This window comes from Dermacentor albipictus, chromosome 2 (genome assembly GCF_038994185.2).
Source record: "Dermacentor albipictus isolate Rhodes 1998 colony chromosome 2, USDA_Dalb.pri_finalv2, whole genome shotgun sequence".
In the NCBI taxonomy this organism is placed as follows: domain Eukaryota; kingdom Metazoa; phylum Arthropoda; class Arachnida; order Ixodida; family Ixodidae; genus Dermacentor; species Dermacentor albipictus.
The window spans coordinates 126,760,663-126,904,038 of record NC_091822.1 but is presented as its reverse complement, the minus strand read 5'-3'; the positions used below and the strand labels follow the sequence as shown (position 1 = coordinate 126,904,038).

At 44.7% G+C, this 143,376-nt stretch overlaps 6 protein-coding genes, 1 long non-coding RNA gene and 3 other non-coding genes across 14 annotated transcripts in view; 8 read left to right on the top strand and 2 right to left on the bottom strand.

The window, feature by feature from the left end:
- LOC135895928 (uncharacterized) overlaps window positions 1-961 on the top strand; it is a 74,184-nt gene extending 73,223 nt beyond the window's left edge. Inside the window, exon 6 of the mRNA XM_065424195.2 lies at window positions 1-961. This exon is cut by the window's left edge and continues 833 nt beyond it. The gene's annotated coding sequence lies outside the window, so the exon portion shown is untranslated.
- A 237-nt stretch (window positions 962-1,198) lies between these two features.
- On the top strand, window positions 1,199-34,800 carry LOC135895927 (cation-dependent mannose-6-phosphate receptor-like). 2 transcript variants are annotated; one of them, XM_065424192.2, is made up of 6 exons: window positions 1,199-1,437; window positions 5,018-5,202; window positions 10,932-11,116; window positions 19,464-19,549; window positions 27,159-27,282; window positions 33,973-34,800. In XM_065424192.2, exons 1-6 carry the CDS (start codon window positions 1,316-1,318, stop codon window positions 34,072-34,074), a joined length of 804 nt encoding a protein of 267 aa, XP_065280264.1. In that variant the 5' UTR covers window positions 1,199-1,315; the 3' UTR covers window positions 34,075-34,800. The 2 variants fall into 2 exon arrangements, with proteins under 2 accessions (XP_065280264.1, XP_065280265.1); XM_065424193.2 differs by lacking the exon at window positions 5,018-5,202 and having other exon boundaries at window positions 1,229-1,437.
- A 10,979-nt stretch (window positions 34,801-45,779) lies between these two features.
- LOC135895906 (sodium-dependent dicarboxylate transporter SdcS-like) lies at window positions 45,780-75,960 on the top strand. Its single transcript, XM_065424145.2, has 12 exons — window positions 45,780-45,942; window positions 49,492-49,798; window positions 52,328-52,697; window positions 57,161-57,194; window positions 59,216-59,332; window positions 60,428-60,541; window positions 61,356-61,433; window positions 62,816-62,920; window positions 71,830-72,010; window positions 73,256-73,414; window positions 73,551-73,688; window positions 75,742-75,960. Exons 2-12 carry the CDS (start codon window positions 49,517-49,519, stop codon window positions 75,934-75,936), a joined length of 1,773 nt encoding a protein of 590 aa, XP_065280217.1. The 5' UTR covers window positions 45,780-45,942; window positions 49,492-49,516; the 3' UTR covers window positions 75,937-75,960.
- LOC135895907 (uncharacterized) lies at window positions 65,343-68,242 on the bottom strand. The gene is made up of 3 exons (XR_010562519.2): window positions 67,848-68,242; window positions 67,074-67,170; window positions 65,343-66,492 (listed from the first exon to the last, which is right to left on the bottom strand). It is a non-coding gene; the product is annotated as an uncharacterized lncRNA (long non-coding RNA).
- TRNAH-GUG (transfer RNA histidin (anticodon GUG)) lies at window positions 69,507-69,578 on the top strand. The gene has a single exon. It is a non-coding gene; the product is annotated as a tRNA-His (tRNA).
- Window positions 69,656-69,727, top strand: TRNAH-GUG (transfer RNA histidin (anticodon GUG)). Its single transcript has one exon. It is a non-coding gene; the product is annotated as a tRNA-His (tRNA).
- Window positions 75,961-79,118: 3,158 nt separating the features above from the next.
- Window positions 79,119-96,506, bottom strand: LOC135895920 (2-oxoglutarate and iron-dependent oxygenase domain-containing protein 2-like). The gene is made up of 8 exons (XM_065424177.2): window positions 96,309-96,506; window positions 95,155-95,211; window positions 90,767-90,883; window positions 86,063-86,150; window positions 82,929-83,053; window positions 82,007-82,195; window positions 79,933-80,237; window positions 79,119-79,265 (listed from the first exon to the last, which is right to left on the bottom strand). Exons 1-8 carry the CDS (start codon window positions 96,426-96,428, stop codon window positions 79,160-79,162), a joined length of 1,107 nt encoding a protein of 368 aa, XP_065280249.1. The 5' UTR covers window positions 96,429-96,506; the 3' UTR covers window positions 79,119-79,159.
- TRNAA-CGC (transfer RNA alanine (anticodon CGC)) lies at window positions 93,099-93,170 on the top strand. Its single transcript has one exon. It is a non-coding gene; the product is annotated as a tRNA-Ala (tRNA).
- A 440-nt stretch (window positions 96,507-96,946) lies between the features above and the next one.
- LOC135895941 (uncharacterized) lies at window positions 96,947-119,733 on the top strand. 2 transcript variants are annotated; one of them, XM_065424224.1, is made up of 7 exons: window positions 96,947-97,913; window positions 98,455-98,618; window positions 99,349-99,478; window positions 101,155-101,298; window positions 102,727-103,034; window positions 109,410-109,847; window positions 114,766-115,152. In XM_065424224.1, the coding sequence occupies exons 1-6, from the start codon at window positions 97,758-97,760 to the stop codon at window positions 109,843-109,845; spliced, it is 1,338 nt and encodes a 445-aa protein (XP_065280296.1). In that variant the 5' UTR covers window positions 96,947-97,757; the 3' UTR covers window positions 109,846-109,847; window positions 114,766-115,152. The 2 variants fall into 2 exon arrangements, with proteins under 2 accessions (XP_065280296.1, XP_065280297.1); XM_065424225.2 differs by lacking the exons at window positions 102,727-103,034; window positions 109,410-109,847; window positions 114,766-115,152 and adding exons at window positions 118,763-118,808; window positions 118,896-119,014; window positions 119,451-119,733 and having other exon boundaries at window positions 96,956-97,913.
- Window positions 119,734-119,820: 87 nt separating this feature from the next.
- On the top strand, window positions 119,821-138,227 carry LOC135895940 (uncharacterized). 3 transcript variants are annotated; one of them, XM_065424222.1, is made up of 6 exons: window positions 119,821-120,668; window positions 124,471-124,627; window positions 127,096-127,195; window positions 131,812-131,920; window positions 134,359-134,415; window positions 137,975-138,227. In XM_065424222.1, exons 1-6 carry the CDS (start codon window positions 119,821-119,823, stop codon window positions 137,988-137,990), a joined length of 1,287 nt encoding a protein of 428 aa, XP_065280294.1. In that variant the 3' UTR covers window positions 137,991-138,227. The 3 variants fall into 3 exon arrangements, with proteins under 3 accessions (XP_065280294.1, XP_065280293.1, XP_065280295.1); XM_065424221.1 differs by having other exon boundaries at window positions 137,937-138,227; XM_065424223.1 differs by having other exon boundaries at window positions 137,941-138,075.
- The last annotated feature ends 5,149 nt before the right edge of the window (window positions 138,228-143,376 follow it).

The window sequence follows — 143,376 nt, the reverse complement described above, 5'->3', positions numbered from 1 at the left end:
ATGTGCGTGTGCGGGATCTCTATTAGGGATATTTTTTTTACGTACATTTCGTGCAAGCTCGTGTAGACGAGTATAGTGCCAGGCAAAGGCTATGACGTCGTGTACTGCACTTGGCTCGCTGGGCTGTAGCCAATAAGAGCAGACACCGCGCTGTCTTGTGAATCAGCAGACGAAAAGCGCCTGACTCCACACTTCACGTGACTTCGCACTTACTGGTTGCGTATATGCCCTTGCCGAAAGCTAAACGCCATGCAATGTAAGTACAAGTTTCTTTTCATCAACAAATCTAGACAAACTCCAGCGAAATGCATTGCGAACGCGCAGTGCACGAAGACAACTTCCCGGTGCGTATAATACAGCGCGCGCGGAGTCTGAAACCAGCCTGCACCATTCTTGCGTAAGACAATTTCATCTTCTTGGAAAATTGGCTCACCTCCCTCGGTGACACATGGTCATGCCAGCTAGCACTTCGCTACCGTCCTTGCAGCGAATATTTACTGTCGTCGCGATATCAGCGCCGACAGTATCAGTTTGCAACGTCAGCCTGCTTGTTTGTCGTCTGCTCCTTAGACTCGTCGAAACTGCAGTGTAGAAAGTGTAGTTTTCATGCTACGCTAAAGCTGTACGTGTAGGTGGGCGTAGCTACAGTTTTCTACACCAAGTAAAAAAAAAGAAAAATGGCGACTTCCTACACTAGCTACACTCGTGCAGCCTGTGCAGGTGAAAAAAAAGAAAAGAAAATAGCCCAATTGTTTTTTGTTTGTGACGCAAAGCATGAATCTCCTACATGTTTGAGAGGTGAAACCTGTGATAGGATGTCGAACAATAAAGAAACATGTGCTGTAGGAGATGACCATCTTGTAGTGTTGGTTTTGTTATCATTACGAGCACATTGTGCCAAAAAAAAATATGTATGCAGCCTGCCGGCTGAGCAAAAATAAATGAATATGTTGTTCGGTCACTTCTGCGTTTTGTCTGAAATGCTTCACGGGAGTAACAAAATATGTTCACAAGGTTACAAGCGTACACCAAACATATGCTCACTCGCAAGCACACACTCACACTCACAAATAATCCATCAGTACAGACACTATACACGCATTTTGTTAAATTTCGCATGACTCTTCATTTCGGCATATAGCATTCCACTTTGCATAACAGCCAAGGAAGCCATCTGGCCACCCATAGCAACGACTCACGTTAAAGCCGATCTGCATCCAAGCCTGGCCAATCCGTCTTGATGTGGCTGTTGCATTTTCGGTTCGAAACGACCACATACAAGTTAACAAAATTATTCGGCTTGTAGCTTCTAAACATGTTGACGCTTACGCCGCTATTGAGCAGCGTTACACTCGCCTTCACTTTGGGCTTTGCATTTAGTGCCGCTGATGAAAGTTGCTCGATTGACGGTGGCTACAACTACGAAAGTTTGTTCAAGTAAGTGATACTTCTGATCGAGTCATGTGGTTTGTTTCGTCTTGTGGTACAGCTGGACGCACGCTTATTTGTTCTCTTAGATAATGCGACGCCTACCTGAGGCGTCCGTGTCTTTTATTACATTTTTTTTCATTTGTTTGGCAGAAACCGCACCTGTGCAGATAAAAATGTGGCCTGCCGGTCGTTTTAGTCGTGGTGGGCGGGTTTGTTGAACGTGTGCCGGGCTTGCGTCCGTTTTGAGCTTACTAGCAGGCCTTCCTGAAATCTGACGCTAATGTAGCACCATATAGCTCCGTTTTTTCTTCTTGTACCATTGGGCAGCGGCGCGTTCTCTTGAAATTTTCGCAATATTTGTTTGCACACGCAAGGTAGCCTGCCAACATTGCGCGGTAGCCGTGATGCGACGAGATGTTTACGTCGCACATATGGGATCTCAGGTGAAACAGATGATAGTCTGTGCCGAGATAATGACAAGTAGCACAGTATACCCGAGTCAATCACTTCGTTGCGAGCTATGTCGCCCGTAGAGCCTCGAAATGGCGCTTTTCTGTAAAAAGTGCGTGTCTTATCTGGCGTCTCTTATCTTCGTGTCGACGGTCTGCTTCCGCCAGAGGCGGTGAAGGTCCGTTGGTCTATCAGGCGGGTGTGTTTTATTTTGACGAAAGATAAAACTTACTACCCTAGAAAGTGTAATGTGGGCAGCTGGAATGACAAATGATCAGTTGTGCGGAAAGTTTGGCAGTTTGGAGAGATGGAGAAATGATCACTCACCTGACTGTAAAATAAAGCTTAAAAAGAGAACCCTGTACGAGTGTCTCAAGGCAAACTTTGCTGTCAAAAAAAAAAAAAACAGGGATTGAACCGAGGACTGACGCCCTTCCGGGGCAGTCGCTCTACCGTCCAAGCCAGGAGTCTAGCAGATCGCGGAGCGAGGCCAGCTCAATCGACAACTCGAAGTGCACTGACATTGCATACGGCAAATTAGTTCTGCCTGACGTCTGCTAGGTGTTGGAAGTCTCATGACTTCTCTCGGAAGCATGGAAATGTTTTCCTTTAAAAGTGGGTAGTGCATTCATCTAATGTATCTGTCGGTTGTTACGAGTAGAGGCTGCTATATGCAGGGTGTTTCAGCCAACTTTAGCCAGAGTTTAAAAATATGCAAATGCCACCTTGCTGGACAGAACAAAGGTAATGTTGTTTGCCGTCGCTTGGAGATACTCAAACTACGTTTTTCATTCTGCCTAATTAGATGGTTAGTCTTAATTAATTAAACAACTCTAATATTAAAATTAGATTAGAAGTGTCAATAAAAAATTATGACATGAAAACTCCCGATACAGCTTTGTTCCTCAATACGTGCTACATAAGTGTTTTTCCGAGCTTGAAAGAATCCTGCAAATACACGCAAACTGCCTCGAGCGGCCAGTCGCACAGCAATTTTGCATGCATTTGCAGGCTTCGTTATACTTGCACCTTATACTTTGTAGCTCAATAATTTTACATGAACAGAGCATACAATATAGTTCCTACAGCTGTGAAAATGAATGTCAGTGCTTGTTTAATTCTTAAAAGGGACATTAAAGGAAAATATTAAGGGAAGGTAATTGACAGATTTGTCATCCAGAAGCCTATTGTCATTTTTTGTGTGCCGATATGCGACTGTTGCGTAGAAAATCGCCACTCACTAAAGGCCCCACTGTTAGACTCGATTGGAATCGCTTACGCCAACACAGATGAGTTGAGGTAATCCTCGCATAACCTCTCTCACTGCTGCTCTCTGTGAAGCATCTAGGGCTGATGTCACATAAGAGGTACCATAGTCCAAAATTGGTGATGCCATTCTGATTTTTTATCTTCATCGTTTTCTCGCTTACAGAAGCTCTGTGCCCACTGTGAATTATGAATTTATCATAACAGTAGCTTGATCTTTCAATCTGGCTCTACTTAATGTTCTTCTTTAGTGTCCCTTTAAGTGCCATGGCCAGGTCTACCGGGCTGTGAGCATGTGCAAACCCCTCGCCAGGCCTGAGTAAAGTTCAATCACAATTTCCACTCACTTTCTACTTTCTCCTGGACAATATGCAAATGTCCCACATGCATTTACTGGTTGTGTTATCCACAGAGAAGATGGTGGAACTGAAAGTATATGAAACTATTCTTTTTTACATGACAGGAGGTGCGACGAAACTTATCTGTCCATCTGTTGTCTGTTTGGCTCGCGTCCATCTCCTAGCTTGCACATTTTGTTTTCCAGCATGACAAACTTGTGCAAGCTTACCCAGTTTTTGAATGATGCAGAAATTTCCAGAGATATTTATTAGCCGTGATTTGAACTACTCTGATATTGGTTACAATATGTGGTTGAGGGACAGTTAATTGTAACAAAGAAATGGAATTTTTAGCTAGCATAATTATTTTTTTAACATTTAGATGAACAAACATTGTAAAATGTTCGAGAGCATATTGCCAATAAAGACCATTTAGACCTAAAGCCTGCTAATGTGCTACATAGGCAGGCTGAATTTCATGCACTTTGGAAAAAACCCTGGCACACAGAAGATGGAAATGCCTGAAATGCTGGGCACTCAAAGGGGTGAACATTGAATGTACGAGGGTTCTAAACACAAACTGATGCCTTGAAATCTTTATTTCTGAAAATTGTGCATTACTTTTATTCCTTTTCTATATGCTCTCCAGTACGTGAAATGCACATGTCCTGCTGTTTCTACCGAGCCTAGATAACATGAGCGAAACAATGTTTTGACAATGTCTGAAATATGCCATGTCTCATGTCAAACCAATGTCTCTTTTTACTGTGAGTTACATAAGGAAGTCAGAGAGTGCTTCATCTAGGCAGTAAAGTAGGTAAGGAGATTGTTGCAATGTTTTGAGAAATGGTAAAGAAAGGGACATTGCTTTGCCATGGAATAAGACTCAGAGCCAGGCTTAGTTGGCACACCGAAAGCGATTTTTAAGCAGATGTCAAAAGGTGGCTTGACGCATGTCATCGAGGTTTGGTAGAAATGGTGGCATGCTCTTTCTTTACTGAACAACCCATATATGTTGCATGTTAGTGTGCCTTTCTGGTTCACAATTACGTAGTTTCATTGCCTACAGCATGTATGATTATTTTTATCTGTTTCGACTTCATTACCTCAATGTTGATTATCGGTGCCCTCTTGGGATCTCTTGCGCTATACTACTGCGTACAATATCAAACACAGAACGTGGCTTGCTTTGAGAGTAGTATTAGGCCTAAAATAGGTAAGCTTGCAGAATAATTTTGTACTACTGTTAGCGATTTATGAATGTTACGAGTGATTCAAAAAGATTCGGGCAACCAGCTATGGACGATATGTAATGCAACTTGTTTTGCTGCATGGTCAATCGAAGGTGTTTCTACAGATGCATAGAGAGCTGGAATAATCCATCCTGCTTATAGTCGTGCAATTTTTATGATAGTTACAGATGATTTGGATGGTATTTCGAGTTCTTTTTTTTCAGGTACTGCCCTTTACATTCATGTGAATCTTTTCCTTTTTTTCTTTTTTCCACTACATACTTTCACTGGAAAACATAGTTCTGTCTGGAGGGCAGAAATAAAGGGGCATTGCTTAAGATCGACAAACACCGATTGTTCCTGGTACCTTCAGTTCTGCAATAAGGTGCCTATCAACCCCTGTGGTGTCGGGCATGCATGTGAGGTCAATACCAGTGGTCTGGACCCACTCTCCATAGGAACGTTCCAGAAACTACTTCCACAGGGTAAGAGTTTATATGTGTAGGAGGTGTGGCTGCTAAGGGTAGTGCTGCTGTATTGTATAAAGGCAAACATTGAATAAACCTTGACTGTAAGGTTATCTTTCCAGAACATTTCTTTCAGAAGAGATGCTAAAACACCTTTTTTTTAAACTGAGCAACACACTAGAATGAGTGTTATGTCTCTCAAGGAATATATTCAGTAGAAGGTTTTTCAAAAGGACCTAATATTGTTGTGGTGTCAGAAACTCGAGGAACAAATGCATTAGTCAGCAGGAACGGTAACAAGAATGGACTGTTTAATACTGCGCACTGGTCACTCCTTGTTCTCTATGTGCATTTAAATTTTGATAAATCTTATTGTCATCATGCTTGCTGCACTACAGACACGACAATATGAATGGAGATATGAGTGCAGTATTTACTCTCCCTCTGGCTCTTCAAATCATCACTTTTTCTCAGCTGGTTAACACCAATGGCAATGCCCTGCCAATTTTTCGTTTATATTTTCTTCCTTCTGTGGTATGCTTATGGTAATTCTTTGAGGCTGGTGACTGTCAAAGGTGCCCAAAGGCAACAAAGGAGCGGTGACAATATTGATGGGATGCGCTAACAACTGCCACTTCCCTATTTCCTATATCTGGAAGGTTATGTGTGTGTCTGCCCAATGGAGCTGAGAAAATAGCAGGCACAAATGGTTGCTATGTTGCTCAGAAGGCATGCTAGCCATGAGGAGGTTGTCGAAGTATGCAAAGGCAAGGGGGAGTCCCCGAGTGACCTCATTGATAAACCTCTGGAATGTCTGAGCAGTGTTTCTCAGTCCGAACGGCATGCAGACGTACTCGAAAAGTTCGAATGGTGTTTCAGTTGCAGTCTTTAGTATGTCCAGTGGCTCGACAGGGATTTGGTGGTAGGCCTTCACTGAATCTATCTTGCTGAATATTACTGTTGCAACTAGATAGACTGCGAAGTCATGAATGTGAGGGCGTGGATAGCAATCGGGAATGGTGCGTGTGTTGAGTGCATGGTAGTCGCCGCACAGGCACCAATCCCCCACGTCACACATTGGTACCATGTGGAGAGCTGAAGACCAAGTGCTCGACGAAGGATGAATGATGCGCAGTTAGTTGTAGCATGTGGTCAAATTCTCTCCATGCGACCGCAAGGTAGTCACCAGCAAAGCGTCTGGGTCAGCAGAACACTGGGGGACGTGTGTTATCATGATGCGTGATGTTGTGACATACTTGCAGCTCAAGATTGGAAGGTTTCGTGATGGCTGGGAAGTCTGACAGAATTGAGGCAAATGCAGATGATGGTATCTGGGGTACTGTTCCAGTCGTTGATGTCATAGGCACGAGGATGCCTTTATGTATAGACACCGTAGTTGTGTGCATGAGGCGACGAGCACGGTGCTGAACACTAAGGGCAAAGTAGGTCAGAAAATCCATGCCCAATATGGCCATACATACATCTGTAACAATGAGCGCCCATCGGAATTGTGCATCGAAGACCCAAGTCGATGGTAAGATAGCGCTGGCCATATGCATTGATAGAAGAGCTATTGGCTGCTTGAAGGGGGGCTTTTTCTTTTTTTTGGCACGCTGCCAGTCTAGTCACGCGGCAAGAACGACGCTGACCTCTGCACTTATGTCCATGAGAAATTGTCCGGCAATCCTGTCAGTAATGTAGAACAGGCGGATTCGTTGATACCGGCAATGTGTGCAGCAAAGAGAACCAGAACAGGAGCTGGGCCGAGAAGGGAATCTGGAACAGCAATCATGATCGCACTGCGACAATGGGGCGATGATTGTAGTGCAGTATTGGTCTCGGCAAGTTCATCAATTATTTGCTCAAGGCGAGACAGCCAATCTTCGAGGTGTGACAGCGAAACAGTCGTTGCCACAGCACCGCTTGCTAAATAGTCAGTGGTTCGGTCGGCCAGCTCTGCAAGATTGCCGAGGAACATGTCTTCGGGTGGGGTAGCCAAGGCCACCATGAAATTCTGCAGCAAGTGTAAAAGGAACAGTTCATGCAGCAGCCGGCTGTTTGCATCCAGTATACAGTCACTGAGAAGCCACCGCATACAATGTAGAAGTTCCAACAGTCAACGGTCACCGAGCTCCTCTTCATTGAGAAGCTGCTGGAGGCACTTGCGCACAGACATGGACTTGTATTGTAGCGCCATCATTTTGAAGTGGTCATAGGGGGTGGTGTCATGGGGTGCTTCCAGAACATCTTAGAACTCCTCAACCACCTCTGTAGATAGTGCCGAGACAGTGTTAAGGAACTTCCACTTGAGTAAGCCAGGCTTCAGAATTTTGTGGCCAAGAGAACTGCTAGTGAATCTGCACCATGGCAAAGCCCTCTGCAGTAGTCGTTGGTCTCTCATTTGTGGCCTTGTCCGTGATGTCGTGCTCACCTACAGTCACGTCCAGGTCACCATGTTATACGGACTGAAGTTAGGTGCACTACAGCTGGCATCAATGGGCCACTGTGCCTTGTGTACCTTTATCGCTGACATTGCTTAAGTGGGGGCAGAAGCTGGACTTTTGGAAGTTACAGTAGCGAGAGAGGGATCTGTTCTGCGAGATTGTAGGTTCCCTGTTGCATGCAGTAGAATAATATTTAGCTAGCATATTTACGGCAGGACAGTGTACAGATGGGAACCTTTTTTTCTACCTTGTTTAGAAAGTGTTTCAGCACCCTTTATTTTAAGTGATGAGTAGCAGAGAAACTTGAGTGCATGGATTGCACATTGCAATTTAATTACCTCCAAAGAGTGTCATCGCATATGTGGGATGAATCATATGCAAGGCAGCCTATGGCTTTGCATGCGTGCTCCCACTCTTTGCAGCCAAACTGTACATCACCACTCTACGTTGTCTACCGCATGGCACTGCAGGATAAGATTTGACCAATGTGCCCAGCAAGCAACAAAAGTGATCGCTCTATTATGGCACTCAGAAGTGACTATGAAGAATGACCCATTAATGCAATGGTGTTAGCTATCCAGGAGATGGAGCTTATGGCGTGCCGGGGTCCTTTGTGATCTACATCTCAGCTGTCCCACTTTGGGCATACACCTAGACTATTCTGCCAAAAGTAAGTCATTGAGGCTTCAAGTTCTAGGGTGGCTTCTTCCCAAAAGTGGCCCAACCCTGCAATTTGAACAAGATCAGTGAAATCAACTTAGCATGGCTTATGACTAGTGTGTGGAGCTCCAGTTCTCACATGGTGAGGTGCTTGTATGTATACTGGATAATAATCAACATAGTTTTGAGCTCCAAGCTGCAGACCTTAGGTATGAGGGATATCGTAGCGGTGAGCTCCAGGTCTTGACAACCTAAGGTACAGCTCTGAGGTATGGGGGCCAAATTCAGGTTATCTAGTGTGCAAGAGCGAGGCATGTGTCAAAGTATAGGTACACAACAAAGTGCAAGCTGTTGAACGCTCTTTTGATCCCTCTATTGCAATGTCTCTCAAAGCCAAGATGCAGCTTTGTGGCCTTTACTGTTCAGCTATTTCGAATGCACTTTCTTGCGAGAACTGTTCTATAAGGAATTTGGGGTTCAGTCTCAGTTTGGTCCTAAATGTTTTTTTCATGTGTTCATGAACCACTTGATGAAGTCATTGTAAAGCTTTCTTGTTCTCCCACTTGTTTGCATGCATCACAGTTCAAGCCTGGTGAGTACTTAGAGATCCTTCTTATGCTGTTTTGTGTGCGTGTGTTGTGGGATTTTTCTTGTTTGTTTAGAGCAAATTTTGTTTCATTTTATTTCTTCCAATATTTTTCTTGTCTGTTGCCTCAATGCCTTACTTCGTGTTTTACCTCTACATGTGCTGCAATATGCATAGCACTTAGAGAAGTTATGTGAGAGCATAAACAACATGGCACATGTGCGAGCCCAACCACATTTGTTTATTAGCGCTGCAGTTGACATGTACAGTGGAGCCAACTGTTAAAGAGAACCCACCAATGTGCAGCTCTCACTTTGCTGGCAATTGAGCTGCATGTGTTGGCATAAGCGATGTCAGTACATTGCACAGGTTTGCAGAAAGGTGCCCACGCCACCAACCACGGGTTGTGTGCTGCAAATCCTGGCTCATCTGCAGTGGCCACAAAAAAAAAAAATGCATGTGCTCTACATTCACTTGTCCCTGTTAACATTGGACCACACTGTCGAAGCGTATGGGCATATGTGGTGGCTTGTGTATTGGCAGCAGCTGGTAGAACAAGTAGAGAACATTAGGGTGAGGTTCTCAGGGTGAAAGCTAAATCATACCAGGCTGACTGGTTTCATAAGGTTTTCTTTGAACGTTTTGGACATATAAATTGCTCGAAAAGTTCTAAGCAGTGCCTGATGGAGACACACAGTTTGTTTCCTGTGCAAAACGTCATCACTTTTGTGGATAAAAGGTTGTACAATCACAGTATTTCGAGTAGTGGGGCAGGTTTGTTTGTTAAATGCGTACTGAAAGGAAAAAATGTTTCATTCCCCCTGGAACGGAATGATGCAGCTAAAGGTGCACTGACCTTGCGCAGATTTTTCATTGAACCATCCATAGCCAGCCTTCCTAAATCTTATGCTATTTTAGTGAAACTTAGTTATACCATTCTTGACATTTAAGTGCAAGGATTTTTTCAGGTGAAGCCATATTGCAACACGAGAAAATTGACCTAAATTTCATGCATGTATGTTCAGACAACACATATTTTGTGGTTTTGGCGTTTCTTTTCTTCTACCTGTGTTGCATGGTGGCCCTTGCTTGCAAGTCAAATGCGAAGCGCTCGCATAAATTTTTTTATCAGAACGCCTCTAATGCAGCAGGTGATTTTAATAAGTCCCAGTTAAAATCTTCATTCTACCTTTTTACACACTGATGTACAGCATAGCTCAAGCACATGTTTTGCAGCAGAAAGCTAGTAATGGCATTCTTTGAGAGCGCAGCTCTGATGCGCCCGTTACTGCAACGAGTATTACTGCAACGAGTATTACTGCCGTTACTGCAACGAGTATCGTTCCTCGGTGTAACCGAATGAACGAGCACAACGAAAGATGAAAGTGAATGCGGAGCGCACTGTGAGAAGAAAAGCGCAGTGCCGCTCAACACTTGTGACGACAGCTACGAGATGGTGCCAGAGGAGCACGCCATCGTCTGTTCACCAATGGCATGTGACGAGCGCATCCACCGATAGCATATGTGGAAACCATGCTGCGTGAGCAGAGATCTGTCTGCGACGGCTGCTGTGAATCGTGCCCATGTGTTACCCACCGCCTGTGGTGATCTCCCAGTCACGTCACACTTCACTCCGTTTGCAACATGCTGCATGAGACAGATTGTCTGCACCAGCCAGTATATTGCGAAATTAAAGCATTTATAGAGCTGCGCTCAGATTTAACTTTAGGGAGTATCGTAATCATCGGTAAACGTTTTATAAAGATGCAGTATTTTGTTGACCAGCATTTCACATTTAGCTTTACTATTTTCCTTGGTCTCTGCAAATTAAAGTAGTGTAGTTCTTTCTTTCGTGTGTTGCGATGAAAGCCCATCTCGTGTAATTTGTACGCTGGCCCTCAATAGTCAGTTCATAGCCTATAACCTGGAAAATTAGTTCTGTAGAATCCCGCAATGCGAAGAAATGTTTGTGAAAGGGAAAATTCACTTTAAGCCCGTACACTTTTGAGCATCGAACCTTGGCAACTCACTCTTGTCCTTGTCCGCCAATGTTGCAGACCATTCGAGCTTCATTGTCAGGTTTGAAGAGTCCAAGGGGAGCAACGAAACCAAGTGCATGGATAAGAAAATTGTGCTCAATCTGATCTTCAGTTGTGATGAAAAGAAAAACATTGTCATCGGGCCAGGAGCAGAGCTAACAAAGCTTGATTACACTCCGCTCATCGTTTCTACCGATTGCGAGGTGAGTCCCCTCTTTTTACTTTGCTGACCATATTGGTAGTCATTAATGTTCAGGAACTCCGTAATTATCTTCACTTGGTTAAAACATTTAAACCTGTGCTTGCTCAAGGTATCAAACCTATCTGCATTGATGTTCCACTCATTTATCAGACTAAGAAAGCATAATGGTAACAATAATAATTGTGTGTGATCGTCTGGTGACATTTGCAAGGGGGAACGGTAATTTTTATTTGCAGTTCAGATGCATTAATTCATATGAAAAACAGAGTATGTTGCTTGCACATGTGCAAAAGTGCACAGTACTGGCATAAACTGCAAAAGCATTGTAGTTTGTAGAGGAAACTTGTAAGTACAGGCGTGTGGCAGCCAGAGACGTTCTTAATGGAGCTGGCATCTGTCATTTGTACAACGCTTGAGGATAAAAATGTCATGAGGTTTGGGATTGTGCTTATACAGCATTTTAAATTGTATCAGCAGGAACTTGCAAGCAGGTTATGGTTTAGGCAGCCTCGTTGCCTCTTTTCATATCCTTTATTCAATAGGTGTTTAAAAACATTTAAATTTTAAACGAGTGTTAAAAACCAGCCCTGCATTCACATACCATCAGGCATATAGTTCCAGCAGTGTTGAACTGCCATTCAAATCGAATTGTGGGGTTTAACACGCTCAAAACATGAAGGCCATGGTAGACGCCATAGTGGGAAGCTGTACAATTACTTAAACTCCCTGGGGTTCTTTAATGGGGACCTAAATTTAATTACACGAGCATTCTTGCATCCCATGTGCATTGGAATATGGCTGCAACTGCTGGGAATCAAAGATATTACCTTTTGATTAGCAGCAAAACAGATAAGCCAAGCAGACCTTAGGGTCATGACATTCCTTGAGCGCCATGGGTTATTTTCAAACCCTTCATTGATTTTGCTTGCAGCTACTCATCTCCTTAACTGTAGTCCCATTTTTGTAATTTCTTGCTCTTACTAAGCTGTTATTTGCAACACTTTTCTTGAGTCTTTCGGATGCACTTATGAAGACTTCTCTAATTCCTGAGTTATGAAGACGCTTCTAGGGAACAAATAAGCCTTCCTGATGCCCTATTAAGCTTTCTTCACCTATTTGATGGACAGTGATTCCAACCTCTGAAGCCAGTTCTCCCCTTACTCAGATTTACTAAATCCCTAGAGTTCCCTTGATTTTTGCAATGTACGATTATTCATGATCAGTTTTTAAATGTTTTCTGTGAAGATGATTTTGTTTTTTGTAGTATGCAAACAGACAGCAAATTTTATAACCTAAGTTTTTTTCTAAGCTCATTTTAAGATATCTAAATGATGAAGTCACTGTAATCAAGCTGAATTTATGCTGCAGTGCAGATTGTTATATGATAACTGGACCTCCTGCTTTTAAAGGGACACTAAAAGCAAACATTAAAGGGGCCTTGAGCCACCCCTCGGGTTTGGTCAAATAACATAGTCCGCGGGTAGCATACACTGCTGTGTGGAGTGTGTGGAGCTTGCAAGCAGATCATGAAGTCGCCTCTCTCTAAAACGCTCTTTTCAACAGAAGGCCCTGTCCTCACTCTCCTCTAGACACACTATTTCGTAATCAGACACACTATTTCATGATTCCCTTAGACGGCTGCTATTGGCCGATTGCTGACATAAAACTGTGGTCGGCTACATGGCATATATACAGCGGCCGGTGCGGGGTTCTGCCACGAGTCCACTGGCAAAGCTCACTGCGACTCGCTGAGGACAAATGCATTCGGCTTATGTTTGGCGCATCGTAGGCACCAGAAGCGGAAGTTGTGGCATCTATGTTAACATCCAAAATGAAATTTTAACTGCTCACCAAGGTGACATTTCGAAGGCTGAACGTTGTAGTCATGCCCCACTGCGCCATAGCCTTCGCAGTGCAAGGCATTGAAGAAGGAATGGGAGCACAGTGGAGGCCGTGTTTGATTGCCAATAGCTCCGCTTCTGCTGAACGCATTGAAGTACTTTTTGCAGCAAAGTATTTCTAAAATAGCCTATTTTCACTTAAAATGCCTTTCCCCACTTCGATAAAGAGTGGTTCAGGGCACCTCTAAGTCAAGCTAAAGTAATAGATTAATGCTCAAGAATGCCTAACGCTTCAATATTATTGTGCATGGAGCTTTTGTAATCTAGAAATTGAAGTAAATGTAGAAAACTATTTGAGATTTCTTGGAGACATTCAGTTATGTACTAGAGTGATAACTGTAGGCATTCCTCTCTCTAATTCTGGGACTAGTACGCAAGCACTCGTAATAAAAAGGATCATTGCATTGCAATATAATAAAAAAGAAAATGCTTCTTGTCCCATTATATTCGATTTTCCCAAAAAAGAACTTAATGTTACGCTTGACAACGTGGGCGGTCAAAAGGATTTATTTTCAATTTACGCTCCACCTTCTGTGCTTTCGCATTTCAGTAGCTTCGTTATCGCATAGTTCTGTGCTGGTTTTTCTGGCTTGAGAAACTTTCACAAACTGCAAATAGCAGAGAATGCGACGACCATGTGATGTTGCAGGATGCCCAAACATTCCACGCCATTTGACCAAGAGCAGCTGCAGCGGCGAATACAATGCTGTTTGGGGTCAGTTTCACCATGATCATGCTTTTGCATTTTGCACAGGAACCTGTAGCGTCGTCGGTAAAGCACTATTTTACTCGCTGACAGCAGTAAAGGGTGGTGATGGCATATGTAAAATCATCACTCCCTCCGTGGAGGCGGACAATTTGGATTGCGCTAACAGTTGTGGGGATTTGGGGAATTTGATGCGCCATTGCGCAGGTGCACTCACCTGTGCTACCGTCCTTACGCCTGACCCCCTTTTCACTCTGTACCGGTTGTCAGTGGTGGCGCTCCACTTGCGATAGTTTGCAGTGAGGGCAGGGCTAAGATGTCATGAGGCGGCCCCTGGCAGCTACTCTTGTGGCAGTAGCACGTCTCTTCTCCCTTGGGGCTGCGCCAGGTACGAATGTGCTTCCTCTCGTCCACCAACACCTTTATGGCTAGGACTTGGGTTCATGCACGATGACTTTGCCCATGCGGGGAGCGCATACCTTATGCTTATCCAGTCCAGACGCTAATCCGAAGAACGAGTGCCTAGTGCTCACACGACATCGTACCACACTGAGCCACACTAATTGGAGGCCCAAGCCGAAGGAGATTGCCCGAGCTCTTGCAAGTTGGCCCATTGGTTATCGCGAGAGCAAGTAGCATAGCCTCCAGGACTTTTCTTGGTGGCGTGTCCCAGCTTGAGCCTGTGCTTTCACAGCGATGTGCTATAAGCACCCCTGACTGTATTTCTCACCCTTAGTGGGAGACCCCTTTGGTTTCCCGGCGCACCAAGATCAGGCATTTGTGCAGTGTCAAGTGCCACCGGATACAATAAACAGCTTCCGTTAACTCAGGGCGAGACTGTGCTTTTGCGTGCATTGCTCGGTTGCTCCTTGTGGCCTGAGCTCGCGCGCCGCGGCACCAGAGGCTGGCAGCTGACGTGGCCCTGTGGCTCGCTAAGCTTGAACCCATGGTGGTCGGTACTCCTGCGAGACCCGGAGATTCCACAAGGCATAAGGACTCTTAAACGTGATGTTCTCTTAAACTAAGTCTTTCCTTGGCAGATTTCTTGTGAGATTTCTGAAATAGTATTTTAGCAGTACCTGTTCACCTAATATTTTCCGTTAGTATCCCTTTAAGCAGTGCTTAAAGTCTCCCGTCAGTGGAGGGTGGGGGGGAGGGGCTGATAGTGCAGCAACCAGTATAGCACACGCACACTCACACACACTTGTATATACATATATATAGTGCCAGGATTTTTTAATTGGCCAAGCATATTTATAAAAATGAGAAGCTCAACTTTGCGGTTATCTTTGATTTATTTGCCCAACAATTCCAGTCCGTAGACTAACCTTTTTGAAGGGCAACAGCCCTTGAAAACAGGGCGATCCACCAACAGAAACTGTTGGGCAAGTAAACCAAGAATGACTGCGAATTTGGGCTGCTCACACACACACACGCACACGCACACACCAGTGAGGTGCTATCACAGGATCTGGCAGTGAAGCAGGTCAAAGAATAGAAGCGTGTAAAAAAAAATGCTCAGATTTTACTAATGTTTTGGCTGGGGACTAGCCTTTGCTTCGATGGAGGCCCGTCCTCGCCCGAAATTGCAGTAACGTCCCGGTGTTTTTCCTACGTGCTTCTATTCTTGGACCTATATATACATATATCTATATAAGTGCATACTACTATAGTATGTAAAAGTATAATAAGAAGGAAATGCATACATGCTGTGAAGACTGGAATGGCACTCTTTGTGATATTGCGTTTGATGTGTGCCATACGAGGGCCTTCCTACATGACTAAATGTTATTCTACCTGATAATTGGTTTTTTCATAGCTATCACAGGCCACAGAAGTTGGGTTCGGGGTGTTCACATTTTGTTTACTTTATTAGCTCTGAAAAAGCAAACTTTCTCTAGAATTAGACAAATTTTTATGGGTGTTCAGCAAACAAATATATTATTCTGAATGTATTATTCGCATTTACTTAATGTGCCGATTCAATCAAGAAATTGAAAAATCTTGGCCTTTTGTAAATGTTTTTTCTAAGGTAACTAGCGAAGTAAAGGGTTAAAGATATGTGAGCTCAATGCAACTAGATCTAGCTGCAATACAGAACATGAGTTGCCTTGCTGCATTGACTACTCGAGGCACTTCAACAGTATATTTTACGGTTTTGCGCCTATTTGCCTACAAAAGTGTACAAAATTCATGCGTCTTTGGTACAGCATACCACTCATAACGCACAACTAAATGAATGAAAATTTACTGGTAACATAAAGAAACCAAGGTGAACCTTCACTGATTCACGGGCTGGTAGCTTTATATTCAGGTGGCTCATGAAACAGTACACTGGGCGAAGAATTTTAGTCCACCCAGGGTGGTGATGGTCATTTGTAGTGCCTCGGGGAAATATGTGCAGTGGTATGACAATACCTGCTTTCCTGTTTTTACTCATGTCACATCAACGGATTATCACGATTAAATCATAAATAGAAAAATTGAAGCGTTAAATTGCCTCACACAAGGCACTACTGGTAATAAAATCGCCTCCAGTTTTTGTCGAATGGGTGCTGCAATGCTAGGCCCACCTCTGCAGTTGAACTGCAGAGGTGGGCCTAGCCCCACCTTAATTAAGAAATGCAGGAGGGCTTGTGCCCCCCGGGCCCTCCCTGACTTCAAACACTGCCTTTAAGCAATATTCACTGAAGACATTAGCATGTTTGTACTTCGCTCTACATGCAAAACAACTTTGGACAATAACAAAGTGCCAAGATCGATTGACACAGAACCTTATATGGACAGACCCATTTCACTATATTCAGAGGGCATACGTAGTAACTTTGTTGGCGCCATGAAGAAAGTAGTCCTCCCCGCTTTCCCTCTCCAAAACTCAAACAGGTGACCACTGGGGCTCTGTCCGAGGTTGCTCTGCTTATGGGCAGTTTCCGGTAAATTTTAGTACACATGTGCATAGTCTGCTGCTCAGAGCCACAACCACCCTGTCCTGCTTAGTGCTAGGTATGGTCTCGCTTGCGCTAAAATTTGCCTGTGCTACTTTGTTGGGTATTGCAGTGCAGCATGCGTTTGTCCCGAATATTTCGTGAAAAGTGCACAGAAATCGACAGAGCAGGTTGGGGTACGAACGGCTACAGCATAGTAGCAGTGCTTCATTTACGAGCCTAGGGCATTGACACACTGTCGTTTACTTAGCAACATTCATTCACTGGGCCGCAGTGCTATCATAAGTCATACTTCTCATGCTAATGCAAAGGAAATTTGCAGGGGCTGTAATCAAACATGCAGTCATAGCATTTTGTTACGTCTCGGAGTTCTTTTATCCATGTTGCGCAAATTTCCTTAGACCTGGACATACGCCCCTTTTTTCCTAATAAAGGTGCAAAATCCCTATATCTAGGGAAATTTCTCTAGGATGGCAGCACTGTTGGTGAAGCAGGGTACTGGATACGCGTGGTATGCGATGCCATTGTTGGAAGAATGCCTGTACCATGCAGACGTCATGTTGTATTTGTGGGTCTAGAGGGCTTAAAGCTTCTGAAGGCTAATTAAAAACTTACTTAGAAGCTTTTGTAAATATATTTACAAGCAACAAAACAATTTATTGTTACAACTGCTTTCCCACAAAACTGGGTTTCATTCACTCCTTCACCATACAGTTTTATGATGCAGAAAACAATGCAAAAGTGTCTGTGGGTTTGACTTAGACATGCTTTGAATGATTGCAGGTGCCCAAAGCTAATCCATAGCCCATCTCTCATAGTCCAGCACTTTTTTGCTGTAGTATGTTAAACCCCATGAATCAAGATTCAGCCATTCTCCTGCCTTTCTCACACTGGCAAATGAACTCCAAATGTTTCTGCAGAATAGTACATGTCATGCACATGCCATGGCATGTCGTAAAACTACAAGAGATAGCTGCACATTTTTTGTTTGTTTTTCGTAAGGAAATTTAATGCATATGCACCTTGAATGCAAAAGCAGAAAGAAAAGGTGTTTGGTAATGGCTTTGTCACTGAACTGCAGTGTGAAAAGTAATCTTCTGGTGCTGCAGAAACATTAACACTGTCACTGCTTACAATACAATTTTGATGCCATCACCAGAAAATTTTATAGTAATGTTTAATGGCCTTCTAAAAGGGTGTACCTCAGAGTGCCATTGAACATAGAGCAAACTGATCCAATGAAGATGTAGACAATGTCAGCAAGGGTGGCTGTGTCCATGAAATTATGCCGTTTCTTCATTACTTTAGTGTGTGTGTGTGTGTGTGTGTGTGTGTGTGTGTGTGTGTGTGTGTGTGTGTGTGTGTGTGTGTGTGTGTGTGTGCGCGTGCGTGCGTGTGTGTGTGTGCGTGCGTGTGCGTGGGTGGGTGGGTGTGTGTGTGTGTGTGTGTGTTTGATAACTGCCACAACAAAATGACAATTCTTTTTGCTATACCACATGGATGGGCATATTGAGAGCCAGAAGATCCTGTAGTAGTGACCACCGTATTTGATAGGTTGAAAACAACCCTGCATTGCACTGCCTTTTTTTTTAAGTCCACTTTAGTTCTTTCGTAGTGATGTGCAACTTCATCAATGAGCAATATGACTGCTTTTACTGTTTCCCTCTGCAGCAACGACTTGTAGTTTTTGCATGCATAATGAGCAGCATTATTTTGCAGGCACAATTTTAGGTGTGGACATTGGTTGCTCAGAGTGGTTTTAGTAAGCTGTCAGGACCACCACAATGACCGAGTCACTGCTCTTTCCTTGCCACATTTTCTCAGACTTATTATTAAGCATCAAACGCTTTTAGCTCCCGTTGTCGGCGACCTTCAAGTGACCTTGAGCCAAAAGCTAGAGCCAGTATCTGAGCACTCCGAGATCATCCATGCAACCAGTCAAAACATAAAATAATGCGGTCTCTGGCCCCGAACCCTTTGTACAGGACTTCATTAGATAGGCTAGGTTCTGCCCAAACAAGTTACAAAAAATGTTTCTTCCGAGTTCTTCATAATGGTTGTTCACAATATCACTCAAGCTGTAACTTCTAGTGCGCTGAAGTTGTATTTGTCGTTGTAGTTGTATTTGTGTAGTTGACATCTTTTGGCACTGAGCGCTAAATGCCAGCAGCCCGCGAGTTCCATGCTGCGGGTTGTGCATCATCTCGAGAGATGGCACCACGCTGTGTGGTGCCTCCTTCAGGCGTTTCTAACCGTAGCGGTGGCTTAGTGCTTATGGTGTTGCGCTGCTAACCACAAGGTCGCAGAATCAAATCTCAGCCGCACCGGCTGCATTTCGATGGAGGCAAAATGCAAAAATGCTCATGTCCCGTGCACTGGGGGGACGTTAAAGGTCCCTGATAGTCAAAATTAATCTGGAGCCCCCACTACGGAGTGCTTCGTGGTTTTGGCACATAAAACCACAGAATTCATTCTTCTTCTAGCTAGGCAGTGCACTCTGTTTCCCTGGCGTCTTTTGCTACCTGTCATGCGGCCTTCAGCCAGTTTTATTCTTGTAGCTGGGCAGCATCCATATGGATCATTGCACAGTATGGCGTGGTGCAGTGTGGTGTGGTGCGGTGGGCCGTTGCGAACATGCACTACACTCATTTTAAGATTGTGGCTAGTGTCATCTCCAACCGATCTCCTTAGCTGGTTGCCATTTCATGCTTATATCTGCTCTCGATTACGCGAGAGCCAGCAATTTTTATTATTTATTTATAATTTTTGACATTTCTTTTGCTTGAATCATTACAGCGCAACATCACAATCCCGTTTTCTGGTGCCTGCACCCCGGAGGCGCCCACTGGTGGTTTGAGTGCTGGATCTGTTCTACTAATCTTGTAAGTGGTTCCAGTCAATTTGCATGTTGGCCGGAGAGAGTTGTTTGATAATACCAGTTCCAAAAATACACTTCAGGACCTTGGTGTGCTTCAGATTTTAACCTTTTGTGGCCATGAGCATTTACGCATTTAAAGGCAAAGCATGGCAAATAAGCAAACTAATGATGCTATGTGCACACATGAGCATGCATGTTGTGGAGGTCGCATGTGCCTTCTCACGCTTATCGCACTTCATCAGCAGTCAGACTGATGCTCTGCCCACATTATTAATGAGATCGCAGCCAGCCGTGAATAGTGGATGATAGGAGTGGCATAGAATCAAGCGGAATTCATTAGAAACTTGTGGTCTTGTCACCTTTTGGTGATATTGCAGGTGCACAGAAGATATGGAAACCTTTGGGTAGTGTGATCTTTCCCTACATTTTCGCAGCTGAGATTTAGCTACTTGGAGTACGGCACACAAACATTTCAACATAAGTGAAAAATACATGAAGATGACACCGAGCCAGGAAAAAGTTTCAACTTGATCGATATTGGGAGATACCAGAGTTCAAGCTGACGAGGGTTTATTGTACTTGTGTTGGTGTTGTCATTGTTGGGGCAGTGGTACTGCTCGAGGAAGTGTCATTTTTTTGTCCACGAATGATGTGGCTATATGAACAGACACCTCACACTTTTCACCAATCACTTCCTTGTCTGGATGCTGAACTACGGTGCCTGTGGGGAAATTCAAAACTGATAAAGAGCTCTGACAGAGAAGTGGTGTTGCTCTATGATAGTTAACAGACCTAATTTCGTTGTACCTACAGAACCGACGTGCAATTGCTTTTTTGCCGCCACCAGGATTCTTCTCACTACCTTGTCACTATGCTTAGTTACAGGGTCATTCATTGTTAAGGGGAACATTTCATTAGTGTTCAAACACTTCCAGCCGCTTGAATTTTTCGCGAGAGTGCGCAGATTAATTTCGCCTTTATAGGTACCTGCGTCATGTGTCATATTGGTAGCATACTACTTTTCTCTCAATGCAGAGTAAATTTTAGCTATACTGCTCTGAATATTGATAAAGTTGTTACTGATAGCACATGCTCCTCCAAATGCCAACTTTGAGCCGCACGCTGAGTCTGGCTGTGATGCTATTTTCACCATTGACTCTTGCTGGCTTTTCCTGCATGTGCACTGTGAGCATATGTTGTCATGTAGCTGTGGAGATTTGCAGATAAACAAAATATTAAGAACTTAAAAGCGGAAAACAATTTATTGAGGTAATCAATTACCCGCAATGCAGAAAACTGAGTGCAAAATAGATGCACACAGTCGGCAATAATAAAAAAAAAAGAAAGTCATGGCTTGTACATATTGTTTTACTATAATCATTACTTGGAAATGCGTTGTATCTTCACTGTGATGCTTATACTATTATGCACTGTGCTGCCAGTATGTATTGACCGCGGGCCTCCGCTAGCTTTGCCTATTGGCTTTATTATGCACATTACTGAGGAGCAAAGTGCACAAAGACCAAACACGAAGAAGTAGAAGGCAATGACACAGTGCTGCATTCACAACTAATATTTATTTTGAAAAACAGGCTGTAATAGATAGACCAGTACACAATCATGTGACGAAAAAGCAGTTCATATTACTGAGAAAGAAAAACACTAACAGACAAAAAAGAAAACGCTAAAAACTTGCACTTCTATTTCAGCTCAAATTGCGCATGATCGTTTAGACAGGCCTTCCAAAAAAAATAACGCTTTGTCATGCAGCATGACTGAAAGCTGGCTGATACAGGTGTCATTACATTTGGCGATGGGAAAGGCTTCAATATTCTCCCTAGTTTGCGGATCCCTGTGCCATAAAAGTATTGCAGTATCATGTAAAAAGGGCATGCAACCACACTCCTAGCAATGGCCTCTCAAGTGTGAGTGCATGGTACTTCGAAATAACCATTTGCATTCCAACAAACAGGTATTCACTGTAGGGGTTGGAGGACGGGACTTCGGGATGAAAACCCAAAACTTGGGAGGGATTTATTCTACATTATGTACAAGGAGGTGAGCGACAAGTAACATTCGTACAGACATTACGGGCCGGCAGCAACTCGGACGCTGCGGCCCGCGGCAAGAAGTTCGAGAGAGGTGAATCAGGGAATCAGGGTATGTCCCAGAATTCTCAGGTCTCTCTGGAAGGCTTCTTATAAACCCTTCGAGCACTGTAAGTCACGTCATGTTTCACCAATGGAAGAGTCCGCTCCGATGACGCCACTTTCAGCCAATGGTAGGCGCCCGTGTCGCGGTGTCGCACCTGGCGGCTCTCTGCGGTCTTGCCTCGCAGACTGGCAATCCACTTCTTCTAGGCTGGAGAAGGAGGGGGGGGAGGGGCGCTCATGCTTCATTGCACAAGGGCCCACCTGCACCCGGTGGCTCGGCTCCGCAGCGGTAGCAGATGCCTTCTTCAAAGCCGAAGGGGGACGATTGAGCTCCATTGTACGAGGCCCCCTTCTAATCCCGGCGACGCACGAACTTGTTGGCACGTGAACTTGTTGCCTTAAACTTGTTTGCTCGGCCGCTTCTCTGGAATGCACTTTCCTGCTTCTGCATTCCTCAATTAGCTGTGCTGCCATCCGATGTGGTCTGGGGAACTCGAAGTAATCGCAGGAAACAGCTCCATATCTAACAGCTCGTCCTCGCCCCGGTTGTTCTGAATGGCCGGTGAACTCAATTCGCTGGCCATGAGGAACGCTGAAAGAAGCTGCAGGGTACTGGGGTCGAGCCTCGTTTGACAACCCTCGGGATCCTGGGCCCTGGAGAACATACGTCAAACAAACCAAACAACACAGCGCTGCACCACGCGTAAGCGCAGGCTCTTCACCCCTGACTCGCCAGGCTATTACTGAGTCAAAATGAACCCTGATCTTTTCTTTCCCCAATTTTGACTAAACAGTTCCAACCACCCTTCCAAACAGCTATCCATTTCTCCTCGATTGCCGACAAGACCAGAGTACTATTGTTGTTGCAAAACAAAAGGGTCGTTGACGATGCAAACAACAAATGAAAACAGCCGAACATAACTTAAGTGGCCTAACTACACGAACAGCATGTTTTCAATCTATCGCAGTGGCGTACTTATCGCACGTATTGGTGCCACTGAACAATCTGGTCAACCTCACAAGTACGTAATCACAAGTGCACCAGCCTTGTGGTCACTAAACAGAACGCGTACTTGCATTGTAGGCAAACTTTGCATTCACGCCTACTCACGTTTCTTCCCTGAAAGTCCTACAGGACACGTGACATAAACGAACAATTAAACTTGCGGGACTTACACACTCCGCAGAACTCTTAAAATAATGCGTCTTTTTAATAACTCGTTCCACGCATACTTATCAGAGAAGTCAGAATACGGCTGCCCTATACACACACGAGCAACCCACTCATAAATCTGCTTCCTTCCGTCCACACAGGACATGCGCTAATGGAACTAAGAACGCTTCTCAGTGCAAATCATGCACTCACTCAAATCTACGCGCTTAACCTTACAAAATTCAAAAACGCTTAAAAAGAAAGAAGGTTAAATAACACACACGCGCGTTACGATAGGCCTCTCAACAATAACCTTGACCCTCAGGTTACTCACACACACACAAAAAAAAAACCTATCTACTTATTAATGAGCATCTCGCGAGACTACATGTTTACATAAAACGCATCTTTCAAATCTCGAGCTTCTCAAACGAAAACACAAACAAAGCTCATACCTTTACACATTGAAAGAAACTCTAGTCTCAAATCGCGAAATTTTCCGATGCTCAAAAATAAAAAACAAATAACACGTTTTGCTTCTACGGAAGCTCTCTTGGCTTCCCGTTCCCGATTGCTTACGACTGACTCATACTTTCAGCCTGACCCGAGGTGGGCGAAGTTTCAAAGCTACTCTGGCTGTCGAGAGACAACAAAAGGGCTGATTCACTATCAGCTCCCCCAAGACGTTACGGTCTCCTGCCAATTTGCGTCCCGGCGCCCCGCTTTCAACACGAACTCGACTGACCGCGTCGCCACTCCCCACCTGGCCTCGTCCTGCCACCTTGCGTTTCTTCGAACTGCACGCTGAGCTATGAAAAGAACTACGGAACGACGAGGAGTTTAACAGCCTCGTGCCCTTTGTCCGCGTCCGCGCAGAACATTCTTCGCGGTCCCCCTTTGACCGGTGGCTCGACCATTTTGGATGCGTCAACATCGTCCTAGACGACCGCACCTTCTTCCTCGCGCCCTGCCCTTTTGGGTTTCTCGACATCTTTGGCGGCGCTACATTAATTACCGACTTTCGGTTTTTACCGCGCTTCTTTTTAAGGCGCTTTGTCTTTGCACTCGCTTTCATGTAGCCTTCTCGTGCCTCGTGCTGGCCGGTACACATTTCGTCGGCCCGGATCGGCCTCTTACCCGCGCAGTCTGAGTGATTTACATTTAAATCTACTCTCACTTTGCCTCGACTGGCGAACAGCCCAACCGACTCTGGAACAATGGGAACAATGCAGCAGGCTTTACTCGAGTAAGACAACTCGCACTCTTGCGAACTGCCCTCTGCTACATTGCCCAGCTCACGCTGTGCATCGGCACACAGCCCGTCGGTATCGATCGCTGTCTCACGCGCACAGTCCGAATGATTAATAAGTGAACCATCCCTATCTAGGCTATCTAGACTGGCGGAGAGCCGCACCGATCCCTGAACAATGCAGTTGTTCTCACGTGAGCTACGGAGCTCGCCACCCCGAGAGCTATTCTCAACTGCATCGTCCAGCTCGCACTTCACTTCTGCACGCACATCTGGCTCTACATGGGTGCTCGCTTCTGTCTGGTCAGAAGTACCCTTTTCTTCGCTAGCAACTTCGCTAACATCACCAGCGACGCACACACGCGGTAACTGTGCCAATTTGTTCGCAGCTGGCCTAGCTGTCTCTACAGTCATCTGTTGGCACAGCACCTCGTCGTTCTCACTGCGGCCTTTAACGGCCTCTGTTGCCACTAAGGCATCGTTAGCAGCTAGCCTTTTCCCTTCACTTATGAATCTGCAGCCAATCTCACAGGCACTACTCTTTTCGTCGGCTTCTGGCGAAAATCTGCTAGATGCTTCCTCATTCTTTCGCTCTGTACTACCTACAGAATTCTCAGACAGCCGTTGTCTCTGTGCCAATAACTGATCACAATACTGTATCTCTTTGATCAGTGCTGCCTTCTCTCTCTCATACTTTTCCTCTCGCTCACGTTCGCGTTCATTCTCACGTCCGTGACGCTCACACCTAAGAGTAAGTTCTTGAAGCTCCTGCTTCCGTTCATTCTCGCGTTCTTCACGCTGACGCTCACTCCTAAGCTCACGACGCTCTCGCAAACGTACACGACGCACACGCTCCCGTGGCTCCTGTATCACCTCCCAAGCAAGCGCAATGCTTTTGTCATCATTGCCACTATCATTAATCGCCTTTATGATAGCTGGCGTTTCCATCCGTTCGTCCGCCTCAACTCCCAAATCGTCGCACACCAACAACAAGCCTAACCTCGTCAACCTTCTAAGATCCATGGCAGCTGCCCCGACAGGTGGTTAAAACTGTTTTCCTTAATTAATTTGTGCAAACACACAATGCAACAAACTCCCGATTCCCAGAACTATCAAAATTGAACACACAACCTTTGAGTCTGGCGAATCATAAGGAAAAAAACCACGCGCTCACTTACGGTTGCAGCACCCTGCCATCCGGTTCATTCGTCCGCTGTTTCCGGTTCCTCCAGACTCCCTGGGTCGAAGGCTCGCTCCTTCTTCGCTACTCCCAGTTTCTTCGGACCTCTTTCGACGAAGGCTCTCTCTTCTTCGCTCTTCCCGGTTCCTTAGGATCTCTCTTGACGAAGGTTTATCCGTAGCGCTGCCACCAGCTGATGCATTCGGAGGCGATCCTACCGCTGCCAACCAGATGTAGGGGTTGGAGGACGGGACTTCGGGATGAAAACCCAAAACTTGGGAGGGATTTATTCTACATTATGTACAAGGAGGTGAGCGACAAGTAACATTCGTACAGACATTACGGGCCGGCAGCAACTCGGACGCTGCGGCCCGCGGCAAGAAGTTCGAGAGAGGTGAATCAGGGAATCAGGGTATGTCCCAGAATTCTCAGGTCTCTCTGGAAGGCTTCTTATAAACCCTTCGAGCACTGTAAGTCACGTCATGTTTCACCAATGGAAGAGTCCGCTCCGATGACGCCACTTTCAGCCAATGGTAGGCGCCCGTGTCGCGGTGTCGCACCTGGCGGCTCTCTGCGGTCTTGCCTCGCAGACTGGCAATCCACTTCTTCTAGGCTGGAGAAGGAGGGGGGGGAGGGGCGCTCATGCTTCATTGCACAAGGGCCCACCTGCACCCGGTGGCTCGGCTCCGCAGCGGTAGCAGATGCCTTCTTCAAAGCCGAAGGGGGACGATTGAGCTCCATTGTACGAGGCCCCCTTCTAATCCCGGCGACGCACGAACTTGTTGGCACGTGAACTTGTTGCCTTAAACTTGTTTGCTCAGCCGCTTCTCTGGAATGCACTTTCCTGCTTCTGCATTCCTCAATTAGCTGTGCTGCCATCCGATGTGGTCTGGGGAACTCGAAGTAATCGCAGGAAACAGCTCCATATCTAACATCACGCATTGACAAGTCCGGCCTATGTACATGCTACCACACGTTAGAAGCAAGCTATAAACCACAGGAACACTACATTATGATGTAATGTCAGTATGATCATTATGACGTAATGTCAGCATGATCTAATAGAATTATATGAAAAAGAGTAATATGCATTCCCCACAGTCTGTTCTAGTTCCAGGCTGTGAGTGCTGGCCTCCCTGATTGCAGTGCTGTCAGACGTCTTTAAATGAAATGTTTAGAACCTCGTAAGTCCTTGGTTATACAGGTCACTTCAGCGTAAAGGTCGCACACAAAGCAACTGCTCACAATGTAGCTGGCTAAGCACGTTCACCAATGGAAAACCTTTACTTAATGCTGATTCAAGAGAGACTCAGTGAAATAAATCGCACATTTTTTTCACTCACACTTTGACAGATGTGCGGCTGCTGCCAACCTTATTTGCACCAAGCTTCGCAACACACCCTGCAGCAAAACGCAGGAGCTATGCAAAGTAAAGAGGCAGGTCGTGGAAGAACGCTATTGCCTCCCTTAATTTCCATCAAAATTCCTATCACTGTTGCCTTCGTTGACATTCACATCCCTGACTGGGGTGACATGGATTCTACAGCTGATGTGAATCTAATTTAATTGACCATTCGTCGATCGGAAAAACTGCTTGCTGTAACTTGGAATTTCAGCCTGGGCTTTATGGGAGTTCATTTTTTTTTTTTAGAGAAATCCGATGTCTTGTGAATTTCTATAGTCAACTTTACCTGGTCGTTGTGTTGAGTCTGGCCATTGATGCATGCTTAGTGTAGTGCTGCAATTCTGGTGGCAGAGTCTCGATTTCATTTCATGGAACTGCTATTGAGAATTACATAAAATACAGAACATTTGAGCACTTGTAGCCTTAAACACTGCTGCTACATCCTGACATTTATGTTGGCATGCGCATCACAGGTTCTTCATTGCACTGCTGGTGTACCTGATTGGTGGTATCCTGATCAACCACAACAATGGGGCACGTGGCTGGGAGATGGTGCCCCACCACCAGTTTTGGAGCGAGCTGCCCGGACTCTGCGTGGTCTGTTTCTCGCTTGTTGAGGATTCCATCTGCATCGCGTGTCTGCCCCAGTCTGTCAGGGACTCGGCCGTCATCTAAGGCTGTAACACTTTTGGACCAAAACATATTTTGGGGCCCTGATATCTTGAGGGCGAAGCCATCTTTGGTCAAACTTTCTGGGGCTGAGTATTATTTAGCACGAAGCATCCACAACCAAAAATTTACACGTGCTCTCTCTAGTCTCCTACACGTTTAAACGTCTGCCATGTATGCAACTTCGACGATCATAGAGTGCAATGTCTATCAAACAAGGCTTGACAGGTATCACCCACAGCCCCTTCCTTCCAGCAATGTATCTATGTGGGCCCTGTAACTATTACTCATGCCAACAACAGAGATAGTTACTGGGGGCAGAGAAAACATCTGTAAATTTGCTAACACTGCAATGTGGGCTTGTTCAAATCTATCTTGGAATACTTGTGTAGCATAAACAAGACAAGATGTAAGCAGAGCCTATGAATGCTGAGACATGGGCTTTTCCGGCATCCTTGTCTTGTTTATGCTATGCTAGAGTTCTTTGGCAGGTTCAGCAGTAGTTGCACTTATCCACCACATAAAGCATAAGTGTAACATAGGCAATAGTTTCGTAAACAGGACGGATCTCAAGGTAATGCATTTTTATGGCCTGAATATTTACTCTTACTTCAAGGAATGCCCCTTGTAGTGATACACATTATTTTATGCCCTGTGGACCTACCTCTAGATTATTTGTGATATTTGCTGTGCCAAAGCTCTCTACCTGAACACCATTTGCCACTGGATGTTTCGACATTCTAATTAAGCAGCTTTGCTTGTATACTGCCATGTGTTTCAGCAGAGGCTGATATTTTTGAGTATCAAAAAAAATTATTTTCAAGATGTTTCACTTTTGTTTAGTGACTTTCATAATTTTATATACTTACCTCATGGTTTATGGCTATACTAATCTCACCATCATTCCTTTAGATATCTTTTCAGCTCTTGTTTTGATGTTTACTGCCACAGATGGTTTGTAAGGCATTCTTTGAAAGTTTTTAGACTGTCTTCGGTAGCCTTTTGGATAGATAGCCTGTTTTGTTTTAGTGTGCAGTTTATGTCCCTTTGTTTTATGCATGTCTTATACGAGTTTATCTTTATGTGCTGCACTATACGTGGTCCTTCATTCCACTACGTTGGTAGGCATTGCTTATTTACTTAACCTTGTTTAGTTCTTCTTCTATGTGTATGTTTTTATGGCCTGTCCCAGAAGCCACTTAACTAAATTTTTTTCTATGAGCTTCCGATCAAAATGCCTCGTTGCCTAAACGCTGACTCTCATTACTAACTTGCATGGACGTAAGTCATTTGCAACTTCCTCCACATCACGGTGACTGTATTTGGGTTTTCTTTACTTTAGGAACAATAATGCAGCAAGTTTTTTGTCCCTCGTTGACACTGTTTCTGGCTTCAAGTGAAATTTCTGGAGCAGCATATTTCTTTTCTGAAACCTTTGAGTCTTCAGCTGCGATGCAGTCTTACCAGGGGTAGTACATGCAAATTTCTCAAGTGTGTGAAGGAAATTTAAGTATCTCCAGGCTTACATTGAGATTAATGAAGTGGGAGCCACATGGAACATCTTTCCAATGTATTTGTGTCATTGTGTTGCCCAGAGTTGGAGTTTAACTTCTCTTGTGGCAACCACGCTCTAGCTTTGCCTGTAACATGTCGCTGTGGTTACCACCAAGTAATGCAGGCAGCTTTTAAACTTCAGATACGTCAGCATTATTGCCCTGTGTCGCAGTATAAGTTCACTGCAGCTTGGTGATGTTTAACGCCAAAAACACACCCTAAATGCGTTTCTGAGCATTGCTCTTTTTAATAACTCTGCTAGCTTGCGTTTGTACGTTCAGACATGTATGCTATTGGGCAAAATGCTGGAATTAGAATAATAATAAGTAAAACTATAATATAAAACTGCAAATCTGGCTACACTGAATCGGATAACTACTCTTGGCGGCATTTTTCTGAAAGCCTGTTCGTGTGCAAGTTTTGTAGAGTCCGAAGTTTGAGCTTACATAGACAGTGTCCAGTATGGCTGCACCCCTTGAATTCTCTAAGTGTGCAACCACACTCTCTGCTCTGTTGGGTGGTGAATACACCTTCAATTGTGTGCTTCATCTCTCATAGTGCTTGTTGTGCCATAAGTTTTGCATGTGTCAAAGCACGCCTTAACGCTGTCACTGGGTGTTCTCTCCAGCGGGGCATTTCTCAGTGTGATTATGGTAGGGCCAAATGGTGGGAGATTCCAATCTGTCTTTTCAGTACGTGACAAGAATTTTTTTCTTGTTTTTAAAACAGCTGTGACGGTTAGCAGCTGTGGCTTGTTATTATTCATGCTGGTCACACGTGAAGGCTGGATTTTTTTTTTAAATCATTCGTACAGGTAATGAAGCTCTGCTTGTGCTGTCAGATACCTACATGTCTTCCCAGTCAGTTGCAAGCTTTTTTTTTTACCTATGACTATTATTTTCAGAGTAGCTATGAGGTTTTGCAGCTAGAGCCTATTATTGACCACCTTAATCACAGATAAGGTGAAATTAGTAGCCCTTCTTCGTGCACATACATAGCTAGATAATTGAACATGACAGGCATATTTCAGTAAGGCACATCTTTATGGTGCACTATAACTCGGTCACTGAGCGTTTTCAGTTTTACTTGATTAGAGCAGCACGCACTCTCTCGCACAAGCTGGTATTAGTCTCTGTTATTACCATTATTGTGCCATCCTTATTGAACTTGTTCATGGGCTCCATGGCAGATGTAGCTGCATAAAACAAAACCATAACATATGAGCCTAGTGCCTTGCACTACATTTTCGTAGTCATAGTCCACTCAAATAAATCCTGTTGGGTACAATGAGGTCTCATGCAGCACAAGAATACCTTCCTGATGTTTTATATTTGTGATAAGTATGGATTTGTTGCACACTGATGTCAGTGAGAAACATTTCAGATTTTTTTTTTTTTTTTTTTTTACATCTGGTTATAAATTGTATCCTTGCTGGTTATATTGAGGTTCAACTTGTAGGGTGCTGCCTCTTCCTACAAACTGTATTAACAGTGTTCATTTTGTCTATTTGCATAGGAGGTGTGGACTGTTTTTTGAGTCTTACATTACGTGCTCAGCATAGTCTAATGTCCAGAGCGTGCTCAATTTTTTTTACAGCAAATAGCCACATTTATAACTTGTAAACATATGTTATATTGGTTTTAAATAAAATGTCGGAAAGGAAGCTAGCATCACGGTGTCATTCTTATTGTGGGAAGCTGCAGTGAAGAATAAGGTACACTTTGTGCTGAGCCATTCGTAGCAAAAAATTCTGCTCGACCATTTGAGCTGTAACATGACGCACCTTCTAGAAAGCTCAAGTTGACTATAATATGCAAATCAGTGCTTTTGTTATATTCTTGGTGAACGTTCACTGTAGGTAACTAAAGCAGACTCTAAAATGCATGGCACAGAACTTTATTTAGGATATGTTCTAGACAAGTGTTCACCTAAGGCTGTGCTGACTTTGAAGTATATAGCTTTGACTTGAGAAAACATTCTTTCAAGCTCGCACTACCCGTCATGGTATCCCAGTGGCTACGGTGTTGCGCTGCTGAAGTTGAGGTCACGGGTTCATCCCCGCCACGGTGGCCGCATTTCGACAGGTGGAAAATGCAAAACCGCATGTGTACTTAGCTTTTGGTGCAAACTAAAGAAGCCGAAGTGGTCGAAATTATTCTGGAATCCTCCAATACTGCATGCCTCGTAATCGTGTTGTAGTTTTGGCACAGGAAACCCCGGATTGAATTTTTTTTTTTACCTGACGCCGTACTTCTGAAATGTGGGCTTGCTGCATTAGTGGCTATGTCCAGTTACAACGCTTAAAACTGGTGTAGAATTCAAACATTATTTGTACAACAATAATAGGTGGTGCCCAAGTCACATCCTCCACCAATGATTTCCTCAGAGTAACAAAAAAGAATATCAAAAAGCCATGCATTTGTGTATACTGCAAGCTTCTGTTGCGATCAGAGGGTCCAGAAAAAAGTAATTTCCACCGTATTTTGGGCATGGCTCCCCTTATTAATACTCGCACAACCTAAGCCAGTATAGGGAACTGACATGAGCCTGCTAGCAATGCTATTTTGCAAAGCAAAATCTTTACTCACTGATACAGCATCTAAATAATGTAGAATTACACGTGGAATCCATTCTCTACAGATGCCTAAGCCTGGGCAGTAAGACCTATTTGTTAGCTATTCTGATAGGTCGCTGAAAGGCTGCATTTGAAAACATTCACAGATGTGCTAGTTCTCACTTCAAATTCCTAGACACACGCTGAAGTAGTATAAACTGGGCAAGCACAAAAGTGCTTATACTCTTGCCACCTTGGCCTGTACTCTTGCATGCTGTGAGCTTTTTCATGTACCGGCATAGCTTCTAAATTTCTCAGCAAGAGCTATTAGAGTTGTTGAACAATGGGAACTATATTTTAGTGAAAATTCATCATAGCAGAATAGGCTGACATGATGTTACTGTAAACAAAGAAACTATGATGCCGCAATGTCTCTCCTTGTCTGCATTCCAAAAGCTACTCTAAAAAAACATGTTAGGTTATACCATCTTTTTGTTCTCTTCATTGAAGTCAGAATTATTTCACTGTAATTGTATTCTAGGTCAATGTAACTTACTTTATTGTTTGTAATAACAAGCCTTTGTACGTTCTGAAGTGACATGCCTTTCAGGCATTGTTATTTCCTGTTTTTGTTAAGGAAGTACACATTACTGCAAAGGTTGTTTAAATCAGGGTGGAAAGCCATCGTGGCTTTTCATCTATCCCTATAACTATTTATACTTCGTATTGCAGAATTTTGCAATGAAACTGGTTGAAAGTATGCTCACCAACAAGTTTGTTCTGCCACGTCTGATAAGGGCATCACACAGTGCTGATTTCAGACTATTCCCTATCTCACCCCTCTTCCACAGTCCTAGGCATCTTTGCAGGCTTGTGTAAGCTCCATGCTACAGCTAGTTGCAAAGTTGCCAGGCATCTACCGTATTTACTCTAAACTAGGTTTAACACGAATATGACTCAACTCTTATACATCGAAGTCGCAAAGATGTGAAAAATGATAATTCAAATTAGGTCAGCCCATATCTCTTTAGAATAATGAAAGCCTTTGAATATGAAACACCTTTATTTACCCCAAGCTCTGCTACTAAGCTGTGTTAGTCGATGCGGAAAGCTACGTCCTCGTCGGTACTGCTAGAGAAGTTGGTTGTGTCGCACGTGTCCCCAGCACCTCCAATGACATCTCCCATAGTGCCGTCAAGTGTGTTGGATTGCAGCATTACTTAAAGCCAGCCTGTGATAATCTCCACACTGGATTCGACAGAGGGAATCTATTAGCTCGGTACTTTTGCTAGCTTTGTTCAAGAATATAGGTCGTTTCTTTTTTTCGTCATAATTATAGGTCGATAGCTTACTTTGGGTAACATTTTCGGGAAAAAGAAAGGTAGACCGATATTCAAACGAATACAGCACAGAGCATAATACTTTCAATAGAGCAATATTTTCATATAGCATAATAGCATAATATATAGCATAATATTTTCATATAGAGCAATCCAAAAAAACACTCAAATGCCATGTCCACCGCAAGCAAAGGAATGCTTGGTGGGAAAAATTACCACAGATGCCATTGCCCACGTTCTGGTGTAATCACTTTCCAGTCTTTTCTGCCATTTCCTGCCTAGTCATTGTGTTGTCACTCCTGCTGCTACTCCAGTTTTTGTCACCATCCAATAGCAGATTGTCCTTCTATTGCATTCAGCCTGTTTTTGATGCCTCACTTTGCATTTTAAGTTTTCATCATGCGATGGGGACGAAATGCAAGAACTCCCATGTACCGTGCATGGGGTGCACGGTAAAAAACCCTAGGTAGTCAAAATTTAACTAATTCAAATAAATTTAGTTCTCATCATGGCATCAGGTCGTATGATCACAGCATACAGTTGAGGGCAAGGGAAGTGAAGTGTGCTTAGAGTTCTCAAAACAAGGTGATAAGTACATGCACCTCCTGCTGCAGCAGCTTTACCGATGTCTTTCTTTATGCCTGTGGTTCTGGTAATCGATAATTATTCCATTATCAGCACCATCATTAATAACTATCACTGTGGCACATGTAACCACTTTCAGATACTGCCAAGTCATGGTTTTCTTGACAACTATGGTATTTCTGTTAAGAAGAGGGCTGGCTATCTCAGATATATTGCAGCATTAATAAACTGCTCATTTATACCTTTCATCTTTCCTACCTGGGTCAAGAGTCATTCACTTTTTTTGTTGTATTTCTTTGGTTTATACACAAGTACAGTTGAGAAAGAAAAGCAGTGGCAAAAGTTTTACAATATCTAATTTTTTAATGAAATTTCACCAAATTTTCTTGACAGTGTCTCATCTGCTAATGTATTGGCTAACGATAAAGAACTGCAGATGGCATAAAAAATTATACCAGAGCTCTCCTATACTGCACCCAGAAATTTCCGGCTGTCGCTTTTCCGTTAAAGTCAGTCAGTGTTTTTCGATGCAGACAAAAAAGCTGAGCTCATGGCTTTTATGCGTCTGTTTTGTCTTGTGTCCAGGATGGCTGTGTGTTCTTCGTCAAGTACATTACCTGCCAGGGCGGCCCAGTGAGCTACGGAATGCCGGGAGGTGGGGGAAACAGGAGCTATGACAACATCTGAAGATCTGCTAAATTAAGAAACTTTCAAATGAAATGTTCGTTCACAGGTTGAGGGGATGTTTGGCAGAACCAAGTTTTGTGAGCAGTGGAATGATTGCCTAGCTTGCAAGGCTTTCAGCCCGTGTATCTCTCCAAGTTCGCCATGGAAATTTTTTGTGCTCTTTTTTTTTTTTTTCATGCACGATGCACCCATCCCACAGAATCCACACATATTCACGTGCAAGTTTGACATGTGTGCTGATAAACTCTGTTTGCAGACTGGAACTACACCGTGTTTGAGTTAGTTCTGCATTGACTGGAGCACTGGAGAGTATGTTAGTATATTTAATCTCTAAATATAGCGAATTTCATGTATGTGGCCCTTTGAGATTAGGTGCCTTGCCACATATTTTTTAGCACAAATATTCGCGGTAGTACGTACCGTTCTGTTTAAAATAGTGTTTTTTGCATAAACTCATTTTTGTTCGGCGTCTTTCAGGTGTGCAATATTGTTATGTTGTTGTCATGTTTGTATGCGCGTGTGCTGTTTTTACACAACTCGTGTGGTGTACGGCAAGTGTAACACTTGGCTGCACATAATTCATGGGAGATGACTTCTCGTCCATCAAGTGCCTCTGATGCTGCCCAGCTGGTTCCTAGATCTTGTCAAGCTGTACACCATCTTCAGCAGTGTTTTTGATAGTGATGTTGCTGAAATTAAATAAATATTGCGTTACTTAAACCAGGATAGTATGTACACGTTCCGAGTCCTTGGTGCTTTATTGTAGTAGTCCAAGCATCATGTCTAGCTGTCATCAGCTGGTAATGATTTCGTTCTATGTCATTGTCACGAATACTCGTTGAAATATAGGTGCAATTCTGACTGCAGTGGCAGATATTGAGGAGACCGTGCAATGCAGCTTGTAAGGCCTCGAGGGACTTCACACTTAAGTGCAGCCTGCGTTAATGTGAGAGCCATAAGTGAGTGGAAGCAAAAGAAAAATGGGCTAGTATATTTTTGTACAAGATATTTAAGGATGAAAGTTAAATTTGTGACTGTATTAGTATTGAAAACATATATGAAAAGGAATAAAGGTGCCAAATCCACAACAATCTTGGCATGATGCATATAGGGCTCTAGCAATTGAGCTTACAGTGACAGCTGTGGCTCCGTTGACTGTTTCCTTCTGTTGTACACAGGTGGCCAGAAAAGCTTATTGGACGTGTGTTGCACAACACATGTGAATGTCTGCTCTGTTTGGGCATGCCGTATTTGTCCTAATATGCAACTGTGTAGATCATAAAAACTACTATAGTTTGAAACTTTGAATTTGAAGGTATCCCATACCTGCAACCTTTTGTGCCCGACTGTATATATGTAACTTGGTCGCTTGTCTCTGTAGAAAAACATCCGCCTCCACCAGTGGCATAGCCAGAAATTTCATTGTGGGGGGTCACGACAGCTCAGCCTCCTACTTGTAGAATTTGTCGAGCGATCAAATACATGAATAACTGCACTGCCATTGCCAAAGCTGCTGCAAATGAATTCTTGAACGCTCCGCATTGTCAAGATAAGTAAAATCTATATTTTCTCATAAAGGAATATACTTGTATGTCTCAAAAATTGTGCCCGAAATAACTGATATCAATGGTTCCATGCCTTTTGTCTATTAATATGTAAAGAAAATGTCACGCGAACTTTACAACCGTATAAGTTCGAAACCAGCAAAGCAGTGCATGCCGCTGAAATGATATGAAAAATGTACGCACCGTGGTTGCTTAGTGGTTATGGTGTAGCGCTGTGAAGCACGAGGTGACGTGATCGAAGCGCGGCTACGGCGGCTGCATTTTGATGGGGGTGAAATGCGAACACACCCGTGTACTTAGATTTAGGTGCACGTTAAAGAACCAAAATTTCCAGAGACTCCTACTGTGGCATGCCTCATAATCAGAAAGTGGCTTTGGCAAGTTAAAGAAAAAAATGAAAAATGTAAAGGCCATGAAATGAACAAGTTGAGGATGCATATTTTAATGAAACGCTGTCATTCAAGAATCTTGTTTATATTTTTATACATATACAACGGCCAGGAAAAAATCTCAATGACGCTGTCCTTCGTTCCAATGTGTTGCGCAGAAGCAGCTGTCACCAATCATGTATTGCAAGTAATCGCACTAAAATTATAGTCGCAACAGAGAGGCCATATAGAAAGCAGTCCTGCAAAATATGTGAGCGCGAGTCAAATGAATTTGAGCCAGTGCAAATATACGACAGATGTCGTTCATTATTTAAAAGCAGTCTCCATGAGCATTTAGACATTTGTCCCACTGACTGAGTCGCGCAATTCCCATCTCGTAAAGCTTCTTGAGTTGCTGCTTCAAAGAGTCGGTAACTGGCTCTTTCACGTCGTCGTCTGACACGAACCTGGTTCTCTTGAGCCGGTCATTTAATTGCCCCAAAATGTGGAAGTCGCCAGGCGACAAGTCTTGGCTGTATGATAGATGTTGCAGCATTTCCCACTTGAAGTTTGCCAGTTTAGTTTTAACCACATCAGCGACGTGGGGACGGGCATTGTCGTAGAGCAAGATGACCCCATTCGTGTATTTTCCACATGGTTTGTTCTTGATTGCAACACGCAACAGATCTGGCATTTCACAATATCAAAACGATTAATCTCTCCAGGTTTGCCAAGTTCGATCAGTAATGGCCCTAACACCTTTCCCATATAAATGACTGCCTTTGCTCTCTTTGGGGGCGGTGCATTCGAGTGTTTCCACTGTAAGCATTGCCGTCGTATTTCAGACTCATAATAGTGGCACCATGATTCGTCGCCGGTGACAACTGCAGACAAGAAGTCGTCACCCTCATTGTGATACTGGATCAGATGAGTCAAGGCAGCGCCGAACCTCTCCGTCTTCTGGCAGTGATTTCTATAATCTTGGCATCCATTGCGCACGCAAGAGCCAATAACCAAGATGTTCCTGAATTATGGTGTGAACCGAACTTCACACGCTCTGCCATTTCATCTATGCTTATCCTCCGTTCTTGTCTAATCAGTTCGTCAAACTTTGCAGTTGTGTTGGGCGTGATTGCACAGTGACTTTGGCCCGGTCTTGGATCGTCTTTGCAACTTTCACGTCCTTCTTTGAACCGTTTGCTCCAACGCTTCACAGTGGCCAATGAAATGCTCAACGTACACGACAGCGATACGGTGAATAATTTCTTTTTGGGAAACACCTTCAGCTGTCAAGAACCTCGCGACACCATGCTGTTCAACTTTTGGCATGTCCATTATGTTATGCAACCATATACAACCCAGTGTAGGAGAGCATTAAAGAAACTCTATCCTCACACCTGCATGTCACTTTTGTAAATGAAAGATGCCTGTGTGCTATGCGCATGCCTCGCACATAATGCATAATGCACATATTTTGCGAAGTGGGTCGGCTCACTTTCATTTGACTTGCCCTCATACATTAGAAATGTGAAGATACAATGGAATATACAAATACCAAGGTAAAGCTTGATAAAGGGCAAAAAGTCACTGGAAACGAAGTTCACAGTACGTATACACAAAACCTCGCAACAAGATATCTAAATGTACGTGTAAATCTCCAATAAATCTATGTATCTGAGAAACAGGAACTGTATATAATACATCTAACAAGGCAAATAGACATGCTGCTCAATCAAGGATTCACAGATCGCAGAATCCTAAGCCCCCCCCCCCCCTTTCCAAATACTCCACCAAATGTATTGCGCGCGACAAGGCGCGCGCTTCCTCCTCGCTTTTCTCCCTTGCGCACACAAGACTGAGCCACCATCTTCGGCTCACTATGCCATCTCCTGACGGTTCCACTCGCACATACAGCATGGAGTGGGCATGGAGTGGGCATATAGTTGCTACCGCAATAATATAAGAGCATCGGATAACAATTAAGCGTCCCGTGGCCCATTACTTTCCCCAAAGAAGCAACAAAATCGAACTACCCCCATGCGACGATTCGCTGTGACACAGCAATGTCTTCTTTTGGGGGAGGGGGGGGGGGCACCGAAATGAAAAAAAATTCAAAGGAAAGCATGTTGGCCATAATCGAATGCCTACTTTGGGCATTTAATGTGGCTGCCAAAAGAATATCGAAGAAAACGTGAGGCGTTTGGTCCACAGATTAACATACACATACTGCTCGGTATCCTACACCGGCGAGATAAGACTTTCCGGAGAGGTTGCACTCAAGCGAACACGCTGCAATCCGTCAAGGCCTCGCAGTGATGGCAGCAAGCAAGCATTGTTTCTTTTTCTCGTCTGCAAGCCAGCAAAGGTCCAAAACTCTGCCAGGCGAAAATCCTCTCGACCAGAGAAAAATGCGCACCCACGTGCGCTGCGCGGTGGTTGGGGCAACATGAGAAAAACGCATGCAAGAAAAAGGCAAGCTGGCTCTGGCAGCCCCAATTGAAGAGGCTCAATGTGTCCTCGCGAATAAAAGTCAAAAGTGGAAAAATAGAAAAACAGCCTTTGCTGACTTTAGTGTTGTGACATAGATGCATTGGCCTAGGTGAAAAAAATGTTGATTTTCTTTTCTGTGACATGATGGCACAAACGAACCACTACGATGCTTTGCCTCATCAAACCTCGCCATAGAATAAAGAGACCTCGCTGCGTGCTTCAACTTGTCTGATGTAGAGATGGGTAGCTCAGGAAGGAGCTGGATCTTTTGAGCCGCTCTTATAAAAGAGCGAGTGAGCCGTGGCTCAGTAAAAGTCAGCGGCGGTTCTTTTGGAGAGCCGGTTCAGTGAGAGAGTTTATTAGAGAGCCGTGCCGTACCGTTCCGTCAGAGCCGGGTGTTCTGCCGGGCTAAATCCCCTAGATAATTTGAAAGTAGCGACACTCTCCTCCTCACGGCGTTTTCCTCCTCGATTCTCCTCGCCCGCCGGCTGCGCACGGCGCGCTATTCCTCCTGGGCTCCCGCGGACGGGCCGCTAGGATTCTATGGAGGTGTGTTATTTTGGGCCAGTTGCGCGCCCCAGTGGGGTTTAAAAATTTTTAGAAATGCTAATAACAGCATCGATAATGCTGGAGGCAACGTTTATGAGGAGGTTGGTTTTTTTCTTAAAGCCGTATGAACGGGGTATACTGATTTAAAGGGAGCTTTGAGGCGAGTTCTATACTCCAGACAATTTTTCTGCCACATGATCAGATGCTTAAGTCTGGTCTAGTATTGCTTGTGACACATCCCTTTGTGTGTGGCTTATTAAGCGAAAGCCTTGATTCATGTTGAGGAGCTCTGGCGCGCCTTCCACCATTCCAAAAAACGCGCGCCACCGGGAGACCAGAATGCGGAAAGCATTTTCAATGCACCGGCGTGCCCTCGACAAGCGGTAATTGAAGACCGTTTTTTCTATCATCCAGCTTCCTCCCAGGGTAGGGCCGCATCAGATAAGTCCACAAGGGGAAGGCTTCATCGCCATCCAAACAAGGTGTCCACTTCGAAATATTTGAAGGCACCCTCAGAGCACCCTCTTCAAGTATTGCCTGGAGGGGACTCCTCTTAAATAAAGAGGCGTCTGAATATCGGCCTTGGGCTCCGATGTCTACCATTAGAAATGTATAGTTGGCGTGTGCTAGAGCCAGCATAATTGGTGAATAGAAACATTTGTAATTGTAGAAGTCTGAGCCGTTCTTGTTAGGACATTTGATCGCAAAATGCTTGCCATCAATGCTCCCTACTGTGTTTGGAAAATCCCATTTGTCATGGTATTCCTCTGCTATGTCGCGCCACCTCTGTGTGCTTGGGCGTGCAAGTACCAGGGGCCTCAAGCAGTCCCAGATCGCTGGTAATGTCTCCTTCAGTGTGCTAGCTACAGTGTATGCATGAATTCGGTAGCTCAATGCAATCTCCTCCATGGACCCTCCTGTGGCCAAAAATCTGCAAAGATGTTAAAAGAGCAGTCCGTAAAATTATGGTTCCAATATTTTGACATCTATGTTTGCACTGAACCAAATTGTTGTCAGCATAATTCTAATCTTTAATGCCTGCGTCGCGTTTCACAGACACCACAGCGCCATGGATAGTAGCAAGAATGGTTCGTCCATGACTCAATATATATATATATATATATATATATATATATATATATATATATATATATATATATATATATATATATATAGAGAGAGAGAGAGAGAGAGAGAGAGAGAGAGAGAGAGAGCAAAGAGAGGAAAGGCAGGGAGGTCAACCAGACGAGCGTCCGGTTTGCTACCCTACACTGGGGGAAGGGAAAGGGGGAACAGAAAGAAAGAAAGCGGGATAGAGGGAACACTGTCTGTGCACGCAGCAAAGGGCTTGGAAATCAGTCAAGTCAAAGCAAGTGCTCCGTCGATACGTTAGGCTGCCGTAAATCTTGGTGGTTCATAGCTGGTGATGCACGTTGAAGTTACCACTGAAGACCAAGGATCCGGTGGGCGTTAGTAGTACGTTGCAGTACGTGGCAGTATGTTTTTAAGCTAAACCCCGGCCGTTCTGACTTCAGTGCCTAGCAAGCACTATCATTATAGGCGTCTTTGGGAAATATAAGCAGCCACTTAAAAAAAAACGCGAACCAGTATTTACTTTAATCTCATGCATGGGGAAGTTCAGGGAGGTGAATACGTGGGTTCCGTACTTCTGAAATTACGATAAGTTGGGAACACAAACACAAGCAAAGCATATTTTCGGGAAGGAATTGTTGCGACATGTTACCAAAAAAGTAATTTTCTAAAGCTACAGTACACGTGGATGCACGTCGGCTCGTGGCTGCATTGGCTAAATTCAAGGAAATGTGATCAGACCTCAGAGCTATTAGATCAAACTTCTGTGTTCTCGAACAGCGCAATTAAAAAATTGCCTGAGTAGGCGTGGGCACGCACCATCGGACATCTGTGAGTCGTGTGGGGATGTAGAATCACTGGACCATTCACAGCGATTCTGACAATTTCTCCGATGCTTGGCGGAATCGAGCCCACAACACAAAGGTTCCACAAGAACATTTCGCCTGTATTGAAATGTGAATGAATGAATGAAACCAGTGGCGTAGCTAGGTCGTCTGGCACCCGGGGCCCATAGGTCTTCTGTCACCCCCCCCCCCCCCATCCGGGTGTAGCCTGCGGAAAGAGGGGTGTCTCCATACGCATATGACACCCCCCCCCCCCCCTCCCTCTGGCCCCTTGCACCCGGGGCCCACGGCCCCCCGGCCCCCCTCGTTGCTACGCCACTGAATGAAACCACGTTTATTCCACACGAAATGCGTCGAAGACGCTGCGGTGGAAAGAGGAGGGTTGTTGTTGGAAAAGGGGAAGGGTAAGGCTGCCTCCGTTTTATTAATGAACGTCCTGGAGGCAGCTAAGTGGGGGCGGCATGACGCTTGTGGCTGTCGCGCAGCCGATCGCCGACGGGTGGTGCTGCAGGGTCCTGGAGGAACAGCAGCAGTGCTCGCCAGAGCTCGATGGCATGGTCCGGAGACGTGGTATCCGGGCAAGCCCAAGTCCGGAGTGAAGAAGGCCAGGGTCCTCGCTGTATGGTGGCCAGGGCACGAAGCCTTGGTGGGATGTAGAGGGGGCACTCCCAACAAAGGTGGTTGAGATCAGCACGACATGTGCACATGGAACAGAACCCACTTACGGGTGGTGGTGTGCCACCCTTGTGGAAACGGTTCAACAAGTGAGGAGTAAGGAGGGTGCTTGTCTGGATTCTCCGAAGCAAGACTGACTCTCGCCGTGTGAATACCTTCGGTGGAAGCGACGGTATAGAGAGTGGATTGCCCACTGCTGCGAGGTAGGCGGCACGTCGTTGTTTGGTCGCATGCTTGTCTGCCATTGGGTCTGCTACCTCAGGTGTGGTAGCTAGGAGAGGATAAGGATTATCGGAGGCTCTGGCTAGCGCGGTAGAGAGATGAGCGCGCGCCAGTCTATGAGCCTTCTCGTTTCCGGGGATACCGCAGTGCGCAGGGACCCAGTGAATGGTAACATCGTGACCGCATGCGCGGAGCAGGCGTGCCTGCATGGTGCCGGATATTGTGCAGTACGGGATCTGTGTAAATAATATTAGCACATGCCCGATGGGCAGCCTGCTCCGCGCATGCGGAGCAGGCTGCCCATGGCAAGCACATTGAAATGTGCTTGCCACGGCTGGGAATCATAGCGGCGACCTCTGCTTACATAGCAGCCAGGCGCAGTAGCCGCTAACGCACCACGGCGAGTATTAAAGGTGTGTTTCGCAGGACGGAACCGGCAGGCAAACCAAAACTTCATCGTCTATATATGGAGATATATATATGCGTCGTAGCCCTACCAAATACCAGAAGAATGGCGAGGGGGCATGAAATATTCTCCTTCGTCAAAGATGGGAGGTAGCTGCGGGTCGTTCAATTGAAACCGCGTGTATACTGCCGATGGCACTGTGGCCCAGGTGGGCATGAGAAGCAGTCCGGGATCTAGTGGCTCCACGTGGGCAACAATCGTCGCGTCTTTCTCAGCCTGTAAAAAGGGACCGAGGAAATAAGAGGCGCGGCGTTGGAAGGTGGTGCGAAAGCGTGCGTAATGAAGTAACGAAAGCGTCGTTATGCTTGATGCGTACGACGGGCGCATAGACGCGTCCTCGTTCCCAAAGAGCGCCACCTCAGGTCCCGTGTTCTCCCGGTTCTGACGTTCCACACGTGCAGAGGTCGGACTACGCGCCCCGCGCTTGGCGAAGTTGCTTGTCACGACGCGGACGGCATTGAAAAGTGCTTTGGCGCCAGTGCAACAGAACTGCGCAGAACACGGGCCTGAGCCCGCCAAGAGGAATGCAAACTGAAGAGAGGGCAGGTGGTACATGCGGACCTCTCCTGGGGGCATTCCGCGGAGTCCGCACTCCTTCGCACGAGTCACGTGAGGTTACCACGATCGCGTTCGTATGTGCTCGTGAGGAAGGTGGGCACCGCTGACCTATCCTTGAGAGGATCGCTTGCCGGTGTGATCACTCCCTGTGAACCCACTCGCAGAAAGAGTGTTGATTTGTCCAGGCATGGTTTCGCCCGCCGGTTACGGTTTTACGGTTGACCCCGGCGGTGCAGGGCCATCGCAGTGCCACTTTATTTTTTTACCTAAACAGCAGCTATATATATATATATATATATATATATATATATATATATATATATATATATATATCGTAAAACCAACTTGGGTCATTGGTTATGTACCACTAAATATGTACCCCTGGGTATATGTGCTTTTCATAATCATTATAACATATAAAACATATCACAAATTACACACTCATGATAGAATACATTACCGATATAATGCACAAATTGTACATGAAACAATGAACACCCGTTCACTGTGCAAGAAGTTCACTTTCATCACAAAAGAATGCTATGCGCATAGTTAGAGTAATCGTTAATGTGGTCTGCCCGAATTTCCAAAAGAAGCTCCATCTTCGAAACATTACATTCCCTTCACTTGCCGGCGCGTCGAAGTTGGGGACATGGGAAACGCGCGGTTGCTTTGAGCAATGCCGCCATTTTCACGGCTTAGATATACAGTACACACCGCTAAAGTTTCTATGCGTTAGCAGTCTTAGGGTACTCCACGCACTTTCCGAGGACCATCCATCTATGTGTGTATGTTTCTATCTGACCCCTCTTCCGCGTACCTGGGTCACTGGGTGGTCCGAGGTCGGTGAGGATCAGATCAAGCTGCTGTGCTATGGTGCCAGGGTTCGAAACCAACCATAGAACCAGCCTCGATCACTGAGTATGTGGCAATGGGCACATACGTGCCGCGCTTCAACAAACCTTTTTCACGCTGGTATGGGTCACCGTATAGACGCGGGACTAGGTAGGTACCGCTGCTTTAAAGGCGAGTTGGATTTCCGAACTAGCGGAGGCCGACTTGAATTTCCGAGTGTGTGTCATCCCGTCTAACACTAGTCTCCAATGAACGTCTTTGATGCTTGGGTAGGTCTTTGATGCCTTTGTCTTTGAACGTATTTTATGCCTGATGTCACAGGGTAGGTGCCACTTTGAATGTGCCGCTCTACTATGACGAAAAAAGATGCCCTAAATTTATCCGCTACTGAGCGTAATCGAGTACACGTCACAAGCGTTCCTCAAGGATGGCAGCCCGACGCTTTAGTAGGCTGCGCCATGATTGCATTGGGTATGTGCCGCTCTTCAATGAACCTCTCGCCAACCTCGGTCACTCTCGGCATGTGCCACTGAGTTTGCGGCAAGCGAGGGAACGATTCTCAGCGTTCGTTGGCACCGGTGCACTACGCCTCTCGTCTCAGAGGTCGCGCGCGGACCTCTCGGCCGTGCCTCCAGATGGCGCAACGTGTCCAGAAAGAAACTCGAGAGAGGAGCCCGCTTGCCGCATGACGCGTTTCTCAGCGTCTGCACGCAACAGCGCGACATGCATTGCGAAAGCCGCGAGCAGGCTTTGCGGCAGCGGCGCTAGAGGGCGCTGAGTGTTCTTAGGGAAGCACGACAGAGGAATCCGCGCTGAAGTACTCGCCTCATACATAACTCGGTTTGACTGTAGCAATATCTTCTGTGGCTGTATTGGTTTAACACTAACGCATTACCGTAGACAGTCATAGTGAGATGCATTCTGCCACGCTGTTTTTGTACGGTACCTTTTATAACGCAATAACTATAAATCCAGCAAAGCGGACGTTGAGGTGATCCTGACGGCCTCCTAGCGTGTGCGTTTGGAGAAGAGCGGAGTATTTATGCTACAGTTCTCGTCGAATGCATGTTATTCCGCATATGTAGGAACGCGGTAATATTTTGTCGCATCTGAAGAAATTGCGGGTACATGAATGCACCCGCATTCAACGCTTAAGTATACATAATATCGTGAATACTGAAAACGCACTAGCCTGCCGCTTCGAAAACGCCTAAAAAATTCACCATATTTAGTCGCATGCATGAATTAAATAATCACGCATACAGCCAAGCATACCCGCCGTGGTTGCTTATAGTGGCTACAGCGATCCCGCACCTCGTGCTTACACGAGGTGGCATGATTAAAATTTCGCCACGGCGGCGAATTCGACGGCGGCGAGTTGCCTAAACACCCGTGTACTCAGAATTTAGGTGCACGTTAAAGAACCCCAGGTGGTCCAAGTTATTCCGGAGTCCCTTACCACAGCGTGCCTCATAATCAGATAGCAATTTGACAATTAGAACAGCACAGCTTTTTAAGGCGCAGGACACGACATCGGCATCTGGCCACTTTTTCAAGACCTTCTTTTAGGTACATGGTCAAAATCCTCCACGGGCCAGGCCATGAAGGCATTCGTTGCTTTTCTGCGAAACGCTGAACTTCATATACGCGACTGTGGTAAGAGTTCTTGCTTAACTTTCAACTCTTAATTGATGCCTTTTCTTTTCATATCATGATCATCACCTACGCTTTCTGCATTTCCTTTTGTCCCCCTTTTGCCCTTCCCCGACATTGACTATATAGCAGCCCAACCTCCCAGTTTTTCTCGCAATTTACTTATTTATTTATTTATTTCTCTTACTCTCTCTCTCTAGAAAAGAAAAAAAATGAAAAAAAAATACGACTGAAATCGCTCTGCGGAGGTCAACAATATTGAAATTCTTTCGATAGAGCTTGCAGCATCAATAAATAATGTTTCTCTGACGCATTAATTAACAGCGCATCGTTATTTGTTGCAGACGGCAATTATCGATGAAAAAACAAAGACGAATAACAGAAAGCGCAGAGAAGGCGAAGCAGAAGAAGTTAGGACCTCGAGCTGCTGCACGCGCCTCGATTCTCTGCTGGCCGGCAGCTGAGCGGCAGATTCGAGAATCATCGCGCCCCGGCCCCCTGCTGCTTCCAGATCTTCAGCCCAACATCGCGTAAGCACGATAACGGTGTACCATTGACCGCGTTATCAATTTTCTCCGTGCTGTGCTGGTAAACAGGGGCATTCTGACGTCGTCATCGAGGAAAGTTGATGCGTATACCGATAGACTCCTTCTACGACAACGAATGAAAAGCTACGGGGGCGGAGCTTCTGCACATTGTGTTACCGCGCCAAGTAGTCCGGCAGAGTTTGACGCCAAGGAGACCGGTGTCACACGGTCACTTTCGATGGCGATCAAGCCCGACCCGTATCGAAATTCTCGACCGCCATTGGCTCTCTCCTACAGCTTGCGCAATTGAGTCCATCGCGACCGAGAAATTCTATCCCGATCGGGCTCGACGATCGCGATCGAAAGTGCGCAGTGGGACAGGTATTAGAAGTTTAAACCTCCTTAGAAGGCACTTTTGGCTTTTTGGAGCAGACACTGAGTTAACGTGTAGCTTCCACGTGCGACGGGTTCGCATTTGCCAAAACGCGGAAGAGAAACGTGACAAATAAGCCGCCTATAACACCGTGCGGTCCTAAGGGCCGATTTACGCTCGAGCCGCCCATCGCCGCAGGCCGCACCGCACACTTGCGGTCGTTCGAAAAATTGCACGTATCCAGCACTTGTGCACAAATTATTATTTACACTGTGTGCACAGTGTATACCTTACACATTGTAAACCGAAATTTGTGCACAAGTGTTTGATACGTGCAATATTTCGCGCGACCGCACGCGTGCGGTGCGGCTTGCGGTGATGGGCGGCTCGAGCGTAAATCGGCCCTTAGTGTTTCTTTGTTTGTTTTATTTTAATGCGCCCACTGTAGTAAATGTTTGTTTTTTGTTCCCCAAACTGAACCGCACTTTTTGTTGTCTACAATAATTATTCAAATTACGCCACTATATTGAATTATTTGCACGGGCGGACATAATTTGCGAGAAAAAAAAACTAAATTAATCCTTTTCCGCTTTTTCAACTATTTACAACAATTAAATTCTTATTTACCAACATATATACGGTTCACGTTTATATAGACAAGTTGAGGTGAACTGTGACAAAGGGCTGTATTCTCGTGTTACCACATTGCAAAAACGGCCATGTAGAGAGAAATAAACAAAAGTAGCGTGGAATTATTCTTTCAATTTGCCCAATTACGCGCGGGGTACCCAGAAACGCGGCTCTCTGTCCACAACCCTTCCGTGACATAGAAGTGTGGCATATACTGCGGTGCCTTAGCACTTCGCTCTCCCTACGAGGTTGTTTGGATCGAGCGGAACACCGCGAGGCGCCCTATAGTTGGTTCACTGCTGTGGACTTTCTTCATGTTCTTCCTCTTTGTTCGGTCCATTTCGCGTCTCGCTCAATAAGTGCCAGTCCCTAAGTTGTTTCAATTTTGCGCTTTTCGCAACTCCCGATTGGACGCATTAATCGTTTAATAATAATAATATTTGGGGTTTTACGTGCCAAAACCACTTTCCGATTATGAGGCACGCCGTAGTGGAGGACTCCGGAAATTTTGACCACCTGGGGTTCTTTAACGTGCACCTAAATCTAAGCACACGGGTGTTTTCGCATTTCGCCCCCATCGAAATGCGGCCGCCGTGGCCGGGATTCGATCCCGCGACCTCGTGCTCAGCAGCCCAACACCATAGCCACTGAGCAACCACGGCGGGTACATTAATCGTTTCAGCAGCCCTAGGGGTGAGACGGTCCCTTTTGTCGAGCCGTATATGGCGGTGCTTTCATTTCACGTCGCCCTACTACGTCACAGGAGGGATTGCACCGCGAGCCACACTTCGTGGGGCCGCGTTAGGGTGGCCATAGCCACGCTAGCCGGTTGCGTGATGAGGCAAATCGGAACGTATAATTCCACTCCGGTTATTTCGGTCTGCATGACCACATTGAAGTGCAGATACCCGGAAAGTCTCTAGACTTTTTTGCGGCGATCCCCTCGACTTAAAAAAAAAATTATGGGGTTTTACGTGCCAAAACCACTTTCTGATTATGAGGCACGCCGTAATAAAGGACTCCGGAAATTTCGACCACCTGGGGTTCTTTAACGCGCACCTAAATCTAAGTACACGGGTGTTTTCGCATTTCGACCCCATCGAAAAGCAGCCGCCGTGGTCGGGATTCGATCCCGCGACCTCGTGCTCTGAAGCCCAACACCATAGCCACTGAGCAACTACGGCGGGTGGACACCCCCCCCCCCCCCTCGACTTTTCAATATAAGCATGAGCCATATAGTTTGTAACAAAGCAGGAAATTAATGCAATTAGTTTAATTCGTAAATAGCTTTCGTTTTTTCGCAAAGGATTTCCAGTAAATTGAGTAGGCCTATTTTATATTTAAAAAGCAGTGCTCGTGTATATATATACATATATATATATATATATATATATATATATATATATATATATATCTTAAAGAAAATAGCTCTGAAAGAGTATGAAAGGGCACGAAGACGGAAAATTTCTCTCTGTACCCGCAAGCAGAACAGAATGTACATCTAGTTGGATCCTCCATGACCCGAGAAAAATGCTCGGGACTCACAGTTTGAGAAATACTGCACTAAGCGATACTTCGCGCAGGGTCTGTGTCACTCTTTTCTGTGTACATCGTCTGAGCGCTGGTCCTCTTTAAATTTGAACGAAGCTATACTGCGGTGGGTGCTGCGCGATTTGTTTAGTAGCATTACGCAACGTTGTTACAACGATGTAACCATATGTCTCATAATGCCAGTAACCGATACGCGAAGAGCATACGGTCGCTAAATGCGCAGGACGCCCGTACTGCACATTTCAATATTCGTGTTGCGTGTTCACAGGGCCTCCGAGATGGCGACCAAAGGTGCACGCGCAATCTCGGAGGCCACGCTCTTCCTTATAGCGCTGTAACCACGTTTCGCAGTGCCAGTAACCAACTCACCCTGCTTTCTGCGATAGCAACATGCTTTAGCTTGAGAAATTTTGTCCTCGATTTAGAAGTATGTATAGGTGTGTTCATTTCCTGCTGGTATAAAAGAGGGTCCCGTTGATTAACATTAAATATAATTTGCTTTTATATTTGTTGAATACATGGATAAGTTTTAATAATTCTCTTTGTTTGCAATGTTGTGTTTATTGTATCGCTATATTTCTAGACTTATAGCGTATCTTAAATAATTTTATCTGTTTGAATCCTTGTGTTTATTGCGTATCTGTATTTGTAGGTTAGACAGTGTATTTTACATAAACATGTTTGTTTGTAACGATGTTTGGTATTCACTGAAAGTTAGTCTACATTGAATGAAGTTGGCTTCTCTGAATAACCTGATGCTGTCCATTTTGCAGTTAATTTTCTCTGACGCGCGTAATAACAGGAGGTTTCGCATTTAGTCTTTTGACTGAGACTTCCTTCTGTAATTGTTTCTTCGTTAAAACGCATGCTTCAGATTTCCGAAAGTAAAACTGAACTCTCAAATGAACAGGCAACCTTCGAAGCACGCCGGCAGTTTCGTTGCATATACGCGGCGGGAGGCTAATTACAATTCGGATATGCCGGCGATGCATATGCAGAGCAGCCCAGCCCGTGGTATCCGGCATGGAGGCCTCGCACGCGTCCAGCACGAGCCGCTCGGTGCTCATCTCGGACGCGCTGCGCAAGTACAAGATCATCGTCGGCTACCTCGTCTTCGTCGCCATGCTCGTCGGCGTCTTCATCGCCAAGGACCGGCTGCTGCAGTGCAGCCTGGCCGTGGGCGGCATCGTGGTGCTCTGGACGCTCGAGCCCATCCCCTACCACGTGGCCTCGTTCGTGCCCCTGGTGGTGTTCCCGCTCTCCAACCTCATCCCGGCCAAGGAGGTCGCCATGAGATACATGAACGTGAGCGGACGTGTGCATCCCGGTCTTTACAAGCGAGGCGTTGTAGTTACATACCTATGTGACGTGCGGGCATGACGATAGTTTTCGAGCAACCGTATGCTAACTTACCTGAATTGTAGTTGTATCCGTGTCAGTTTTCTTGTTATGTCTTTCCTGGATGCATAAACTGACATCAGCAAGAGGGAAATTTACGGGAGGAAACTATACGTAACCGCGGCTCCACGTTTCATACGTTGCAGCACGCACAGCGTGATAACTGCAGCCGAAATTATTGAGAAGCACATAGACCTTGTAAATTTTTTTACAAACTCGATGGTACCTTGGGACATAGCGAAAAATAACCAAACTTCCACACGAGCGCGCCTGCTACTAGTATTTAATATAAGGAGCACCAGTCATCTATAAAATGTGGGCATCAATAAAGCTTACCGTGTTATGTACGCGTTTTTGCGCGTCCTTGGGTTTTGTAAAACCTGGAATTCACCCGCCAAGGGGAATCGGTAGTTAAAACGTTTTTTTCTGCTGGTCATGAGGCCATGGGTTCGGTTGCCAGCCACAGAACCCCCGTACTGGGGGCGATGCACAGCGTTCTCGTATTTCAGCCTAAGTGGCCCAGTGGGCAAAACAAATCAGGAGCCCTCCCTTACGGCAGTGGGATGTCAAAGTCCTGTCAATCAGCAAATCAAGCTCTGAGGATACGCAATCAAATGAGCACTAAATATCTTCATTGACAGCGTCTTGGCAGCTAGCGCAATTTATTCGACGACAGCTTCTTCTTGCCCTCCATTAATTGCGAAATTGGCTCTTTCGTTAAGTGTGACATTGCATGATTGTATTCACTAGGGCTAGTTGATGCGTGTTTATTTTTCAAAAATATAGCGGCAAGACGGAGCACAGCGGACAAGAAACAGATACAACGAAGTGTTGACGTTGTGTCTGTAAGAAACTGCAACGCAAAAAGAAGAGTAGCGGCAAAGCTGTTTTTTTTTCTTCTTACGGCTCAGTTGCAGCCCTGTCGTCCTTACCTGTCATTACTGAACGCAGGACGGAGTTCATCTGTGAGCTGACAAATGCACTGGCTTTTGAGTTGCTCTAGACGTGGCACGGATTCAGCGCGTAAAGCATATATATTAAAGGGGGCGAATAACAAGTTTTTCGCATACGAATCGAATAGCAAGTATTGAATTGAGTAGTCAGAACGCAGACGCATAAATCAGGTAGGAGTCCTGTACTGACTGGTGCAAAAAGGCTCTCTAAATGTCAGGTACAATTAAATGATTCGTTTTAAACACGTCACTAATTTTTATTATAAAACTACATGACTAGCCTCTCAACATCTCTAAAGCCTAATTGCCGACCAGCTGGTTAAGATGCTGCTCTATAAAAAAAAAATGCAGCAGATCTAACGTGTCCTGCTGGAAGCTATATACAGCGAAGCTTAGGATGCAGTGTTCACGCGCGCCTTCTCGTCTGGCTCAAGGATGCCCCGAAGGAGGAGCTCTGCAATGCAATGCACATTTGAACGCAACCAGCGTTATGGGGGTTGAAAGAGACGAGGTGGCTTCCTGAGCAATTTGTTCGGGTCAAGCGAGCTCCCCTTGAAGGCGCAAATGCGACCGTCCACGCGGTTGCCAGGCTGTGCAACACATGCGCAAAGTGAAGTCATCTCCTCTGGTGCCCTCTCTCCCTTCTCATCGCGGCTATCCGCGTCGGTCGATGCCCCCTCGCCCTCTCCACCAGCGGCCAACGACCCGCATGCGCAGGCCGGCTTCCTCCCTCTACGTTCCAATGCTGCACTCTAAGAAAAGTTCACACCCTTTGAGTCGTATCTTGCCACACAACAGTAATCGTCATCTGTCTTGTCCCCATCTCCTTTCTTTAACGCTGCGAGCCCGGTACTTCCAAGTCACGAACGGCATGCGCGTTATCAGCACGACGGACAGGAAAGTAGCGAGCACTGCGTTTTCAAGAAAGGAAACGCAAGCAAGGCAGATGACGATTATTGTTGTGTGGCAGATATACACCCCAAAGGGTGTACATTTAAGAGTGCAGCAGCAGCGGCAAAAGCCCGCGATGGTTCGTAAAAAGAAGATTCCATTTAAATAGCTTATTCAGAAGATTGGTTTATGGAATGGGGCTTTCCAAGATCGCTATACGGATGATTGCCGAAAAAAGTTAGGACGTAGAGGGAAAAAAATTAAAAGCTGCTGGTTCACTAATTGTATGCCGTAAACAAATGTAAAGGCCCGTCGCAAGGAAAACATCACTGGTCGTAGCTAAATGTTAGAAAGGTTACACGACTACACCGGCAAAAATATCAAATGACAAAACACAAGCAAATCTCAAACGTTGTCTTCTTTGCCACGGCCATGACGCTCCCATAGTCTCGTATGCGTGCTACCTGTCAAGTGGCCTCCAGCTATAGTTCCATTGGCAGGCTGCACGCTGACTCCACATATTTACAGCTTCCCCGAGCATACTGCACCTCGTTGAATACTGACAGCCACGTGACCAACCCGCACTTCGCAGGACGACATCATCCGGGCGCTGTCGGGCCTGTTCATCTCCATCCTGCTGCAGACGTCCAAGCTGAACCGGCGCATGGCGCTGTACCTGTTGCTCGCGGTGGGCACCAGCGTGCGATGGCTCCTGCTGGTGTACATGTGGCTCGTGTTCCTGTTCGCCATGTTCGTGACCGACGCCGCGGTGACTGCCATCATGATCTCGCTCGTGGACACCCTGGTGGCCGAGGTGTACGCCAGCAAGGTGCGCGTGCGCGTCGTCAAGCTCAACAAGGCCAACGAGGAGGCCAGGCTCAAGCAGCAGCAGGCCGCGGCTGCGGCCGGAGCCGAACAGGAGGCCCGCGCGGCGCTCGAGGGGCAGGACATCGCGCCCTACGGTAACGATCGGCGCGAGCCATCTATGCACAGTGCACCTTTTGCTTCCGTCGGTAGCACTTTATTTAAAGCCTTCTTTGGTCTAAATACCCGCCCCAGTGACGGCACCGTCTGAATAAACAGATGCAGATCTTGAAGTGGGAAGGAACAGCGCCAACTAAGACGATCGCAAGAGGGTGAACAACACAGGACAAGAGCCATCCTGTGTCGTGCTCCCTCTCTTGATCGCCTTAGTTGGCGCTGTTCCTTCCTAATTCAGGTATGCACCATCTAGCCCAAATGAATGTTGTTCTGAGACCTTGAAGGCTATGCTATCTATTTTTTTCTTTTTTGCTGCAGTGGAAGCGATTGCGCGAGCCTGATGCACGTCATATATGTCGGGTTTTGGAGCACACCCATTTCGCCCGTTTTTCATGGTAGTCGCTGTTTCACCGCCGATGCAAAGGCAGCAATGCAAATGGCATGTGCTCTCGCGCAACTTAGTTTCGGGCCGAGCGCCAACTATGGTAGCTCTTGGACGAGCGCATGCTGTCGCGCCTATACGCATACCACCGGTATACGGATGTTCTGGTTAACGGCTCTGGAACTGAATTCACGAAGCTTTTCTTTCGTACTTTCGGAAGTGCTCTCTTCCACTTGCCGATTGCCTTGAGTAATAGTCCCGCATCAGGATTTGAATCTGCGCTCTGTTCTCTGCGGAATTACGCGAAGAAACAATTAACGATGCCTAAATATCCTGACTACAACAAATATGTGCCTGTAAACACATCACTCATTTATTAAAGCGAACAGCCTTCTAGAAGCGCGTGGCTGTATTCTCTTACATTGACAATCGCCGTTGATGGTTTCTGCAGAGTAGTTTTGCCACTATCCAAAGCGCTACAATTTAAAATAACGTACAGTCGCGGACAGAATATTACAGACCATGAAATCTAAGAAAAAGCTGAATATCTCCGCAACCTCACAACGCAATCTGGTATTTGCATTTTGGACCTCGACTAGAATATGCTATCAACGTTGTCGTGGGCAGTTTTACTGGTTACTGCTACAGGCTGCTCGGGCATTGAACGTTTTCGGAGATCCCGTGGTCCATTTTATTCTGTCCGCGACTGTACGTTCGGGTATGTGTGTTCCATTATAGCGTACAACGCAAGACAAGGACAGAGTGAAAACTGACGAATACAGGCGTCAACCTCCAACATATTTATTTTCAGTCGCGTCACACTCATATATATGGTGTTTTAGTGACAGAATGCGCAACGGCATTTAACATTTCGACGTCACAACGACGACCAGCGCAAAAAGAAAAAAAATAATAAAGGAAGAGCAAAACCTACAAGATTATGAGATGCTTGGGTCGCCCTCTTCGTCGATTCGTTCACGGCTTGATGTTGATCGGCCACACCGTACTGGACTGGGATAATAGACGTTTAAGGTATACGCAACTGAAGAAGCAGACAGTAACAAAAATGAGTGAAGAATGTAGCAATTCATTTTGCGAACTCGTGCATGCCGGGGAAAACCAGCGACACTCGGTGCAAACCGAAAGCGAGCACTGTCGACGATTGTCGAAAGTGTCAAATGCGGGTCAAGCGCGTCTACTATTTATACACGTCTCGTTCAATATTACAACGTAATCGCTGTTGCTAGCGTGCCTTGCGGAAAGTACAACGCTGTTCGCATCCCGGATGCAATCTGATTACGCGAGTCCCTGCGACAACATAGGCCACAGATGGAATCGGCGATAACGATCCAGAATGTTTTGATACAGGTAGGTGGGCGTCCTGCGCCGGGCGCCAAGTTTTTACATTAGTTAGCCAGTGGCCGGGAAAAGATAAACAAGGTCGCGTGTCAACATACTGAAGTCAACGGCGGTGATTACGACAAATGTGTCCTTTGCAGACATTAACGACTCTGTTACTGAATGTCTATGTGCTTTACCATCTTATTTCTTCACAATTCGGTGCAAGCTTTCGGAAAATTACAGCCTAAGCAGTGGTTGTGAAAGCCTGTTGCAGTTTCTTTCTTTTTTTTCTTTTTCTTGTTTCTGTTTTAGCATTGATTAATTTAACTGTATGAAAACATAGATATGAAGACACAGCAGATGTTGTTATGTGAAGCGATGTTGCTAACCTTTTAGCAATCTGGACTCAATGTTGATGAACCCATTAACGTGTTCCAAGGTGTTCGCGTTGTTTGTGAAGCTAAAAGCAGCAAGAGCTGCGATGCGGGCGATTGACAGAATAGACCAATAAAGCACGTATTGGACATAGTAGCCCCATGCAGTGATCGCACGCTCTTTTAATGAATGCTCAGTCGTGTTCCCTCGACGTGTGCAAATAGCTCATTTCTGCCCTATACAAAAAGGACGATACGACAAAACGTATTTGTCAAATTACAGACCAGTTTCCGTACTATATATCTACATTTTCTAAAGTTCTAGAAAAGGTAATTCACATTGGCATCATTAAATTTTGTGAGACCCACAACATAATTACCAAAGCACAGTTTAGTTTTCTAAAAATGAACAAAATTTGTGTTCCTTGAGTTAAAGTAATAGACTATACGGTGATTTGAGGATATGAAAGCTATGCTGTACTGATGGATTTTTCCCCAATTGAGCTTTTAACTATATCACTCATAAACGGCTTTTGGTAAAACTTCACACATATGGTTTCCGGGCTCCAGTGCTTTGACTTCTGTCGTCATGCCTTGAATACTGCCTTCATTTTGTCAGCATACATAATCATAAATACTCCGTTAAACAAATAACAGCGGGCGTCCCACAGGGCAGTATTTCTGGTACTCTCCCCTTTACCCTTTTTGTAAATGAAATGGTTAACACTTCTACGAATGCAAAATATAGTATCTAGATATGCAGGTGATGTAACTTTATTATTTTGATCAAATATGGCAGGCGACACGAATGAAGAAGCAAGTTCTGCGCTGAAAGGTTGGCACTATTGGTCAGCTGTAAATCAACTGAATATTAATGTGTCTAAAATCAAAGCATTAGTGTTTACGGCTAAAAGTAAAAAAAAGTTTCAATGTCGTCTGATTCATATTATGACTCCGAAAACATTTACTTCGTAGAAATCGTACGACTCTTAGGTAGACATTTTATCGAGTCGGCAGAGTTGGAATAGCCATGTAAATGCAGCTGTAGCTAAGCTATTTTCTATAACAGGAGTAATAGCCCGGCATCGACACCTCCTTCCAATTAAACTCAAGGCTTCATTGTATAACTCTATGGTTTTTGTCATACATAAATTATTCCAGCTTGTATGGGGAACAACCACTGCTACTAACTTGCAAAAATGTTTCGTGTTACAGAAGGAGCTATTAAACGCGATATCTAAATTGAAAGTATTTTCACCCATGCAAATGAGCTGTTCGATAAGCAAAATTTTAATAAAATTAGTGACATTTATCGAGCTAGGCTTATCGATAGTTACAGGAGTGTGCATGCTGGCGCATCTTCATACCAATGTACGCATGTATAACAGCAGACACTCACAGCTTTGAACGTTCCGAAATGCCCACCTATGGAGCTGAAAGTATAAATAACACAATACCACGTCTGTTAAACAAACCTTATAATATGCATGTGAATGTAAGGAACACTTCTCGCAGAACTAATTCATGTCGTTCCCGACGCGTCTTAGATACGTATTCATTTCATTCTATGAAATCAGTTTGCTTACGGTTTTTGCACCATTTTAGTTTGTTTCAATGTACATATATGATCAGTATGCAATTCAATCGCCCTATGTCTTGTGTAAGGCCTTTCGTATAAGCGCTTATTTTTTGTTGTGTTAGCATTTTAATGGGCGATTTCATTCTTTTATTTCTGATCTATTCAATGCTGCTGTACGTTTTTCTATGTCATTTTAATAATAATAATATTTGGGGTTTTACGTGCCAAAACCACTTTCTGATTATGAGGCACGCCGTAGTGGGGGACTCCGGAAATTTTGACCACCTGGGGTTCTTTAACGTGCGCCTAAATCTAAGTACACGGGTGTTTTCGCATTTCGCCTCCATCGAAATGCGGCCGCCGTGGCCGGGATTCGATCCCGCGACCTCGTGCTCAGCAGCCCAACACCATAGCCACTGAGCAACCACGGCGGGTCCTATGTCATTTTAATACATCTGCGTTGTTACTCATGCACCGGTTTATCTTATTTCTCGTGAATATCCAAATATTTGTTTTTCTGTTTGCCGACTACGGCCACGCACTCTAGGGGTTGACGGGCTCGTCAAGCTGCTTTCCTCAGCCTTCCCCCAAGCGGAAAGGGGAAATGAAAGTCAATTCAGTTCGCTAATTGAGCAGGTGCGAAATTTGGAAATATGAACGAAACAAAAGTTTACTGTCCCATCTTGATAACGAAGTTCAAATCTCGATTGCATTCACACACGTACACGTCACTGAGCGCACTGAAATTCTTGCATTTTTTTTTTCCAGCCGACTACGATCACGTGCTGCACGAAGAGCAGACGTAAGCATTTGTACAATGCTTTTTGTCCCGGCAGTTTATGTCCCTCAGTGTACCCTATACATCGCATAATTTAGCGCATAAATACATTTCGCTGAGCAGTGCATACACGCACATTTGCCGCGACCCCCTTGGATGGTTGCGCAAAACTATAAAGCGGCTTGAATGCCTTCGATACGAGTTGCGTCAGGTGACATGCGGCGCACGCCTGCGGTGCACAAATGAATGTAGCGTTACGTGCACGATTTCAAGGCATAAATTTATGCGCTTGACCTATTGCTCTGTTGCGACAGAAGTTATTTTTTTTCACACATTGATTCTTTCATTTTCAATCACCATTTTTCTCTTGGCACATATGTGCTTTGTTGGCTGCACACACACGCACGCACGCGCGCACACACACAAACACACACACACACACACACGCACACGCGCACACACGCACACGCACGCACACACACGCACACAAACACACACACACACAAACGCCATAAACAGCAACAGCTTCGCTGTAAACAAAAGTTCCTGGACGAACTGGTGGGACAGTTGGTTATGCATATCTACTTGAACACAGCGCACGATTTATTGTGCGTTGTGTGGTGTCATTACTCTGTCAGTCCCTGTCGATTTATTGTGCGCTGTGTTCAAGTAGATATGCATAACCAACTGTCCCACCAGTTGGTTATGCACGGTGTGTCCCAGCAAATTCCAGGCAAGGTGCTCAACTAAAAAAAATTCACGCAGAAACTGCTCTGGTAGTTGTTTAAGTATGCGTTAGCATTGTGCCGCTTGCTCATCTCCACACAGCCCGGTGTCGTTATAAATGCTACAGGACTTGATCCGACCAGCATAAACCCTTATCAACCCTCGTCAGTAGTTATCAACCTTATCGAACATTCGCTTATCACGTTCGCTATCGAACATGATAAGGCAGGTTTAAATCACATAGTGTTCATTACGGATTACGATTGCATTACGAATTAGTCACACTTAAATAATATAGAGATAATTAAGGCACTCGGGCCCTCTGCCTTTGGTGAGAGTCGAACCCACGATAACTTTGGTGTTCAGGTGACTTAAGGTAAATTTAGCGAAGCCGTTGCGAAACCACGACTACATTTGCCTAATGGTTCGGATGCCTGTTTCGAACTTTGCTGAGCTTCTTTCTTTATTTGTTTGTTTCTTTCTCTCTCCCTCTCTTTCTTTCTTTTATTCTTCTTTTTCTTCCTTTTTTTTAAAAAAAGCTTGGCTAACATAATATAGGACACGCTACATATAGGCTTTATCGAAAGTTTAGCGCACGTGCAATTGTATAGTCGTTTCTTGGTACAGAATTAGTTGTAGGACAACGATATCCATTATATACAAATTATTATGGGGGTTTTCACCCTCGCTCGTGTGCAATGTTAGCATCTACGCGCCCATTTGCAAAAGCGCAATAAACTCGGTCGACGTCCGGCGCTAGAATCCCCTCTATTTCGTTTCTTATTTTTGTGTGTGCGTGCCTCCAATTTTGCACCGCTAATAAGAATGCAAGCTTATTCTGCAACTATTGCAAAAATGGCCATATGAACCTGTACTGCTGAGCTATTTTGTGCCTTCCGTGACCAGAGATGGTCAAAGGTGTACAAAAAGTATATAGAAATGAACGTATGTACTAAAAATAACAATAATAAGATTGGCAGTTGGAAAACGATCCTTTACGGACCAACTTTTCTTACTTATTATTGAAAGCGAAGCACTTTACACCTCTTAAATAATTACGCGACTCGTTACTGGTCAGCATCATCTCTGAATACAAAAATAACGAAAACCAAAATACAACATATCGCCGAACGACTTGCAGCAAAAATAATAAATGCATTCGCACACGTCTCCGCGTGCGCATAGCGCCCGATGTGAAACCGCAGTCGAGTCGCGAACTCAATGCTGTGGGCGAAGTCGAGTCGAGTCGAGCAGCGCGAGTCGCGGACTCAGCTCTGTGGGCGTCGGCAATTCGATTGCGCCATTTTGCTCGCTTACAGGCACTGCGCCATCCTCCGCAAGGCGTTCATGCTGGCCCTGAGCTACGCCGCGGTCAGCGGGACGGCCGTTCTGCTGGCGAACCGACCCTGCTTCATCCTCGAGGCGCTCCTGCTGGAGTGCGTATATATATGATGTCCATGCACTGCACGAGGCCTGCACTCTCACACTTGTCGTTGTGAGCAGGTGGAGGCGTTAAATATCACCGCGTGGCTTGTCGTTGTGCAAGAGAAAAAATTTGATATAAAAGTCTGGCATTTTAGAAGAACGACGTGTATAAACGTCGCCAACGATCCGGACAGCGTGTACCGTGATCTGCAGAGGAAGTAACGACAATGCAAAGTGACAAGACCTTGCCGAACAGGCAAATATAATTGTTATTGTACCCCCTTTCCCCTTCTTTATATGTCTGTGCGATTTGGCACGCCATGATCGAAAAGTTGAACTGTTGTCCGAAGCTGTTGCAAGGGCGCAAAATAAGGAACTGTACAAATCTCGGAAAGAACTGCAGAAATGAGGATACCTTAGCCTCAGGGTGTTTTCGAACGCGGGTGAATTTCTCTCCATTCGAACCTTCAGACACTCTTTCGAAAACAGAGCTTCGTGTCACGGTCTTCAGCATCAGAAACATCGTTTGTTCGTAAAGTTAATCGTTTATATTGATAGACTAACTTCAGAACAAATTTCATATGGCCCTCAACTGTCGCCAGCCATGCCGGTAATTGTACACTGCCTAGCGGGCTGAAGAGCAACCGTTCTTTCACAGTGACAACTGTGTATAAGAAAGCCTGTTGTGTTTGGAGACCATGAGAAACCCGTTTACTCTTCGAGTACAGCAGGCGGGAAAGTGAGAATAAAGAATTTCTACAGTACGAACGGGGTTGAGCTGATGCACCTCTCCATAACTGCATAAAGGCACAAGCCAACAAAATGTCCACAATGGCATTGTCCGCGGAATTGCCCTCAATGTCACTTGGAATCTAAAAACAGTGCATGGTAGGGCGGCTAGCCGCCCTAACAGCACTAAAGCGGCCAGGAACACTGCCCTCGTGACGTCAGCAGGGTCACTGCGCATGCGCCTGAACGTGGTGAAATCAGTCTATTGCACAATCGCTTCCTTATAGATCGGCATTTAAGGCTCGCTATCAAAAGAGAGAGTGGTGCTGCTCACCTGTTCATGTAATATTGGTGCGCGGCATTGCTTCTCAATGCAGCCAGTACAACTACGGGATCAGCCTGACCAAGTGGGTGGCCGTGAATGCAGCCTTCGGACTGGTCACTCTGGTCTTCGGCTGGTTGTTCGTGTTCTACACTTTCCTGCGGAAGTAGTAAGTCACACTCGCGGTATATAGGTATAGCGTCTTTAGTGGCGCTGTGGATTTCGCGACATCTACCCTTCTCTATGTTCACCACCCTCCCTTACCCACACATTACTCCCCTAACAAGCAGACACCTGTATTTGATCGTTCTCAGTATAGAATCGTTTGTGACACTTTTGGAGAAAAGGAAACGTCACCTCAGGCTGCCGAAGCCGATTGCTCCTTTAAAGCTTTGCAGCTGCAGTAACGACTCGAGCGTCAACCGTAAACATCTATCGTTCGCACTCAAGGCACTTATACGATATTTCATTTCAACGTTTCAACGTCATTTCACTGTCGACGTTACACGACAACAGTGACTAATCGTTTACGTAAAGCGTACATTTGTTAGCGGCTGTGTATTAGAAGGCACTGGTTGTCTGCAGTCGAACATTTTAATGGATTATATTTTACTCCGCTTACTTAACCCGTATTACTAACAGCGGCATAGCCGCGAGTCATATTCGAGAGGTTGTTTTCGACCTGCTGATGTGTGATAACGGGTTGAGAAGTCGGTTTGCTCCTATAGCCTTACAGAATCTTAAAATTTCAGTGGTTCTGCCTTAACCCCCTTAACTCCCACAGAAGCGCCATTGTCACAGACCCACAAGACACATCGTTAACCGGAGTTCAACTCCCCACCTGTTCTGAAAATGTTACAGCCCCAACACCATGGCTACAAAGCAACCGCACTTTGTCAGGCGTAATAACGCGCGTGTATCCAAGGAGTTATTGAAGCCGTACATGAGGCGGCGCTGCGTCATCGTGCATTCGAACTTCGCAGCGATGAAGACGGGGCCGAGGACTCCACCGCCGCCAAGGAAGTTTGCCGCAGCAAGCTTGAACAGCTCGGGGAGATGACGTACGTTCTGTCTGCCATTACGTATAGGAGGAAGAACTATTTACTGTTGCGAAAAGAAATAAAAGAAGGGGATGGAGTAACGATTAGAATGTGAACAAGAAATGAATAATACTGTAAAGGAAACATTCAAAAATAAGAACTGTAAAAAAATAGAACTGTATCACGTCACGGTAGAAACATGAGGTGACCCGCAGTCCTGATGGGGAAGAAAACAAAGGAGTAGAGCGAAATAAAGAAAGCAGAACAAAATATCATGCAGAAGGAGCAGTCAGCTGTGAACCACAACAAGAACGTCAGTTTCTTAATACAAAATAAAATGTGGCCGAAAGAAACACGGGGCAGCAGGATGAGAGAGCCATTCGAGAGTGCCGATCGAGCGGACACTCGTTGTCCCTTGATATGCGCATGCAGTATCGTGATCAACAGCGGTCGAGCGAGTGATGTCCCTGGAGCCAACGTTTTAAAGGAAGGATTAAAGGAAAATATTAAGGAAGGTTCTAAAGGAAAATATTAAGTCGAGCTAGGTTAGAAGATCATGCTCCTGCGATAACGAATTTGCCATTCGTATCGAGAACAGAGCTTGTGCAAGCCAGAAAATTACGAAAACGAAAAATCGTGGTGGCGCCACCTATTTTGGGGTATGGTACCTCTCGTATCATATCAGCATTGTCTGATACACAGCGGAAAAGTGAGAGGGAGAGATAGCGAGAAAGGTGTTCACGGGAGGATTACGTGAAATTACGGCGGGTGATTCAAACTGAGGAGGAGCAGCGGGACTTTCGGTGGTAATTTTCTACGTAACAAAGCGATATAAAGGCGTATAGAAAACGATTATAGGCTCCTAGACGAATCATCTGTCCATAACACTCGGCTTAATACTTTCCTTTAATGTCTCGTTTAAACAAGTGCCCTCAATTGCTTTTGGAAAAATGACTGGATTCGCCTTAAAGTCCCCTTGTCTCCTCGAGAGAAGGCATTTGTATGGAACCAACGCTTCGAAGGTACGTCTCTTCGAGGACTGTTAATCATTTCAAGTCTACCTCTTCCTGTGAAGCGCAAGTCTTGCTTGCACATATATACACAGTATATGTGTTCTGTGGCCCTATAGGTCACGTTTCCCTGTCCGCCAGGACGCTGTCTCAAGTGCTGCCTCTCGCACCCGCCAGGGCAAGCCTCTTCTGCTAAAGCAGCCACTCTTGTTTACCGGAGCTTGCGAGTTAGAAAGTGTATTCACTGAAGTACGAACGGCCTTCCTATAGACGTGCCAGGAAAACGCCGTTACAATCAATTGTCTAGCAATAAGTAGCTCGTAGTAACGTAGAATATGCATGCATAATATCCGCGATGACGGCTCTCTTCCGGGGGCGTCACCGTTAACGCAGGCTGAACGAGATGACTGTGACTGGTCTCTTCTTCCTCTGCCTGGCACTGTGGGTGACCAGACAACCACACATCATCCACGGCTGGCAGGACCACCTCGGTCTTCGGTACGTGTGTGTGCATATACAGACCTCTCCGAAGCGCACGTGACGGTGATTTTACGCAGTTATCTGTGTAGGAACGCTTTGCCAAGTCTTAAGGCGGCTGCGCAGAAATTGTCACGTGGCCCGTCTTAAAGTGAAAAATTACAGCTACGTTTGTAATTGACGGCGACGTAATTCAAACTTGATCCCTGAAAGTCAATGCCACTGTGAATAGGGAACCACTTTTACAAATCAAGTCATCTTTAGGCTCATTAAATATGTTTTCTCTCTCATCTTAACTACGTGCTGCGAGAAAAAAAAAAACAAGAACAGTCGGACATGTTTTTTACACTCACGGTAAGCGCTTTCAGGTCCACAGTTGCTCCCAAGAGTGGAAGCACTGTTAACGTGCTCAAACCTTAATTAAGACTAGTATGAATTAACCGCACAGGTTTGTATTTTCGAACGTATGTATGGTTTAAATGTCATCGTTTGGACAGCGGTAACGAAGACGAAAGAATCCACGCAATTGGTGTAACACAATATATGTAAAATATATGTATATGCCGGCAGAACAGGGGGCGAATCTGCGGCGTTCAGAGGTTTAGAGCTGTGCGGAAACCGCTGGAGGTCGACTGGACGTTCCGCAATCAGTTGGAATAATTCGTGAAGCGGCCTCGCTTCTACCTTCAAAGGCTGTTCATCAAAGTGACCTGTTCGTTAAAGGTGCATCGGATCGCTTCACCAGCAAAAAAAATGTAATAAAGGAGAACGATTTAAATACAGCGACAGATTCGCGGCGGTTAGCATTCGAACGGGGACTTTATGAGAGAAAAAAAAACATGCAAACGGGTAGTCACATAGAAATCAATCAATTCCGTGGCAAGCGAGTGCGCCTGAATGAAGCACTCGACCACAACACTATTATTATTGAAGAAGACGGAATGGTGAAGGCAGCACACTGTGCGTGCATGGCGGACCTTGGTGAGGCCTGTTTTCACATAGGCACTGTTCTTTTTTATTTGGAGGCAGCAGCTTCATTTTGAGAGAGCCAGGCCTGCACAGATAAGATAAACAAATGATTGCCTCCTTGCATGACCATTGTGGCCTGTGTACCAATTGCGAAGATAGACTTATCATCCAGTGCGAAACGATCGCATCACAATGAAACAAAGCAACCTTCAGCGAAGAAAAGTAAAGCTCGGTTAGAGAGGCCATCAAAAGAAGAATGGGCTGCCTTCCTGACCAGTGTGAAAAATAGTGGAGTGCAGTCTGCAGTGGCTCTCCACGTACAAAGAGTTATTGCAACGACTTCATTCCGTTGTCTCACAAGTATGTAACAGCTGTTCTTGGGGATATGACCCGTGACAAACCAGCAACATGGGACAACATTCAAGAGGATTGCCAGATGTTTGCACAAGTGTTCACTGCAGAACCGAAGGTAAGCAACACATTGCTTTTGACATCATGTAAACGTAAAAGCTTGGTGTGCTTAACAAGCTGTAGCATAGTGGTACTCTTACAATAGTGTAGTAGTATAAAATTTTGGTGCACCCGAGGTGTGAAAGCCGCATTTTGAGAAAGAGTATAGTTTACTGGTCAGTTAAGGTTTCCGTAAGGCACGTAAGGAGCATGGAATTTATGCATTCCTTCAGGCAGTATTTTGCTAAAGTATTTATTTTTTAAAGCTTGGCCTAAGGGCTTGTGCCTGTTAGGCAAGGGGTAGAATGGCAAAGTACTTGTATATTTTCCATCAGTGGTCAACGTGAGCGATGCAAGTTCATAAACTTGTTGCATTGCAACACCTTCACTGTTTGAGTGGCCTCCATTTTGAACATGCAGGTATGCCAGGCTGTAGAAGCAGCAACGAGGGAGCAGTCAGCATTTTCTGTTTGGTTTGCATTCCCAGCAGGAAGGGCGACGTCATCGACCATGTATGCAGCCTGCCGAACACCCCTCTGCAAGCCGTCCATAAGCATCGTCAAGAGGATGTGCTAACCGGAAGAGCAGTTCTTTTCAGCGGCAACCGATTGAGGGAAACAAAATGTAGTAGCCAGGAAGGCTTATATCTCGGCAATGACTGGGAAGCACGAGAAGTGTGTGTCATAACTCTGGCCTGCACATTTCTGCAGAAGCACCCTACCTAGCCACCAGCACAGATGGCTTGATTTCATGTGAATGCTGTCACGATGGCATGCTAGAAATTAAGTGTCCCTACTCAGCAGTCTGTGTGAGCAATGTGCTGAAGCAGAAAGGTGGCTGCTTGGAGCTATGTGATGACAGTGCACGACTGAAGAGAAGCCATGCATACTTCTACCAAGTACAACTGCAACTCTACGTGTGTCAGCGGTGGTACTGCGATTTCGTTCTGTGAACATCAGACATTGTGATAAAACGCATTGCTATTGATTTGTCTCTCTGCAAAGAAATGACGCAGAAGCCCAAAGCATTCTTTGAACAGGTTTTCCTCCTGCAGCTTTTATTTAAACACTGGACTACCTTGCCACAGCAAGAAACAATGCTTACATGTGATGAAAGTTCAGCAGACAGTGAATGCTACTGTTATTGTAGTGATTCTGAATACGGTGGAAGGGTTAAGTGCAGTGGCCGACAGTGTCCTACTAAATGGTGCCATATTGCATGTGCAAATCAGAAACGTCCACCAATGACCAAGGCATGGTTCTGCCTAGCTTGTAAGCCTTGCAAGAAAAAGCAGCAGCCTTGATCAGGGTACATTAATCAGTTGACAGGGGAGCACACAGGATGACTTGGAAGCACGTCACACAAACACGCAGGGCATGTCCAACTAGTCTGTACTTTTCTGCAATTCAAGCACTCGTAGAGGGAAAAAGCTGTTCCAAACCAAGACTATTTGTTGAATTAAAGTAATGACAACATATGCCGAATTCACTGGAACGGCACAACAGACTTGCAGAGATTAGTCAAGGCAGAGCATACTGTCACAATTTTGTCTAGTTGTGCTACCATGTCTCCACTTCTTACCATCACAAGCTCGATTGGAATAATCGAGGATAAAATTGCATACTTCCGACGCAATAGCCCAATGACTCTCTCTACTTGTATGTGAACATTGGCTATCTTTCGTTTCTTCTCCTCCTCCCAGGCCGTGAGCTGTCACTTCCCTTTTGTGAACGCTAGCCCTTTAAGACGTGCACAAAGAATCCCTACGGCATCGGCAATAGTGAAACCTCGGTCCATAAGCAGTGTCTCCTGGTAAAAGGTTGTTTAGAATACCACAGTGCTCGATCAGGAGCTTGTCGCTTGTATGCCCACCCCGTCCTTTAGAGATGTAGGTAATGGAACCCCGAGGTGCAATTCCAATGAGATTTTACAGTATTACGATGCTTGTATTGTGACCATGTATGACAGTGTGGAAGAAATGAAGATGACCCCTCTAGAAACACTTTGAAGTAGTCAATTATTACAGGCACTCTAGTTCCAAATGCTCTACGAAAGCACATGGGCATGGTTCGTAGTAGCTCCTACCGATCTGGCCACTCCACAAGCTGGCTCAGGTGTCTGTGCATGACATCAAGGCAGCGTTCCAAGACCGTTGTCACTGCGGCTTGGCTGACCTAGAGGGGAAAAAAAAACGCGTCAGTGCCCTGGAGGTATCATGTTACATTGTAAGATTCTTTACATCTTTTCAAATGCTGTTTTATGCAATGCATAACAATGAGTATTTTCCTGCAAAACATTGCCGCCTGGTGTCTACTGGCACCATCACGTTGTGGCCGTATTGACACAGTAACATGGCGCTAGCAATCTCGTCTGTCATCAAATCATCCGGCTATATCAGCTTCTTGTTCAACGGCAATGGGGGTAAGCCACCACTGTGGCTACCTCGTGCATTCCTTTTACTAAAGCACCTGTCTTGATAAGTTTAAAGCATGTCAAATTACATTTACAGTTCGAAAGTATGTACTTTCATCACAGCAGCTAACGAATCAAGAAAAAATACTTTCATTTATGATAACCATTCCACAATGTTTATAGTGCATTTGTGGCCTTTGCTAAATCTTGCATTTGCTAAAGACTTGCAGCGATGCATCATGCGCAAATATCATTGCGAGAGCACTGCTTTAATGTTGCTCGAGGTGTAGGAGAAAGCAAAAGCGAGCAAAAAAGCAAAAGCGAGCAAAAGGGCATGCCATACCTGCCCACTGCAAGATCTGTAGGGTTTGTTGAGTACCCTAACTGAAGACTTGGTGCCCAGTCTGGATTTGTCTCGTCCATCAAATAAGATGGCTTTCCTGCAAGTTAAAAAAAAAATACAGGCGTGCATGACAGCACCGTATCTTGCAGGAAGATGTCAAGGTCGCAGAGAAAAAGTCCAAGCGACAGCTTTTTACGAAAGACGTCGCAAGGGAGCTTGAACAATTCAGCTACGCCCGTGCACGCTGGCAGTGCAAATTAACGTCGCCCACGTCAATAAAACGGCGGTTAGGACAGCGTGAATAACCGTAGTACCACAAGTTTAACTGCCCTTTTCTAAGCTACTTGGTGATGCGACAACACATGTACACTTGCTCAAGCCTAAAATGCGTGGAGCTTAAACAATTCAGGTGCTCACGCGGGCAGTGTACATTAACGCCGCCTACGTAAATAAAGAAAGCGGTTATGCAAGCATAAACATCGGAGTGCCACAAGCTTTAACTGCCCTTTTCAACGCTGCTTGGTGACGCGACAGCACACACGTGTTTAAGAATTAATTACTACGTCGAGCTTAAACAATTCAGTTGCGACCGCGCGCGATGGCAGTGTACATTTATTAACGTCGCCTACGTCAATAAAAATGCGGGGATGTAAGAGTAAACATCGGAGTACCACAACTTTAACTGCCCAAGCTGCTTGGTGACGCGAAAACACACTCGTGCTCAAGCATAAAATACGCGTAACTGCAACGTTTAGAATGTAGACTGGCACTTACCAGAAATGAAATGAACACTGCACACTTTGTAGTTGGGAGAATTTGTGTCGATGTCAGCGCGACGAATGCGGCGAAACCACTCGGCACGACGCCTTTCCGACAATTCTCGCGTCCTGCTGCATTGGTTGTAGATGACTGAAGGCACTCCATAGAACTTTACCTCGTTTGTGTTCTCGCTGTTTTTTCGCCACGACCTATTGCTGCATCCATAAACCGCGCAATTTACCATGACTGCTGCGATTCACTGCTACTGCCCTATGATCAGCTGCTTCTCCGTAGCCTAAAGAATCACTTCTCCGCGAACCACGGTGCCGCGAACTGCCAAGCTTCGCAAAGTGGCCAAAATCATGGCGCACCGGGAGCGGAACCAGCTCGCCCCTTCCCATCAGCCCGTGCAGCAGCGTGGGCGTGTCGTCAGTGAATGCCTTCGCATTCCACAATCAGACACATGCTGGCGGGGTGTCCCGCGACTCTCCACAACCTCGTCGAAGAATGAACGCAGTGGGAGAAAAGGATTCAAAGTCCATTGTTTCAGGACCAACTAAGGGCAGTCCAGAGGACCCATGATGTCGCTGAAAGGCTTGGCCTGACTATAGAGGCTAGAAGGCCTCTGTAGCCTGACAGTGCCAACGTGGGAGCGGCCCACCTTGGCTTGAGAAGTCGAGCCTCCGGACCTCATTACAATAAAAGTTTTCACAGACACACACACAAGAATGTCCCGAGTTGTCTCTGGGTTTTTGCAGCATCAGACGCATGCCTCATCCTGCTAAATTGAAGGAAAACAATACTTCATTAAATACTCAGAGTAAACGTGTCAATAGAAAATTGTACACCCTGCTCAAAATTTTCCAATCCACCTTTCTGTTGCTCTATACGCGCTACATAAAACTTTTTCCTAAGCCTGAAAGAAGCCCGTAGAAGCTACGCGCAATTAGTAGCGCGACAAATTTTTGTGTTTTCCCCCAGTTAATCACGCACTCGCAAACAAAAACGTCCCAACTAAAGCTACTTGCTGCTGGACAACTAGCGCCATCTGCGCTTAAAGTTGCACACTGCACGCAGCATTTGCATGGCCTTTGAGATTGCCACTCTCCCCTGTGGTATTTTGTTTGTTTTTATGCTTTTTATGACTATTCGTAGTTTTTATCTATTGGCAACTGCTTCACATTGGTAGAGACGTTAGGGGATTGTCCCGGAGCTGTATAAAATTCACCGTATAACGCATACATTGCCCCCAGGGGCTCCAGAAATTATACGCACTACGAGTACGTCATTGAGTACGTCTCAGCGCATGCCACTTTGCTGGATACGTGCCGAAAGCGCTGGCTATAATGCGCGGTCTATAGGTCTATAGGTGCAGAGCGGGCAATTTTATGGCGGTGACCGCTGGCCGCAGATTTCTTCAAGGGAGATAACAGCAGTCTCGGAGCGCTACGTCTTGTTGTTTGCGAACTCTACGCACCTTGGTTAGTCGCGTGGTGCGTAAGCGCCATGCGCAGGGATCACTGAAGTAGCGCGGTCTCCCGTCGTAATTCGGTGTCAGCTGCACTTAGATTTCTGACAAGCACGCACAAGCTGCAAAAATGCGTGCACCACGAGAATTGCATTGTGTTACTGTTCAAGTTCGTCATAGTGCGAGCACTTCCCGTCCTCCGGACAGCCGTGATCGTATAGTGGTTAGTACCTTGCGTTGTGGCCGCAATAACCCAGGTTCGAATCCTGGTCACGGCAAATTTTTTTTCTTTTTTCCGTAATTGGTTTTGTTGTTGAAGTCCGTCATGGTGTGAGAACTTCCCGTCCTCCGGACAGCCGTGATCGTATAGTGGTTAGTACCTTGCGTTGTGGCCGCAATAACCCAGGTTCGAATCCTGGTCACGGCAATTTTTTTTTTTTCGTAGTTGGTTTTATGGCGATTGTACTATGAGCATCGCCTTTTGCCGATGAGCAAATAATCCATTCAAATAAATAAACTGCTGGCAAGCCTAAATAGGCACAAATAACGGTGCATAAATGTCTTGAATATCTGTCTTGCATGCGTACGCGAGGAAGTTATCGTACGCTAATAATTTTTTTTTTTAAATTAAGGGGCAGTTTAACAGTAAGCACGAGAGAGATATGTTATCATTACGTCGCGCCCCTTCTGAGGTGCCAGTTCCGCGCTCTGTACGTACGTGTGAGTGAGTATACGTGTACCGGTTGTCCCACGTAACTTGCAAATTCCGCGTAGCTTCACAGAACCAAGAAATTGTTGTTTAATTGCCGTCGTTTGGAGATACACAGATTATTTATTACATTCCGCCTAATAACATAATTAGTCTTAATTAATTATTCAACTTCTCAAATATCATAATTAGATAAAAAGTGTCAATGAGAAAATTGTACAGCAACGTGAAAAGCTCCCGATCCAGCTTTCTGTTGCTCAATACGTGCTGCGGGAAAATGTTTTTTTTTTTTTTGCAAGCGTGAAAGAAGCTCGCGAATACAAGAAAAAATTGTTGCGGGACTGCCGCTCGCGGCAAATGTTCAGCCGGTGCGGCATGAACACTTGCTCATTATATCACTCATCACTCATGTCATATATGGGCATCATACGCTGATAGCTAAACGTGTTATAACACACAGTTTCGTGTTTTGCACATAAAGTGAAAACAAACAAACTGAGTGATAGATTTCCCGTTCACGTATACGGAGGAGCCTCTACTGCTACAAGCTACACATGTGGAACACCTTTTTTAGTTGATTTATTACAGCCACCATCACACTGCACCGTTTGATTGTTTACGAGGCATTTATGTAGACTCCAAAGCATTTAAAGCAGAAACCACACGGAGCGCATATATCCGGCGTAGAGCGTGACGCCACATGTCGCTTTGTTATTTTCACGCCGACGTTTATTAACACAGTAATATGTCGTTATAACGAAATCGCTTTATCCGAAAGCTCGCTTTATTCGAAGCTGTCTTTGATGTCCTTATTTCAGTGCAAACATTTTAGACCGGGTTATTGGAAGTGTAGTTAGGCCAAGCTCCGCTTTGGTGAAGTGCGAAGCGGGGGAAATCCGCAAGGGAGTGCAGCGTGAAGTTTCCAATACGGAGCGAATGTTGCACAGTAGCTATTCGATATATTCGAATGCCGAAGCTAACCAAATATTTCCCAATAATCTACTCTTCACTTCGGGTCATTATTATCCGTCTACTAAACAAAGCGTCGCAAATTTAGGAAATGAAACGACGACAAAAGCTTTCGAAGCAGTGCAGAAACGAAATGGGCAATGCAAAGCTTTGTTTTCGTTTTCGCGACGGAAGCCTTCGTTTCAACCTGTGATCTTTGCTTGTATTCTGCAATTTAATGTTTCTTGTAGTCTAGTCATGGGGGCGGTTCGGTCTCTTACGCTACAGCATATTTTCCTCGGAACGGGCCCTTTCACATGTCCTTCCAAGTCCTTCAGCAGCTTTTTGTTTTCTTTTTCCAGAACCTCCGATCTCCTTTCAGGAAATATTTATTTAGCCTTTTTGTAAATTTGGTCATACAGCAGCCATTCGTTCTTGAAAGGCTTGTGTGCTGCCAGGCTCTAAAAACATTGGAACGCTATTTGTGCAGTTATCTCATTGACAATTAGTGATGGCGTGTTAAAAAAATTATGCTAATTGTTTGGTTTAGTTGACCGTCTTTATTCCACTGGTCAGCGCAAGCGTCGTACTTAATTATACCGAAATAAATATCCCCGCCATAAATATACGTGCTTGCTTTTGAGTATCCGATATTCAATTCGATATTCGACACTCAGTATTGATATTCGATTGGTATTCGGAAATTTTGATATTCTCTCACCTCTCACCGTTTGCGTTTCTTCTTATCAACCTTCTTCTTAACAAAATATTTGCGCTCGACGTCTGCTAAGCATTACGCGCACGTAAGATGTGTACGCGTTCGATTAACTTGTACTCGCATGCGCATATGCGCGTTTATGCACCCGCCGCAGGCTGGTGAGCGAGTCGACGGTGGGCTTCTTCGTGGTGATCCTGGCGTTCCTGCTGCCCTCGGACTTCCACAACTTTGAGCTGAAGAACCGCATCCTCAAGTGGAACGACGTCTACCACAAGATGCCCTGGGGCGTCATCTTCGTCATGTCCGGAAACATCGCCATCTCGTACGCGCTAGGGGTGCGTACGATGCGCGCGTTTTCGTTGCTATACGTATGCGATACGTGATACGTTCGGCCATGCACGCAACTTGGAAGTGCTCATTGCAGCCTGCGACTGCAAGGACACTGCTTCGGCCGGCGGGCTTGTGACTGTCGACGCTTCCATCGAGGTTCGTCGTTACAAAGAGTCTAATTTTCTTTTTTGTAGAAAAAAAAATGACAAGGGCTTTGACAAAGCTTATGACTGCAGACGTTGTGAAGCGTCAGTCAGAGGTGCCATGTTTTGCCCACGGGTTTTCCATAGATCGAGCAAGCGTTCCCGTATATAAAGGCCCTTTGACTCGGCGAGCACGTTCAGATTCGCATGCCTGCAAGTACAGGTACTCGGTTGGCCGTCGGACTTGTCACGCAACGATTGTGGATTTGTCTTCGTGAAAGCCATCACGAGAAGTAGCCTGGGGGGGGGGGGGGGGTGGATATTCTGTGAGGGTCCGCCTAGTGGACTGTCCATTTCGGCCGCTGCTGATTGGATGCAGCTGTGCGAGCGATGAGGAGAATAGCGGCCATAAAGCCAATCAGGAACGGCCATAATGGACAGTCCACTGGGTGGACTCTTACAGAATACCATCCCTGCACAGGTAACGTCAGCATAGGCCTTGACGACGGCAAGACTTCTTTAAACTTTGAACCCGGCCGGTTCTCCATCTCTTGTTTTTACAAACCTTCGTTACTGCAATTGCTTCGCGCCTATTTTTATTATTTTTTTTACATGACGCACTACACACATTGCGTGTGCGGTACCCTCCACAGCATCTGAAGTGGGAGGGGGGAGTCAAACCTTATCTCCCTGAGCACAATGCATGTATATATTCCAAGTCAGAGGGATGCAGTTGGCCACTGATATCTTCTAGAAACATAATATCTCGCTGCCTTCTTTTCACCCATCATTCAACAAAGCATTTCCCGAACCTGTTAATTAGCTATATCGGCGCAAGAAAGCAAAATAAAACGCGGACAGAGTTGAAAGCAATGAACAAAGCGCTCATATACACGCAAACATATGAAAATATTAAAAATATTTTGAAAAAGATATGAAAAAATATGAAACTAGGCACTACACAACCGCCTAACTGTACAGATTGTCACATGTGCGCTTGTACCCAGGCATTCCTTTCCACTGCGCATTTGCTTGCACCTTCAGTTAATTACCAGGCCAGATTGAGAGACACAAGGCCGTACATATATGTCGTGCCCTCGTTCGCAGGAGTGCGGCGTGTTCAGGGCCCTGATGGACTGGTCACGGCAGCTGTCGGCCAACGCGGTCTGGGCTGAGCTCTTCTTCCTCTTCCTGACGTCCATCGCCTCCGAGGTGACCACCGTCAAGGACAGGCTGCCAGAGTTCTACTACATCGCGGGCAACGTGGTGCGTGCGCTCGCTATAGTGTTGTACCACCGTATATCCGAAGCGAAAGACTTCAATGCGCGCTTAGCTTATTCAGTCACACCGCGAAATCCCGCACGACGTGACGCGCGGACAATATTGAATTTGGACGTTTCAGAGCCAGCTGACCGACATGCACCCGCTGAGGCTCATGCTCCCGGTGTCGGCGGCGTCCGAGTTCAACTACATGATGCCGTCGTCGGGCGCGAGGAACGCCATCATCTTCGAGATCTCCTACATCTCCGCGCTGGAGATGGTACGCACGTGTACGCCTAGTGACAAGCATAACGTGCCCCACCACGCTTCGTGAGAACTTGTGTCCTCCAGTGTACAAAAGTAGTCTCGTCGCAGATGGTAATGGTTACAATGTTTTTTTCTGTGTTTTTTTTCTACATCTGTGTTCGGGTGCAGTTAAAAGTACACAGCAGCTGTGTACTTTTAATTCTACGATTCTCGGATATGTTACATCAAATAACCAAAGATGCATTTATATTTATGTACCCTTCCCCACTCGGCCTTAGTTCACTGCTGAAAACTATATTTGAGAACAAAGTTAATACATGAATTACGCAACTACAAATTTATTTCTTAACGCAGCACTTCCCCAAAGTGCGCACATAACTTTCCCGGGTCTTATGTTTTTCGATTCGCACACACACACAATCTAAAGGAAGTGTACGCAACTTGTACGTGCTGAAAAACGTTGCTCCAGTCAGCAGCCATGTATGGCTTCGCAACGAGAGCCGCGTGAGTTGACTGGTTCGATTACAGATCTGGTCTGTTATGTAAATGCAGCGTCGCTGATTAACCTCTCCGATTGGTCACGCGCAACATACGCCAGCTAGTGCTTGCATTATCAAATTAAATTTTATTAGCTGAAGATTAGATTTCTACACGACAAGATGTACAGCGGGAGGTCGTTCAGCGAATGCATCCCTGCGGACACCCATACTGCACTGACGCAAAAAAAAAAAAAAATCTGTCACGGTGGAAATTTTGAATCTAGGAATCCTGGCTTTAGTACTGACGAAAAGAGTGGCGAATGGCCGAACGGTAACGAAACGGGAGTGCAGTGAACAAAATAAAGAGCTTTAGAAATAGCGAGAGCTTTAGCCTGCCCAGCCGCACTGCGCATGAGCAGAACACGAGCTCCACTTGGGTTATCTTGTATACGTCCGACAGGTAGCGCTCCCTAACTCTGGGTCATAAGTCGCGAAAGTCGGTGGAAGTAGGGAAACGACAAACACGGAGACTTACAAAAACAAAGTTCACGATAGGGGGTCAGAAAATTTGCTTATGGGAATTTATCGTGGGTTCTTCATTTCTTTTTTTTTTTAACCCAGGTAGGACATTAGGCAGTATAATTGCAAAAGCTTGGTGGCGCAACCCACCGCGCCGTCCAAAATGGGATGCTCATAAGATCCATCTATCCGTGCATCACCGCTTTCTAAAACCCGCTAAAGACCCAAGTTCTCTTTAGGCTTGTACCAATTCTAAAAAGGAAACGTCCTCTTCTGTCGCCAATTATGATGCGTGCACTATCAATAAATCTGCCAAAGTTACGTAACTTTGGCAGATTTATAATCTTGCATTCTCCGGCAAGGTGTCGCAGACTCTAGAAAGAAAGCCAGGAAGGTAGGACGATACTTTTTATGTGGTGAGTGGTAATTGCCGAGTATATATAATTAAATGTCGATTTGGTTTACGGTCACTCATGTTGCGTTTTCTATCGAGAGATTTGAATCACAGGCTCACTGTATACGCACAGGTTAATTACAGACTGTAGGCGTCACGAAGAAGAGAACACGACACTGTTACTTCCAAGGCAGCACCCAGGAATTATTTTCTGGGGGAGTATTGCGCGGCCAGCAGCGGTCATTTAGAAATATTGACTTATTTTTGCGCGACAGTCAAGTGCATCGCGGGCACATAATACTACGAAAATATTACATATATTTACGCATAAGTTGAGCTAAACGGCATATATCGCCACAGCCATAATATTGGGGGACGTCAGAACCCCCTAACCCCCCCTCCCCATGATAACGGTTCCGTTTCCTTTCTTGTCGGAACTCGGGATGGTCCGTCGAACAGCCCGTCAAACGGGGAAGCGCCTTGAGTAACGTGGTCGCGTGTGGCGATATACTCTGTACAGTCAGAAGTAAAAGTTGCACTGAGTGAGCAAAGGGTTCAGTAGACAGGCAGCACGGTGCTTACCTCGCTGTTACTGGACAGAAGAGACAAAAATAAGTCGCGTACGAAAATGCGTATACACCGCTATACCGAAGGGGGGCAATGCGAATTCACAGATTCTGCCGGGCCTGCTGATGAAGATCGTCTCGTGCTTCCTCTACCTGGGCATCCTCAACTCGGTCGGCGACATCATGATGGGCGACGAGGTGCTCGCGGTTGTCAACACCACGATCGCAGCCACGGTGGCGTCCACCTCCTCGGCCAGCGTGTCCGTTTCCGCCAGGAGCTTGCTGTTCGACAATAAACTCTGAAGGCAACAGGAAAAAAAAGATGACGTGGATTATTCGGCTTCCCCATGACGCCAACTGCGATAGCCACGAGGACCCCATGTGCTAAAACAGGCGGATGCTGATCTAACACGTTTCACTGACACGATGTACCATGCGGAGTGGTGGTTCGCATGGCCAATATAGGCAGGTCACCGCCCTTCACGGACGCTTAGCTGTCGTTCTAGGGGGAAAAAGAACGTTTATTTCTAAAGAGGACCTGCGCCGTGTATTATGCTTCTTAAATTTCCTCGGATTTCATTCCAATGAAGAAAGCAAAAATAATGGAAAGTTAACGAGAAATTACGGTTGAACTCGCCTCACAAAGAATGCCGACGTTAATGCGATTAAAAATCGAGCAATGTGGTCAACCACTATTAAAATGATCACACAACTTGGTGACGACAGTCTGACGACTTTATTGACTTGTCGATTCGGTCTCCATTGCTTCGGTACCGTCTCCTGTGGCGCATAGTATAGGGGACGGTGGATCGAGAAGTAGGGCACTTTTTTGAGAGCTATGGAGTCGCTGAGTCCCCCCAGACGAAGACGTGGTCAAGTACCCCACCCTCCTCGATGTGGATATGTAGTCGGTGATTCGGTCGGCGTTTTGAGGATATCGAGATGAATATTATTGAGTGGTAAATGAGGAACCACCAGTGAGAGAACCGCTCAAGGCTTTTGCCTTGAGCGGTTCGTGGGAGGAAGATTTGACCGTCCCACGTTATGCTGTCCGGCGTTATGCCACCAAAACCCAATGACACCGAAGTTGGGGATGAACCCTCTACCTTTGGCAGGAGTGGTACCCACGGCCCTTGGTGTTAATTACGGCAAAATTAAGGCACAGTTCATTAATATTGAGTTGCTAAAGCCACTCGAACCCACGACTTTTGGTGGACCCATTTGGACATCGACGAACCAGCTATGCTCCAAGTTGGATTCCGATTGACATCGTGAAGGATGAGAGTCGAACCGACTTCATTTGGTGTTAAGAAGTTAATCAATACATGGTTAATTAAGATAAAGTTAATTGAGGCACTGGAGCCCACAACCATTGATGGGAGTCGAATCTGCGGCCTTTGGCGTTAATTAGGGCGAATTTAATTAGGGAACGGTCAATTAAGCTATAGCTAATTAAGGCACTCGAACGCACAACCTTTGGTGGGAGAAAATAACAGGAAGTTACAACTCATTGCAATGAGAATGTCAAGTTGTTGTCCTGAGTGGCCGTGGCACATACCCACAGTGGGGGATTGGCCAAGAATCGGGTGGTTTAATTAGGTGCATAAAAATAATAATGTAATGAATGTCTCGTGAGCGGGCAGGCTTTCGCCTTCATCCTCTTTAGCGTATGCTAAAGTGACAGTCAACTTTTTTTTTAAGCCATGCGATAGCGCGTAAATAGCAACGCATTAATGTGGGGTTAGCTTAAAGAACACCCAATAAATGCATGTATAGCACAGCATGATGCACATATAGTGCAACAATAGCATGGAGGACTTGTCCGCTATTCAACGGGTATAACTATCTGGCTTGAGCTTGAGCATATAGTCATCTGGCTAGGCTTGAGTTTTGCCTCCTTCGGTTACATGCCCCGGGACACAGCCACAGAAGGTGACCAGCAGGGGTACGCGAATAGGGATTTGTGAGACTCAATCGAATACGGATCGAATAGTGCCAAAAGCGAATCGAATCGAATTTTCAATAATTTTCGGACAGTTTTCGAATAATGAATGGTTGTTATCGCAATAATATAAAACGGTGTTCCAATCTCGGTATTTTCAAAGTTAGCAAGTTTCTGTCATTACACAGTACGTTAAGCGTTGTTTATTAAATGCACAAATGGAGTTTTCGGAGCAAAGAAGTCGTTTCTTCGCATGCACAGGGTTATACAGAGAGACCGAATAGCAGCTGTACAGACTGTAAAGTCATCATCATCATCAGCCTGGTTACGCCCACTGCAGGGCAAAGGCCTCTCCCATACTTTTCCAACAACCCCGCTCATGTACTAATTGTGGCCATGCCGTCCCTGCAAACTTCTTAATCTCATCCGCCCACCTAACTTTCTGCCGCCCCCTGCTACGCTTCCCTTCCCTTGGGATCCACTCCGTAACCTTAATGACCATCGGTTGTCTTCCCTCCTCATTACATGTCCTGCCCATGCCCATTTCTTTTTCTTGATTTTTCTTGACTGTAAAGTATGGCTACCGAAGTGATGTAGCCTGTTCCCCTATGCAAGTTATTTTTTATGTCCTTGTTATGCCAGCGGGGTTGAAAACTTGCTGTACTTTTGCTCCAATTTTATGCTTATTTGGTCGCAGTTGACACCCCGAAATATTCGAAAAGTATTCGAAAAATATTCTCATTCACGAATATATATAGTGACTATTCGGTTTGAAGACCGAATCGAATAGTACACTATTCAATTCGTTATTTCAAAGTCTCTTTTTAAATATTCGCGCGCCCCTAGTGACATATGTCCGGCACGGGTGCAAGTGCACCCAAGAGACGTTTCAGAGTTCTCGGTTGTCTATGCCGCATATGCAGGTGGCAGCAGGAAGAAGGAGTATTCGAGCCCACCCACACGGGCTGCCCGCTTCGGGTGCCGCTGGTCGGCTGGAGCTGTACCAGCGAAGAGGAGACACGCTGGTGGTACCTGTCTCCTCTTCGCTGGTACAGCTCCAACCAATCAGCGGTGGCCGAAACGGACAGTCCGATAAGTGGATTTACACCCCCCCCCCCCCTCCCGCCCAGGTGTCAGGGCCACCCCAGCCGGAAGTATCCGAGGACGAATTTCCTCTATATGCAGCAGAAGTTGCGTCAAGGAAGCGCGGGACACATGAGGGGTGCGCACGCATTCCATCGGAGAATGTAACTTCTAGGCTTCTAGGCTAAACAAAATATATAAATTGGATGTTCGCAGTAAAACGTAGTACGCGACACCCGACCATGTATAATGCCGTTTGCGTGCGGCGAGCATTTGGCATCGCAGACGGCTTGCCGAATTAGCGCGTGCATCTTTCGTGTACATATACGGAGGCCCGGTGCGAAAGCGGCGACATCAAGGGGGTCGTAGACACCCGATATCTAAGAGCGGAAATCGCATGGCGCGCGAAGCCGACGTTAGCGGCTCTGTGAAAAGTGCCGTCGCACGCGTGATGAACTTTGTATAATAGAGAGTCGTAGGCTCTTTAGGCCGGTCGATTCTTTATTGGGCGACGGCGTCGACGGGTTGCAGCTGCTCGCTGGAAGACGCCAGTCGGTGCAGAGGAAACCTTGGGACCGCCAGCGCGACCGACTCCTGCGACGCGGAACTGGAGAGGAAGCAGAGCGAGTCAAAGCGCGCCGCACATTGTTTACCCCACCACGGAGGGGGTGGGGGGGGGGTGGGGGGTAATGCAGGTATACAAATAAGGGAATAATAGAACGAGCGAAAATTTCTCCGCGCACGCCGTGCTTTCTTTTGGCGCAGGGAGAGAAAAAATGATGAATAGTAATGAAAATTGTGATGTTGAAGCGTGTCTCATACACGTAGTATGGTAGCAAAGTAATTGGTCGTTCTATTGTACTCAGTGGGGTAGCAACGGGCGGGGGGGGGGGGGGGTGAGGGTGTAGGCGTGGGCCCCGGGTGCAGGGGCCAGTAGGGGGGGGGGGGGCATGTAGGGCCAGTAGGGGGGCCAGTAGGGGGGTCATATACGTCTGAAGACACGCGAAAATTGTCGATATCCTCGCCTTCCTCGACTACACCCGGGGGGGAGGGGGGTGACAGAAGAGCTATCGGCCCCGGGTGCCAGACGACTAGCTACGCCACTCATTGTGCTGATGGTGGAAAGGAAGAAGTGAATGAAAATTTAATGCTGACCGCCACGCACTGTAACAATCTAGAATGTTTGAGTGAGTGAGTGGTATGAATGCGCGAGCGAGTGAGTGAGTGAGTGAGTGAGTGAGTGTGCGAGCGAGTGAGTGGAGTCTCATCCCCACCGGGCAGTGAATCCGTCTCCGTATCCTTCGCCGACGGCAACCAGCGTCGGGGCGCAGTCGCAGAGCGGGCAGCGCCGGTTTCGCAGCTCCGACGAGCGCAGCCACACCACCAGGTTGACGCGCTCACCGCTCAGCGCGGGCACGGAGCCGCTCAGCTGCTGACCGCGGTGCAAGAAGGCGTGGCGGGGCAGCTGCCGCTGCAACATAGTGGTCGAGCACTGGTCTAGCGGCTCTTCGCGCATGTCGCTGAAGTACAGCTCGCCGCCGCCGAAGTCGCGCCGGCCCAGGCACACGTTCAGCGTCACCTGCGCCATCGCAACCCACACCCAAAAAAGGGCACCCCACTCTCAGCTTCCCAGCTGTCACGGCTGCGCGCACGTGCAAGGGTTAATTCCCCGGAGCCGTGCTGTGAGACGTACGTGGCGGGTGCACTGTCGCCAACGTTCCCAGGTGAAATAGCATAGCGGCGTTGCTGGTGCTCGGCTCACATTAGGATATAGATGGTTACATATATATGGCATACGGTTATAGAACGATTCACATACCCGAAAGACACAAACCAGAAAATCGGCGGTTAGTCATCGCCGATAAATAACTCAAGACGCAAAGATCGAGGAAAGGAAATGTTCGTTCACATCATCCGCGACTAAAAATAAATAGATTGAAATAAAGAAACACAGGAAGCTCACAAAGGAACCGTTAAGTCAGCGGCAAGTTATCACGCCAGTATTCGATGCTTTTGCGGCTGGCTGATTTCCGTTCGAATTTCGCATAGACGTATCTTATTGAAGTGCGTTCCACTTGATACCACATTTTCTAGCATTTTTTGCCTGTTTAATTCACAATAAAGATGAGGTACGCCGCCACTAACAAAATAAGAAAATACCATTTCTCTGCAACGGAGCAGTAACACCATCTCATACCGCTATTCTCAAAGGCACGTTCCCCCGTTCTGTTATACCAGGCTGCGCCAAGGAGGAGGAGGAACAAACTTTTATTGTACAACCAGCACTTTATGATGGCCGGGCCTAAGCCTCCCATCAGGGAACGTCGAGGGCTTGCCTCGCCGCCGCCTCCCGGGTGTGCTGGGTAGCCCAGGTTTGGTCGTCGAGGGCGGAGCTCCGCAGAGCCTCATGCAACCTCGACGAGAGAGTCGTGGTGTTAGTCAGTGTGTACTGTACTGGTGTACTGTACTGTGTGCACTCCCACAGCATATGCGGAAGCGTAGCCGGGTGAATGCCACAGCAGCGGCAGCTGGGGGTCAAAATCGACGTCACTTTTTTTTTAGAGAGACGTTGTCGCAGACGACCCGCACTTTTGCTTTGTCATGAAAGAAACAGGCAAGTAATGCTCGCTAACGTGGTACTAAGTTGAACTCACTGCCAAATGCTACACAAGGGCGAAATTTCAGCTGAAATATGCGATCGGTTATGTGGAGGAGTCATGTCACCTGTCGCTCCTTAATGCAACACGCAGTATGTAGAATGCTGTTTCTAAGTTGGCTCCCGTTAATGCAATCATTGCGGGACCACAAGTTTTGCTCGAGTTATCCGAAAGGACGAATTAAGAAAGGGGGGGAAAATGTATTCAAGAGCGTATTGCAACAAACTATCCACATACATGCCGTCGTGAGTCAGTGGCCCACAGACCTCAACAAAGAATCGGCAAAGGAGACATCGCCCAGGGCGTAGAGCAAGTGGCCGTCTCATCATCACTGCAAGACAGGCTGCTACCATCAATGTCGTCCCTTAGAGAACCAACAGCACCGTCCGCTGAATTACTTGTGTTATCGAGCTTTTAGTAACTGCCACGCGCAAGGGAGCACAGTTGGGCGGATGAATTAACGGAAGCGACATGCTTTCGTGTTCAAATTAAACGAGTTTTCCTTCCACATAGCAATGTACGGTGCCTCGCCGGCAATCTCCAGTGCGTTCGAATCAAGCGAAAGTTCGAACTAACCCAGGTCGAATGAACGAGATTTTACTCCATTTCTGCAACTTTCTTGCATTTAACTGTATGCAGAACTTCTTCGCGCAGTGTACGCTCGCTGTATGGCGCGCACTGATGCGGTCACCTCGGCGTTGTCGTAGTGGAACTCGAGTCCGCTCTCACTGCCGGGCTCGCAGCGCACGGTGAAGGCGTTGTGCGAGTCGAAGCGGGCCCCCGTCCAGTGCGGGAACAGTGCCCGGCACAGGGGTGTCAGGTAGTGATCGCGTAGCGGCGTCACGAACTGCTCGTCAAAGCCCACCTCGCTGAGAACCGTCTGCGCGCGCAGGCTGCTCGTTAAAGTGTATACGCGATGAACTTGGTACGCCATTCTCTCTCTCTCTCTCTCTCTCACACACACACACGCATATATATATATAGTCTGTTTGAATATTTATAATGCATATGAAACGCAAAAATTGCCATCTGCGCAATAGTACTATGAAACTATAAAAGAAAGTCATAGGGGCTTCTCCGGAGGAAGCCTTTAAGTCAGGGCGTAACGAACATGGAAGCCAACGCCGATCTTGAGCGGTTGATTTACCGTCTAAGCTAATGATAATATAAATATTCGTCGTTACCCTGGTCAGTTCAGATCGTGAATCAACCGACCGAATAATGCGCTGGTCCTGCGGGTTCGGTCGCCGGACCTGCACGAATTTTTACTTCAGCTGCCGAAGAAAAAAATCCTTTCCGAGAAACCTCCATTGTTAGCTGCTTTCCTTTGTAGCTTCGTGCTGCATTTGGGTGGATGAAAAATTTTTCCCATTTATGAAAAATTCATCCGTTTTGCGGATTTCCGTAAAACTCATTAGCCAATAACGAGGCATCAGTTTGCCTCGGAAGTAAACAAGCCCCTGCGCGGACAATCGCCGGTTAGCCGATAAATAACTCAAGACTCCAATATTGAAAAAAATAAATGTTTGTTCACATCATCCGTGACTAAAAAAAGAAAAAAAAAGAAACACAGGAAGCTCACAAAGATAAGGAACGGTTAAATCAATTCGCACCGCGTAGTTGTTGAGAATGTTGGGTCTGATCTTGGGCATCTCGGAGCCTTCGAAGTGATCCAGCTCGTACAGCAGCTTGTCGGCGAATTCTCGCGTGAAGAGCGGGATACGGTAGACCTCCTTCTCTGCGCCACAGAACGTCAAAGTAAAGTTCGCAGACAAGTGGCAACTCGTATGCGGTCGCTTTCTACATGTTATAGAGAGGGAAACAGTTCTATAGGGATGTTCCAACAGGGAAATTTCCGAATCGAATACCGATGTTTGAGAAAATTGAACGACCTTATACTGCGGGATCGATTACCGAATGCTTTCTCATTTCTAAACAGCGCGAAATAGGAAGGTTGCACGGAGACGCGTCTTTGTGACAAATATATGGCGGGCTCATTTATATTTATTCGACACGCGTAATGCGCCGCTAGTAACTGTCAACTCGGGAGCTTACAAATGGGAAGTTGAAAAACGATCTTGTCTGGTGCACCACCATAATGACAGCTGTGAAACGAAGGAACAACACGTAACCAGATGCGTGCATATTGTTGTGTTACACGGTTGAAAGAGCCAAGGGTCAATAACTATACAGCATCGCACACAGTTTTTGAAGGGATGCGAACATGATTCGACTGCGACTCATAAATTGCTGCTCCTGTATATTGAGACACCAAATTCGTTGTACAGGCTGCTTGACGCGGAGGCGTCGTTTCTTAATGACTGGAAATTATTGTGCAGAGCATATATAGCTTCTCCGTGCGTTCAATCAGGAAATGGTTCTTCTAGGCAGCCACCGTTAAGGCTTCCCCGCAACACAATCGCTCTGAACATTCGCCCCCTATACTGTCGTTGCTCCAAATATTCGTTATCAGTATTTAAACAGTATAACGAATACTCGGTTATGTCGCATAGTGAATTCTCGAATCGAACACGAATGGAATAGCAAAGACTATTCGATTTGTACTTCGAATGTTCTCATGCATAATCTTCGACTAGAGTTCCGAGTGTTTGTACTCGAATATTCGATCTGCATTTCGATATCTCTAATATTCGCGCACCTGTGCGGTCGCGCACGCAGACCTGCTGCTCCATGGTCATGGCGTCGTGCAGGTCCTACCGTTGCCTACTGCGAACCTGTTGGTTCTGGCCGGCGCATGATTCTACCGGTCTTGAGCCTTTTATCGTCATTCAGGACAACATGATAAGCCGCAGATTATTGTGATCTGATGGACACAAGCCGTTTCCCTTTTATTCTGCCCGTGCGCGTACGCTCGCGACGGCCTACGTTTCTTATTCACAAACATCAAGCTTGTATATCAAGTGTCCTTTTTTTTCTGACTTCAGACGTTATATTTATTCTCTTTTTATAAAAATAGTGCGCATAGAGCATACCATGCAGTTTCGTTTGTTCAGGTGGACTGCCTGAACATTTATTAAAGTCACGATGTTCAGGTGCAGCTATAAATAAAAATATCAACTAATTTTGTAATTACTGACTTAAGCACAGGTGTTCAAATTGCGAAATTAAAGCCGAGATGCAGTGAAATTGTCTCTGTTTTTTTTTTTTTTACAGAAAACCTAGGACTACATCGCCCCAATTTCACGAAAGTTTTCCTTCACGATGTTTTTTTTTTTCTTTTACACACTGGGAAAGGTACAGTCCTCGCTGATGACGTAAAACCCAGTGGCCTGGGAGGAGCAGTGTTAATACAGCTTGTGTAGACAACTGTGCAGCCGTCACATATTTTCACGAATCGATATCTTACGGCATTGAAGATTTTTGATTGCTTACTTCAAGAGAAAAAGTTCATGCCTGGAAGAGTAAATCCAAACTGCACTGAAGGCGCTGCTGTAAACCTTGCCAATGAGCAGCAAACTAAGCCGTTGAGAATGGACCTCGCTCGTGTGTGAGAACAGAAATGTGTGTCTGGTCAAATGGAAAGATAACAAAGGCGTGAATTCTTTTTCCAGTGCTGTCGAATATACGCCATGTCTTCATGCAAGTGCTGGTCGAAAGATGAAACGAAAAAAGAAATTAGTACCGCAACTGCGAAGCGTATCTGAATCAATTGATGAGTGGAGTGGACCTCATCGACAGGTATATTTCATATGCTAGGACGAAGGTAAACTCTAGGAAATGGACCGTTAGGATGCTCACGCATTTTCTCGACATTGCTGTCTGCAATGTCGAGAAAATTGCAAAGCTGTTGCATCGCGACGCATCAGCTTTGCACCTAAAACAAAAAGAGGTGCGGTCTGTCCTGTCTTTCAAGCAGGATTTAACCAACACATTAACCAGATATAACACAAATTGAGATGGTACCAGGAAATAAAGGTACAAAAGTAGACCAGCAGCTCCAGAGACCAGACCAGCCTACCTGCCTGACGGCGACGCGCGAAAATGGTTTTCCCCACTTCCCAGAATTTTGAAAATTTTTTTATGCGATGCAGGAACAAAGATTCCAAAGGAAAGCCGAGATCTTTGTGCATGAAATGTAATGTTTTCTCGTGCCTGCGAGGGTAAAAATGTTTCTTTTATTTTTACCATGCTCCCAGCTAATGTCCAGGTTTGTGGACACTCATTTGTATCGTCTGAAAATGAAAATTTTTTCACGATATTTTTTCTCTGCAGTTCTGACACAATTTCAAATGAAATCTTAAAAAAGTTTGTTTTCTTGCCTACATTATTTCGTTAGTGAAGAGGTAAAGTCCTATTTGTACGTCCCTTTTCTGTCTCCTTACAATTTTCAGGCTTTAATGCTATTACAAGGTTCGACCATGCCGACCGGCGTAAATACATTATTTTCAGACTGGTCCCATCGTTGTCTGCAATGTGTCGATGACAAAGGCACTAAGGGAAGCAACTGAGAACAAATCATGACCATTTGGTTGCAGACGTGTGGTGGGCGCATTGGGCAGAATGCAAAGACGGAATGGGGCGGAATGCAAAGACGCCCGTGTAGACTGTCTTGGGTATACTTTTTAACAATCCCGGGTAGTCAAAGCTATAGTCCGGAATCCCAACAACGGCGTTTTTCATGGCCCGTAAGTGTGTTGCCTTCCGGCGTTAAATCCCGGAATTGAAAATTATGCTATAATACGCGAGCACAAGGTTTCACGGTACGGCGAAAGAGCCTCGTCTTCACCTGCTGAAATAATCCAGGAAGGCGGCAACGATTTTGGCGACTTGGCCGTCTTGGCCACTTGCACGAACTCTGGGTCGAGGTACGACTCCTGAGGCAGAAAGAAAGACGCGCCGCTTTCAACGAGGTCTCTTGACAAGTCGCCGATAAATAGAGCTAGCACGGCTAGTAGTACCTACCGATGTCATTCTGCGGTCATGCTATGTTCGCCGCGAGATCGAGCGGAGTCGCCGCCTGGCGGACACTTACTGAACCAGGATAGTGCGGATGGCGCATCGTGCCGTCTGCTAGCCGCTACTTGTTTAAAGGGGCACTAAAGCTAAATCAGTTTAGACGGATAAAGCTCTCTTTGAAAACTCTGGTTGTCGTTAATTTCGAAATAACAGGTTGATTATTAGAAGAGTAAAGTGAAGGTAGAAGTTCCGGTTCTTGAATTTCGCGCCGAATTTCCAACGCCGGTGCGTCACTGTGACGTCACGGTTTTCAACGAGGTTTTTTTTTTCGTATTTAGGCCGCGCTGGACCAGCAAAAGTTCCCGAAACTCGCCGTGTTCAGTGCTTGGCTCCTTTAGAAGACAGTGTAGTCTATCTTTACCGCTAAATAATTAACTATAGGCCCTAGAACACGCTGTCAACAATCCCTGACGTCGCAGCGGCCTGATGTGGGAACTTCACGTCAGCCTTCTTTTGTTATTGCGCTGTTTATGGCTTATGCAAGCGTCCTATATATCCTGGTAACACTAGTGTTTTTGGTGTTGTACAAGGGTAATTTACTCGTACAAAAGAAATCGTCTTTCTCTTTGGCGTCCCTTCATATGTGCGCGTAGGGCGCAGATATCCTTTAAAGTGTATTTGTTCTGCGGTTGTAGCGCAGTCTTTTAATGGTGGCATGATTTTTTTCCTGACGACGTGTAGAGACACATTTTGCGCTGTATAGTCTCACTGAATAAGATCAGTGACTGCACGTTACGGGCGAGCGATGTTTGAGCGTCGCTCCCTCCGTTCGTCCCAATCATTCAAATTTTATATTCGCCTTGTGATTCAAGCACTTTTGCTTGAATCACACATTTGGCGCCATTTTGAACAAATGAAGTGGTCGCTGCGATATCTGAACGCAGCGCTCTATAGCGATTCCTCATAGCGATTCCTCGTAGCTATTGATATTTTGATAATTCCGCAATCTTTGTGATACCACGAAACATCAACGAGGTGGCGTAGATCACTCAGCAGCAGGAAAGCAAATCTTAAGCGCTCATGTGATATGTCGCATGATACAGTTGATCTTAGGCGTATAATTGCATTACCGTGGCTGTGACTGTGGTTATAGTGGTTACATGCGACAATCCTTGGCTATTTCTCAGGTGTCGCGGTATTATGTGGATATCCCCACAAGGCAGAAGTAATTTTGTCTCGCAAGTGCCTTTTCGCGCTTTGGTACATCTATTATCTGCTACAAAATGGAAGCGGAAATACAGTATTACTAGAGGATCATGTGTAACACTGCAGTCGCAATACAGACACAGGTCGTCGTAAAACTGAGTTTCGTGGCGGCTAATATAATACGCTCTTTAGCGTGATGTTGTCAGCTTGACGGAAGATATACCGGTCCATTATTTTCTCCAATAAAAAAAAAACAGAATAAGGTTGGGTTTTAAAATAATTTAAAATTGTCCGCACCGTTCTCATGAACAAACAACCTCGCGCTAAAGTGCTTCGTTTTTAATGTTACCACAATAATAATAATACAAAAAAAAAAACATTTGAAGCCGCGCGGCAAATCTGCCACGACGCTGCCACTCATAGTTCTGTACCTTGTTTAACTAAACTTGCTATTTCGTATTCGACAGAGAAGCGAAGAAGAAGTATAGACGGCAGTTATGTATGTGTACAAGCGGCGGAGTCACAATAACTATACACCTTTTTCTCCGTTCCGTGGCAGCATTCTGTTCAGGACCCCGGAAACTTCCTGTGGTGCATTTTTTGACAGTCAAGTTAGCCGAGAAAAAAGAAGTATTTTGTCGCATAGTATTCTGTAGGCGCCTATTTTTGGTGTGTTCAAATAAAAAGAACGTTCGCCATGCGTCGAGCTCAAGCGTGGACTTCTTTTGTAGTGCTTCACAATAAAGTTTACTTGTCGAACATTTCAACTCTAAAGCAGAACTGGTGCCAGCTGGACTGTTCTGTAAATCTATAGGCTATTGTAACTTACGTTGCTGTTACCGGAAATCTTCAGTGTTCGTAAGCGTTGAAAGGGTCTCTAGTCGGATACAACTTAAGTCTGCAGTGAGCCCCCGCCCTCATAACAGCCAGCCACTGTTCCTCCGCGAGACTGCACAAAGTTCGTACTTTTCCTGTTACCTAAATAAGGCGGTAAGCGCAAGAATAAAGTTACAAGCGCGTAATTTTATACGTTCTCACTCATCTGTTGTAGTTGAACGGCGGAAGCCTAATTCTTTGTTGAACTGAAATAAAACGCTTGCTTCGATGCAACTATTTACTGTCAAGTTTCACTTCAGTTGGCAGTGGTGTCTCACGAGTAAAACGGGCTCAGCAGTGAAATGAACTGTACCGAGGACTTTTGAAGAGTGAAATGCTCAGACTCCATACACTTTCTTAATGTCTGTTGCACACCTCATCACTTCCGCCGATGAAGATACTCTTCAAGAACAGCAGACGCTCCGGAGGTACAGTGCCTAGAATATGATCTAGGCACTATACCGGAGGTATCAAGTACGACGCCATTTAGAAAACGTCGCATGACGACGACTTTGTTTGCATCGGTCATTGGCTGACGGAGTAACACAACGCCGCGCGGTCCGTGTGCCTTCGTTGCCAACTGCAGTTTTTGTTAAATTATATCCTACTATAGCTACTTTAACTTAACTGTACAGGAATGCAGCCATTTTCATAACCAGTGCAAGAATAGCAGAAAGCCGAGTCGCGGAACACTGGCGCCTATACAGAATATAGGTTGAACGCAAGCACCATGGATGTACCGGAAAGAAACTACGTTTTGAGCTCATTTCACGTATAGTAGAAATGTCCCGTCACACAATCGGCTCAAATCGCTCACATAGAAGCGCCGTCGTGTACATTTCAATGCGAGCCCGATCTCTCGGCCAATAGACGCGTACGGATGAAAAATAGTTTGTAGATTTTTTGCCCCCTTTATAACGCCAGAGTATATAGTTTACGCCATTTCCGAGATATGCGCCGTCAGACTTGCGGTACACATGCACTAACGTTCCGCTTACTTTTTCAAGAAAGCGTCGTTTCATGCACTGAAACACAAAAGTAAGTGGAACGCCAGTGCATTCCTCCGCAAAGTTGGAGAATTAATACCTCGAAACTGGTGTCACCCTGAGAATTCGTTTCAAATGAGAACTTGTTCCGCCTTGCGAACTCCCCAGCTAGAATTTGAAAAAAATGCTCTCGAAAGTGTTCGCTAAAACACCCGGTAGAGTGTACTACAGAGAACGGCGACTTTGCTGCGTGTATGTAGAGCTAACCGTGTACCCAGAAGTTTACTATATATATCTTCTCCACTCCACCTACACTTATCTGCGACACTCCAAAGCATTCTCTCTTACTCTGCGTACATCCTGCTATGGCACACGTGTTACTTGACGTCACAACTGCGCTTATCTTGCAAATGTCAAACGCGTATGAGCTGTCCACGCTTGATCTCTAATCCGCGCTGCATCAGTTTACTTTCCATCGCTCTTCGAGCAGTGCTGAGCCTCAATTAGAGTTTTCTGGGGAGACTCTAAGCTGAAATGTATACCTGAAATATATACATATTCGCGGTTAAAAAGGACACGCGTATAGAGAGAAACGTATATATAGATACACTGACGACAACATTGACCGCGCCTCCAATTTATTTATTTATTTAGAGCGCTGACCTGTACGAATAAATATATATATAGGGACAAATGCGCAGAAGACGTTGTGCAGGAAACCATACAACTGACGGGTCAACCAGCTGTCGGAAAGCCTTGCTTCAGGTTTATAAAGATGAAGCGACGAATCATTTATATACACAGCCATTTATATACAATCAGTCATCCCAACCACCACCACTACCCCCTTTTACACCCGCCGTGGTTGCTCAGTGGCTATGGTGTTAGGCTGCTGAGCACGAGGCCGCGGGATCAAATCCCGGCCACGGCGGCCGCATTTCGATGGGGGCGAAATGCGAAAACACCCGTGTGCTTAGATTTAGGTGCACGTTAAAGAACCCCAGGTGGTCGAAATTTCCGGAGTCCTCCACTACGGCATGCCTCATAATCAGAAAGTGGTTTTGGCACGTAAAACCCTATAATTAATTTTTTTTTACCCCCTTTTATTTATACGTAGTACGCGTCCATTATCCCATGCGCAGTCCGGACTCCGAAATTGCTCCTGCCAGTGTGCCTGCACGCTCTCCCTTTCCCAAGCGGGGGCAAGGAGGTTACATTCAGGTTACTGTCCCATCAGTTGCGACTGGTCTTTTGCGCATGCGTCCCCGTGCGTGGATCGGCACGTCAAATGAAATCAGTTGCAAATGATGCACGCGTCGACGTTAACCTCTCCGCGCGTGTCCTTCGTTTATCGACAAAAATGAATAAAACCAAGTTACCACGCGTCCAAACAACCGTTCTCTATAAGCGCTCCACTCGAAGTTATGACAAAGGCATCGTGAGAGCCGAGGAGGCGTACGCATCACCTTGAACTTGTACACTTCCTCGTCGAAGGGTATGTAGCACATGTCCAGCTCGTCCTTGTCCCTGTTGCGCTGCTCTTTTTTCACCTCGTTCACCCGCGCGGCCACTGTGTCCTCCACCTGAGTATAGGGTAAATGCATATGCGATCGCTAAGCTGTTCTCACCGGTTTACGTATGTAATACGCCATGCGCCACCGTCGCATTCATGCAAACGCGGCGATAAGCAAAAATGTGATTCGGGGCGAAGCTGTAGCATTCGTCTAAATGCCGCTAATGGTAGCACGCGTGAAAAATAAATGCAAATGTTTGTTCATTATATATGCCCGAGGCGCTACGTGGCTCGAGGCGGCGCGCCATTGGTCTGTCCTATTTAAGCAAGAGACAAGAAAAGCATAGGGGCGGGATAGCTAGAATAATCGCCGAGTCTCGCGAACTGATCCCGTTAATTTGTTTGATGAAATGTTTGATGATGTTTGATGATGGCACGGATACGCATACTCAGTACGACAGCATCTATGTGCACGTATACAGAATGTGATAACGTCTCGCGCGTGCTCAGGTATTAAAAATAAAGTAATAATAATAGTAATAAAACGTCCTTTAGATAAACACACGAATGTAAGCACGCCGTTGTTCGTTGCGGCGATTCGCCCTCACGGATAGCCGCGCAACCTCGTAGCATCTGAAATGTACTTCACCGACGCTTCCCGTGGTCGGTATACTCTCACGACCAAGACGCATCATAATTGCAATGGTGCTGGCTACGACGCTCGCAGGGTTCGCATCTAGTATACGCATACACACATGTTCAAGAAAGTGGCCGGGAGAGTATCATGCATCCCGTATTCTGCACGTACGTACACGTTTAGTACAACCTTGGAAGCATTTGTTCAAATGGAAATTTTGGACGCGCCCACAATTTAACGCACCCATATATATATTGAGCGCTCGATTTAGCGCTGAAATTCGATTATGCATATCTCGTTCAATATTTAAAAGAACATAAGGATGCATTAAAATGTGACTGACTGCGAATCTGCCCTACATAAACAACTGCTCCAAAGGCAGTATTAAAAGGTTAATTAACAAACTGTTGTCCATTGCTTTTCTGGTACTTATTGTTATTCGAGACAACGTAGGTACGCCTCGATCACCTAGGAACTATTTTGCATAAACGCCGTGCTTATATATATATATATATATATATATATATATATATATTAGGTCTGCAATATTTCAGAGACTTCCAAATGTCTGCAAAAAAAAAAAAATCATTGGAAGGCTTCCCGGACAAGTGGAACACCAATGACAGTTGGCCGTACTCTGAGTTTGCGGACGGATATATTCAAATTGGAACTGATCTCGCGGTTTTAGTCATTCATTGAATTCTTATGTCCGCCAGCACGAACGCCGAGTGCGCATATATAGTATGTCGTCTCCTCTCATCCTGTGATCCGCCACTGTTTTTTCACCCCGATACTGTATTGCGGAAAAGAAATTAATGTTACACCGCTTTATGCACTGTTGCTGAGCAAAACCTATAGCGTACGCTTGTCATCGACCATTTTTTTCCTCAAGACCTTCTCTGAGCACTTGCTTTCTCTTCGCTGATGCGATATCGAGAGTCGCCGAGCAGGCTACGGTACGACTTTCGTTTTTGTTTCTTGTTTTTTTTTTCGTTTTTTTTTTTCTGCAAGGCATCGCCACCCTCGCTCGCAAAAGCGGTCGCAGCAACTCGCCAACGACCGGAAGTGCCTAAAACCTGTCTGGTCTTCTGTCTCGGCCGCTCCTAGTATCGATCCGCGCGCGTACCGTTTGGCTGCAGTCATTGCTAAAAAAAGAAAAAAAAAAAAGGATGACATTTTCTGCAACCGACCGCATGCAGGGAGCTTCATGCTCTAGTCAGAACGCATCGTGCACACGCAGATACAGTGTCTGTACGAGCCAAACATACGCGAATAGACGACTGATTCAAAAGACAGCTAAGAAAATGAAGGCAACGCTTTTATGCGCGCTGTTTGCTTGCTTTACCGCCATTGAAGGACTCTGCCACCGCTAATATGTTTTTCTTTCTTTCTATCACACTATCTGGGCTAGCCGCACACACACGTGCACACACACACACGCAAGCATCCCCGAGGATCCCTAGTAGTGCTCCCCAGCTAGGGAAGAGGCCACGGTAAGCGCGATTAACGGGAAAGTATTTCGTTTCAGACTCCATTTTTGTTATGTTTCTCCATCGTTCTTGTCTTTGGAAACGCACTCGTTGCAGGCCACGAGTGCCTTGCACCACCCGAGCAACTACTCAAGCATTGGAGCTCCCTTCAATCGCCAGGGGGTGTAGCTCAGTGGTAGAGCGCTCGCTTCGCATGTGAGAGGCCCCGGGTTCGAACCCCGGCACCTCCATTCATTGGCTTTTTTTTTTTTCGAAGAAATAACGAAGTATTAAGAGGAAGCTTTAGCTCGGGTGCTCCTATCTAAATACATGTAAAAGGAGAATTCGTTTTTCTCGGCAACCACTGCACTAAATTTCACGAGGTTTGTTGCATTTAAAAGAAAAACTTAAACTCTAGTGGCTGTTCGTTTCGAATTTTTGAGTTAGGTGGTCGATGTTTTATTAAAAATTGACAAAAATAAAAAAATTCAAAAAACAAAACTATCAAGTTTACAACTATCTAACTCAACAACAAAAAATGATAGTACAATTCTGTGAATTGTATATAATAGTACGTCTAAAGCGGACAAAATTGATATCTTACACATGAATATAAAAAAATTTTACAATACGGAAATACAACTTTTGCAAAACCTTTGTAACCAACGTAACAAATTCATGTAAGATGTAAAATGACATATTGAATTTGTCCGCTTTGAATGATGTAATGGATTCCGTTTACAGAACCGCGATATCTGTTCTTAATGCAGAGCTAAGCATTTGTAAACTTCGTGCTTCCATTTTTTTCATACGGTCAAATATTTGAAAATCGTTTTAAGAAAATACAAGCCCTAAATCGAAATTCCGCTTCCAACAGTCACTAGAATTTAACTGTTTTTTTCAAATTCAACAAATTTCATTAAAATCGGTCGAGCGGTTATCTTGTAAAAACGTTTTTGCGTTTTACATGTATTTGAATAGGCCGCGTCGGAGTTGGGCCCGAGCTAAAGCTTCCTCTTAATACGCTTATGTTCGTGGTGCAACGCATCGACAAAATTTATTTGCAGGAATACCATTTTAGCACAAAGTATACAAACGGCGCGTCTGTGTATCAGTGCACCTCCTGCTTGATTCTGTGCCAATCTTATCATCCAGCGCTCATGGCCGGCTGATCCTATATTGATAACGCGGGCGGAACGGCGCCCTCTAACAAATGACGAAATGCGAAAAGGAATAGTATCGCAAAAGGAATCACTACACAACCGCAGCCCTAGTCCTTAACCTGTGTTAATATGCACCGCATAACATGTGTAATCATGTCAAATGAATGAGCCTGAATTCCCGCACATGCTTATGAAGTTCACATCGATGCCCATTTTCGTTGGTAGCAGATAAACTTAATGAGCTTAGACCGCATACTGGTATATATGTATACACGGCTCTTCTTGTTCAGTAACCATGTAGAAACAGCATATACGTATCAAAAGTAAGATCATGCACCCACGATGCATCACCAATTGTATTGCATATACGCGAGTAGATGAAGACATGGTTATTTTTTTTTTTCGACAGCATGTTATTCACGATGTCAGACGTCAAGTTTCCCGCGATAGTCACAAACGGATATAAAAATGAAGTTATACCAAATGTTTAAAAGTTCAATTGAATTAACAACGTTAATGAGAATTGATTTTGTCAGAATTCCTATTCCGTTGGTTTTGAGAAAATGTGTGGCTAAAAATGTTCGTGTTCTAGCAAGCATATATGCGCCCGGAAGTTCAGAAGAAAATGTCCACGGGAACAGTAATACATTTTGCCGCACATTTTGAGGACGTTTGAGGTCATATATCCGGACTGGTGCTTGCCGCGGGTAATTAGATGGCTGCTTTCGGAAACGGTTGCGTTTCGCGCGTCATAACGCGACGATCAATGCGTTTAATAATTTAAAAGGTGATTAGTGAAGCATGAAATATATCCTCACTTCCAATGTTGAGAATAAGTCTCGATGAGAAAATAGACCAAGCTGTTGTGGTGTAAACGTTAAATAACTCCTTGCCATTGAGCGCCCTAGTCTATGCATGCATGAACCTCCAACCGTTCGCCTTAAACATTTCCATGTGTGTTCAATGGGGCTGGTTGGTTCATCTTCAGATTAAAAACAGGAACAGCGCTCTGTCCTGTTTACTCGCTCGTCCTGTGTTGCACTGTTCCTGTTTTTATTTCCATGTGTCTTACCTGCTTGATGATGGCTTGTTTCTGTTCCGGCGAGGCGTATCCGTACCTGTTCAGTGTCTGTTCAAGCCAATCAGACAAAAAAAAAAACAGAAATAAATTTATAAACACTGCATGCATGCATGTGTTTCGAAACATACACACGCACGCGCGTGCGTGCGCCGAAGCATATGAACAATGTATCTCGACAATGTGTAGATTACATTACATTGCATTAGATTACAGTACATTGTGTAGAGTACATCGCAGAATATTCCATCATGATGTATTATCTATAGCAATATATTTATAATGGAGTGCTTGGGGCCTCCATAAATCCTTCCTCTTCGCCCATATGCTCCACAAACTTCAGTTTTGGCACGAGCTGTATCGTTTCGATGGTTCATGCGCAGATTCCTTAATTTTCTATGCTCGCTGCGTCACCATCACGGAGGCAGTGGCTTGTTCCCAAGATAAGCTGTTTGTAAAGCTGCACTAACGGGTCCGTGCTTGAAATTACCGCCGCGGAGACGACAGCGACGAATATGGAGCTGTTTCGCCGTTTAAAACAGACGGCACCAGCATTTCTTTTACAACAAGGGATTATATTAAACAGAGCTAGGGCACCGCCGAATAACACTGCTACTCGGCTGGGAATTTGAGTGCATTTAATTATATAGCCTGGAAGAGTCCATATGCAAGCGATATGAGGATCACTTTCGGGGATACTGTCACTCTCGTGAAAGATTTCATTCTTGGTATCATAGCATTAATTAACTATGCTTGGCAGAATGCCTTGCAGGCAGAACGCTGTCGTAGACTTCGACGCATTTGGCGCCAGTCACGTTCACGAAATCTCGCAAAAGCATCCACAGACATACGAGAATACCGCCCTTGTATTCATTTCCATGAGCGTTTATATGAGTACACCGCGTCCCCGTGGTCACAGCGTCAAGTACTTGGAAGCTGGGAATATCGATGCGCTTTACGTACGTCCTAATTATTCAAACCATTAATGACGCTAGGGGAGAGAATATGAGCTAGCAAGCGGGCGTACGTCCATCGGCCCACGGTCTAGTTACGTAAAGCAAGAAGGCGTGAAAATGCTTGCTGCCTTCTGACTGGAGCGCAAGCTCCTTTTCGGCTGTCTGTCTAGGGTACGCGTGCCAAGAACGCACCTCGTCAAAGTGTCGTAGGAAGGCATTCCTTCCGAAGTAATTGACCCTCATGTCCAATTCCGGCACTGCGATGTCACTGCTTAGGTAACACGCACAACGGTAGAATTTCTGCTTCTTCATGTTGCAAGCGAGGGCCTGATAACAACTCCAGCAGCGCGCGTTCACCCAGTCATCTTCATGATCTTCATACTGAGGATGACGGCGGTGAAATGCACGCGCACTGACCAAACAAACTAAAAAAATATCAATGTTCTGTTAAGATGCTGATGGTGAAGAGCTGAATGTATGCGAACAAAAAAGAGTGGTATTTTCAAATACTTTGACAAAGAGAACAATTTCAAGCAAACGTGTCATTCGAATTCCCACCATAATCGAAACCGAAACTAGAGGCAAAAATAAACACAAATAATATTATTAGTAATAAATTGCACATAAAATTAAATGTAAGAATGTTTATTGTGAAAATTTTTATTAAAACAACAATTTTTACCACAAGTAGTTTTTTTCTTTTTCTGCGAAACCACTCGGCGCTGCGGTACTTTAACATGGCGGCTCGCACAAGCTCCTTGCATTCCGAAACTGCAAATGTAGCGCCGGAAAATGTTGAAGGCGTCCCCCGTAATGCCTGGATGGTGAGTAAGATGTCGCACTGGACTGCGTTTAAAACTACAAGATGCAGTATTTTTATCCAGAGTGGTAATGCTTGCGCAAGACCACAACTCTCAGTGTCTCACTACGCTACCTCGTTGACCGCTCTCGAGGCACATGTTCCCTTGCAGCACTCGTTGCCGACGTTTTTCATTGATCATCATTGATCATTTCGACCCGAATCGAAGTCCATATGTTTTGACCATTTCCAGCGCACATAAGGTACGAAATGTGACTGAGCAACAGCTTGATAAAGTCGAACGTGCAGTAGCCCACCGATTCGAGCAATCGTCATTGTGACATGGGTGCGTTTGATTCGTTTCGTTCTTGATTCGCCAACGTCAGAGTCGGCAACGGTAAAGCCGAGACCACACGTACACTTGCCGACGCGCGCAAGCTCGTGTCCACACGCCTTGCGCCTACCGGACCTCGCGGTGAATGGCGGCTTGCTTCCACAAGAGACGCACGCCTGTGCGCGCTCGCTTTTACGCTTTGGTAGAGATCGATTTGTACTGAGTTATTGATAGTGTTTCAATATGCTCAAATATTTATAAACGTTCTTGTTTTATTTTCTGACTTATTTAATCAGCGCTAAATGGAAATAGGCACTTGCTCACGTGACATGTAAATAAGCCTCACTGAAAATATTGCAGCAGCATTGGCACACCATCAAGCGCGTCGCGTACTCTGCGTTGGCGCGCGTACGGCTCGCTCCGATTTCGCGTGTGTTCATCGGTCAGCATTGGCCGCTGTCTGGCTGGTCTATCTCGCAAGGCTTTTTTGCTGCTTCCCCTCGACGTCATGCCTGCAGTCTCACATCAAGTGAGGCTTTTGCTATTGCTGAAGATGCTACTGCTCGTCCTTTTACTGAAGAGGAGGCGAGAGCGACGACAGCGGCGACGTTTGTGGATGCGAACTGTGTCTGCGGCACGAAGGCATGGATTTTACCGCACAGCTGTAAGTACGCTGTTCATTTTACAGTTGTGGCTGTTGCATGGTGTCACTGTTCAGAACCTGTTCTTGGCCGAGCGTGTAATTGCTTAAGGACATGCGTATGCCGCTGCAAAGACGATTTGCGTGCGCTCTTTCTCTGGTACCCTTCAATTCCTGCCGCCATTTGTTCATGTAAATCTGTGCCCGAATTCACAAAACTCATCTTGCAGCGTTCAAGTGCGTGGCTGTTGTCGGCTGATTTTATTATTGGCCCGACGAACGCGTCGATTGACATGTATGATTGCCACCGACATTGCCATCGTGTGCGGTGTAGTCTGAATAACGAGCGACTCAAGATAAAGGCGTCGATATTCTCTGGCAAGGACACGCGCCTTCCCCCAGTCGATGGTGTGGCCCCCTGAAGCTGCATGCTCGGCCAAAGCACTGGATTTCACATTTTCTTTTCTCGCGTCACAATTGCGCTATTTAAGACGCCTGGGCCCAAGCTAAAGCTTCCTCATAAGTTTGTATCACTAATTGTTGAAATTGTTCATGGCCATTGCAGATGCTTCGGAAGCGGCAAGGAGATCATGGATTCTTTTACAAGTACTTCAGAATGACGCCGCAGCTTTTTGATAAGCTCTTAAGCTTTGTAGCTGCCGACCTGACCCGGCTACAACTCAACAGTGAGCCCCTGGAGCCCGGAGAGAGACTGGCGATAACTTTGAGGTTCGCAGAGCTACATTCTACCGTGTTAGTGAAAATGTTTACCGGGGGGCACCATGCACATACTGATATAGTTCTAATGGCAGAAGCAGATTTTTTATTATCTTTACAGTACATTTCAGTGAAACTGCGTAGACTGCAGGCGTGAAGTGTTTCTGTAATAATGGTCAGTCGGGACGTGCAAGTTGCTGGGCCAGAGACCAGTCTCTCAGGTTAGGGTATGCTGGTTGCACTTGTAAAACTGCTGCATCATTTCACAGTTTTTTTTTGTGTGTAAAAGCTCGAAAGAGTGAGAATTAAGTAGGCCTACAGTGTCTATTCATGGAACAGCAGTTTTGTGTTATTTTACTTCTGTTATATAACATGTCCCTGCTCAGAAAAGTATGAAAATGCACTTTGTTTGGATCAGTGCATGAGGGCAAACTTCCTTTCCTCAAATGTTTAGCACATAAATTTCACCACTGCATAAAAAATAAAAATAAATAAACGTAGGTTGTACCTACCTAGGATGAATTTGTGGTATGTGAATGTGATGCGCTTTAAATGCGTTGGTCTTGAATTTCTCCTTTGGTAAGCGCTTGCCGCACTACTTTTTTGTGTAGAGCGAGACTATTCTAGCAAATTCATTGATGCACAATTCACATAATTCGTAAGCTTATCTGGTTGAAGTACTTACGAAAACAGGTGCCCGAAACTAGGTGTCACAGCTGATTTTTGTTATTTGATGTTGCAGTTACCTGGCAACAGGGCACGACATATGCCACATAGCACGGGCATATCGTGTAGGTCTTGAAACTGCCAGGCAATGCATACATGTCACATGTCAAGCTATATGGGCACGCCTCAAGGATCGTTTCATGAGGGTGAGTAAACCATGATATTTCTCTTATGACTGCTAGGCTGTGACGTTCGCTCGCAGTGATTGCAAAGTGTTTACCAATTCATTAAAGAATTGTCAGCTTTCAAGGAGTACCAAACACTAATTCATCAACTGTGCCTTGGTGCACTGCTTAGTCAAAGCATTTCCTGTAGTACATAAAATGTGTGTTATACCCAGCTTGGTCCTGTGGTTATGACAATGAGGGCATTTGCCATCTGCTTCTAAAGTGCTCTGGACATGCTATGCATAGACCGAAGCTAGAGCAAGAACTTGACAGAGTTGGTCTGCAACGACCTTTCTCACACGTCAAACTTTGGCCAAAAACAAAAGGGCAAAGCAGAACACATTGAACCCGCTTGAACAATTGAGGACAGAGGCATACTAAAGTTCTGCGTTGATTTGTTTTACATGTCATTTTAGACAAAGCAAACTGGGAAAATGCTCTGTGACACTATGTAGCAGCAGGTAGTGTGATAAATACACAGTCAGCTTTCATGATTTCCATCTACGTGCACATTTCTTATGTGTGTCATCTTCATCTGTTCGTATCTTGTGTGATGCAGCCCACTTTTCCCTATTATGCTTCTGTTTGCATATTATCTATGGTGTTGGGCTGCTGAGCACGAGGTTGCGGGATCGAATCCCGGCCATGGCGGCCGCATTTCGATGGGGGCAAAATGCGAAAACACCCGTGTGCTTAGATTTAGGTGCACGTTAAAGAACCCCAGGTGGTCCAAATTTCCGGAGTCCTCCACTACAGCGTGCCTCATAATCGGAAGGTGGTTTTGGCATGTAAAACCCCATAATTTAGTATTTTTTAAATTATCTATGGTCCTACCTGTCTTGGATTGCATCTCAGCTTCATGTTCCTGATCAGTCCTTCAAGAATCATATTCTGCACTGCAAATATTTATCACTTTTCTCATACTGTTCGTACTCTTTCAGAACCACACTTGCTAGCTCTCTCATCATGATTTTTTGAACTTGTGACATTTGTCATCTTTTTAAATGCCGTTAACATGAGAATAGGTAGCCATCACCATTAAAAGGCAACTAAATCTCTTTTTCATTTCAGTAAACAAGCAGTGGGAGGGGCAGGTGGGCTAGGGTGAGGTGGCACACACCATAATGAAAAACAGCCGTAAAGGTTGAGGTGTCAACAATACAACAGCGAAGGTTGCAAGATCTAGCAGCCAACCATCTTGCTTTCATAGAGCAGGAGGAGTTACAGTGTGACAATATAGTTGAGTGACGGGAAAGCCTTTCATGGTGGCATAGTGGCAGTGGCGTTGCGAGGCTAAGCACGATGGCGTGTGATCAAATCCCTGCTGCAGTGGCCTCATTTTGACGGGGCTGAAATTCTAAAACACTCGTGTACCGCTTATTGGATGCACATCAGAGAAACCCAGACACTCAAAATTGATTTGGAGCTCCCCACTATGGCATGCCTTTTAATGATATTGTGGTGTTAAATAACAACTTTAGTGACAGGGAACTGTTGTTATTGACACTTGGAGGTGACCTGAGACTTATGAAAATGTGGGCATACAATCTAGCTTATTTGACATGACTCCATGCACTCTTTCCAACAACTTTGACATTGTGCGGAAATAATTCTTTTGAAGTTGTGAGTAATAGGTGATATTCGTACTGTTCTAGACACCAACCAAAGATGACTGGAAGAAGATTGCCGATGGATTTTCTACACGGTGGCAATTCCCCTACTGCCTCGGGGCTGTCGATGGAAGACACGTGGCAATCACATGCCCTCCGATGTCTGGAAGTGACTACGTCAACTACAAGGTGAGCTCACACACTTTTATTTGATTTGCTTTATGTAAAGGGCTCTGTTTTGGTAGTTGCAATTATGCCTAGAAAATGAAGATTTGTAGGTACCATATCTTTTGGTGTATGAGTCGGAAAGACGCTTTTGCATAACATACACATTTCGTGCCTTTCGAGGAAAAAGAATTGGTATACTTTTAGATGCAGCTTGCAGCAGTCAAACAAAAAGTGCCACTGGAGCCTGCAACATTCCTTGTTCGACTGCTTCTCATCATGTCAAGCCTCCATCTTCCTGCGAACTTCCATCCTGTTTGCGCCTGTGCTTATGACACACTTATTTGAACTCGGTCAGCATGATTAAACATGATTATGCATGCTTGAAACTCATTTCTAAATGCTGTACTCACCGATTTCAGGGCATTAAACTTTCGTAAACAGAAATTTTATGTGCTGCGAATTCTAGCAGAACGTAACTTAAACCAATGCTTTAAGACCAGGAAACCAACATTTATTGCACTTCACTTAAAGCCATCGAAGGCCTCATCCTCTGACACACTGCCAAAAACTTCAGCCACTTCAGCCGGCAGTATCACTGCGTTACCGTTGTCGATTTCTAAATAACTTGTACGTGACATTATAAGCATCTTGGAACATATCGCTGGCATTGCCTCTGCAGCACGGCTGCTCGGGACAAATGACAATTGCATCACACCTGCAGTAACATGTACAAAAAGCAAAGATTTGGGCACCCCAACGTAACTATAAAAGTTGTGGTTCCCTTTTCTTTAGTGTGCCAATGCCTTTCTTTATAGAGGAAGTTGGAACTACAACAGCAAACTAGTACACACGATTTCCAGTCACGGAGGCCACAATGGTGGTTTTACCGCAGCTGGTGCGAGCTGCACTGTCCACATGGTCAGCCCTAGGAGCTGACATCTGTTGCCATGGTTTCTTCCTGTTAAAACAAGATCCGATTTCTTTCAGAGTGCTGCCACACAGGGTTTCTTGTACTTGTGAAGGAAGATAAACATATTGGGTGCACCAATGTGGATGGTTTTAGGCATATATAACATGCACTGATGAAAATTTTTTGGGGAAAAGTCTTATACACCAGAAGATGTTGTACAAAGTACATGCAGTAGATGGTCAGGTGGCAGATGGGGTGCTTTGTAGTGCTGAACAAAAAAATAACATAGCGGCTATAAAATGAGGTAACCTTGCTTTGCGGTCCCTACAACTCATTAAGCTCCCAAGTATCCTTTCATACTTTCGCTGTTGACTGCATTCTGCTGCCAATTTCAGTAAACTTTATTACGTGATAGCCTGTATATGGCACAGTAATACGAGGCGTTACTTGCTAAACGGAGCACTCAGATGGCCTAGCAGCGGTCTTGAATTTGCTGTTTGCATGCACATGTCCACACTTGGTTTGATGCTTTATTTCAGGGAAAATACTCAATTGTCCTCTTGGCTGTCGTGGACAGCAGCTGCAAATATGTCCTTATCGATGTGGGCGCCGAAGGCCGTCCGAGTGATGGGGACATGTTTAGGAACTCAAGTTTTGGCAAGGCCCTCATCAATGGAAACCTTGGCATATCCTCACTTGGCCTGCTCCCTGGGACTGCTACAGCTGTGCCCCACGTCTTCGTAGGGGACAGAGTGTTTCAGTTGAGGAAAGACTTCATGCGTCCGTTTCCAACAAGATACCTTAAGGATGAGCAAAATGTCTTTAACTACAGGGTGAGCCGAGTAAGGTAAGGTGACATTCTGATTATTAGGTACGCTAAGACATCGATCACAGGGGTTTACACCATAATTTTAGGCAAAGCAGGGCATAATTGAATTCGATTTGGTTTATTTTTCCTTTTCATAGCCAGAGCTAAAAGCTGGGGAATCGGCTTGACAAGGGTTCCGAAGCCTTCCAGAGCGACAACAGCAGTAGAATCCTAAATTGCGCTCTGTCACAATAAAGCAGGTAACACTTCAGTGCTGTACACATATGTGCACACATAAGTAAATATACACAAATGAATACCACACACACACACACACACACACACATATATATATATATATATATATATATATATATATATATATATATATATATATATATATATATAATACACATATACATATACCGTGTTTACTTGCACAATGATTGTACCCCGAACTTGCCGCAGTGATATGTCCTGTGACAAGTCTAGCTGATTATGATCGTGCTTACCATCTGTTGAATGCTATGCGAACGACTCTTCAAGACATGCCAAGCGGTCTGCATGCACCAAACAGATTCTTACGCAGATGCCCCATATCATTCCTTTCATCACTTTCCGCACTTCCATGGAAAAAAAAAGCTACAACCAAACTTGCCTTGGCTTTATTATTTGTAGGCTTTATAATGGTTGTAGTCAGCAACAACAACAAAGGCACCTTTCGATTCCTCTCGTCTGTACTTGTGGGTATGCAACAAATTGCGAGCAGCAACGATAGTAGCCATGTTTACACCGATACGTTAGAAGTGTACTCTCTTAGAAAAATTTACACCCTTTAGGGCTTATCTTGTCCCACAACAATAATCGTCATCTGTCTTGCCCACGTTTCCTTTCTTTAACGCTGCGAGCCCGATACTTCCCAGTCACGAACGGCATGCGCGTTATCAGTGTGACGCAGCATTCTCGACAGGAAAGTAGTGAGCGCCGAGTTTTCAAGAAAGGAAACGAAAGCTAGGCAGATGACGATTATTGTTGTGGGACAAATATACACCCCAAAGGGTGCAACCGTTTTAAGAGTGTACCCTATTCATACGCCGACGCTTGTAACACTGCTAAGACATTCGCCCACCCTTAGCGAAACGTGCTGTATTAGGATAGTAGTGAAGACAAATGCCGCAGTTCTTGCAGCATGCCCGCCAGCTAAGCGTGCCTATCTGTTTCTGTCCCTTCAAAGTGGACATGGCTATGTTATTGCCACACACTTGCCGATATTAACGATATTCTTCATTACCGATACAGAAGAAACTATTTCAATGCGCGTAATGTACTTACTAGAAGAAAAAAATCGCGTTCGGCACGTTCAGCTTGCTCCGCTGGCCGCCATTTTTGTTTTGGTGTCCGACATTGTTACAGCGGCAGCCGGCTGTTTGTTGACCTGTTGCCATCCCGCAGCAAATGCGGGATAAAAAAGGTTTTTTTTTCTTTTCGCAGAAAATTTATTCAGTGTAATGATCGCACCCCTAAATTTTCGTGAATTTTTTTTTACAAGAAAGTGCGATTATTATGCGAGTAAATACAGTATATATATGTATAGATATATACACACACACACATGCACAAATGTGCATATATATCTACAATCACATATACAGTAGAACCTCGTTCATACGTTATGGAAAAAATTGCGAGAAAGAACATACTAACAGGGAAAACTTTCGATCCGAATGAACTTTAAAAAACAATTTCGGAATCAACTATTGTTGACATCTATGTAATGCGAAGTGTTGTGCTGATTGTTGTGGCACGAGAGGCCGATGCATGTCGAGCTTGTAGTGCTCCGGTGGTCCGAGACGCGTCTTGTTGTTTTCCTATTGCATGGTATTTTAAGAGGGCGACAAGAAACCGTAACAAAATCGAGCTGGTGGGCGACGTCGGATGCTGCTGAAGCAAAACGTGATGTCACATTGCACCACCTGCAGGCAGGGCATGGCGGCGTGTTCGGATTATTGCCTACTAAAAGTGTGCAGTATGCTACCAATGGCACTAGGCACAACGTGCTGTAAAACAGATAGATGATGATGCTCATGACAATAGGTTTGGCAGTGATAGCTGTGAATGCGGTGTGCGACGACCCGGGCGGAGATTTGCTGTTACCGGAATAAGAAACTGTACATGCCATTGTTTTCACGCGAGACAGGTGACTATACACACTGTTCCCAATTGCGCGCATCTCGCTCCTTTTTTTGTTCACAAGGGATGTAGCGGCCATAAAACCTATGTGATCGCAGTCTGCAGCAGGCAGCAGTAATGAGTTTTGGCTATCGTTTATTAAAAGCGTGCGCTACGCTTCGTACGGCACTATGCGCTGTGAAACAGACGAAGATGCTTATCGCAGTAGGATTGGCAGTGATTGTTGATTGGCCGATGAGTGGCGATGACAACCTCGGAGAAGATTTGCTGGTACCGAAATGAGAAACTGAGAAACATCGGCGTTTTCAATGAGACGGGTGGGCGAGTATCGCGGTGAAGCTGCCGTGGCGGGCAGCTATGCACTGTTCTCGATCGCGCGTGCCTCATGCATATTCTATTACATGGGATCTAGTGGCCGGAAAACGTATCATACAATTATGTTTAGCGACGTACTGACTGTTGGTGCCGAAAAATTGTGTTTTCCGAGAATGTATGAACCTGTCAAAAATGAACGTAGCTCTATTGGGTCATTTATTGTGTTCTGAATTGTGAACATTGGTGCCGGGAAAACGTACGTAACGGGAATGTATCAATGATCTACTGTACGTATGCAAAAAGAACGCAATGAAACAGTTGTATTCCTGGATTTTATAATCGTATGCAGAAAGAAAGTAGAAAACAAATGAACATGTATCTTGTCTTGCAGTCAGACTTTCCTTCATGTAACGATGTTATAACCGCCGAAAAATGCAGTTATTATTCTCGGTCAACTATGGAATGCCATTGTATACCATAGTACACTGCCATCGCTTTAGATAAGTGCCGTCCGTCCATCTACGATACTAAATTGCTTTGAGCGTTCAAGCATTTCATACATAGCGTATGGCAGATAAGTCATTTCAACAATGTTCAGTGCGTAAAGAAAGAAGGGGAAAAAACATTGACACACTACAGAGCACACAGTGCTCCAGTGCCGATTGTGATGCAGTGCTGGTTGCACATTGTGATGAAATCATTTTGTGTATGCAGAACTGCTACAGTGCTGTCCATTTATACCAATATAAAGGAAAAGCAACTATCTGGTTATAACTGAGTGTCACTGTATGTGGACTGCCACACAAAAAGAAAACGCTGTCGTGAACATACCTTTATAGCTCCAGACCCACATTTGATTCTTGCACTAAAAATAGACGTAGAAAGTAGGCTGTAAAAAATGAAACATTTCTGACACGCCAGCACGGCGATGCTCTCTGTGGCTTTCACAATCAGCATGCTTGGCATGTGCTGCGCTGTAATGGCGGCAGCCATAAACTTGCACATGCGCAGTTTTTGCCCTGTCTTGGCGTCGTTCATTTGACACTTGGCAACATAAATTTGACATTCAGTCTGTATGGAAAACACCATCTAGAAGGCAAAATTTTGATTGTATCCGACATGCAGCTGAAAGCATGTCGTTACATATATATTTCCTTAGATTTTTCTCATAGCCCGATTGCAAAAGTTGATACTCTTAAGTTGACTCATCATTATAATGGATATATTTTAAATGGGGCATCGCTATATATGTACTGAACATAACCAACCCAAATCTCCACACTAATGTGAGCCAAATATTATACTGCATGCAGTGTAATAGTATTTGCAGCTGTTTGGAAATTAACAAAAAAATCAGCGAAAACGATGCGTGCACAAGGGAAGAAATGGACGGGGCGAGTGTTGGACACCTAACCCTTTCAGTGTCATTCCTTCCCCTTCGCAGCCTCCCTTGCTCGACGAGGTCGTGGGATCGAATCCTGGCCACGACGGGTACATTTCGATGGGGGTGAAGTGCAAAAATGCTCGTGTATTTTGCCTTGAGTGCACATTAAAAAACATCAGGTGATAGAAGTTAATCTGGAGTCCCCCGCTACTACGTGCATCATAATCAGATCGTGGTTCTGGCATGTAAAACCCCAGAATTTTTTTTTTTTCGGAGGGAACGCACTTTCAATGTAGTTTTCTTCCTTTTCTTTTCTCTCTCTCTTTCTCTCTCTTTGTTTGTTTCATGCTATAAAACGAATATGGTTCATTTCTGGTTGAGCAGAAGTAGAAGAAATTACATGGATAACGGCAAATGCTCTCTTGGTGTGGTCCTCGCATTCCTATCTGAATAAAGGAATGTCAGAAGGAATGTGGCGAGACAGAAACGCGGAAACGTACCGCTGCGTCAGTGATGCTGAAAGGGTTAAAAATGTTCACTATTGCAAGTGCAGCACTTCTCCCGTTCACTTCTTTCTTTGTGTTTGCGTCATTTTCGCTGGCATCCTGTTCGTTCACAAGCTGGTCCCATCTTTCCCAGCAGAAAACTGTGCTGAACTTGCAGCTCTTTACAACACAGTCTGAGGCGTCACTTCCCATTCTTTTCTGTGAGTGCCAAACATTCCATCTAGAAATAGGCTACCTGGTGTTGTGATGAGGAATCACTTGTGTACTTTTTGCAATATGTAGTTGGCAAAAAAAAAAAAGGTATGGGAACTTAGTAGGTTGACTGTAGTGAAGTATAAAATCGGCAGAGAGTGAAACAAAGTATAAAGGAAAAACTCTTTTAATGTTTCCGATACTTTCCTTGTTATTGTGTCTCTTGGCTTTAGTAAAAAGACGAAGTAGGGTAAGAAAGGCGAGCCCTCGACTTATCTGGAATGTTAGTAGCAACAAACGTAATGTGCACAACAGTATGTTATGTCACCTGAACTTGGTCGCCATTACGACGGCCACTGGATGAAAAAATTAAAATGGTGCAGCCTGTCGCGTTTATCAAAAACTCTGTCATCCGCTGCAGCGCCACCAGTCGGGGACTGTTGTCTGGGATCGGCATGGAATGAAATTGGCCGTGGAAGCCAGCGCATTTCATCCTCAACAGCTAGCATCATTTGACCCAGCCGAGAATGCAACTAGGACTGTCTAGTTCGCTCCCATTGCAGCCCACATGACGCGGCAGGCCGCACTTTTTTTGTCTTTAATTCAGTGGCCGTGCCACTACATATCGTACAGACTGACATAACAGCTTCCTGAACTGCCAAGCTAACAAGTGCTACATTGTAGAAGGGCATGATACCGTATCGTTTCTTTTTTTTTTCTCTCCCACTTGAGTTGCCATGCTGCATAACGTCATTATTGAACTAAATATAAACATGCAGGTCTGCTTCACAGAGATACTGCAACAGTGACTTATAAAATGTGTTGTGACTTATAAAATGTGTTGTCTATGATCCATCTTTCATTGTCTTCAGCTTGATCACTGTTCAGTTTCACACTGTTCATTGTCATAACCTCACTAAGCATCAAAGCTTTCGTTTGTAAACTTCAATTACCAAAAACCACTGATCGGTTCTGTGATGAATGAAGGCTATCTTATAACATATAACACCTCTCGATTCTGAATATCAAGCAGTAAATTACTTCCTTTGAAAACTATTTCATTTTTCTTCTTTCCGCAATCCACTTATGGCAACAGAGGGAGATTTCTAGTTTTTTCACATCTCTAGAAGGCTTACATCTCTAGGAGGCCCATGAACTTCTGCTTGAGATGGTTACACATGATTGCCCACTTGATGATGTCTGTGGGCTACCACCACATAACAGCCATTGAGCCTCTGCAATGTCATCACTGACAGTGTGTATGGTGGATTAAAATCAAGCGGCCTCATACGCGACAGGAGACAGCAAGCTGAAATTCTTGCTGCGTGCAGCATAATAATATTTGCCTCACATCAGTATGGAGATTTGAATTGGTTATGTCATCTTGAAGGCTTTGTTGTAGCACATTTCGTACAAAGATGCAGAGGACAAACAGGACAGACACACACAGTGTTAATGGTGCTGTGTGTGTATTATTCCTGTTTCGTGTCCTTGTATTGAGTGCGCTACATCAAAAAGCTTTAAGTTGGCTCGTATGTTCACAGCAGCATTGTCTACATATCAGTAATGTATTTGAACTGTGTTTGAAAGATGTTTCAGTTATCCTTGAAGAAAACATGTATTGCGGGAAGAATGAATACACAGCAAGATATGTAAAGATGTGTGGTACCTTGTGACACGGGTGTTCTTACTGTGTGTTCATCCTGCTAGCATAAATAACTAAACGTGTCTTCTCACAAATGCTGAATAAGGGAACATGTTTTTCTGAACTGCTTCTCTTAAATGAAGTGTTTAGATTTTAGAATATGTTTTGTTTTATTTTGACAGGCGGTGTGCTGAAAACGCATTCGGCCTCACAGCAGCGAGGTGGCGGATCCTTCTGCGGACGATAAATTTGCTCCCCACAGAGGTGGACTTGGTCGTCAAGGCGGCCTGTGTTTTGCACAACTTCCTAACCATCCTCAACCCACAATCTGACAGATACACAGACCAAGAGGACGGGTTTGGTAATGTTGTAGCGGGACCCTGGCGTCAAGGCATCGAAGCTGCGCCGGGGGATGACAGAGTGCCACAATTTTTCCCCCTTGAAGCAACGCATTCAAGGAACTTTGACGGCGAAGCTGCACGTGCTAGGAACCTTTTCACAGCCTACTTTTGCAGTGAAGTGGGTGAAATTCCCTGCCAGTGGCACCAGCCAGATGTTTCAAAAGAAGTTGCTTTGAAGCGTCTGCACAAGCGTCCAGACTTATACGCAATGAAATGATGGTGAGTGCTTCTCCATATAGCAAAGCTCCATAGCATGGCTATGAGTCCAGTCATTCATGGCTTTCTTGCTGGGAAGCAGTGCAGAATATTATACCACCACAGTGCAGTGTACATCTAATCGGAAAATGCAGCAAGAATGAGTGCTGGCGCGGCGCAGTAAACAGCATGGCTACTAAAGCTGCTCAGTATTCCTTATATGGCGGCAAACACGACTGCAGGCTTCTGTGATCTTTCTTTTGATATTGTCAGTTCCACTTGCAGAACTTGAGGGCAGTAAATCTTTTTATCAGACTCAAATCATACAACAGAAGTGAAAAAGAAATGCACAGATTCAATGCACACATTGGAATCTATGCGAATGAAAGCTTAAGTCAAGCGGTTAATCAAATTATTTACAGCTCACTGCAATGTGCACATTTCAGCAATGGCAGGTATGTGCACAGAAAAGTATGACACATCAAGCAACATTTAGGGAACATGTACATGTTGTGCCACGGTGAGACATACCCATTCTGGAGGATAGGCCAAGATTGGTGACAACCCCAGTGGCACAGGCCGAATGGCTAAGTTAGAGAAAGTAAAGTAAATCAGAGAAATTATGAAATATAATTGATCATTCTACTAACAGATCAAAGTGTTTTAGTGATGGAGACCTTTAAGCAGACGTTACATTTTCACGTTTTATGTAGTAATCGTACATAGAAGGACATGCCCATTCTGGAGGATTGACCAAAAACTCACTGATGCATACTGAGTGGCTAAAACCAAAGGATCTGTTAAATAAATTCACCACTCCATTAACAGACCGGTGTGCTTTAGAGGTGCCTGTGTGCTGGCATTATATGTGCAGGTTTTACGAAGCAAGTTATTTTGTTACGCAGAACAGAGCTGCAAATACATGGACAGCTTGAAAGGCTTGTATGCGCCCGCTGCATGTGTGCCTTATGTAACATTTGCATACATCACAAATATGTTCGGCAAGACGTCAGCCACAATCGGGAAAGTCTGGCAGGGTCGTCAAAGGAAGCTTCGCTTTAAAAATGGACAGGATAACCTTAGGGACAGCTTTGAAGGGCCCTGGGGAGGACCTTGCTTGCCCGTTTTCCTGCGGGCTGGTACCAGAAAGTGCCGGCCCACATTCAGATCGACCAAGCCCGGCTGCTGTGTGAAGCACTTCAGATTTCTCACTTTTCATCATTGCAACTGTCACAATGCACAACGTAGTATTTCCAGAAAATGGAGGGTTACTTGCTTTCTAATGTTTTAAACATACCCGCCAGCTCGACCAAGTTTGCGGCTGTTTTCTTTGCCTGACTGAGTCAGTGCCACTTATAATATTTGATGATGATGAAAAACTTTATTTATCCCTCTTTAAAGGGAAGGGGGCAATGGAATAATATTTATGTGCCCAGACTTCTGCGTTGCCTGAACAGAATAGAACCTGATGTATTAGCTCTTAAATCCAGTTTTACTTTAAGTGTCCTAATGATATAGTACTGTTATTTGTAATATACTCGGCAGATCATATCTTTAGAAAAAAAGAACCGAAGAAAGCAGAGTTAAGCAGTGCAAATGAAAATAGTGCTTTAGCAGTTTGGTGCCGTTTATTTATCGCTTTTGTGTCACCTATGCAAGAAACAAAGTTTCAGTGGTAACATTTTGCGTTGCCCTCTGATTTATCTACGTTGGTGAGGTGCACAGTCTGTCTCCTTTGAGAGGGACTTGAGCTTCGATTTTGAGCAGTAATGGATTTGAACTGTGGTATTTTTCACCATCTAAAGTGAAAACATTTTGCATTTTGCGACAGCATTCAATTGCAAGTAGAAACAATACAATGATAATGATTTGAAGATACCTACAAGCACCACTCATGGGGCATTAAGTTATTGTGCATGAAGTAAGGAGGGCTTAGAATTACCAAAATATAAAAGCAAAATAAACATTGAAAGCACATATAAATTAGGGGTGTGCAAATATTCAAATACGAATAGACTATTACACTGAATATTTGTATTTGAAAATGGAGTATTCAAAGCTAACCCAATATTTTTCAACATCTGACTGTTAGTCTGGTTACTGTTCTCCGTATGGTAAACAAAGAATAGCAAATTATCAGAAGTGAAACAAAGACAAAAGTTTTCAAAGCAGTGCATGTTGTGCTTTCAGTTTTGCGGAAGAAGCCTCTATGACAACCTGTGATCTTAAAGCAAATAGTCTTTCCCGTTTTTCTACCATTCCCATATTCTTCTCATGCTTTTGTGCTATTCAGAACCTTTTCTGGCATTTAGTGCTTTTGGCAGTTCAGTCACGTAGCAGTTTTACCTTTTACACTACAGCCAATGTTTTTAAAGGGCCCTTTTTCATGTGTCTATAAGGCACAAATCCTTCAGCAGCCTTTTTCATTCCCCACAACTTCGGCTTTCTCTTTCGTTTTCATTTTTTCTTTTCGTTTTTATTTGACAACCATTTATTTAGCATTTTTAGAAAGCTAGTCATACAGCCTTTCATTCTTGGAAAGCTTGTTTGCAAACTGGCTGTAAAGCTGTTGAGTGGTTATTTGCTCACTTTATTTTTAATGACAATTAGTGATCTTGTGTTTAAAGATTATCCTTTGTCTCTGATAGTTAACTGTCTCTCTTGCACTAGTCATTACAGGCATGGTAACTAACTATACCGAAATAAACATTCCTGCTGTAAATATATGCATCTGCATTTGACTGTTCCTTATTTGATTCAATGTTAAATATTTTCTGTATCTTTTCAACTTATATTTGGAAAAGTTGATATTCGTGCACCTCTAATATAATTAAGTGTGAATTGAACACACGGAAATATACCAAAAGCAATAACACCAATGGACATAACAAAAAAATTAAATAAACGTGTCAGTAACAAGCATCCTGAATGTTAAAGATGAATAGGCTGCAGAAACACAATAAACATTCAGAAAATAGAACAGTAACAAAAAGATATGATAGGTGAGGGATAAGTAATATACAATTCATTGCAATGAAGAAAAGATAAGAACAGTATTGCAAGTTAACTACAGGTATACATTATGAGAGGAATACTGGTATTTTTCTATTTCCGTTACTATGCTGTCAAGAAGATTATGGCACATGCAAGCACCAATGAGCATTTTAGTTTGATGCATCCCACAGCCCGCTTCTGTACCCTTGCCAAAAAGGGAGTATCCTGGTGCCGCCGCTAGATAATGCGTCCTAATTGATAACAGTATGCTTAAGTACAGCTCCTTAAAACTGAAATAATGGACGCAGGACTACCTACAGGACAGCAGAACAAGAAAGTATGCAATGTTGTGTGCTAGATTAAAAACAATGTTTACGTTGAGCTGCTGCTCTCGTGTGAGCTGGTGTGCCGCAGTGGCTACGGCAATCTGTCCCTGAACACTGGGTTGTGGGTTCAATTACTGACTGCAGTGGCTGCGTTTCTGAGGAGGGGAAATTTCAAAACACTCATTTATTTGGATTTAGGTGCGAAGAAGCCCAGGTGGTGAGATCAATTCATAGCCCTCCGCTAAGGCATATTTCATAACCCACTCTGCTCTGTCAGGATGCTGTACTCCACATTTAGAAAAACAGTTTTCATTGGTAGCATTACAGCGAAACGAGGCATACATAATTACAAGATAGTAGTAATAAAACAGCTATGCAGTCTTAACACTTTGCGATCATGCTCATTTATCCAATTTGTGGTGATTCCATTCAGGAGCGTATTTCATGCATTCAGACTCCACGCAGAAAAAGCACTCAGGTAAACAAACACATGTTAAGGCATTTATTTCAGACAATTTATTTATTTCTGAGGCTCCCAACAGGACTTGAGTACTGTGGGGTAGCGCTCTAAGCATTCTGTAGGGTGGGGGCTAGGATTTCCACGACTGGTCTGTAGGGTCCTCAGTGTAGCTCTCATTGGAGGGCATTTTTTTACCATACGGAGGCAAACTATATTCATCCACAGCACTCAAATCATCTGGTTCACTGAATGTGTGTTAATTACGTCCATGAAACACATGCCCAGAAAACATCTCCATCCTGCCAGTGCCTCATGCTACAAATTGCGCTAAAATCCCTTCAAGCATGGAGGAAGGGGGAAAAAATGTGCTTCCCGCATCTGGATACGTTGCGAAGTGCACTTATTAGTTTACAAAAAATAATTCTCCAAAGCTTGCTCTGCCAACCCAAATAACTGGCAAACGCAAGCACACGTGCATGTTGGGCACTTCTCAACATCTGACTGAAACGGATATTTTCATGTGTCAGAAGGGGCCTGACATATGACTGCAAAGGGCTAAACAATGACAGTTGATATCTACCATGCACCAACAGGCCCACATGAATGCAAACTAAAGTGCAATGCAGTGACTTCAGTTGCAGGTTGATTATGCACCTTCTTCAGTGGCTATGGCATTATGCTGCTGAGCATGAGTGTGCAGATTCGATTTCAATGGAATGGGACAAGATGAAAGACAAATATGTGTGGACAACAAGTATATTCAACAAACGTGCTATTTTAAAGGGCTGACTGACCATTCCACTCCGCATTCATGGTGCAGAAAATACATGGACGGGCAAAAGGAACAGATAGCGTGAACAATGCATGTTCATTATCTGTTTCCTTTCCTTACCAATGTGTCAACAGCACCATGAAGGCACAATGACAGAGCTCAGTATGGTAGAAAAAAAAAATTAGTTGGAAAATTCTCTGATAATTTGCATTAACTTGTTGCTCATGCCCGTTTGTTGCACTACACTAACTAAATTTAAGTAAGGGACTAGCGACACTGCGAACAGTTCGTGGTTACCTTTTGACTGGTAAACTTCCAGGTTACTGAATACATGCCCCAGCTCCTGCACCTGAAATTTTTCATTATTGTGTTTTGTTTTTCTGCTTGCAGGCGTGGCCTCATGCTCTCGTGTTGTGTCCAAGGACAGTCATGACGTTGACGTCACTGATGACAGCTATGAACGAGGTGTCGGCATTATCACCGATGGCAGTGGCACCTCTGTCACCACCGACACCGGCTCGTGCATATTCAAGGCCACATTGCAGAATTGATGCGTGCCCTCAAGAAGTTATGCTCCCGTTGCGCTGTTGCTGATCCGGCAACAGCGCAACGCAAGCCAGGAGCTGGATGAAGAGCCGACAGGATCGGCACTTGAATGCTGCCTGATGCGCTGACTCGTTTGAAAGAAAAGATGTGTACTTGTTGTTGATACTTTATCCTGTACATATGTTCTTAGTAGACAGCTTTAGCAATGTGAAAATAAAGTTCTTTGGCACAGCTCTTGTCTGAAATGGTTACTTAAAAAGGTCAGTAAATATTATGGATCTCGGTATAGTAGCACAAAACGAGACACATAAGACTTTAGTGTCATTGTTTTCTTCTATACTAGTTCATGCTGTCGTTCTGTACTTCTGCGTTTCAGTGAACAAAAGACACTTCCTTTACTGTAGCAGTACAACTGATACCATCTGTAATCCCTTAAATGATCAGTATTTACACTTGTGCCTAAGGCAGTGTTTTGACAAGCAAAGTATGTGGACTGTCAGAAATATGTCGTGTGCAGTAAAAATGTGCATATGAAAATGACACACAGAACCAGTCTGTTAGAACAGAATAAAACAAAATGAAAAAGAAAAAAAAACGATATTTCTGACTGGAATGAGAATGTAACAAAAACATTATAATTTTGTTTTTGAGTGAAACCGAAATATTTATCAGTTTTCGGTTCAAGGGGAAAGTCGGCAATCCAAAACAACTGGCATCGGGCAATGTCAGCATTAGTGTGTATCTGAGGCAGGGATAATGTAAGTGGCAGCTGGTTGAGCACTCCAGTGATCTAAGCCTGTTACTCATTGCGCTAGCAGATCGGTGTCGCAGCAAAACCCAGGGTTTGCGTGCAGAGAAGCTTATTTTGTTTTCTAAGGGTATATAGCGCTTTGGTACAGAAGTTTTATCTTTTGTTTTATCGTTCATTCGTATATCATTCGTTTGATAGTTGGTTTTATTGGAACAGTGGTCTCGCATTTCAACAAGCGTACTCCATGACGTGCTGCTTCTGAGATCATGCTCCATACCTTGACTCAAGGCAATGAGGTTGAGTTCAGAACTCATTATTCACTTGTTGATAAAAATTAATACTATGTTTTTATCGTTACTTTGCTTAAAAAATTTTTGCATCCAAACAGAAACTGTTATAAACCATTACAGATAACATTTTTGTTCCGGAGCAGAACCAGAGCGGTACATTTTTCAGTAGAACGAAACTAAAACCAGAATGAGAAACATTTCCTTCCGACACCTTGCACAGAAGTATTTTTTTTTGCTTTTTTTTATCCAAAACCAATGCTAGAGCACCATCTTATGGTGCTATATGTATGCTTTAGCTACAAAACAAATACTTGCCTAAAATGCTTCGAACAAAATCTAATGACAGCCACAGGTCACATCCATGGTGCTTAATTGATACCATAATAGTTTGTTTTACAAAATAACATGGAATTGATCAGACTTGTAGAAGCTTGTGCTGGGAACCCTGGAATTGACTGTCAGTTGGTAAATAAAGCCTGTTCTGCACACTCGCACAAGGTCTTTAGCATTGACGCATAACTTCTTTTTTAGAAAAATCCAACTACTTTGAACATTTTAAAACAGTGATTAGGGGTGTACGAGACACTAATTTGGCTGGAGGAAGAAGTGGAATGAGATTCTCTCTGGATGCATGAAATTCGTCAGATTTTCAAAAGTCTGCGCAGACTTGTGCATTGTAAAAAAGAAATACCTGTAGATAGCCTACAATTTTGTAGCTTTGACATCACTGCACTAAGTATGGGTACTTGCTAAAGCAAGTAGGCTGTTTGTGACGAGCACCATTGGGATTAATTCACGTTAGAAATAGAGGGCCAAATGGATTGTTTTGCATTCCTTAAGCACCAGTGAAATGCACAACTCCCCGTGCTTGTAAAGCACAAACTAAAAAGTAATTGTCTTCGAGTTTCGCGACTCCAAACAGTGCAATGTTGATTATCATTCTCTTAATTTTGATGACATTGTGAATCTCACAGCGACGACTGTTCAAAAACATTGTTGGGCATAGCGAGGTGATGCACGCATTTTCCTTTGTGCGACAGTTAAAATGTCATTAAACTTACAGTTTCATTTCCATAGAGTCTCGGAGGAACATCGGGAGCTCGAAGTAGGGCCAAGTGCAATTGCTATCCTGCTCAGCTCCCATCCTGCTCTTCTGAGATGTTAGTTCATTGTAGCAACATGCGATGATGATTTGATGATGATTTATTAGTGTCTCCTTTGAAACGGTGCGGTGACAAATAGTCACCTAACCTGCTTGAATTAACCAGGTATGCTATACATGCTTTTCATTGTAACATTTTTGTCTACACCTCCTTAGCCTTTCTTCTTTTCCTCAGAACTTCAATATATGTACCTTGTACCGTTATCTGTGCCTTTAATGGATTTGGTCATATCAATCTCTTCCCTACTTTCTTTTCCATCAATACTCTAAATGTCTGTTGCTTACCTGGACTACTGACTGGTTGACGCTTCCATCCACTTTATATCCAAGTTCTTCTGGAAGGTGTAGGTTACCTACGGGTCTCACTCGGTGAATACCTTGCATTGCATTAAAATGTGTTGAGCGGTCTCCATTTTTGCTGCAACAGACACGTGCCTCATTTTGTTACAAATATTTGTTCCTGTAAGATTTTGTCCTTGGCAACCAGCTCGAGCCTGAAATAGCAAAGCATTTCCCTTTGTGTTAACGTACAGATTCTCCCTTCTAATTTCTTTCTTCTCATTCTTGTAAATCTCCATGGTCTTCTTTGTTTCCGTTATTTGCATACAATTTACTATCATTGTTTCTCTCACTTTCTGTTTGATGACTCCTGGTTGTCCGTTTACTCTTTCGGTTACCCTGAACTTGGTTGCCTACTTCCTTGACCTCTTCCGACATTGTGCGTCCACACTTTTCAGCTGCAGATACTTGTGCACTTTAGCTACCCATATATTTTCATCCACGTTCCTGAGTCTTTCTAGAAAGCAATATTGATCTCCACTTCTCTGGCTTCAAAAGAGGCCCGACCCATGTAGCCTTGCCCTGCCTCGTTTGTAGCTTTGCTGTGGGCCTCCCAAAGTCAGCCGGCCTACTGGTCTTTGGTCAACTCCCACCTTTGTTGCACCTTGTTGCACAGTGACTTTCACTGCTTTTGCACGGCAGTGACACTGTATGTTCAAAAGGGTAGCTGCATATTACCAAAGCTTCACAAACAACAAGGAAGAATTTCTGCAAGCTTACCTGGCACACCGGGCAAAACAGTTGCTGCTACTTCCCTCCAAAAGGCACTCTTCATCTGACAATTGTTGTGATCCTTATGGCCTTATGCAAGCCAAGAAGACTTCCGAGCCTTTATGCATGAAGTTAAGTGTCCTTTGTCGATGGACATTGTGATTACTGCTTCTATATTTGTAAATTTTGTGAAGCGATGGTGGTGCAGAACAACCAGACGTAATGAAAACAAGCTGCAGATAAAAGTAAGAAAACACATAATGGACGTTTTGGAAGCCTCAGCAAAGAATTGGTCCCTGCAAGAAAAAGGTACTTCCGGTGCAGCAGATGCAATCTGGCAAGAATGAGCTGGTCTGTACCACAATGTAGCTGCGTAGATGCAATGGCGCAATGATCAGACAATGTGCACAAGCTTTCCCACACCGTCTTCGCATGCGTATGCGTAGGCGTGACCTTGCATATGTCGGCGAGCGTACAGGTGGTCTGGGCTTAACGAGCGCCCAAGCGGACGTTTGACTACACTGCACCTACTTTGTATTCCACCAATTGATAGCGTGCTCAGTGGACACATCTTTCTTTGCTTCGCAGGTCAGGCCGTGCGAGTGGTACAGTGAGGAGCTTTCAGATTGCAAAAGTATGTTTATTTTCGCACGCTCACTTCCAGACGATTCTTGTGAACGTAGGTGCATTGAACGCCTGTGTGTTTTTTTTTCTCCCCAAGGTATTAGAGGACGGTTCCATCAGTACTTCATCGACGGCACCACACTAGACTGCAGTCAATGGCGGAAAGACTTGGACAACTGCATGCTTTGGAGAAAAAAGAAGGACATCGGTGCCCTCGTAAGTCTACTAGCCGTGCAGAATGCAGTGTATGTTGCCTTGAAGTACTGACGTTACGCACGTTCAGGTTGCATCAAATTCAGAAGCAGAAATTAGTTTATTAACATGCCTATAGTATTGCTTCTGTAGCTGGTATTTAGTGACAAGTCTATAAAATTGCGATAAACAGTTCATGAATGACAAACCAGTTTGAAAATTCTAAACTTTAACCACACATCTTTATCAGACCTTCCTTGCATGACGCACAATGCACCTTGAGGTAGCCTTAGAAAAATGATAAACCTATTAGAGCCAGTAGGGATTAGAAATATATGGTGAGAGAATCATGTTTCAGTCTCTGATGAGTTATGAAGTTAACCATTGGTAATGTTCTTAACTTTTGTTTTTCTGTCTCTGGTGCCATCTCAACTTTTGTTCATTTCCTGCTGGCAAACAGAATGCTGTGGTGAAGAGTGAAGAGAAGAGGAAGCATGACCGTCTAAAAGCCAGTCGAGACAACGACGTCTGGCAGCTGAGGTCTGAGCCTCCCGAAGACTGGAATGCACCTGTGCCTGACTGGATGGCGAAAAAGTTTGAGCAGAGTTATATTGCTTTGACTACAAAGAACGAGCAAGAAGGCAAGAGTTCCTGCTGCATCTCATGACAGCTGACGCTGCTTGTCTCATTGCATTGCACAGACTAGATAGATAGGCTGAATAAACGATAGTAGGTTCTTCACATCTTGTTTATTTTGCCCGATATTATTTCCCTAGCTCCACTGTATGTATGAGTAGCCAAGTCTATGGCCACTTCCTGCATGGTTAGTTATGAAAATGGCCTTTAGGGTTACAAATCACAAACCCGACAGTGTTGTCCATTACCCATTGGTGCTACTTTCTGGCATGTGCGGCAGTGACCACTCGCCAGACTCAGTGTCGGTGGCTAACCTGTCCAGCTCATGCCCCAACCACTTCACGTTGTGGCCGACAGCCAACGGAACATTCAAAGTGATTGTTCAGCTCGTATGCGGAAGAAATGACCTTGTCCTGAAATATGACACTGCCTGTCAAACATTTACACTGTTTTTTGAGCCAGTGTTCCTCCAGCAGTGCAAATACATTCGCCTAATCTACATAACGTGCCATGATGCGCCACAGCAGGGTTATTTTCAAGGGCCTGAAGAGGAAGACTGCTCCATCAAGAGTGCCTGCAATCGTATCAGCTTGGGAATGCAAATTCTACAGACAGCAATGGCTGAAACTCTTGCAGCTGCCGGTATGGGTCACAAATCGTTTTGTCTGGAGGGTACAGAGCCTGTGGTTCATGTATTCAAAAGCAAGCTTCGCTACAGTGAGGCTCGTGTGATGACAAAAGAGGACATTTGGAGCCACATAGCGACAGAATTGATGAATTCAGAACTCAGAGATGGGGACCGCTGCAAGTTTGTGGCATTTTTGTCCTGGACCCGCTATCGAAGTGACACAGTCGAAGCGAGGACACACAGTGAGGTGATGAGTCGAGTGTCGGGCCACGTTATGATTGGTGCCGGAGGACTGGCTTTGTGTGGAACGGGTTGTCTCTACACTTGGGCGCAGAATGTCGAAGAGCTTTCTTGGAGGTTGTATGACACGAGAAAGGTGGATAGCCTGCATTTTATGGATGACAGTAACTACAGGTGAGTGTACTCTTGTTTTTCTGCATTGCAGTCAGTGTGACAGTGGATTATGAAAACCTGTCTCCACGGCGGAAAAACCAATGGCAGCAGGCAAGGGTCATGCATGGATTACATGATACACAAAAGAAAAAAGAAAGCTATTGCATCACTCACCCGGATCCTCTTAAGTATTATGCAAACCATGGCCCAGTAATATATTGCGCTGAATTTAGGCTTTTTCTTGTTTTGTGTGTTTGCCAGCTGGCACGGCACCTCTGCAAAAAGTGGTGTCACAAAATATTGAAAGCATGTGCACACATTTTCGTTTCTGTGTTCGTCTGAGGAAGACGCACCTTGGAGAGTCATAATGAAACTGAGAGTGAAATGTTTTCATGTGATGCTGACATTGTAGTGATAAGATACCTGCAAAGGGGTAGGATATTTCTTCACACCATGACTGGCATGTCTAATGTGATAGCAATCCCCAGCATCACTGCATTGTTGCCATTGTTCTGCCTTTTGGGACAAGAAAGAAACCAATAAGTTTTCGCAAGTGGTACGCAGTGGTTCAAAAACATCTGTTGATGAACGACCCAACAAAAGGTTTGCATCAGTGCTGAGGTGCGAGGCAGAAAAGCACATTTGGTTCTCTCTAGTTTCTAGCATTTTTTCATTAACCAACATTTCTTTATTTAAAGGTGCCTTATAGCACCTAACTAGTCCATGTCTTCGTAACGCTCTTTTCATCAAGTATGCAAAACCAACTCGCCCGCATCAAGCTCCTGCTGCTTATAGCACCTCTTCATTGGGGCATTGAGTAGGGAGGGCTCAGAAGAATCACACAAATACTAAAAGTAAAAAGTTAATGTTACAGTAACATACAAACAAGCAAAAATTGAACTTGTACAAGCATATTCAAAGCAACACTAGTGAAGGGTACAACATCGAGAATATATTTAAACGTCTTATTGATAAGCTATTGGCAAGTTGAAAAATAATGCAGCAACACATTTCGGTAAACAAAGGTGCAAAAACTACAAAATACGAAATTTGAAAATTGAGAGAGCAAAGTACTGTAAGACAGTTCATTGCACTAAGTAAAAAATTAAAATAAAATGAAAGCATGGGTTAGCTGCATAGCCTTGCAGGAAAACCAGTTTTTTTGGTAGCTAAGGCAGACCTCAGCAGTGACTGTTAGTGATAGGTGCACAATGGCAAGGAAGGGAGGTGACGATGCAGTTTGATCACGTACAGCCCACTTCACTATTGTGATTAGCTGTTGCACAATACCTCATCAGCTGGAAAGCAGCAACACCGGTATATGTGCACCTCAGGACAGCATGCAGCATGTATTGTTGTTGCAATGTGAGGCTGCACAGTGTGACAGGTGAGCAGATCGCTTGTCACGCCGCACTAAAGGATTGTGTTTCACCGTCAGCCTATTTTATGACCATTGCAAGGTAAAGACCTCTACCAGAGACCTCCAATCGTCACCCCCCCCCACCTCCCCTCGTCTTGTGCCATCTAGCTGACGCCACCTTATCCCTACAAATTTTCTAATTTCATCGCACCAACCAGTTATTTACCTTCCTTGACTGCACTTCCTTCCCCTGGCATCCATTCTGTACCTTTAATAGACCACTGGCTATCTGCTCTGCACATCACATGTCCTATGTCCTTCCCACCTCGTTATGCAAAAAAAGAGGTGAGGCTTGCAGACAGGACACAAAAGTAGAGAAGTGGACAACACAGAAGTGGACACTCTTGTGTCCTGTCTGCACGCCTCGCCTCTTTTTTTGCATAATGAATCCTTACCAACAAGCTCGGCTTTCTGTCGTTCTAAGCTTCCCAACTCGATTTCCTCTTCCTAATGATTGGCTACCGCCATTTGCTGTCTAATGCATACCACCATCTTCTTGTCTCTAAAAGGGGCCCTGAACCACCCCTTGGGGGTCGCATACACTGTTGTGAACACCTCAGCCAAGTTTTGCCGTCGTACACGGTGCATGGCGCTCGCAAGTAGATCACGAAGTCGCCTTTCTGTCAGACACTCTCTTTTCAACAAAAGGCCCTCTCCTCACTCTTTCCTAGACGCACTATTTCTTGATTGGATGCACTATTTCGTCATTCCCTTAGACGACTGCTATTGGCTGATAGCTGACATCAAGCTGCGGTCAGCTACATGGAGTAGATACCGCGGCCGCTGTAGGGTGCCGCCACACGTCCACTGGCTAAGCGCACTGTGGCTTGCCGAGAACAACCACATTTGGCTTATGTTTAGCGTGTTGTAGGCACCGAAGGCAGAAGTCATGGCGTCTACATTAACATCCAAAATGAAATTTCAACTGCATGCCATGGTGACATTTAGAAGGCGGAGCATTGTGGGCATGCCCCACTGCATCATAGCCTTCACAGTGCAAGGCATCGAAGAAGGGATGGGAGCACAGCGGAGGCTGTATTTGATTGCCATTAACTCCGCTTCTGCTGAATGCATTGAAGTACATTTTGTGGCAAAGTATTTCTGAAATAGCCTATTGTCACTTCAAATGCCTTTCCCCACTTCAATGAAAAGTGGTTCAGGGCCCCTTTAACGTTAAGCCTATAATTTTTCGTTCCATTGCTCATTGCACAGTCCTCAACTTATATTTTCAAGTTTCTTTGTTAGTTCCCAAATGCACATGCTATGCAGTCCAGTGAAATTTCAAGAATTGGGCAAGCAAACACAAGCAAGTTTCTGCCCCATATGTTAGTACCGGTAGAAAGCAATGACTGTACACTTTTGTTTTTCAAGGATAGTAGTAAGCTGCTAGGCATGACTTCTATCCGTACTGTATTTAAGGGGACAGCAAAGACAGAAAGAAAATTCAAGCTGTATTAGCAAATTACTCCTTTACAATACCAAAAGAGCCAGGGTGGGTTTGGTAAGCCAGAAAGTATACAAAAACGAAAGACAGGTTTCACTCGCCTTTCAAGTTGTTGCACCAGCTTGTCCTGGATATTGATGGTGTCTGCTTGGGCCCAGTTGATATTTTGTCAATGAAGATGGGCGGCGCTGTATCCTGAAGGAGCCAGAGACAAGTTTAGAGAACTTTACTGTGCCTCAACGTCCTAACTTGCAAAAATACTTTAATGTTAGTGACATCATGCTGATATACTGACGCTGATGTCCTGGCTCAAAATAAAAAATGTGGAAGTTTGACCTTCATTTTCGCCTGTAGTAATTAACATATAGTCATGAACTTAATGAAAATAGAGTTTTCAAAGAGTACTTTATCAGTCTAAACTAACTTCGTGTTTCTAGAATGACAGAAAGCTGAGCTAGTTGGTAAGGATTCATTATGCAAAAAAGAGGTGAAGCGTGCAGACAGGACACAAGAGTAGAGAAGTGCACAACATGAACGCCGACTCTTTAGTGTTCTCTTTATTGTTCCATGTGGCACTGCATTGCGTCCTTAGTTTGCCTTCTAATCATAGTACAGTCAAGCTTCAATAAAGGAACGAGAGTATAACAAATTATTGGATCTAACAAAGTCAATCTAACATGGTTCTCACTGATATAGGCGTATGATGAACTATATGATTATAATGAATATCGGATGAAATGTAGCTGTTTTCGTGTCAGATGTGACTGTTATAGCAAAGTTCACCCATGGTATTTTATTTTCTGTGCCAGAAGGGCCCTGCTCATGTTATATTCATGCAACTGCAGTCATACTAGTGGAAATTTTTCTATTTTTTTCCATAGTGGTAAAAATAAAACTTCCACAAATTTGGCACAACTTTTGGTAACTTTCGTTCACTGAGGCTTGTTTTGTCCTCTCAGAGGCACGCTTTCGGCGTGCTACTCGAGCAGCTTAGGCGGTGTGTTACACGAGCTGGGTCACACCTTCGGTCTTGGCCACACACGGGATGGCATCATGGGCCATGGGTTCCATGACATCTGCCACATCTACACAGTCTCCATTGATAAAGCAGAAACAGTAAGTCATGTTTATGTTGTTTCATTGATTAAGGCAAAAGCCCTAAATGCTTTGTCAGACAGTGGCCTTGTAAACGCGGTGTGCGGTACAAAAAGTCATGTGAGCTCACCTCACTCAGAGACATGCTTGTGTCGCTGCTCGCACATTCATCGTCGTCTTCTTCCACGGCTGTCTCCGTTGCCGCTCATCATGGCAAAAAAAAAAAAGGCAAAGTTAATTAAGATAGGATTCATTCACACACTCGAACTCACAACCTTCGGTGGGAGTCGAACTCTCGAGCTTATGTGGGAGTTGAACCCATAAGCTTTGGTTTTAAGGTGAAATTAATTAAGGCATAATTAATTAATATATGGTTAAATAAGGCACTTTACGACCTTTAGTGGGAGTCGTACCCTTGACGTTTGATGTTCATTAGGGCAAAGTTAATTAATGAAGTGTCAATAGAGGCGCTCTAACCCACAACCTTTCGTGTGAGAAAACAATAAGAAGTAACAACACATTCAACTGAAAATGTCAAATAATTTAATTAATGTCTTTTGAGTGCAGAAGCTTTTGCCTTCACCCTCTTTTCCATATGCAAAGTAACTGTCAATTTTTTTTGCCTGTCCTGTTTTGCAATGCAAGACTTCACAATGGCCCCAAGAGTGACTTTTCGCTATATCATGACAAGCCAACAAACAATGACATCAAGAAAAACATAGGGGAAATTACTTGTACTTACTAATTGCATTAAAGAAATGATAAATTAATGGCAATGAAAGTGGATGAAAAAACAACTTACCGCAGGTGGGGAACGATCCCACGTCTTCACGTTACGCGTGCGATGCTCTAACGAATTGAGTTACCGCGGCGCCGTTTCTCCATCCACATTCTAGGGTATTTATGTGTTACTACTAGTACTAACCTTGGGAGTGTTAACCAGCGCCACCACTCACAAACCTTGGTGGCGGATGTGGAACATCCTTTCTGCTGCAGGCGTCACAAGCTTCTCATGATATGATTAATAAAAATCGAGCCCCTCGGTTAAACCATTTTCTTCTTGTTTCTACATAACAAGGGTCTCGAGTCCGATAACATTCATGCCTTCAGGAAGCATGTGCTGGTTTATTGACCAGTTGTCTTCACACAGAAAGATTACGTACTCGTGACGCCTCTGGCGGAAAGGATGTTCCACATCTGCCGCCAAGGTTTGTGAGTGGTAGTGCTGGTTAACACTCGCAAGGTTTGTTCTAGTAGTGACAAATAAATACGCGAGAAAGTGGATGGGGAAACCATGCCGCGGTAGCTCAGTTAGTTAGAGCATTGCACGCTTAATGCGAGGTCGTGGGATCGTTCCCCACCTGTGGCAATTTTTCATCTACTTTCATTGACATTTGTTTAATTCAATTAGTAAGTACAAGTAATTTCCCCTGTGTTTTTATTGGCGTCTTTGTATGTTGGCTTCTCATGATATGATTAATAAAAATCGGGCCCCTCGGTTCACCAACTTTTCACTATACCCCTTGAGATAGCAACACAAAAATTTTATTTTTGACACAAATTTTGTTGGTGATAATATGTAAAATTAATCACTCTGCTAAAGATATCATTGTATTTACAATGCCAATGCGCATAATGCCAAAAGTGGTCTCACTTGGCTGCCCCAAAGGTGGTAATGCAAAGCTTTAGCATTGACATGGATTTTGTCAGTGATAACAGATAAGCTTAACCAACAAGTCTACTATATTTGTAATGCCAAACTTTGCAATGCCAAAAGTGATACTCCACTATTCCAGATTTGGCAACCTTGTCACTGGCATGTGACAAATTTGGTCAGTGGTGATAGATATATCAGTCAGTCTGTTAATAATACCATTGTATAACCCACTGACAAACGCCAGGCAAGTTAGCAATGTTAGCTTCAATTGCACTGATTTCTGCTATGTGTACTATTGATGATGGCGTCAGTCATTTTGTTTCAGCCTTTGCAAGTTATTGTCTTGTGTGGAAAGTTGGGCTTGTTGGTGATTTGTGACTGTAGGTGCAGTGCGATGAAAACAAGATGGACCGGAGTACACGCAGGAATGTGCATCTGCTCCTGTCCGTCGTGTTTTCCTTGCACTATACCCACAGTCTTGTGTGGGTTTCTGTATATAAAAAAATAAATAAATAAAACACCAACATTTTTTAAAACAGTATGTTGGGCTGCTGTTTTAAGATGGCGCTTACTTTTTGTAATGTTCCTCCAGGCATTTATGAATGGGGTAAAATGGTCTAGATAAAAATAATGGTTGAATACAGCTATCAGCTTAGATGAGGAATAGGAAAGTTTCTCTTTGCATAAAATTATAAGTGGCTGTTGGTCGCTGATAGCCACTTCAATTTTTCATAACTGGTTGTATATTCCTTGTTGTTGTACTTTAGCATTAGCCACTCACATTTTTGGGAGCGAAATCATAAGAAGTGAAGGTAAGGCTGGGCTAATGCAGGTTGGGGACAATATTTCTGCTCCACCCGTGCAATCATCGGCAAGTGGAGACGTTCACGAGAACCCACCTGAGCCGAGGAAAATCCGCCTGACAACTCTTGGTGAGAGTGGTACACCTTGCACATTGACTATATGTGGTGACAACTTTACAATTCAGTCCAAGTTCTGCCCCCCCCCCCCCCCAAAAAAAAAACTGCATCTGCCTTTTGTGCATCTATGTTCCAGAACGTATAACCAAGAGATGCCAATATTGAGAAGCTCGTCCTCAGTGTGATATCATCTTATGTTGTACAGTGGTGTATTTTCCACTTTTAGAGATACTGGGGGGCCAACGGCCCTATGCCTTGTACTGACCAGAGTTGGTGCACGCCTGCTCATCAACTGTGGTTCAGTTCAAGCTTGAGGAAGCAATGAACGACAACCAAGTGTACACTTAAACAACATATACATGCTTGCAACTTATACTTCAAGCAGGCGTTCTAGTTAACATCACTGAGGAATTCCTCAAAGACAGTATGTTAGGTGAAGAGGGGTTTCCGACTTGCCGACTGCGGCACGGATGGCTGTGGCATCTGCAGTGGCAGGATCATGGCTAGCTAACGACGCGCCAAAATCACGACCAGCAGCAAAGACTTCCACGCTTGCCGCTTGCTGGGTACCGAAGAGAGTTGGGCAATGTCCCTGAGATCTCATTGTAACTCACCCGGTGGTGCTCATAGCGCTTGCACTTCCTGTGCACAGCCTGCCAAGGAACGTCTCCGCCTCTCCCCAAACTGCTGGCGCGCATCCGTCTGCCTGATGCAAAGCTTCCTGTGCAGGCTACCACCTTTCGGACACAAGGATTCTCGTACACTGCATCTTATGTTGTCATCAACTGTAGTAAATATTGGGTATTGACAAGCATTTTCGCAAACATTTATGATGCTAAAATCAACTACATATTTAGAAAATGATACTTTGGATTCTATGCAAGTAGTGTAGCCATAGAGATATGTCACTGCATGCATTTTGTAGAGAAATGGCTTTAGGTCATTTTCAATTCTTAGGTTCCACCTTTCTGAATTAAGCTAAAGTGCTATCATTTTCGTAACTGTGTGTAGAACCATAGATGCAGGTAAAAGAAGATGGCACCCGAACAAAACAAAATGGTTTTGTGAGTTCAGTAGAAGAGTGTACTACACCTAAGTGTATTAATGGTCTCACAGCTGTGCTTGATAATAACAGACTTTGAACAACTATGACTATGTATTGGTGTCAATATTTTAGCAGGGAGGGAAACAAGCTAGATGAGCAGCAGCGCACTGCTTGTCACATCCGGCAATACTGAATTCGAACCAGAATGAGGTAGGACGTTCCGCTCTGTGACACTTGCTGCTAGGAAAAGGTATAGCATTAAGAAGCTATGAGTGCTGCAAAATTCATTAATAGGCCTGTGCAATATGTTTGAGCAAAGCACCACAAGATGTCGCCAACTGCACCGCTGCTCTAGAGTTACTGTATAAGCTATATGATGAGCAAAATGAGAACAAGGTGAAAGCAGGAGCTAACGTTTCGACAAGTGGACTTGTCTTCTTCAAGGCCACTTGTCGAAACATTGGCTTCTGCTTTCACCTTGTTCTCGTTTTGCTCATCGTCCTGAATTTCTATCTCCCGCATTCCCAGTGTTTTCCCTGTATAAGCTATATGGTAGCATATACAGTAACTCTATATGCTGCTCATGAATTTGGTAAGCTATTTCACCAATATAGTAATGTAAAAACCAATATGTACTGGATAAAACTCTACAATGAGTCTCTATGCACCCTGAAAGTCAGTTTTGTGGCAACACTTCTTGCGCTGCCAACATAGTATGTAGCAAGCGCACCGGGTGTTTCTATGAAAATTTAAGTAATATTTAAAAAATATTCATTTCAAACTAAAACTACAGTTGCTTTGGAGACATGCCATCTGCAGTTGTGACCATGGGGGTGATGGGTAATGTGTGTTAATTAGTCATTAATTAACAAATCCTAATAATTAGCTTTCTAACTTCTAATTTCAGCAGGATTATCATAACTGGGAAATTGAGGCAAATTTGTACAAGCCACATCAAATTTTCTATCTGAAAAAAAAAATACAATTATGCACAGAATTGTGTTTGCTGGCAGCGCAGATTCAGGGCCCCTTTAAAGGGGCCTTAAACCACTTTTTATTGAAGTCAAGGAATGCAGTTGAAGTTAAATTAGACTATTTCAGAAATACTTTGCCGCAAAAGATACTTCAGAACATACAGCAGAAGCGGAGTTATTGGCAATAAAACATCGCATTAGCAGTGCTTCTATTCCTTCTTCAATGACTTGCATTGCCAAGGCTACAGTGGAGTGGGGCATGGCCACAATGCTCCGCCTGCTGAAAGTCACCGTGGCACGCAGTTCAAATCTGATTTTAGATGATCACATAGACGCCAATATTTCCAATTTTGGTGCCTACGACACACCTGCACTGTTGTCCTCAGTCAGCCGCAGTACCCTCAGCAGGCAGACTCATTGGGTCACCCCGCGATGGCCGCGGTATCTGCGCTACATAATAGACCACGGCTACATGTAACTGCAGCATTTGCCTTGTGCACAAGAGTGCACGCTCGTGCTCATATGCTTTATTCTGGTTATGCTACGGGGCACGAATCGGCTTTGTCCTGTACTAGCTTGACCAACAGATAGTAGCCACATCCAACTTGCGCATTTTGAAGTGTATCAATAGTTTAATCATTACGAAGCGAAGCCTGCCAGGGCACCTAACCAGGAATAGCCAGGAGTGAGTGCACGCTGGCATGCCTGTGCGTGGTCTGACCTTAAATTTCGCATGGTTGGAGGCGAGTTGTGTTCAAAGCTAATCGAAATTAGTGAGACCTGACGGCTACGACACCAATAAGCAGGGTGACCAAAGTGTCATTCCTACATGAGCAGCCATGGCTTAGCATGAGCAGACAATACTCGGCTTCTTTCGGAAGTGTATCATTATTATCAAAATTCAAAAGCCGATTCCCTCTTACTTCAGCCTGTTTATTAAACTGCGTCGACAAATATACGCAGCAACAGTAGGAAAAAACGCACTGATCCAAACACCGTTCTTGATTGATGTCAGCTATTGGTCTATAGCAGCCACATATTGGAATCTGCTATATTATGAAATAAAGCGCACAGAAAAGAGTGAGGAGTAGGCTTCTGCTGAAAAGAGATCATCTGAGAGAATGGTGGCTTCCCACTCTGCTTCCGAGCTCCATACGCTGCGCACAACTGCAAAACTTGGCTGAGATGTTCACAGCAGCATGTGCTATTTGAAGACGATATTTTTTCACCAAGCCTGAGGGGTGGTTTAGGAACCTTTCAAATAATTCCTAAAGGGGCCCTGAAACACTTTTCTAACTGATCATAGAATCGCCTCACTATTAAAGAGTGTTGTCTCACGAATTTTATGCCACAAGAATTTTTGCTATCTTTCAGCTATAAGCGAAGTTGTCGCACCGATACTCAGCTTCCTCTCTGCTAGCATCTTTTCATCTCTGCTAGCACACAGGAAGCTACACAGTGGAGAAGCCAAGAGAGCAAAGCCCTGGCATAAAATTGAGTATCATGGCGGCAAAAGGTCTCATCGCAACACTGTGTGGCGGCTACGGTAGACTGCGGCTACGGTGCCAGCGGCATTGAGCATGAGCGAGAACTCTCTACCAATCACAGCACGGCACAGGGCACGTTCCGAGTTTCTACAAATCACAGAGTGACGCTTGGTTCCTTGAACACTCTCAGAAGGCACTCGTATCTGTGCCTCCAGCCATGCGGGGGAAAGAAAAAAAACGAACCAGGACGCTCGCCTTCGTGTATAGCATTCGCCGCCAGCATTTCCCGGTAAACATCACGGTTAGATAAGGTGCAGCTGCCAGGAAGCCTGAGAAGCAGTCAGGGATCTTTGAATGCTATTGCGTTGTACTCTTAAAGGCAAGGATAAGCATCTCCCAAGTTTTTCCTGTCTGTTTGAGGTCACAGACAATATATATTTTTTATTTAGCTAACTCAAAATTAGCAATTATGTATTACTGAGATTGCTGTCATGATAATGAAATCAGCCGATAGCATTGGTGGGCAAGCAAGCGGAAGTAAGAGCAAGCAATTTTTCATTGTGTTGCACAGTACATTGTAAATTCCCTGCTGCATACAGTGCAGTTATATTTGACTCACATGTTCACAGCACGGTCTACGGCATATCAGCAACATTTTTTTTACTATTTTCAAAAAGTGTTTTGGGGCCCCTTTAATGTCCTCGTAGAAACACCCAGTATATTCAAAGCACACATATTTTAATGTGCTTTTCATAGAGCTGTCCTTACTTGATAATGAGAATTCACTTAGTGGGAAAAAAAATTTTTTCGTTAGCGTTTCAATAATCAAGCCATGTTTATCGCAGTAAATTGGTGTCAAGAGTTAAAGCTTTGATGATGAGTGTGAATATAGCACATGTTTGTGCAGGTCTGTGACTTGCAATGGTGGCCTTTATTTTGTCCAAGTCGGTGTGGCTGAAAGCACTCTGAAAAATATTTATCAAACTTGCTTTGTGCTATGCATGCTGAAACATTTGCTGACTAAGTGGTGGCATTAAATTGCAGAAAAGAAGCTCGATGAACAAATGTGTGAGCATCGCTCTTGCTGTCTTCATTCTTTTTGTTCTTCTTTCTTGTATTCAGAGCCAAAACAAAAGCCTCGTGGTATAGCAGCACACTCTCCGAGTCCAAGGACAGCCCCTTCCGGAGCCAAATGGTCACATTCTTGTGCCATCATCCTGAGCCATCACCCGTAAGAAACTCTTCATCCGTTTCATGTATGTTCCGCAATGGCTGCACCAGCTACCTGAGGGTTCACTTCAAGGAGCAATGAAACAGTAATCTTGTGTGCCGTTTTGTCTGCTTCTTTAAAACGTTGTCGACTCCATAACTGTAGTACAAAGTCCGAGTTCCTCAAGAGCACCACAAATGATTACAGCGCCTTTTATGTGAGCCATTCAGTATGCAAAGGAAGGGCAGCATGGCTTAATTTGGTCGTGAAAAAGGGGACTATATTCATGTCACTAAAGGCGAAGCTGGCAGCCACGTGGTATCACAAACAACTCATTAGCATGCCAGTCAGTCATGCAATGACCTCGTCGCAGAAAGCTGCAGATTGGCCCCTCTTGCCCTGTCGAGTGCTGAATGGACTCGGCTTCCGGCAGTACGGTCATAGTGTGTGTGTTCGCATCAGTAGTGTCTGGTACCATGAGACCACCACATCAGCTTTCAATGACATGAATGATCTTCTTTGCCACGTCCAAAGCCACGTTGCACTTGGCGCACATATTGAACTGGTCACATTAAAAATTAAAGTGTAATTCATTATTTGTTGTGGCCTCAAGGAATTGAGCCTCCATAGTGCAACTACTACGTCGACAGCTATCCAATAAAGAAATAAAAACAAGACAGAAATGTTCTGTTGGTACTTCTCTAACATATGTCTGCTATGTGTGGTTGATTGATTTATTTTTTTCACAGTTTTGTGCCAGCTATGCTTTTCAGGATGAACAGTAAACATACCAAAGCATTTGCGACTACTGCTCAGCAGGCACTGTTTAGCAGTGTCAGTGAATATCAGTTTCTAGTAGCCCTTTATAAATTAGTCCAACTTCACCACTGTGAAAGACTTGCAGCAAGCTCGCAAATGGCCTCACCAAGAACCGACTACCACATTCACTCCTTGGAGATTCACACTTGGCTGCTGTTAGAGCAACTCTGCATTGACAATGTAAGGCATCTTGAAGCAGCCTTTATGCAGTGCAAGTAGGCTTGACTTGATGGCCAGCCACACCAAGTGCTACACAGAAAGGGCCATGGCCACCTTCCAAGTGTTCAGGCCCCATAGCAGCCCAGCATGAGGCCGTGATTTCAACGTTATTGCAGATGCAATAATGTTGAAACACCAGGAATGTACTCTGCTAATAATGCTTATCACTGAATTTTCTTAAACCTTACATGCTTTTGCATATGTATTCTAGATGTGCACATCTGTAAATAGTCAGCTAGTAAGAGCTGGAGCCAACAATTACAGAAGGGCAACAACAAAGAAGCATTCTCGCACATGTCTCCTGGTCAGAGTGTTAGCTCCAGCCTGTGGCTTACCTTTTTTTACCAACTGTTTGACTCTGTTTCATACTTAGCAGGCTGTGCTTATACAAGTAGTGCAGTCACAGAAGTCTCACTCTGCGCATTTTACACTGCAGTTGTTCTTGATCTGTAACACTTTCTGCATAATAACCTCTTCATATTATTTCAACTACAACTTGGGGATGCCAGGTACATCAAGTCATGCATTACTTGTGCATCTTTGTGTGTGATGTACTGTGTTTTGGTTGCAAGCTTAAGCAGTGTGCGGTGGCCACTGGTTGCAGAAATCTGCAGCTCCGCTCATTTTGTGGTAAATAGACTCGGATGTGCGAAGCCTTTCCTCTAATAATTATACCATTTTTTTTCGACTTAGAAGTATCAAGACTTTATCAGATGACATGGGACATATGCTTGACACATACTAGTCGCAAACGCGGGCACTGGAAGAAGTCTAGTTTTAGTTGCGTTGCCTTATATGTGTGAAATGAGATATAAACGTGCACACTACATTGTATGACGTATATACTGACATTCTCAGCGGTCTTTGCCGTTGAGGTATGGGGCAGTTTGTGCACATGTAAGCTCTCTGCTTGCAACTTTGTTTCACCCTGATGATGTAGTCGTAATGTTTCACGCAACCTTTCTGGTTTTATGGCTACCCATTCAAAAGTGCATTCCATACACACACTAAGTTTTGAATGAGAGTGAGCACCTCGAGGGAAGCATATAGCAGCACCTTCAGGTTCAAAAATCACAAGGTCTTCCTCTGTATTAAAAAAATACAAGCTTTTGAATGTTTAATAAGAAGTGGGACCTTCAGTATTACAAACGAAGAGACAAGCAATAAGATCAAACGAGCATATAATTAGTTTCTTCTTATTTTTTTTTTTACTTGGGGCCTGTTGTCAGTCTTTCCCAAGAAGCCTACACATTTCGTCCTGAGGTGCCAAATAAGCTGAAAATGTTTCTTTCTTCTACAAAGAAGCATTTGTAAAAGTAATTTAAGTGTTGTTCTTAAGTAAAAAAGAAGTTTCAGTCATAAAAGGTCAAGAGGAATTCGTGTGTAGTAGACAAACTTACATTGATGATTCATATCTCCAGGTGGCTGAATGTCAGCAAGACATCAAACATTGCTGGCACAATTCAACTGCACAATGAGTGAGTAGATTCCTTTATTGACTCTTTAAATACCTTCTTTATTGCCTCGTGCGTTCTTCCATGTTGAGGAGTTCTGCTTGTGCATCCTGTGGCTTAAGAAATCTGCATTCACAAGGATTCTCGGAAATTTGTTGTCCGAATAGATAATGGCAAGTTATGCGGGGCAAAGTTTATGATAAAGAAGATAATAAAGTAGTTACAGTGGTATCTTGGTTTATGAATGCTTCTGCTCATAAGCAATCGGTTCACGAACAGCAGCATTTTTTGAAATCGTATCTCAATTCACATACTCAGCCTCAGGTGACGAAAAGGACCTCAAGAGTGTGGTCCCTGGAAATTCAGCTAGTCTACCATCTGCCATTTCTGGCTGTTTGCTTCTTACTGAAGTACTAAAGCGCCAAACAGACGACACAAGAAGAGACACGGACGAGTGCTTACTAACAACAGATGCTTTATTGACGGAAACACACAATATATATATACGCAAATCTGGTGGCGCAACTCGCACGCTGTCGAAAATCACATGGTAACCAGGCAAAAGGCGATAAGACAATTGCAAAGGTGACGTTCGTGACAATGACACGTGGTGTATAGGGCCAAATGACTATAAATTATAATGATTACGCGATACACAAACACTGCCATTCGGGAGTACCTGATTAATAACTAAGGGATTAAGATTTTTCACCAAGCACAGGCGGCGCAGCAACATGCTCAGTTCTAACTAAGGGCTTCTAAAAAGGACATTTGACTTTTATACAGAATTTTTGGTGGTTCGCTGACGCATCCAAGGACCTTCCTTTTAATGTGGAAGGCTTCCTTCAGCTCACGGGCAACGCTGTCTTGACTTCTGTCCGGAACAATAATATCTCTTAGGCGAGGCTTGCACCCGCACGCTTTCCAATGGATAGCCATATTGGAACCAGTTTCTTTTTCCTGTGAGCGTTTGTGTTCTTTTAGCCTTTCATTTAAACACCACCCCGTTTGTCCAATGTAAGCCTCTTTACACGAGAGCGGAATTTGATAAACTAGCCCTTCCTTGCAATTGACAAGTGGATCGGTATGTTGGGTTCCGCAGGTTGCGCATTCTGTTTTTTGGTTTTTAACACGGGCACACAACATAGCAAGTTTTGAAAGGGCTGAGAAAACAACCAGGACTTTGAATTTACTCGCGACCTTTTTCAGGTTGTGAGCTACGCAGTGAGAGTACAGTACGACTACGGGTCTTAATCTCCTCCTTTGTTCTTGCGTGTTTTTTCTTGCTTTCCCTTTTATTTTCTGGAGCAGGCACTCTACTACAGAACTGAATTTTTGAATAAGAGTTGGCAGTTTCTCAGTGTTTTTTTAATGCAGAAACCAGCTCATTAAGTCGAATGCTTCCTCTGACAAGTGCTTCAGGGTTATTATTAACCACCTTAGAAATCTGGCTGCTTGCAGAAAGAAGTCTACTTCTTTAACCTTGTACGTATCATCCCTCTGCTTGGAAAACGAGACTCTCCTTTTACGAAGTCAGATTGCTGATAACTTTGTTCATATGAGCTGCATTCAGAAAAAAAAAAATATTCGTCAACAGTTTCCAAGGATATGCCTTTTGATATACAGTGAAACCTCGTTAATTCGAACTTCAATAATTCGAATTTATGGATAATTCGAACTGTACGATTTGGTCCGGCCAAGCTCCACAGAAGTCTATGTATAAAAAAGTGCGTTAATTCGAACGCGAGCAGGTTCCCTCACGGATAATTCGAACTACGCTCGCCTGGCACACGGCCAGATAAACACGCCTACTGCCTACACACAAGGCTGTATTGCCTCCGAAACGGAGAGAACGGCGAGAGAAGGCAAAATCGGAAAAAAATCTAGCCTGCGCGCAGTCAGCCAGAAGGCAGCGGCGGCTGCCGCCTCTCCGTTCTACGTAACCTCCGAGACTTCTTGCCCGTTGCGAATCTCGGAGGCTTTACAAATCTTGTACAGCTACTAATGTCGCGCGGAGATGGCACGGCAAGCGCCAAAACACTGCGAATCAAGTACGTCGCAGCTGTGCTTGCAATCAAGAACCAACGAATCAGGGCCTTCGCCACCTTCACATGTTCAGCGTCTTTGTCTCGGCAGTCTTCATCGTTTGTGCACTTCTGTTTTCAGATTAGGAGGTATCGGCCGTCGCGATTCATTGTGATGGTGTTAAGCCTCGGCTAACGTTCGTTTCGGTGGACATCGGTGGTGGGGTACAGTCGGACCCAGAGCTTCGACTTGAAGATGGCGTGTGCCCGCGGCAAACGCCATCACTTTCTGACATGCCCTACTGCTTCCAAATCGCAGTGTACTCTCCTTCACTTTCGTTAGTTCGAACTTTCGTTAACTCGAACTGAAGCGGCTTCCCCTTGCGGTTCGAATTAGCGAGCTTTTACTGTAATTTTTGCTCATTTCATAAAAGGTGTTTCAGTGCTCTTTTAACCCTTTGGAGTCATGAGCATTTATCCACATTGTGGTCATTCCACTCGGAAACTACTTCGTGCATTTTGGATACCACAAAAAAAAGAGCATGTTATGAACAGGTGCACAGTAAGTGATTTACTTCAGAAAATTTTCTTCATTCTGGAGGCTCTTGTACCATGCACAGCATCCAGCCAGCATAACGTTGTTATTAGTCACCACAGGAACCTCTTGTGGGACTGTCCCAGATTGCACCAAGGTTTGTAATATCGATGAATAATTAATCGATTAAATGTATCCCACAACACAATTATACTTAATCGATGCCCACATTTCATTTAATCGACTTAATAGATTAGGCCTGCTCGATGAATTGTTTTCGAGAGTTTGACAGGAGTGGCATGAAAATTTGGAAATTGTACTGGAATGGTAGTGAACAAGCAGTGACTGTGCGGCTGTGGTAGAACGACTGTCGACTGTCGACTGTCAACTACACATGTAAATATAACTTGCATTCACCAAAGGTTTTCTGCTACAGGGCAAACTGCCAAATAAAAAAAAAGGACGTTTTCTTTAAGGTCCTCACTGTGGTTTTCTTCTCCAGTACTCTTGTCCAAGGATGTTAGCTAGTCGTTTGAAAGCGGAATACTATATTTTTTTATTCTCAAAACATGGTCACGTTTTTAACATGAAACATGCGAAGGACATTTTGCCATTCCCTTATTGCTTCACACCACGAAACACAAGCATGCCATAAGAAGGGTGCTGTTTTTGTAGTTATACACTGTGAAGTGCAATTGTCAGTAGTTGAAGAGTTACCGAAAGACACTGCAACGAACACAAAGAATCGGCACATGCAAGCCTGCATGTGTCAAATGGTAATCATGTCCAATGGTAATTGACATTTGCGTCTGACATATGACCGCGAAGAGTTAGTGGTACTAGTAGGCTTAGGCAAACCATTTCGGCATTAAATCTGGCGGCCATAATTGCTCTCTAAAATTGATTTTGTGTGATGTAGGCTTTCATGGCGTACCGCAAAGGCTTGCCTGTCTTTTCTCATCACCTTGCTTCTACTTCTTACTCAGACAGCGCTTGACGTCACCACATGGCATTCGTCTCGTAGAATTTCGTCGTGCTGAAGATGCAATGGTTCTTGACTATTGGGAGTTCCCGGAAGGTGTCGAGGAAGTGTCCATCGAGGCCAGCAAGTTGCACTTTCTTCAGTCACCAGGATCTGTGCCTCCTTTGGAGCAAGAGCATGAGCTTGGTAATGGCAATGCCCTCTATGTATTTGCTATTGACACAGCCGGAAACACATTAGGAAGAAATTTGCATGTACTGCTAAATTAAAAGAAATTAACACTGTTGACTGCTTACTCTGGTTTCTGTTGCTGCCATATTTACTTGAACCCGATAAGTTCCCCCATTCTCTTTGATGGCCTTGATTGAATTGGGAAAAAGTGCTCATGTTTGAAGCAAATATAAAACAATACTAGAAAGCATAAGAAATTAATTTGTATTGGAAGAAATGTTTTCTTACAGAATTGTACTTAATTAGCAGACAAATTAAATTTGAAGCATTATAAAAATTAATGGTTGGCTAAGTGAACCACTGGATGGCATCATCGTGTTCACTTACAGTACATTGAAATTCGGATAAATCGAATTGACGGATAATTCGAATGGCTCTGTTGGTCCCAGCGAAGTCCTTTTTATTTGAATAGAGAAATACTCCCGCAAATTCAAACTCCAAGAAACATGCAGTGGTTATTTCACACACAGTTTCTAACACCCATGGACCGCTTCTTGGACAAAACCGAGCCAAAGGCGAATGTTTGATGTGTCACTAGCTACAATAATGTCACATGCCATAAAAATGACGAGGAAAGACGTGCAGGAAGCCGAGACCGGACCGGATAAAGCAGAGCAGCTTGCGCCTTCCTTTCCCATCCGACTTAAAAGGAGCAGGAAAGAGCCCCTGTCGGGCACTTGATCACATTATCGCGCATGCTCTTCTGCCTCCCTCCCTCCCTCTCTCATGGCGCACACTGATCACATCATCTCCAACATTGGGCACGTTGGAGGATGGCACGCATCAAGCCACCATGCTTCTCGGCTCACCCTCGCATGTTTTCCCTCGCACCCACAGCAAACAGCGCGCAAGTCACAATCTTGTCATTGTTGGACGTTGTACAGAACCTAGGCTTCCGGCACATGTTGCGCATTGATGTTGGAATGATAAGGCTTTTAATGCAGCCCAGTGACGGTTGTAGTTTTGTGCGTTGTATCTCACAAGGGCTCTCCTTGGATCGAACTCAGTTTTATTCATATAAATTTCCAGTCCCCTTGGAGTTCGAATTAAACAGGTTCTGCTGTAGTAAATCACAGATCTCTTGACGTGGGAGTCTTTCATTCCACCATTTCAATGGCTGGTTATGTTGCTATAAGCACTCCACATCAAATTATCCTTTCGTTCCATTGAGTCTGTTCGATTTGTCATCCCGGAGTGTCTAGGACAGCCCAAGACATTACGTACACCAATGCTTATTGGCTGAAGGCAGCACATTGGGCAGCCCTCCACATTCCAGGACAAAAGATCAAACAGACCCACTGAGGCCTTATTGCAGTGCTGCACTATCTAAGGGACTGAAGCTTGACATTGTCTAAAATGCCAATGGACTAGATTTGAGGACAAAGAGAGTTCTTAACACTGTATGAAAGGTTTTCCAGTAGTAGGAAGGGAGAAAGCAATGCTCATATTCGAAGTTGTATGGTATACGATGCATTTATGTTAGTTTGATGAGCGCAAGAGAGGAGAGAGATTGGCGGAGACTTTTGGTAGCAGTGACTGCTTTGCCACACAAGTGTGGATGCCACCGTATACAGACGTATGATCACCTTTCGCAAAATTTTGAGTGAAAGTTATCTGCAGAGTGAAAATTAATTTGCCGATGAACATGGTGAAGGAATTCCTTTATTGCATTTGCTCAGAAAAGCAAGCACAATAAGACATCTGGCCCCACTGCTGCAAGGACAATTAAAATTTAAAGCAGGATCAAACATTGTTTTTAATATGGAAATACTGCATCATTTGGAGCCATCATGTCTTGCTCGCCGTGCTCGTTGTCGCCTCATCCATTTTGCGACGTTCAAGTACCTCACAGCTGTCTTTTATGGAGTCGTCCGAGGAGAACCCCCCCTGAATTGCACCTAATTATTTTATACGTTTTGTGAAGTCACATGCTGCTGTGGCAACACGTCTGCAATTCTGTGTGTTCATGCTTGGGATCATGACTCACGTGCATTGGGCACCTATGTCACCTAAAACTCTTTCATGACGTTTTCTGCTGGCAAACTGCCGAAGGCATGTCGATGAAGGGGTTTTATTCCCAGCTGACTATATACAGTAGGCAAAGCTGTGAAGGTTAGAGAGACTTCTCCCACTGCTTCAATATGCGATCAAAAAACAGCACATTGCATATAAAAGAAATATTTAGGCACGCATCATGCAATTTGATGTAGCGTTATGTCTCGTACCTTTATGCTGTAAAATAGTATGACACCAGAACTGCGTCATAGCTCTGAATCTATTAACCACCAGAGAAGCAGAGTGACATGTTTCTGTGACTGGCACTATATACATAAGCACAAAGGTGCACAAGTAATATGTGATTTGACGCAACCTTATGTTCACACAGTGTAGTTGTAACATGTGAAGAAATAAATTCCATAGTAGCCGTTGCAGATCCAGAACTGCACTGCAAAATTTGCGGAGGAAGATTTCTATAACTGCACTTCTGTGACTGTGTAACTTCTGTAGTGTCGTCTGCTAAGTACATAATTGAATATAGTGCTCCTCCTCAATACAGCTGCTTATGATTTTGCTATGACGTTCTAAAAGAACCTGCCTCCACATTTGCCCCGATGCCTCATTGCGTGAACCCTGCTGTTGCAGTTAAAATAAACAGATGTCTGTTGATGCAGCAGTGCGGCTTCAATGAATCCACTTGACACTCTTTTCCACCACCACCACCACGAGGGAACCGCCTCTCATGAAAAAGCCGCAGATAAGCAGATTATAAACCCCATCTCATGAAGCCTTCATCCGGGCTTTCAACACTCCCCCTTGTCCAACAAAGTTGCCTGACGCTCCGAACTTACAACCACGCCTGCCTCCTCCCCAGAGTTCCTTTCCCTTATACAATGATAGCAAAAAATAAATTCCCACAATTTCACACATATATAACTTGGCTGTGCTGCTCATGAGGAACAAGGTAGCATGGTATCTGTTAGTTCACTATGTTTACTTATGGAGAAGTGTGCGAACACCGAATAATATATTTCGAATCAAATAATGCATTGAATAACAAACTAATACATGGTTTCATGCTTGGAAACTGTGTGCAAGAATACCAGCTGTTGCATATGCTCGAGAGTCTACTCACATTGCGTGAAGAGAAAGTTTCTAGCTGTCAGTAACTTTGGTACTTGGAAATCGAGGTGTACAGTAGGTCAACTATTATTAAAGGGAGCACCAAAATAGTATGTCAGTGCTGATTACAAGCTGTTTAAAAGTCTGGAAGGTATTTTTTTATGAATAATATGTCTGTTGAATAGAATCAAGGAATTTTTTTCTCTGAAGCAGAAGAAATAGAGACACACACACTAACTTTCTAACCAACCTGTACATCAATGAAGTTTTCAGTGTAACTGTAGACCATAATGCACTCATGGCAATCTTCTGTTGCTTAGAAATGTGTGTGCAGTGTGTAAATGTTTGTGTAATTGTGTGTGCAGTAAATGCCTCAGCACCGACGGTAGAGGGTAGGCGCCTGTTAAGTGCTGGGTTTGGCATCATTTGCCACATGTCGAAGGTTCTCAAACCCGAAGAGCCCCGTTCCATACGCATGGGCTACCCACAATCCCTGCAAATTTATGCATCTTAGGTGGACGACGAGCACATTTGTCACGACATTTTCGCGCTCGTCATGCGAATCCGAAGTTACACCTGAGATGGCTTGCTCTAAATTTGAGACGAGACCGATGTGCATCTACAAAAGGCGCCCGGAATGAGAGGCCACCATACTGTATCTCGCAAAGATGGCAGCCGTAAAAAATGTTAGTGTCATCCCGTACACACACTATCATTGGCGAGTCGGTTTTGTGGCTTTACGAGGGTGATGCAGGCGCTGTGAATAGGTCTGCGTCTATTCAGCGCCAAATGGTAACTTTCGTAGCCAACACCCGACGAAGCAGAGCCAATTAAGCTGAATAGCCTTCAGTGCACCCGTGACGAAAATTCGCTGCGGGCAAATGTGGCCGCACACTGTCACAGGTTGCTGTTATGTTCATACGAGTGGGCTCATTGGCAGTCAGTCCAGAGATTACGCATATGGGTTTGACGGCCTTTGAGACACTGTTCAAGTCCGCAGGCGGCCAGTGCGCATGCGTGTAGGCAGGAAGGTCTGAACTGTTGTCACGTATCAAATATGATGTGCATGCCTTCCAGTGGCACATGCTTCACAGATGCTTTGGTGCTTGCACGTTGCTTTTTACGCCATTCCCTCTGTTCGCGTCACTTTTGGGAATTGTTTCGGTCGGTTCTGTTGACCTCAACAAACTTTAAAGGACCTCTGAACCACTTTTCTAACTAATCCTAGAATGGCCTCACCATTAAAGTATGCCGTCCCACAAATCAAAGCTGCAAAATTTTTTCGAATCCTTCAGCTATAAGTGGAGTTATCGCACCGGTGGTGTACCCTGCGTTCTCTTTTGCACGCTGTAATCTACTTAGGGGAGAAGGCAAGAGAACAAAGCGCTGGCCAAAAGTTTAGTGTTGCGGCCGCGGTAGGCTTCGCTATGCAGCATGCCGCTGCCATCTAGGAGGCCACTACGCGGAGTGCAAATAGGAAATTATTTTTCGGTTTTTTTGAGATCGTAGACATATTTTTCATTTATTATTGCGATAGCAAATGTATGGACACTCCAGGCGCATTTCTACCGTCGGCGCGTCGCCGTGTGGTTCCGTATAAAGTCCGACGGCGATACTATCGTCGCCGTGCACTGTATGCTGTATGTGCGAGTGAAAGCGCGCGAGCGTAAGCCGGCGAACGCGCTTTAATCTCGCGTGTGCGGCCGAGGAAGGTGGGGCGGAATCACGTCCTCTCTTTTCGCGCGCAATCGAGGCACAGGCGTGAGGCAAAGGTGAAAGGGGGGGAGGGGGGGGGGGGCTGTTCATCGGCGGCTGCAGCCTTCCAGCGTGGCCGTACGGGCGCCGTGTCACAGAACACCTTGGCCGTATAATGAAAGCGATCTGCGAAGCGGTCAAAGTGCGCTCCAGCAAGAGCCTCATCTTCAAAGCGATCAGCGGTGTTTGCAGTGTGTGCGTAGTGCCGGTAGATTCGTATGCGCTGTGCTTTCGGCGTTTCGTTCGCGTTGAAGCAAGAGATGCACGCAGGTCAATTCGTTCGCTGCTGCCGCGATTCTTCACTGCAGCGTTTTGATGGCGAGTCTCGTTGGTCATCG

Excerpts from the sequence above, each read along its gene's own strand:
- LOC135895927 (XM_065424192.2), top strand. The coding sequence starts at position 1,316 with ATGTTGACGCTTACGCCGCTATTGAGCAGCGTTACACTCGCCTTCACT. Across the intron at positions 1,438-5,017 it reads AACTACGAAAGTTTGTTCAA|TTCTGTCTGGAGGGCAGAAA; the intron begins GTAAGTGATACT and ends TGGAAAACATAG. Across the intron at positions 19,550-27,158 it reads GGATCTGTTCTACTAATCTT|GTTCTTCATTGCACTGCTGG; the intron begins GTAAGTGGTTCC and ends TGCGCATCACAG.
- LOC135895906 (XM_065424145.2), top strand. The coding sequence starts at position 49,517 with ATGGAGGCCTCGCACGCGTCCAGCACGAGCCGCTCGGTGCTCATCTCG. Across the intron at positions 59,333-60,427 it reads CTCGAGGCGCTCCTGCTGGA|CCAGTACAACTACGGGATCA; the intron begins GTGCGTATATAT and ends TTCTCAATGCAG. Across the intron at positions 73,415-73,550 it reads ACTACATCGCGGGCAACGTG|AGCCAGCTGACCGACATGCA; the intron begins GTGCGTGCGCTC and ends TGGACGTTTCAG.
- LOC135895920 (XM_065424177.2), bottom strand. The coding sequence starts at position 96,428 with ATGAAGAAGCAGAAATTCTACCGTTGTGCGTGTTACCTAAGCAGTGAC. Across the intron at positions 90,884-95,154 it reads AACAAGCCATCATCAAGCAG|GTGGAGGACACAGTGGCCGC; the intron begins GTAAGACACATG and ends CCCTATACTCAG. Across the intron at positions 79,266-79,932 it reads GGAGACGGATTCACTGCCCG|TTCCGCGTCGCAGGAGTCGG; the intron begins GTGGGGATGAGA and ends CTTCCTCTCCAG.
- LOC135895941 (XM_065424224.1), top strand. The coding sequence starts at position 97,758 with ATGCCTGCAGTCTCACATCAAGTGAGGCTTTTGCTATTGCTGAAGATG. Across the intron at positions 101,299-102,726 it reads GTGACTACGTCAACTACAAG|GGAAAATACTCAATTGTCCT; the intron begins GTGAGCTCACAC and ends GCTTTATTTCAG. Across the intron at positions 103,035-109,409 it reads TACAGGGTGAGCCGAGTAAG|GCGGTGTGCTGAAAACGCAT; the intron begins GTAAGGTGACAT and ends TTATTTTGACAG.
- LOC135895940 (XM_065424221.1), top strand. The coding sequence starts at position 119,821 with ATGAAAATGGCCTTTAGGGTTACAAATCACAAACCCGACAGTGTTGTC. Across the intron at positions 120,669-124,470 it reads ATGGATGACAGTAACTACAG|AGGCACGCTTTCGGCGTGCT; the intron begins GTGAGTGTACTC and ends TTGTCCTCTCAG. Across the intron at positions 134,416-137,936 it reads ACAATTCAACTGCACAATGA|ACAGCGCTTGACGTCACCAC; the intron begins GTGAGTAGATTC and ends CTTCTTACTCAG.